Source organism: Myodes glareolus, chromosome 19 (assembly GCF_982192425.1).
Source record: "Myodes glareolus chromosome 19, mMyoGla1.1, whole genome shotgun sequence".
Taxonomy (NCBI): domain Eukaryota; kingdom Metazoa; phylum Chordata; class Mammalia; order Rodentia; family Cricetidae; genus Myodes; species Myodes glareolus.
The window spans coordinates 62,133,109-62,267,418 of NC_142044.1; the positions used below are offsets into that span (position 1 = coordinate 62,133,109).

At 45.0% G+C, this 134,310-nt stretch overlaps 3 protein-coding genes and 1 long non-coding RNA gene across 11 annotated transcripts; 2 read left to right on the forward strand and 2 right to left on the reverse strand.

Annotated features, from left to right (window-relative positions):
* Positions 1–18,169: 18,169 nt before the first annotated feature.
* On the forward strand, positions 18,170–92,600 carry Spats2 (spermatogenesis associated serine rich 2). 3 transcript variants are annotated; one of them, XM_048444626.3, is made up of 13 exons: positions 18,171–18,438; positions 42,394–42,678; positions 49,959–50,038; positions 52,225–52,333; positions 53,386–53,435; positions 56,802–57,060; positions 59,376–59,555; positions 63,849–63,984; positions 79,627–79,685; positions 84,472–84,581; positions 86,812–86,914; positions 89,521–89,735; positions 91,438–92,600. In XM_048444626.3, exons 2-13 carry the CDS (start codon positions 42,654–42,656, stop codon positions 91,744–91,746), a joined length of 1,635 nt encoding a protein of 544 aa, XP_048300583.3. In that variant the 5' UTR covers positions 18,171–18,438; positions 42,394–42,653; the 3' UTR covers positions 91,747–92,600. The 3 variants fall into 3 exon arrangements, with proteins under 3 accessions (XP_085534695.2, XP_048300583.3, XP_085534694.2); XM_085678569.2 differs by lacking the exon at positions 53,386–53,435 and having other exon boundaries at positions 18,170–18,438; XM_085678568.2 differs by lacking the exons at positions 18,171–18,438; positions 42,394–42,678 and adding an exon at positions 45,850–45,947.
* Positions 73,678–86,884, reverse strand: LOC125407235 (uncharacterized). Its single transcript, XR_007234146.3, has 3 exons — positions 86,787–86,884; positions 81,471–81,573; positions 73,678–75,198 (listed from the first exon to the last, which is right to left on the reverse strand). It is a non-coding gene; the product is annotated as an uncharacterized LOC125407235 (long non-coding RNA).
* A 9,795-nt stretch (positions 92,601–102,395) lies between the features above and the next one.
* On the forward strand, positions 102,396–119,967 carry Kcnh3 (potassium voltage-gated channel subfamily H member 3). 4 transcript variants are annotated; one of them, XM_048444620.3, is made up of 15 exons: positions 102,396–102,512; positions 104,087–104,320; positions 104,747–104,881; positions 105,658–105,791; positions 106,198–106,441; positions 106,812–106,969; positions 107,057–107,264; positions 110,684–110,974; positions 111,109–111,308; positions 111,723–111,972; positions 115,406–115,623; positions 116,814–117,145; positions 118,039–118,145; positions 118,867–118,943; positions 119,032–119,967. In XM_048444620.3, exons 2-15 carry the CDS (start codon positions 104,191–104,193, stop codon positions 119,629–119,631), a joined length of 3,084 nt encoding a protein of 1,027 aa, XP_048300577.2. In that variant the 5' UTR covers positions 102,396–102,512; positions 104,087–104,190; the 3' UTR covers positions 119,632–119,967. The 4 variants fall into 4 exon arrangements, with proteins under 4 accessions (XP_048300577.2, XP_048300575.2, XP_048300578.2 ...); XM_048444618.3 differs by lacking the exon at positions 102,396–102,512 and adding an exon at positions 102,534–102,860; XM_048444621.3 differs by lacking the exon at positions 102,396–102,512 and adding an exon at positions 102,535–102,860 and having other exon boundaries at positions 104,091–104,320.
* On the reverse strand, positions 119,958–129,664 carry Mcrs1 (microspherule protein 1). 3 transcript variants are annotated; one of them, XM_048444622.3, is made up of 16 exons: positions 129,510–129,664; positions 128,084–128,203; positions 127,752–127,935; positions 127,443–127,581; positions 126,933–127,071; positions 126,221–126,379; positions 126,005–126,114; positions 124,543–124,651; positions 124,161–124,299; positions 121,820–121,895; positions 121,515–121,543; positions 121,306–121,398; positions 121,064–121,146; positions 120,822–120,909; positions 120,469–120,596; positions 119,958–120,364 (listed from the first exon to the last, which is right to left on the reverse strand). In XM_048444622.3, the coding sequence occupies exons 3-16, from the start codon at positions 127,798–127,800 to the stop codon at positions 120,278–120,280; spliced, it is 1,428 nt and encodes a 475-aa protein (XP_048300579.1). In that variant the 5' UTR covers positions 127,801–127,935; positions 128,084–128,203; positions 129,510–129,664; the 3' UTR covers positions 119,958–120,277. The 3 variants fall into 3 exon arrangements, with proteins under 3 accessions (XP_048300579.1, XP_048300580.1, XP_048300582.1); XM_048444623.3 differs by lacking the exon at positions 127,752–127,935; XM_048444625.3 differs by lacking the exons at positions 127,752–127,935; positions 128,084–128,203 and having other exon boundaries at positions 129,510–129,655.
* Between the last annotated feature and the right edge of the window lie 4,646 nt (positions 129,665–134,310).

Genomic DNA, 134,310 nt, shown 5'->3' on the forward strand with positions numbered 1-134,310 from the left:
TTTCTTACAAAGACTGACCTCAGCCGTAAATAGAATTACACCAAATTCAGAAGCTAGACAAATAATAATTGAATTTTTGGCTTTGAAAATGCTAATTCTCAATGCAAAGGATAATCGGACTGTTAAAGGCAAGGTATTCTTCATCTTTGGAAGAATGGATCTGAGATACAATTAATATTGAGTCTCATGACCTTGATGATACTCGGATATGAGAAGTGATTTCCAGAGGTTTGAGAAAAATTTGAAATGTCAATTGTTTCAATTGTAGCAAGCAAGGTCACCTTTGCTGTGGGACAATGCTCTTGTACATTGTAAAGATCTGTCACTTGTATTAGTTTAATAAAATACTGATTGGCCAGTAGGCAGGCAGGAAGTAAAGGAAGGGTAACCAGACTAAAAGAATTCTGGGAAGAGGAAAGGCAGAGAGAGAGAGAGTCACAAGCCAGAAGCAGAGGAAGCGAGATGAGAATGCCTTACTGAGAAAAGATACCAAAGCATGTGGCTAAACATAGACAAGAATTATGGGTTAATTTAAGTTGTAAGAATTAGTTAATAATAAACCTGAACAATAGGTCAAATAGTTTATAATTAATATAAGCCTCTGTGTGTTTATTGGGGGCTGAATGACTGTGGGACTGAGTGGTGCAGAAACTTCTGTCTACAACCTTAAAAGGACTGTAAACAGGGTGTTCCTAGGAACAATGTTTTTTCTAAGCACAGTCCATTCAGAATAATGCTTCTCCATTCTAGATTATGCAGAGGGTATGGCAAAGGCAGGCATTGGACTAATAAATGTAGGTCAACAAGGAATATTCAAGGTAATTCTTTGCCATCAGGAAACTCCATGTGGGGCCTCTCACAGCCCCCTGTGCCAAATCCGGTTCAGTTGTTTCTTGCCATGGTAGAGAAAACTCCTTCACAGAGCAATTAAAGAAACTAATGCCTATTCTAAGAAACCATACTGCTCTGGATAATAGAACAGCTGTAGAAGAGAGAACAAAAAATTCAGGAGAAATTAATAAAGTGAGTATTTTGGCAAGCTTCTATAAATGAACAAAGACCAAAATTGAAAATACAAATAAATGACATTGTCACTGAAGGTCTGGTACACACAGAGGTGAATGTAACAATAATTTCATCAGAATCTTGGCATCCAAATTGGCCTCTTCAGGATGTAAATGTTCAGTTTTTAGGAATTAGAACTTTATCTCAGGTAAAGCAGAGCCAAGATGGATTGAATGTATAGGGACAGAAGGACAGAGAAGAATATTAAAACCATATGTGGCTAACATAGCAATGAGTTTGTGGGGATATGATTTGTTACAGCAACGGAATACTCAGATTAACATTCCCCACAATCTTAGATACAAGCCATAGATTAACAATGTTTCTGGGGAAAATATTACAAGATACCATAAAGAATAGTCACCGACCATTCAAGTTGTACAAGAACAGGGCACAACAGCTGCTGATCTTCCAAAGGCACCAACAGCCCTATCTTTAAAATGGTTGATGGACAAATCTGTATGGGTTGTACAATGGCCTTTAACAACAGAGAAACTGCAGGCTTAAAATATCTGGTAGAGGAGCAACTAGATGCTCAGCATGTTGAAGAATCAAAAAGCACTTGGATCCTCCTCTATTTGTTGTTAAAAAAATCTAAGAGCTGTTAACAAGGTGATTTAGGCTCTCTATAGTCTTGCATTCCTTTGCCTTCTCTATTGCCTAAAGGGTGACCTCTTGTAGTTATTGATTTAAAAGATTGTTTTTTCACTAAACTTTACAAGAAAAAGACAGAAAAAATTGCCTTCATAGTGCCCACTTCTCAGCCTGCTAAGAGGGATCGATGGAAGATTCTCCCACAGAGAATGTTAAATAATCCCACCCTGTGCCAATATTTTATAAGTCAGCTATTGGAAGTGATGCATAAGCAATTTTCTCAATCTATAGTTTGTCTTTACATGGATGACATTTTACTATCTGATTCAAATGTAGATAATTTTAAAAAAATGTTTGAAGAAGTAAAGGAAATTTTGCCTTGTTGGTTGGGGATTACAAATTGCTTCTAAAAAATACAGAGAAGATTCTATTAATTATTTAGGTTATAAAATAGGTTTACAAAAAATTAGATTCCTAAAAGTGTAAATTAAGAGAGATCAATTGCAGACTCTGAGTGACTTTCAAAGATTGCTAGGAGACATTTTCCACCTATGGTGCACTATTGGTATAAAAACTGATAACCTGATTAATTTAAACAAAACCTTAGACGGTGACAAGGACTTAAAGAGTCTCAGAGAATTATCAGCTGAAGCTGATCTAGAAATGGCTTTGATTGAAGAGAAATTGCAGAAGGCACATGTGAATCCAAATCTTACCTGCATTCTGGTCATATCACCTTACAAACCTTCCACTACAGGTATTTTAATACAGAGGGAAGATATTATTTTATAATGAATCATTTTACCACATAAACCAAGTAAAAAACAAAACACTTAGGTGGAAAATATCTCTGAGTTAATTCTAAAAGGAAAATTGAGACTTCATCAATTAGTAGGAATAGATCCAGAAAAAATTATAGTGCCTTTTAATAATGAATAAATTGACAAATTATGGGAAGAAAGTGAACCCTGGCAAAGAGCTTGTAGTAATTTTTTGGGGAGAGATAAATGACAACTATCCCCAAAACAAGAGAATTCAACTTATAAAGAGAGCTAACTGGATCTTTTCTCACATTGAATGGGACACACCAATAACTGGAGCCCCTACATTCTATACTGAAGCAAATAAATCAAGGAAGGCAGGTTACAAATCATAAATTTAAGTAAAGTAGATTAAAGTCTTTATGATTCTGTCCAAAGTCAGAATTATATGTTATTCTCATGGTACTAAGGTATTTTAAAGAACCTCTCAGCACAGTTACCAATTCACAATATGCTGAAAGAGTTGTTTTGCACATTGAAACCACTGAATTTATATCAGATGATGCAGGATTGACTTTATTATTTATTCAGCTACAAGATATAATCAACAATAGTCATATCCCATATGCTTAACACACATCTGATTCCATACAGGTCTGCCAGGTCCTCTAGCACTAGGAAAAGCAGAAATCACTTAATTATTGATTGAAAATGTGCTGAAGGCATCAGAATTTCATAAAAAACATGTCAAAAGCAAAGGTTTACAAAAAAACTTTTCTATCATGTGGCAACAAGTCATGGAAATTCTAAGGAAATATCCTACTTGTTCTTTATACAACCAAACACTACTACCTCCAGAAAGTAACCAAAGGATAATCAAAGGAATGAAATATGGCAGATGGATGTGTTATATTTTGTAGAATTTGGAAAACAGAAATATGTAGACCACACCATTGACACTTACTTATTCAGGTTTTCAATGGGCAACTGCTTTGAGTTCAGAAAATGCTGACACAGTAATCACACATTTGCTAAAAGTTATGACCATCATGGGTATACCTGTACAAATAAAGACAGACAATAGTCCAGCATATGTCTCTAAAAAAATGAAGCAGTTTTTGTTTATTATAATATAAAGCATATTACATGTGTACCACATAATGTATACTACAGACAAGGCAGTTATAGAAAGATCAAATAAAACTCTAAAAGATATATTAAATAAGCAGAAGGGGATGATAAAGACCCCCAGAAATAGATTGCATAATGTTTTATTAACTTTGAATTTTCTAAATGCTAATGGGAAAGGAACAACAGCTGTGGAGAGACATTAGATTGTAGGAAAAATTATGGAATTAAATCAGCTGATATACTCTAAAGGTGTGCTGACCTCAGAATGGAGACCAGGACATGTGTTACATTCAGGAAGGGGTTTTGCTTTTGTTTCCACAGGAGAAGAAAAGCTATGGATACCAACAAAGTTGATACTCTGTTTAAACAGAGACACCTCTTAATTAGAAGAGATGATAGTTCATCAAGCAGCATGGACATTTAATCTAAACTAAACCTAAAATGATCAGATAGAACTTGCCAAAAGAGAATCTCCCCAAATTTAGGGTTAGGGAAGGGTTTTGTTTGTGTCTTTTCAAGAGAATAAAGGCATCCAGCTAAGGAATCTAAAGAACACTGGACAAATGAGATATGTGAAGAAAAAGAATATATCATTCAGAAAAAAATGTCTCAAGAGAAAGAGTAAATTGGTCTATTGGTGTGTTACTTTTCCAACAGGATAAAATTTCACAAATCTTACCAAATGTTTTTTTTTTTCTGCTATTCTCTATAGACATATAATGCAAATGGCCTTTTTGTAGTCCCAATCCAATTAAAGATTAAAGCTGGCTCTGGAGCTGGAGTGGGGCTCTCTTCTTCTCTAAACCCAAGCATGCTTATTAAAAGTGAAACCCAAAATCTCTGTGTCTGGTCAGAAGAGCCACCTGCTATGGGACAAAAGTAAAACAAACATTTAAGGGCTATTTTATTGCTCCTAATCTCATAATCCATTGGTTTTGTCTTAAGGTATTAGAGTTATAAGATTAATATATGTGTGTGTGTGTGTGTGTGTGTGTATGTATGTATGTATTAAACTTTTTGTCATGATATTAACGGTCATAGAGAGCATGAACTAATTCTAGAAATAGGTTTCATCTACCTTCCTGCACATGATTTCGTGTAGGAGCACGGGCTGTGTCCCGCAGCCTGGCTAGCTTATGCCCAAAATAATCACATGGAAATCTGCATTAATTAAGGCCAAGGCAGTTTCTTTATTTGACCAATGAAAGCAACACATAGAAAGAAGATCCTCCTACACCATTTCCCCTTTTTCTGTTTAATCAAAAAGGAAGACTTTAACTTTAACATAGCAAAATTACATATAACAAAACAGTTATCAAGCAAGAATTACAGTTACAATATTTATATCTATTTTATCTTTTATCATAACAATGGAAAACTATAACTATAACTATCCATCTTTTCTTCAACTCTATCAAAGACTCCAGAAAGATATATTACCTAAGTAAAGAAGAAGTAAACAACTTCCAAAACTCTAGAAATGACAGAGACATTTCACTGCCTGGACAGTTAACCAAAGTTTTTTTTATACCATTGGGCATCCTTCTTCGGCCTACAGGCCCATAGTATCAAGCAGACATTTCCATGAAGCAGAAAATTTCAAAGACAGTTCAGTCACTTTCTTCTGTACCCTGCAGAATGTCTCGCAGACTCTTTAATGAATCAGGAACCCTGAAAGACCATCTCACCTTTAGGCAAGTTTAGCAGTCCTCTCTCTGCAGGTTCTTTGTGTCCAGTTTATGCATAAGTCCAGGCAAGAGCAGTTTCTTGCCCAAATGGCTAACCAACTCCATAAGGAGCCTCTTCGATGCCCATCTTCCACTTGAAGTAGATTGGTGCTGCCAGGAGCAGACATGTCTCATTGTTATGAAAAGCCCTAAGTTATTAAAGCATTTTAAATGACATATTCCACAGTCTTTGAAAGATATGAAGAATGCCTATCTAACTGAAATATATCTCTATATATCTAGGAAATCTAACTAACATAATTACAAGGTTGACTATTATCGATGATTATACATTAACAACCTATACTTCCTAATTATACATTACATTTTTAAATGAACTACACAATCACAAAACCTTAATCAAGATTAGAAATATGCATATACATGTAACAAAATTGACCTTAAACTTGTATCAATAAGTCAAGATTTATACCAATGCAAATTATTCATACCTATATCATATCCCCCTTTAAATGTAAAAGACCATTTATAAACAATATTTAGGAATATGGATGTAGTTATTTCTCTCCAAACTTCTTCCTGCTGTATAAGAGCACTGTTAATCAGGTCTTTTATGGTATAACCTGTGTGCTAGGTTCATCTCAGTCGGCAGTGAAGTAATTTTTTGAAGTGAAGTAATTTTTTGAAGGTGTTCACAGTAACCTTTCAGAGTGGCATGGTCTATCATACCATATTGGGATAGAAGCAATCCACATGGTCTCATCCTCTGTGAAAACAAAAGAAGACCCTCTTTTCCAAAGCATCATATCCTTAGACCCAAATTTGGAAGTCATGATACCTTTAGAACATACATGTTGAATCAGCTTAGCAGCCCATACAATGAAATGTCTCTCTGTATTTAGCTCCTTCACAGTCAAAAAATTCAAAGAAAATACAATATACAGAATCCAAACTCTCTGTGAATTTTCCATTTTTATGTGGCTTATTTTTCTTTATTTCTTTTAATCTATAACTATCTGTACTCTGTCTCTTTAAAGACTTTACCCCCTTTATTTTAAAGCATTAACTTTATTCTCTATATTCTTTTTCTTCTCTCTCCCAAGCCTACGTATGTTTATCTAACACTATGACCCATTTAGAGGTCTTTTATGTCTGAATCTGTCCTATTGCATTGTCCTTGATTCTCTACTGTCTTGAAGAGCTTTTAAAATGCTAAGCTCTTAAGAATCTAAGCTGCGACAATCCCAGGTCAAATACAGGTACTGCCTGCTAGCCCCGCCCAGTCCAACATGGCAGAGCCGCTTGTGCCTCTAAACTGCATGCAGTGTACTGCTAGCATGGCGGAGCTGCTCTGGATCTTGGCTCCACTTCTCTCCAATTTCAAAATGGTGAACGTACCATTTCTGCTAGCTCTGGGGCCGCCAGATAGGAGCCACACTCAGCAATTTAACTCTGGGAATGAGCATGCAGGACATAAACTCTTTCTTTCTGAGTTACAGTCAAATCTTCCATGCAGGGCATTGCACAGCCTGGAAACATCTCTGTGTATGGTGGTGGGAATCCGCCATGCTGTCCTGCCTGCCTAAGCCTGTTTCTGTCGTCTGCCCAGGCAGGAAGAGCTGAGCCACGGGCATGGTCTCAGCTACTTTCCTCCCGATCCCGAGCGGACACACAAACACCCAGGCCCACAAATGCACCATAGCTGGAGTTTGCACTGATGGCAGGGCCCAGAAAGCCATGTTTTAAAACCCTGTAGCTTTCTTTGGGGTGGGGGTATGGCCGCTGAGTCAGGAAATTTTCTCTTAAAGGAGGTATGGCACACCACCAGCTGTACTAAACTTTATTTTTGTCTAGAATTCCTTTTAAAGCCCTCTCAGGTTTTACAAGGCATTAAGTTGACCATGTGGAGGCGCCAGTCTGTAGGAGTGTGGGCTGTGTTCCGCAGCCCGGTTAGCTTATGCCCAAAATAATCACACAAAAATCTGCATTAATTAAATTACTGCCTGGCCCATTATATCTAGCCTCTTCTTGGCTAACTCTCACATCTTGCTTTAACCCATATCTAGTAATCTGTGTATCACCACGGGGTCATGGCTTACCAGAAAGATTCCTGTAAAGGAAAAAAAAAATATATACCACCCTTGATGCTGGAATGCAGGGCCTTAGAAATAGACAATTCAGGCCCCTTGCTGTAAGGGAGGGGAAGGGAACCTTTTGTCCTGTGACAGGATGTGAGTCAGGATAATTACAGTCGGCCATCAGGTCTCCAGCTAGGAAGGCAGGGAGAGATAAGAAAAACAGGTAGCACAACCCCCTCCTTGGTATCCAGGTGGGTCTGGACAACCCCCTCCTTGGTATTTAGATGAAAGGTCAAGAATGTGCCACTCAGCTTAGCCTTATTTAAATTGACCAATGAAATGAGTCCCCATAACCACGTTTTTTTTTTGCTTCTGTACCCGCGCTTTTGCTCTCCTATAAGAACCCCTCACCCCCAACCTGCGGGCGCGCAAGTCCTTCGAGAGACTTGGTCGCCCCAGGTACCTGCGTATCCAATAAACCTCTTGCTGTTTGCATCCGGCTGCGTGTTTTCGACTGATCTTTGGGCACGGGGTCTCTCCCGAAGGAAGACGCCCACGGGAGTCTTTCATTCCAACCTACCTCCATCTCAGGCTGGAGAATCGTGTCATCTGCCACATTGCCTTCTTCCCAGCATTCTGTTCTGTCTACTCCACCTATCTAGATTCTGCTCTATCAAAAAGCCAAGGCAGTTTCTTTATTTGACCAATGAAAGCAACACACAGAAAGAAGACCCTCCTACACCAATTTCGGGTTTGCTACAGTGAACTATGAGCATGCCTAACATCAACCTTTGAAGTCTCCAAAAGGAGGATGGGGCACCAACACGACGAGTCCTCTAGGACTATGATAACACCACTAAGCTGGAAAACACCACCTAAAGATCAGCTTTGGACTACAAATTGCTCGGAATAATTTTGAGGTGGCTCGCTGAGATGATCCAGCCTAACAGACTACTCTAGCCAGAACTTGAGACAAGCCCTGCACCTTCCCATTACACAGAGACTGAACAACAAATGATACAGCTACCTTTCCCAGTACTTGACAATTAACCCAAAATTTTCTTTTCAGGATCCCCTAAAGATACCATCACCCTCAGACAGCAGGAAATAAATTTAAGAATATGATGCCCACATTCCTAAGAGGTGGGGTGAGAGATTTTTGGTCTTTCAATGGGTTATGGATATTTGTTATTGTTTAGGGGGGTTGGTTACAAGTTGTTATTGGTTATGGTCAGGAGGAATTTGATCATGTTGTACCCTAGAGTCCAGTCACTGAGGAGGAGTCGCCCCAAGAGACCATCTCTCACACTACAGCTGATGTAAAAGCATGAAGATTTTATTAATTCTGTCATGATATGGTCCATCAGCATTTGGGAAGCTGAAAGACCCCAAATAGCTGGTACAGGCTACTTTTAAAGAAAAAAGCCACAGAAGCAAGGTGGGTATCTGGGGGTTGTTCTTTGACTATTATTACTGGCTTATTCAAAAGGGCTATTACCAATAATTGGCTGGAGAGCGGTTGCCATATCAGATGAGGTAAGAGGTCACTTTGATCCCGTTTTCCAGGGACTGAGTCAAAACATATGTGTGTGGGTAATTGTTCAGGAACTGAGTCAACATCTTAAAGGTTATCTTGCCCCAACTTCTGGAGAACATACGTGCATGTGTAGCTGTTAGGTCCTTGGTTCCCAGAGGGGAAGGGGGGGGAGCATTACTGCTGAGACTGAGAGGGCTCAGAATTGTCAGAAATGGCTTTAAAGTTATTTTAGAGTTCTACAATCAAAGGAGATTAGATTCAGAGTTCTCGTTTTGAAAAGAAAAAATGGGGATACAGATATGATAGGATAAAAGGTTATATTTTTACTCTGGAAAGAAATAAGGAAGGTTATAGATATGATAATATAAAAAGGTAGATTATTGAATCTACTTTTTTTGGGGGGGGTTTTGAGACAGGGTTTCTCTGTAGTTTTAGTGCCTGTCCTGGAACTAGCTCTTGTAGACCAGGCTGGCCTTGAACTCACAGAGATCTGCCTACCTCTGCCTCCCAAGTGCTGGAATTAAAGGTATATGCCACCTTTAATTTTACCTACTTTTTATTGAACCTACTTTTAAAAAGCAACTACTAGTTTTAAATGTTTCACATTGGGTTGGATTTTTGTATATTGTATACAATTTTTATATATCGATACAAATTTGAGATCAATTTTGTTGGAACATACTGTATATACATTTGCACTCTTGCTCAAGGTATCATACCTGTACAACTCCTTTAACAGTGTAATACAAATTTCTGGTCCTTAGAAATTTTTTTGTTTGTTTTTTTGAGACAGGGTTCCTCCGTAGCTTTGGAGCCTGTCCTGGAACTAGCTTTTGTAGACCAGGCTGGCCTTGAACTCACAGAGATCCGTCTGCCTCTGCCTCCCGAGTGCTGGGATTAAAGGTGTGCACCACCACTGCCCGGCAGAAATTATCACTACCAACTGTTTAGGATAATAAGGTATTACAGGCTAGTAGTTCATCACTTATTACAATCAAACTTGTAGTCACATTAGGTATGTTTTTAAGGCCAAACATAGACAGGTCATATTCAAACATTTTAGATCCACTGAACAGAGCATTTAAGATGTTTAACATAGGCTTTTTTTTTTTTTTTTTAATGACAACGAGGCACATCTGCTCCTGGAAGCACCAATCTACTTCAGAGAAGACAATGGGAATCGAAGAAACTCCACATGTCACTTTTTTGTGGCAAAGGAAGTCACTTGGCAAGAAAATGTCATTGCTTTGACTGCTGACAGTATGCTGTCCTATTTGGAGAAGCAGGACACTAAAGAATGTGACTGCCAAATATTGTCAAGACAAGGAGGTACAGCCCTGCAGAATATCCTGCTCCACAGAAAAGTCTGTTGGATATGCTAGGCCTGTGGGCCAAAGATGGATGCCCCAACGTTGCAGAGGAACTTCGGAGACTGTCCAGGCAAACAGCTGTTTCTGTCATTTCTCACATACTTTGGAAGTCATTTGCTCTCCTTTCTGACTACTCAGTTAATTATTATTTCCTTCTTGTGTCTCTGAGGGAGTTGAAAATCAGATAGTTAGAGTTTTCCTTGTTTACCAGACACAGAGAGCAAGGGGATAGAAAGTAAATTAGGCCCAAGACTTTGGACTCACCAAGATAGGACAGATATGGAATATTTTCTCTGAATTTGTCAAATGCAAATGGACTAGACATTGTTGATGTAATTATTGCCTGTGTTTATTATATGTAGTTATTGTACTTATTGTATATATTTTTCTTATGTTGGTTATAGCCTTCTCATTTTAGACAAAAGGGGGAAATATAGTGGTATATTAAGTGTGTTTTAATAAATAAAGCTTGCCTCAAGATCAGAGAGCAAAGCAACCATACTAGTCAGTCATACAGCCAGTGAGAGGTGGTACACACGTTTAATACCAGGATTTGGGAGATAGAGGCAGGCAGGTCTCTTGTTAGTTCAAAGCCACCCTGGGCTACGCAAGATTGAATCTGTCTAAAAGAGAAACAGAGCTCCTACAAAGGTGATCTCGGTACTTGGGATCACAGACCTTTAATCCCAATACTACGGAGGTGGAGACAGGAGTGATATGTCTGGGCAGAGAAAGGAATATAAAGGGGAGACAGAAACTCAGTGGAGTGTGTGGAGTCTGAGGATTCATGGAGGCAGTCTCTCGCTTGGGAATAGGATCTTGTCCCTTTGGTTTGAAGATTTGGTAGAAGTAAAAGGTCTTTCCAGTGACCGGATGCTTTGCTTTTCTGATCTTCAGGAACCCAAATATCTGTCTCTGAGTTTTTATTATTCGTACTACAGGTGTCAGATCTTCTGGATCTGGAGTCACAGACAGTTGAGAGTTGCTATGCGGGTGCTGGGAATCGAACCCCGGTCCTCTGGAAGAGCAGCCGGTGCTCTCTTAAGTGCTGAGTTCTCTCCCTACTGGGCATTTCTTATCCTCAACATTTTCCTTAAGGCACCATGAGGAACTGAAACTTCCTCAGATGTTTTGCTGGTTGGATTTAGTTTTGCTTTGTTTTGGTTACAGTGAGTTTTAAACAATAAAGTAAAAAATTTATGTGACCTTCTGGTTGAAAGAGACGTCATTTTAACAGTTTTTCCTTCTCGTCTTTCTCCTTCCCTCCCAGTTCTTTTCCTTCGTCCTGCTGCTCACCCAGCTTTTACCTGTCCATTTGTTTATTTGCAAAAGATTATAATGCTAAGCAAATCTTTCTAACAAGTTTCAACAAAAGAAAACACTGTCCTGTGTAAGAAAGTTGAACAAATTTAATTCACACTGTTCCTCTTTTGCTGAGAAAACTGAGCAGTAAATCAGTTAGCTTGAAAACTTGGATTTGTTTATTTATTTATTTTTGTTTTTTGTTTTTTTCAAGACAAGGTTTCTCTGTAGCTTTGGAGCCTGTCCTGAAACAAGCTCTTGTAAACCAGACTGGCCTCAAACTCACAGAGATCCGCCTGCCTCTGCCTCTCAAGTGCTGGGACTAAAGGTGTGCGCCACCACCGCCCAGCTATTTGTTTATTTTTAAATTGTGTGTGTGTGTGTGTGTGTGTCTTTTGCACGTGTGTGTGTGTTTGGTGTGTGTGTGTGTGTGATGGTGGGGACACGTGTATGACGTGAGTACAAGTGCTCAGGGGGCCCTGAGAGGTGTTAGATCCTCTGGGGCTGCAGCTATACATGGTTTGTGAGTCACCTGACACAAACACTGGGGACCAAATTCGGGTTTTCTGCAAAAGCAGCATTGACTCCAGGCCTAAACTCGACCTTGACTCTTTTATATATATATATATATATATATATATATATATATATATATATATATATATATATATATACACACACACACACACACACACACACACACGCGCGCGCGCACGCACGCACGCATGCACGCACACAGGCACAATTGCTTGTGTGTGGGGGGGACAGGGACTGAAGAAAACTGACCTCTGGCGTCTGCAGGCACCCGATGCAGACATACACTCAGGGAAACACCTACACACATTTAAAACAAAAAATAAATGAGTCGGGCTTAGAGGTGCAGGAGTTTAGACCCAGAACTCAGGAAGCAGATACAGACAGATCTCTGAGTGTGAGGCTAACCTGATCTACTACAGAGCAAGTTCCAGGTCAGTCTGAGTCACACAGGGGGACCCTGTCTTGAAAAACAAAAACCAAACAAAAGAAAGGGAAAGGGTTTGGGGGACTGTCCACATGTTCTGCTTAGAGCCCTCAAGGCTCCCGTTACTTCTCCACTTTGGGCTTGATTTTTTTTTTTTTTCTCTTTCTTTCCTGGAACCCAGCAGTAGTTTAAAATTACTGCATTTCTGTATAATTGGAATTTGAAAGCCTGTGACTGCTGAAGCCCTGCCCACCGGCTAGAGAGTAGGAACTCAGTCCTGTGTTGGCTGTTTCTGCTGGTCCTGTCTTTTTCACCCCCATTTCCTAGAATCCTTTCCATGTTGCTAGTCTGAAACTTTACATTCCTTTTGTGACCTAGCTTAAGGTTTGTCCCTGAGTAATACCTTCACTGATTAATTCTGCCTTCAGTAATCATTCCCTTTGAATTCCTTTAGTATTCTTGTCTAAATTGTACCTGTCTCTCAAGATTTTCTTACGTGTTGCTGTGCAATTGTCTTTCTCATGTTTACAAGTATTTCTTTAACTTCACAAACTCCTTAAGGGCAGGATTTATCTTCTCCAAAGCAAATAACAGAGCATTTAATAAATCTGTAATCTTGGATAAATTATTTAACAAGCTTGGGGGTTAGTTTTTTCATTTCTTACATGGGGATAATGTTGCCTGTATCATAGGAATGATGAGACAATCAAATGAGACAATGAATTGAGAGTTTTATAAATTATAGCAGGTAGGCAAGCCTTAGATTTATAATCCTCCACCTCAACCTCTCAGGTGCTGAGATTATACAAATACTCTACTCTAATTGGCTTTTTTTGTTGTTTGTTTGTTTGTTTGTTTGTTTTGTTTTGTGTTTCAAGACAGGGCTTCTCTGCGTAGCTTTGGAGCCTGTCTTGGAACTTGCTCTGTAGACCAGGCTGGCCTTGAATTTACAGAGATCTGCCTGCCTCTGCCTACCGAGTGCTGGGATTAAAGGCTTGCACCACCACTGCCCGGCAAGATTGGCTATTTTTATTTTGAATTTTATTTATTATTCCTATTGTGTGTGTATAATGATAATGGTGGTGTGTGGTATGTATGGATGCATGCATGCCGCAGCACACATAGGGAGGTCATCGGACAACATTCGGGAACTGGCTCTCTCTTTTCACTGCGCCTCCAGGGCTCCAGCTCCTCAGGCTTTGAGACAGTCACTTTTATCTACTCAGCCGTGTTGCTGGCCTTGCCTGGCTAATTTTTGAAAATATGACAGAATGTAGAAAGGAAAGAGCATGCTAAATTTCAGGTTGGCGTCTACTATTGAAGTGTAATATTGTAATTATTGATAATGTCAGAATCAAAACTCAGGGCAGAGTAGAGCAGTACTGACTTCACCTCTTTCACATAGGGACAAAGTCACTAAAGGTTAAATTGAAGGCGTTTGTTTGTTGGCAGGGGATTAACCAGAGCCTCTAGCATGGTAGGCAAGTAAGATATATACCCAGACCCGCTGTTTTATTTTTTAAGAAATAATTTTATTTTTATTGTATGTACATTATCCCACAGTATTGGTGTTTTGCCTGAATGTTTGTCGGTATGAGGTGTGGGACTCCCTCGAACAGAAGGTTGTGGGTGGTGTGAATTGAACCCAGGTACTTTTGGAAGAGTAGCCAGTGCTCTCAACTTGCTGAGCCATTTCTCCAGCCTCCCTGCTTTTTTATTTTTGATATAGTGTCCTGCTACACAGGCCAAGTTACCCTTGAACTTAAAACAGGTTCCCAGGGGCTGGAGAGATGGCTCAGAGGGTAAGAGCACTGACTGCTCTTCCAAAGGTCCTGAGTTCAATTCCCAGCAACCACATGGTGGCTCACAGCCATCTGTAATGGGGTCTGGTGCCCTCTTCTGGCCTGCAGACACACAGACAGAATATTCTATACATAATAAATAAAAAATCTTTAAAAGAAAACACAAAACAAAACAGGTTCCCAAATACCAGAATTACAGGTGTGTACCACTATGCCGGGTTTGGATCTCAATTTTCTTGTCTGTAATATGTTAAGTGCTAAGTTAATTAAGTCCCTTAACAGAATATCATCAATTAATTCAGAGGACCTGGTGTTGTAATTAAAAAGAAAAGGCAGTGCGTGAGAGGAAGACACTGTGCGAGAGTTCACATACATGGAAGGGGCTTTCATTAGGGGAAAGAGAATGTAAAAAGGGGAGAGTGGGGGAGGCGGCCTCTGGAGACAGGAGCAGCAGGAGGGAAAAGAGGGGGGGAGGGGGGGAACAGCGAAACAGTGGGGGGAAGGAGGGAGGGAAGGAAGTAAGGAGAGAGGGGAACGGGAGGTGGGCCAGGCCTACTTCTATAAGGAAATGTAGAGAACTTCACAGGAGGGCCTCTCAGGGGCTGCAGCTGGGGGCATATCCTGTCAGGACCCCGAGGGCAGGCCAGTACAGATGCCTGAATACTAATAGTACCTGGGTTCAATTCCTAGCATTCACATGGTAGCTTACAAACTCTAATTCCAGTTCCAGGGGATCCACCAGCCTTTTTTGGTCTTTTTGATCTCTGTAGGCACTGCATACATGTGATGTACAGACATATATACATGCAAAATACACCTATTTTTTTTTAAAGAAATATTTATTTTATTTGTTTGAGTGTTTTGCCTGTATGTCTGTGTACCATGTGTGGACCTGGTACCCACAGAGGGCAAGACAACAACAAAAATTTTTAAATTTATATTTGTATTAATATATACTTATATTAATATTGAAACAGGGTCTCACCGTGTAACCCTGGTTTGAGACAGGATCTTGTTAGTAGCTCAGGCTTGCCTCAAACTCACGGTTTCTTGCCCCGTCCTCCCAAAGTGCTGAGTACCTGCATGAGCCACTACGCATCACATACGTGCGCTTGAACTTCTTTTCTTTTTTTTTTTTTTTTTGTTTTGTTTTGTTTTGTTTTGTTCTGAGATAGGTTAGGTTTCTCTCTGTGTAGCCCTAGCTGTCCTGGAACTCACTCTGGACCAGGCAGGTTTGACTTTTGCAATTTGGAAATTCACCTGCCTCTCTCTGGGATTAAAGGCACTCTACCACCTGGCGCTCCTCTTTTCCACAAAACTCTCCCTTTTCTCGAATGAGTTGCATACATATAATAGGTTTTTTCCATTAGAACTGATGAGATGGCACACGGGGTACAGGCACTCATGGATAAGTCTGGTGACCTGAGTTCAATCCCTAGGACCCATGGCAGAAGGAGGAACTGATTCCCATAAATTGTCCTCTGACTCCCACAATACTAGGGGAGGGGGGACACAGGCAAGTGCCCGTGTGCTCACACAGAGTAAGAGAAATAAGTCTTTAAATTTTCCCAGTTTCCCCATTACACAATATTTTTAAGAGAGGCACCATGACCTAACAGGCCAGGCTTTTTGTGTGTGCATGTATGAGTTGCATGTGTGTGAGCATGCATGTATTTGTGTTCTTGCACACACATGCAGGACATGCAGTGTCTTCCTCTGGGACACATGTATTAACATGAGAAAAAGGTCTTACTGAAGGGTAAGCTTACTGTTTTAACCAGCGAGCTCTCAAGATCTACCTTTCTCTGCCTCTCAGTGTGGGAGCTATAGGCTTGTACACCTAACCTGGCTATTTATATGGGTGCTGGGGTTTGAACTCAGGTCAAATTTATTTATTTATTTGATACAGGGTCTCACTGAGTAGCCTTGGCAGCCTGGCACTCACTATGTAGCTCAGGAAGTGGTCTCCTAATCACAGAGATTAAAGGTCTGTGCTGCTACACCTAACTTAGCTCATCTTCTGTTTTTTGAGACTGGCCTGGGATGTGCCGAGTAGGTTGGGCTGGCTTGCAGGTAGGCCTCAGGAATTCTCCCATCTCCACCCTGAAATTCACCTGATGCTGAGATAACAAGCCCAAGACACCACTCTTGTTTTGTTGTTTTTGCCAGAAGGGTTCTAGGAATTGAACAGTTCTGATCTTCATACTTGTATGGCAAACACTTTAACAACTGAGCTCTGCCATTTGCCTATTAAATCTGTAAAATTATGCTTGGAATAGATTGAGCATGTTTTAACTAGGGCTCATTGTACTTCCGAGTTTTGTTTTGTTTTTGTTTTTGGAGACAGGGTTTCTCTGTAGCTTTGGAGCCTATCCTGAAACTTGCTCTATAGAACAGGCGGCTGTCCTTGAACCGAGAGATTGACCTGCCTCTGCCTCCCGAGTGCTGGGATTAAAGGCCTAAACCACCACAGACCCGGGCTACTAAATTTATTTTTATTTTAATTATGTGTATGTGTCTGTGTGTATCACAGGAGTTCAGGTGCTCCATTGAGGCCAGGGTGTAGGAAACACTAGAGACGGAGTTACAGGTGGTTATGAGCAACCTGGTGCTGGAAACTGAACTCAGGCCCTCTGGAAGAACAGTGTAAGTGAATGTAATTACTGAGCCATCTCTCCAGCCTGTGTTTCATCTCAGGCTGGTTTAGAACCTACTATGTAGTACAAGGCTGGTCTGAAACCTGGACTTTCTTCACTCTCAGCCCTTGATAACTGGAATTACAGATGTGCATCACCACAACTGATTTGGCTCCCAATCTAATTAGCTCCTACCCATTCAAAGTTAAGGAACATAAAACCGGGTACCTGGAACTCACTATGGAGACCCGGCTGGACTTGAACTCAAGAGATTCGCCTGCCTCATAATCCAGACTTTAAAAATAATCGCCACAACAGATCTCATGTTTAAAGAAAGTTCCTCGGTTTGCATGTGGGCTGGACATGCCTCCGAATGAGCTCCTTCTATGGCCCCTCTCTTGACCAGCCCGATTGTAAGACGCTAACTCAAAAGATACACCGTCAATACTAGAGATGATTCTGGCCCTAGGGAAGTTGGAGATTTCGAGTACTGATTACGAAGATAGGTATTTAACAGAAAGATTCCACAGAGGGCGTTACTAAATACTGCCACGTTGAGGGATGTGAGGTTGTCGCCTGTACATCCTCTCTCCTGCTCTGACCCTCTTCCACCAGGTTAAGTGGCCCGTGGCTCCGGAATGACCTTTAGGAGCAGAAGGTGAGTCCGGAAGGGGTCAAAGTTAAAGGGCGCAGACGTGAACAGTTGAATAGTACACGGCCAGAGAGGACTGACCTCCCTGCGGACCTGGAGCAAAAAGCGCTAGGTGTCCCTTTGGGAACCTTCGGCCACCTCCGGAGAGTTTCGGCTCTTTCCGCCAGTTCCCTCTCGACTCTTCACTGATGGGCGCGCTATCGCCCACTCTTAGCCCGGCCGCTTCACCTAGCCTTTTGGCTGTCCGGCACACGGACGCGCCCCCACTCATTCGCCGTTCCTTCTCGTTTGGCCCTTGACCCGCTCCCCGGCTTCCCGCAACTCGGGCACGCGAACCCGGCGCGAAGGACGAGCGCCTCAGACGAGCGGTAACCCGACCGCCCAGCGTCCCCCGCCGGCCGCGCGCCCTCGTGCCAGGTCCCCCGGCTCAGGTCTCCCTCGCGCGCCTCTCGGCCGCAACCTCCTCGCGCACGGCGCAGCGGCGTCGCGCCGGCGCGAGTACGCGCCCTGCGCTCTGGCTGGCTGGGGCGCACGCGCGCGCGCGGGTTCCGAGGCGGGGCGAGGGGCGAGCAGCGCGAGTGCGGGCGAGGGTCGCTGGATCCGCGGGCACTCCGGCCGCAGCCGCGCCTGCGAGTCTCTGCCCGCCGCCCGGCGACGAGGGAAGCGGGGAAGGCGGCCGTGGGGGCGGGGCGGCGGCGGGCCTTGGGCGAGCTCGGGGAGGAGCGCGGCAGCGACGGCGGCAGCTCCCGGGGACGAGAACGAGGAGGAGGCGGAGGCTCTTTCCTCATCCCAGACCCAGGAGCGTCCGGGACGCAGAGCCCGGAACTGGGGGACGCGGCGGCTGCAGGGAGCCCGGGCTAGGTGAGACTGAGGGTGTTGGGTGAAGTGGGTGGCGGGGTGAGAGGGGCCAGAGGTGGAGCGGGGGCTCGAGGTAGGGAAAAGAGGAAAGGGGCAGTTGTTGGGGGGTGGGGTACCGAGAGGAGGGGTACCGTGAGCCCTTCGGGACCTGCGGCGTGCAGAGGGCCGAGGGTTTGTGGGGTTAATGGGGCGAGCGAAGCACACGGGTCCGAGTTGCGGAGTTTCCAAAGGATAGGCCGGAGAAACAATGGAGTGAGGGGGGCTCTGGCTTGAGCGTGTGCGGTACTGGGTTTAGGAAACTACGAGTGTGATCGAAAAGAATGAAATAATGGGTAATTCGAAATGTGAAGTACAGCGAAATGGGCATGGATGAAAAACCTTCTGCTTGGGTGTCAGCGGTCCTTAGGACGCAAGTGCCGTCATGGGACTTAAAAGATAGAACAATTTCGGAATTTGAGAATTGGGAAGGCAAAGGGAGGCAAAGAGATAGGAGTTTGGTCTTGAATTAAAGCACAGTATCGGATAAGTGCACTATTGGATCTTTTTAGAAAGTGGGTTAGTCTTAGACTTGGCCCCCTGCTAAGTCATGCAAGCCAATCTTTCAATAATTTTATAATTATTTGTAGTCAATTTTATTATAAGGCAAAGCTGTAATATTTATTCCCCATCAGCTCACCTGACTACATAATTTTTCTGTATTTATTGAAGCGGGAGAGGACACATTACCAGAAATATCTTGCTAGGAGTGAGGTCACTAATGCTGCAGAGTTCAAGGTGTTTGGACTGGAAAGTAATAAAAGCTGTGATAAAAATCTAATTGTTTGTTCTTTGTTAGAATTTCAGTTTCCCACTGAGAAATGTTCATATGCCATCTAATTCTGGTTTTGTGCTTGGGGAAGAGAGTTGGGTTTTTTGAGAAATTGTTCAGTGGGTGCTAATTCCTAATGATCCAGCTGCCTGAGTACCTTCCAGTTTGAGGTAAGGTGACCTGGGAATACTGTGAGAAAGTATTTCTGGGTTGTGGAATTTGTATCCACTTCTCCCCCACCCACCCTTTGGAGGCTCCTACTTGGTAGCCCAGGCTGGCTTGGAACCAACTGTGTGACCCAGTTCCTCTTGAAGTGCTAGTCTTTTGCCTCAGACTCCCCAAATTCTGGGATTACAGGTGTGGGATTATGCTGGACTTGTATTTTCTAGATAGTTGCATTTCAAGACAGAATCTGATATAGCACTAACTAGAAGATTGCGGAGTTTGAAGTTGTCATTATCATTACATATTCATAGATGTCTCTGTTAAGCTTTTCATTTGTGAGCTGTTACCTTTTGCTGACTCATCTAAATTAAAAATTTCTGGGCATTTTATATTTCTCAGCTATGTTTCTTTTTTCTTTCTTTCTTTCTTTTTGTTGTTGTTTTTTTTTTTTTTTTTTTTTTTTTTTGAGACAGGGTTTCTCTGTAGCTTTGGAGCCTGTCCTAGAACTAGCTCTTGTAGACCAGGTTGGCCTCGAACTCACAGAGATCCACCTGCCTCTGCCTCCCGACTGCTGGGATTAAAGGCGTGTCAGCTATGTTTCTAATAGCAGGCAACATTAGGCTACCTTATAAATATCCAAAAATCATGATCTAAATTGCACTTTTAAAAATTCTTGCTGGAGTGGTGGTGGTGCATGCCTTTAATCCTAGTACTTGGGAAACAGAGACAGACAGGCATTCTGTGAGCTCAGGCCAGCCTGGTCTACAGAGCGAGTTCCAGGGCAGCTAGGGCTGTTACACAGAGAAACCCTGTCTCGGGGGAAAAAAAATCTTAGTTATTATTTTAAATTATACGTGTCAGTGTGTTTGTACATGTGAGCGCAGTGCCCCAGAGACCAGAAGAGGAGGTTGAATTCTCTGGAATTGGAGGGACAGTTTTGAGCCTCCTGAAGTGGCTACTGGGAATCGAACTCTGATCTTCTGCACAGAAGTGGCTTTTAGCCACTAGAGCCATTTGTCATGTCTCTAAATTGTACTTCAATTAAAATTTTTTTGAGATAACACCCATATCTGGTCTGTAATTCAACATAATTGTTTCTGTCTCAGGCTCAGTTTGGGCCAGTGAAGCAGTCATGCCTGGCTGAACTTTACAGGATTTTACTAAAGCCCAGACTCACTTGGAACTCTGTGTGATCCTCCTACTCCAGTCTTACAATAGTTGGAATTGCAGGAATGAACTGGTGTATCCATCCTTATACTTTAAAAAAAAAAAAAAGACGTGTGTCTGTGTCTCCAACAGAGAGACGTGTGTCTGTGTCTGTGTGCACGCATGTCTGCTGTGTGTCTGCTGTAGACCAGAAAAGGGTGTCAGATCTTCTGTAGCAGGAGTTCCAGGTCGTTGTGAGCTTCCTGATGTGGGAGCCAAGCTCCCCTGGAAGAGCTTAACTGCTAAGCCATCTCTCAAGCTCCTCTACTCCCTACCTTGATTGTTATAAAGCAGTATGATCTGGTTTTAACTTGAGTCCAATATGATAATAGTAATTTGTTTCCTTTTTGCCTCCCGTCCTCTGCCGTCCTCTGTTTTGTTTTTGGTTCTTTTTTTTTTTTTGGTTTTTTTTTTTTTTTTTGGTCTTGTAATATTGCCCAAGTTCTCCTTAATCTTTTCGTCTTAACCGCCCAGATATTGTGATTACAGGTATGAACCACCACGTTTGACTGATGCAAACGACGCTTTTGCTTGATTGGTTTGTAGGCAAACAATTCCATATGTAGAATCTTTGGAAAATTTATTGCTCCTTTGGTTTTAAAGTTTCTAGGTTCTAGTTTTAATGCTAAAAGTATTTCACTAAGATTTGCCTTGTGATCACACTTCCTTTTTCTGTTTAGTCTAGTTGATGTAGTGTACATGGTCCTCACACTTACAGAAGTGAAGACAGCAGGGGCAGAGCCAGAACTGATCATCTCGGGAATACAATTGAGAGCTGCTCCGTGCTCCAGTGCTCTCCAAGCACCTGTTGATACTGGCATTACTTCTAAATATAGACAAGATACTGTTAGAAACCCAGAATGAGTAGAACAGAGAAACAGCTGGGGCCTGAGGAAGGAGCTATAGGTTACCAGCCAAAACATCGGCACGCACGATCCAGGGAGCCTGACCAGGCTTCAGAGGCTAGTTATTAAAGGAGGGGATTGGGAGAGAGGGGACGTGAAAGTCTTCTTTGTTGAGGTTTTGTGTGTTTTGTCTGCTAAACTATATAGTCACTCAATATTGGCATCAAAAGAAATTTATATTAACTATTTTTTAAATTGCTACTTGTAGTTTCCCGTTGCAGAACCACCACATTAAAGCTGGGAATGGAAAAGACACCGTTCGTTTGGACCGCTTTACGTCTCTCTTAGAAGTGCAGCTGCTTATATCAGTCTTGCTGTTTTCCCTGGAGACTGGAAGGAAAGCTTGTGTTTGTTCTGTTCAGGGAAGGAGGAGTCCACTCCTTCTGTGACCGTGTGACCGAAGGACCTTGTAGAATAGGACTCAGCCTGCTCAGTGTGTGTGCTCAGCTCACGTGAGAGCTCCATTCCCTTTGTAGTGAGGCCCTGACTTTCTGGGGAAATCATTTGGGCTCTGGACAGCGGAGCGTGCCTGGCTACCCTTCTGCTTTCCTTGATATTTTGCCACAAGGGTTTTTTCTTTCTTGGTTGTTTTATTTTTTTTATTACTGTGGTAAACTATACATCCAGGTCAGTCAGGTCTACACAGTGATACCTCATCTCAAACAAACATACTGCAAAATTTTACTATTTAATTTATTTATTGAACCAGAATCATATTAGAGGACTTTTTGTTGTTGTTGTTGTTGTTTTTAAAGATTTTATTTATTTATGCAATATCCTGCCTGTAGGCCAGAAGAGGGCACCAGATCTCGTTTTAGGTGGTTGTGAGTCACGTGGTTGCTGGGAATTGAACTCAGGACCTCTGAAAGAGCAGTCAGTGCTCTTAACTGCTGAGCCATCTCTCCAGCCCTAGAGGATGTTTTAACCGTTTTAAATGTACAGACCACAACAGTAGGTGCTTTCACGTGGCTGGACACCATCAGCTATCTCGTGAACTTTTTTCTTCTGAAAGGGAAACTCCCTGTGTATCAAACAGCAGCTCCTTATTCCTCTAAGCCTGTCAATCACCGTTCTACTGCCTACCTCCATGAGTTTGACTACTCTGTGTATTTCATAGATAATGGAATCCTGTATTACCCCCCCACACACCAATGTGAGTATGTGTGTGTGTACATGCCCATGTGCATTGGGGATTGAATTTAGGACCATATGCTATATACCATTGAATTCCCGGGTTCAAATAAGCCTCTTGCCTCATTCTCTCTCTCTTTCTTTTTCAAGGCCGGGTTTCTTTGTGTAACAGTTAACAGTCCTGGCTGTGCTGGAATTTGCATTGTAGACCAGGCTGGCCTCGAACTCACTGAGCTCCACCTGCCTCTGCTTTCCAAGTGCTGGGACTAAAGGCATGTGCTGCTACCACCCAGCTTTTGCCTCATTTCCTAAATAGCTGAGACCAGATTTTGCTACTGCATCCTGCCACACTGCATTTTGTTTATTTATCCTCAGTGGACATTTATGTTGCTTTACCTCTTTGCACTATCTTTCAGTTTTTAGTGATAGTGCTGGGATCAAGCCAGGTATGATACTTGTACTTTAAATCCAAAATTTTGGAGTCTAAGTCCCAAGACTGACTTTCTAGTTCAAAGTCAGCCTACGCTATAGAACTAGAGTATCTCACAAAACACACCACCACAACAAAGAATTACCATATGATCCAGAAAGTTTCTTTCCTTTGACACCAGGTCTCATGTAGCCCAGACAGGCCTCAGAGTTAATATGCAGCTTAGGATGATTTTGAGTTCCTGATCCTCCTGTCTGCTACCCAAGTGCTGGGATGATAAACCTGTGCCACTCTGTAGCCCAAACTGGCATGGAGTTCAGTATGGAGTCTAGGTTGGCCTGTGGAGCCTGGGTGTCCTGGAGCTCAATATGTACATTTGTTGGCCTCGGGCTCAGAGATCTGCCTGCCTCTAACTTCATTACCACTGGGATTAAAGGTGTGTGCGACCAAGACTGTCTTGACAGACTTTCGGGTTGGCCTTGAGCTCAGTATTGCCGTCTTCCGTTTCCCTTTCAGACGTGTGCCACGTGCCTGGCTCTGCATTTTGTTTCAAGGAAGCTTAGTTATTTCAGGCTGGTAATTTCTTTCTTTTTAAATTTATTTATTTATTTAGTATGTATACAATGTTCTGCCTGCATGTATGCCTGCCCATCAGAAGAGGGCACCAGATCTCAACCATGTGGTTGGCTGGGAATTGAACTCAGGACCTCTGAAAGAGCAGCCAGTGCTCTTAACCTCTGAGCCATCTCTCCAGCCCCCAGGCTGGTAATTTCATTGCTTGCCCCCCTGAAGATAGCACTCCACCTTATGTATAAATAAGGTGGTGCTTGCTCACTAACTTTGTTTATACTGACAGAACACTTGTAGATATGATTTCAAAGAAAATGTTTTTCTCAGTTTTCTTCATTCTGATGTAGAAGGGACCATTTATGCTATATAGATCTTTTTATCCACATATGCAAATGTGATGCTGTCTTCAGAGTGTTGTCACCTATGTAAAAAAAGTTTCAATAGTGTAGAAAATTTCTGGTACACTTGCTTGGGTAAATATTTTTTTCTTCATTTAAAGAGGTTTTACATGTATCAGTTGCTGGTTACTATTGATCTTTTTTGTTTGTATATTTATTTTTGTTTGCTTTGAGATTGGGTTTCTCTTTATAGCTCTGGCTATCATGGAACTCTTTAGATCGTGCTGGCCTCAAAGTCGCCTGCCTCAGCCTCCCAAGTGCTGGGATCAAAGTGTGAGCCAGCAATGCTCAGCCTACTGTTGATCTTTTATATCTAGTTTATTTGCTGAAAATGATCTGACTGCTTACATATGCTTGAAATTTTTGTTCAGTTTTGCTTTTGTTTTTAGACAGGGTCTTACTGTGTGGTCTAGGCTGGTCTATCAAAGCTGACCTGGAAATTTGAGACAATCCTGCCTCAGTATCCTGAGATTACAGATGTATGATGCCACACCCAGCTACTTCAAATATTTGTAATAGTTATCTGGAATGCTTGAGCAGAACAGAAAGTTAAATTGAAGCAATTTGATTCCATTTTCTTTCTTATGGATATGAATTGTCACATTATACCAAATATAAAGCAAAATGTCCCTTAGGATGGTCTCACCTCCCATTTTATTATTATTATTTTTTAAAGTTTTTATTTATTTATTATGTGTACAGCATTCCTTCCATGTGTGCCCCCATGCCAGAAGTGGGCACCAGGTCTTATTATAGGTGGCTGTGAGCCACCATGTGGTTGCTGGGAATTGAACTCAGGACCTCTGGAAGAGCAGTCAGTGCTCTTAACCACTGAGCCATCTCTCCAGCCCCCATTTTATTATTTTCTAAATGTTCTTTGGAAGTTAATTATTCCTACCTCTTACCTATGATCATTGGGCCTCAAAGGTTTATATGCTGTTTGCCTGGAGCTTTGTGGAAACTTAGTTAGGCCACAGTCACTGTGGAGGCGTCTATCTGAAGCTCAGGCGAACTCTTGATACTTGAATTGGTCCTGAACTATTTTACATATTTGAGGTTTAAAAATCTCTTAGGTTTCTGACTAGTGAGGATTCACCAGAGGCCAGTATTTACCGTCAGTGTTCGTGTATAGCATGGCAGCTCGTAGGAGTGGGTTTTGAGAGTGCTTCATTATGTATTTGAGCGAGAATATATATATAAATGAAATAACATTTTAAACTTGAAAATACTGCTGCTATTAGTTCTTGTTGGTCTGGTTAGCAGTGAAAACATCAGTTTGTAAAATTTGCAGTGTCTCCTGTGTTGAATACATGGGTCTGTACAGTGATAATTGGCTCGCTACTGTTGTAAGCCTACTCTTCTCTCTCTCTCTCTCTCTCTCTCTCTCAAGATTTTTATTTATCATGTATACAGTGTTTTTCCTGCATGTATCTTGCAGGCCAGAAGAGGACACCTAATCTTATTATAGATAGTTGTGAGCCACCATGTGATTGCTGGGAATTGAACTCAGGACCTCTGGAAGAGCAGCCAGTGTTCTTTACCTCTGAGCCATCTCTCTGTAAGCCTACTCTTAACTGTAGAGCACTACTCTCCTTTGATTTACCTACTTGGTCTGTGGTCAGCATACAGCTGGGTTTAGCTGGCCTACTGTTACCTCAATTCTAAGTATGCATTAGTGTGTGGCAGAATAATAAATTGCCTTTGTAAGCCTACCTGCATATTCTGAACAAACCCTTTATGTAAGGATCTCAGCATGAGGGGCTCTGTTACATTTATATTTTAATTAATGAATTAAAAATTTAATTTTGTTACAGATTCTCACTGTTCAGTTTTAGTTGGCCTAGAACTTGCCACATAGACCAAGTTGGCCTTGAACTCACAGACTTCCCCAGTGATGGGATTAAAGGTGTGCACCAACACACCCACTGGGTCTGTTGTACTTAATGAAAATAATAAAATTTGTTTACAACTAATGTATTTATGTTGATGATGTAGAGCCACCATAGGACTAAGTCAACATTAGCATAGACCCAGACTTGATGTTAGGTTAGATTCAAACATTGTTTTGAGATGGTTTGCCTAATTTCTTAATAGGTTGACAGTGTTTATAATAAGTTCAGTTATATAATATTTTGTGTACTTTCTTTTAAAAAAGTTTTTAAAGTTTTTTTTGTTTTTTCTTTTTTTTAACCTATGTTTTTTTAGATTTATTTATTTATTTTGTATACAACATCCTGCCTCCATTTATGCCCGCATGCCAGAGGAGGGCGCCAGATCTCATTACAGAAGGTTGTAAGCCACCACGTGGTTGCTGGGAATTGAACTCAGGACCTCTGGAAGAACAGCCAGTGCTCTTAACCTCTGAGCCATCTCTCCAGGCTTTTTTTTTTTTTTTTTTTTTTTTGGTTTTTTGAGACAGGGTTTCTCTGTAGATTTTGGAGCCTGTCCTGGAACTAGCTCTTGTAGACCAGGCTGGGCTTGAACTCACAGAGATCCGCCTGCCTCTGCCTCCTGAGTGCTGGGATTAAAGGCGTGCGTCACCACCGCCCGGCTAGAAAAGTTTTATTTATTTGATATGTGCATCTTGTGCATGTAGTGCCGGTGGGGGTCGGTCAGACTTAGATTCCCTGGAACTGGAGTTAGAGATGGTTTGTGAGCCTCCACATGTATGCTGGGAACTGAACCCAGGGCCTTTACAAGAGCAACCAGAACTCTTAACTACCGAGCCAGCTCTCCGGCCCCTTAAAAGTTTTATTTTTATTTGATGCATATAGGGACTTTGCCTGCATGTGTGTCTGTGTGCCATGAGAATGCCTGGTGCTCTTGAAGGTCAGAAGAGACTATCAGACCTTTGGAACTGGAGTTACAGATGGTTGGTTGTGAACTTCCTGTGGGTGCTGGGAACTTAATTTGACTGCTCTGTAAGAACACCAAGTGCTGCTCTTAACTGCAGAGCCATCTGCTCTTAACTGCAGAGCCATCTCTCCACCCTACATCTTTAGACAATGAAACTGAGAATATAGAAGAATTCTTACATATTCTACTGCCCACTGTGAAAGAGTGAAAGTATATTATTAATTTTTTATTATTAATTTTCTAGATAACTGAAGGTTTTTTTTTTCATTTTGGCTTTTAGTCTTTTGAGACAGGTTCTCCCCGTAGACCAGGCTGGCCTTGAACTAACAGTTTTTTCCTGTTCTAGCCAGTTCTGGCGTTAGAGGTGTGAGAGCACTATACAATGGCCTTAATTTTTTTTATTGATATTGATTGAGCTCTACATTTTTCTCTGCTCCCCTCCCTGCCTCTCCCCTCCCCCTTCAACCCTCCCCCCCAAGGTCCTCAAGCTCCCAATTTACTCAGGAGATCTTGTCTTTTTCTACTTTCTACTTCCCATGTAGATTAGATCTATGTAAGTCTCTCTTAGTGCCCTCATTGTTGTCTAAGTTCTCTGGGATTGTAGTTTGTAGGCTGGCTTTCTTTGCTTTATGTTTAAAAACTACCTATGAGTGAGTACATGTGATAATTGTCTTTCTGTGTCTGGGTTACCTCACTTAAAATAATGTTTTCTAGCTCCATCCATTTTCCTGCAAAATTCAAGCTGTCGTTATTTTTTTCTGCTGTGTAGTACTCCATTGTGTAAATGTACCACATTTTTCTTATCCATTCTTCAATCGAGGGACATTTAGGTTGTTTCCAGGTTCTGGCTATGACAAACAAAGCTGCTCTGAACATAGTTGAGCACATGTTCTTGTGGTATGACTGAGCATCCTTTGTATATATACCCAAAAGTGGTATTTCTGGGTCTTGAGGAAGGTTGTTTCCTAATTTTCTGAAAAATCGCCACACTGACATTCAAAGGGGTTGTACTAGCTTGCCTTCCCACCAACAATGCAGAAGTGTTCCCTTTTCCCCACAACCTCTCCAGCATAAGTTGTCATCAGTTTTTTGATCTTGGCCATTCCTGCAGGTCTAACATGGAGTCTCAGAGTTGTTTTGATTTGCATTTCTCTGATGACTAAGGATGTTGAACATTTCCTTAAGTGTCTTTCAGCCATTTTAGATTTCTCTGTTGAGAATTCTCTGTTTAGGTCTGTACTCCATTTTTTTTTTATTGGATTATGTGATCTTTTGGTGTCCAGTTTCTTGAGTTCTTTGTATATTTTGGAGATCAGACCTCTGTCTGATGTGGGGTTAGTGAAGATCTTTTCCCATTCTGTAGGTTGTCGCTTTGTCTTGTTGACCGTGTCCTTTGCTTAACAGAAGCTTTTCAGTTTCAGGAGGTCCCATTTATTAATTGTTCCTCTCAGTGTCTGTGCTGCTGGGGTTCTATTTAGGAAGTGCTTTCCTGTGCCAATGCGTTCAAGTGTACTTCCCACTTTCTCTTCTATAATGTTCAATGTGGCTGGCTTTATGTTGAGGTCTTTGATCTATTTGGACTTGAGTTTTGTGCATGGTGATAGATATGGGTCTATTTTCATTCTTCTACATGCTGATATCCAGTTATACCAGCACCACTTGTTAAATATGCTTTCCTTTTTCCATTTGATATTTTTTGCTTCCTTGTCAAAAATCAGGTGTTCGAAGATGTATTGATTGATATCCGGGTCTTCTATTTGGTTCTATTGGTCCTCCTGTCTGTTCTTATACCAGTACCAGGCTGTTTTCAGTACTGTAGCTCTGTAGTAGAGTTTGAAGTCAGGAATTATGATGCCTTCAGAAATTCTTTTATTGCACAGGATTGTTTTGATTATCCTGGGTTCTTTGCTTTTCCATATGAAGTTGAGTACCATTCTTTCGAGGTCTTTGAAGAATTTTGCTGAAATTTTGATGGGCATTGCGTTGAATCTGTAGATTGCTTTTGGTAAGAATTTTTTTTTTATTTAATGTGTATGGATATTTTGTCTACATGCAATCTGTGCACAATGTACTTGTCTGGCGTCCTTGGAGGCCAAAAGAGGGTATTGGAGCTCAAGGGATTAGAGTTAAAGAAGGCTGAGAAGGCTGTGAGCTACCATGTAGGTGATGGGACCAAACCTGGGTCCCCTGGAAGAGCAACAAGTGATCTGAACTGCTGAACCCTCTCTCCAGTCCCAGAATTATTATCATACCTAACTTTAAAAGATTATTAGTTGTATTAATTTTTAGAGTAAATATACAGTGTAATGGGTTTTCTTGTAGCACTTGAATATATAAGTGTCATTATAAATAGTTTCCTCTCTCCTGAGACAGAATCTCCCTATGTAATCAGAGCTGCAGTCACTTCTGATCCTCCTGCCTCAGCTGAAGGGGACTGCTGTTTGATACCCAAAATGAAGACCTATTGAATAGTATTATAGTTCACAGTATTTCTGTCAGGTTCTTACTCATTTTTATGGCTAAATGCTATTTATTTTATATGGATGGCATATTTTATTTCTCTTTTGACTATTGGTCATTTTTACCTTTTGACTATTATGAAAAGTCCTTGGAGGTTCATTCCTTTAATCCCAACACTCAGAGACAGAAGCAGACAGATCTCTGTGTTTTTTTTTTTTTAAACTAGCTCTTGTAGAACTCACAGAGATCTGCCTGCCTCTGCGTCCCAAGTGCTGGGATTAAAAGCGTGCACCATCACCACCTGACTCTGGTTCTTGAGACCAGTCTGCTTTACCTAACAAGTTCTAGGCCTGCCAGGGATATATAGTGAGATAGTATGCTGGTGGCACACGCCTTTAATCCCAGCATTCAGGAGGCAGAGGCAGGCAGATCTCTGAGCATAGAACAAGCCAGCATAGTCTACAGAGAGAGTTCAGGATGGCCAGGGCTACACAGAGAAACCCTACCTTGAAAAACAAAAAGAAATAGAAAAAAATGCTGAGTGAGCCTTCCTGAGTTGTCTGTCGGCTGAGCGAGCCTCCCTGAGCTGTTGTCTGAGTGAGCCTCCCTGACTATGGGACAAGGCCAGTTCAGGCACCCTCTTCTCTACTGCCCAAGGACCTAGCTGGGGACATCCCCCTGGACACCTGGGAACCCCTCTAGAGTCAAGTCTCTTGCCAACCCTAAAATGGCTCCTTTAATTAAGATATTTTCTTCCCTACTCCCATATCTGCCCTTCCTCCATCTCAACCACCCCACTTCCCCAAGCTCTCCCCAATCCTCCCCTTCTCCCTTCCCCTCTCTCTCCCTTCCCCTTTCTTCCATCCCCACCCTCATGCTCCCAACTTTTGCCTGGCAATCTTGTCTGCTTCCAATTTCCAGGAGGATCTATATATGTTTTTCTTTGGCTTCACCTTCTCTAGGATTTATTTATTTAGCTTCTCTAGGATCGCGAACTATAGATCAATGTCCTTTGTTTATTGCTAGAATCCACTAATGGATGAATACATACCATATTCATATTTTTGGGTCTGGGTTATCACACTCAGGATAGTGTTTTCTATTTCCATCCATTTGCATGCGAAATTCAAGATGTCATTGTTTTTTACCGCCTGATTTGCATTTCTTTACTGACTAGTGATGCTGAACATCTTTTTAAAAATCTATTTATTTATTTATTTGTTTGTTTATTTTCTTTGGTTTTTCGAGACAGGGTTTCTCTGTAGCTTTGGGGCCTGTCCCGGAACTAGTTCTTGAAGACCAGGCTGGCCTCAAACTCACAGAGATCCACCTGCCTCTGCCTCCTGAGTGCTGTGATTAAAGGCGTGCGCCACCACCGCCCAGTTAATGTTGAGCATCTTTAAAAAAAAATTTGTGTATGTGTAAGTGCCTGAGTGAGTTTATGTGCATCCTGTGCATACAGCAATCCATGGAGGACAGAAGAGGGCACCAGATCCCTGGAACTGGAGTGGCCCACAGTTGTGAGTTACCACATGTGCTGGGAACTGAACCTGGTCCTCTGTAGTAAGAACTCTTTACCATTGTGACATCTAATTTTCCAGCCCATAGTTCAGAGTCTTATCATGTGGTTTTTTTCTTTCTGTATTTTCTTTAGAGGAATGTATATTGAAATCTTTTTTCCATTTCTAGAATGAATTAAATTGATTAATTTTGAGACAGGTCTCTGTTGCCAAGACTGGCCTGGTACTAGTTTTAGACTCTTACCCTGCTGCTTCAGATTCCGTATGACTATTGAACTCAGTGGCTCTGTTACTGTACTGGTTTGTACTCGGTAAATATTAGCTCATACTACAGTTATGATTACATTTGCTATCTGTTACCTGCATTGGCAGGAAACATTGCTTACTTTTTCCAAAGTAGGAGGTGAGGCCACAAAATCTGTATTTATTGTCAATTAAAGTTTTAACTGTCAGTGTTGATATTTTGCTTTTAATGTCCTAAATCTTCAGTGTCTAAGTCATCCCCAATGCTTCTGTTATCAGTCAGCTGGCTGGGGTCCTAATGTTTTACCCGGGGAGGAATTGTGGGTAGGAATTTCTTTCTGTGCTACAGTCCTCGAGTCACGGAGTGCCAGGTTCTAGGTTGGGCTGGTGGACTCATATACTTTTTTAAAATTTATTTTTAATAAATTAAATTTATTTTAATTAATTTATTATTTATTTAATTAATTTATTTATTAAATTTAATTTTATTTAATTTATTTTTATTTTATATACCTTAGTGTTTTGCCATGGGTGTCAGGTTCCCTGCAACTGAAGTTACAGACAGGTGTGAGCTGCCATGTGGGTGCTGGGAGTTGAACCTGGGTCCTCTGGAAGAGCAGTCAGTGCTCTTAAACACTGAGCCATCTCTACAGCCCCACTCATATACTTTTATAAGCTCTGAATGCTTAGGGCCTGCTGCTCTAAGTGTTAGACGTTATCAGCACACAGTTTTAGGCAGTCTACTTGAAGCTTATTGCTCTGGGCTTTAACAGCCATTAGTGTGATCACTTGTCAGCCAATCATCAGCTCAGCTTGCAGCAGCAGTGTGGCGGGCAGCAGATGCTGAACCCGTGGCCCTGCAGTGATGGTGCTGTGACTCAGGTCCAGGGTATCAGAATCCTCAGTCTTAGGTGTCTGAGCTCCTTGGCTCTGTAGAGTTGGCCCTTTGGAAGTCTTCCAGTGACCAGGCCCTGTCGTTTCTTATCTTCTTTTGTCCCTTGGTGTCCTGAGGCCTCCACTCCCTGCTGTTTTGCTTCAGCTACCCTTTTGCGGCTACTGCTGCCCCTCCAATGTCACTGTTGCTGTCTTCAGCCTGCTAACACTTGCTGCTGCTTCTGCTGTCCTTTCTAGTTCCAGCCCAGTCCGGTCAACTGACAGTAAAGGACAAAAGTAGGCTAGAAAGGGCCAGGCACACTGTGACGAACTTTGACCTCAGAACTTAGTGGGGGGTAGAGGACATTCAAGGTCAGCCTTGGCTACAGAGTGAATTTAAGGCCAGTCTGAACTATAGGAGACTCTATCTCAGTTTTTAAAAACAACAACCAAAACCAGGAAGTCTTTGTAATAATACTCAATGGTAAAGCTCTTACCTGCTGTATGCGAGGGTCTAGATTCTATCCCCAGCAATGTTATTGTTACCAAAAAAGGGGCCAGTAAAAGATCACTTGAGGTTTTTTTTCTTCTTTCCTTCATGTCTATATTTATTAAAAACTGACAAACAGGCCGGGCAGTGGGGGCACACTTGGGAGGCAGAGGCAGGCAGATCTCTATGAGTTTGAGGCCAGTCTGGTCTATAAGAGCTAGTTCCAGGACAGGCTCCAAAGCTACAGAGAAACCCTGTCTCAAAACTGACAGAACCTGTATAAGAAATATACCAGATTAGGGGCTGGAGAGATGGCTCAGCAGTTAAGACCACTTATTTGCTCTTCTAAAGGATCCAGTTTGGTTCCCAGCGACTGCAGCTCCAGAGGATCTTATGCCTTCTTCTGACCTTTGTGGGCATCCATACACACATGGCAGATACACAGACATATATACACAAACAGAAAGAGAGAAAAAGGTTTCCAAACTGGAACTGAATGGATAGCTCAGGGGTTAAGAGCGTTGACTGCTCTAGAGGACCTGGGTTCAAATTCCAGTACCTACATGGTGACTCTGTCTATAACTCCAGTTCCAGGAGATCCAGTGTCCTCTTCTGTTCCACAGGATCCTGCATGCATGTCGGGCACGTAAGCTTACACAGTTACATACACATACATATAAAATAGAAGATAAGTAAATAATTAATAAAAAAAACCCAGTTTTAAAAAGGGCCTTTGAAATAGTAATTGTGAGAGACATTATTGATTAGGAGTCCCTCTTTCTCTGCCAGGCCACATCCTTTTCCTCTACCTCTGCCTCCTGCAGCAGCCTCCTTTCTTAGAGCCAGCATCCACAAGTAGGGTATCCATTGGCACACTGTTGGTTGAATAGATGAATTAAGTGCTATTTCCTCAAATACTTGGTGTTTCTTACTGTGCAGGTTATTTTCCAGCATGTGTCCGTGCTGATTGATATCTATTCTGGTGATTGTTCCATGGCCCTGTGTTCCATTCTTCAATCCAGTGATTATAGGTTCATGTCTCAGCTTCATCGAGAATCTCACAGGCTTCATCTTGTTGATGACCTCTCCATTTTCTAGTTCTTTTGGGTTCATCTTCCTGCCTCAGCCTCTGGAGTACTGTGATTACAGATGTGAACCAGCCCATCTTTTATTGGGCCAAATGTTCCAGCTGGAAAGGTTACAGAGCCAGAAAGGGTGTGTGTGGCAAGGGTGTTTGCACCAATCATGGGAGACCCTCATTAAGACTCTGTGCCAATCACACTACAGTCCCCATGTTGAAGGGACTTGCTTCAGAGGACCTGCTTCTCTTCTAGCCTGGATGGAAGTAGCTGCAGAGTCATTTAGAGTCCACTGAGGCCCATGGTGGCAAGCACATGTCTAGCACTAGCTTTTCAGACACTTGTGACTGGGGCGGTGCCTGTTTAAGCAGCAACCAGCTGTGATTGCTATGCAGATTCCTCAAGGTAGACGCAGAAACTTCAAAGCAGCTAGTGCTGGCGTGAATGTTGTCCTCCATTGAAGTTTGGTGGGGGAAAAGGGAAGGGTCTAACAGCAGATAGAGAACCACATGGCTCTGGCTCCCAATACCTTAGCTTATTTAAAGGAAGAGTGAACACTAACGGGGTACTTTCAATAAAGACAGAACATTACAGTGAACTTGTAGTGTTTAACAATGCTGTAACAGTGTCTAACTCCTGCCCAGCCAAGTATCTCAGGGAGACCATCTAGTCACCATCTACTCACACTGATGCTTGGACAAGTTTTCCTTCATTCTGCCCTTTTAGGAGACAGTTACTTGTAAATGCCACAATTAGAATACTTTTGGGAAGTCTTTGGGGAAGCCCACTTTTTATATTTAATGATACTGGTCATTGATGCATTTATTCTCCCCACCCATACTTGGTGCTGGGGAACATGGTAGGCAAGGACTCCACCAACTGCCAGCCCTGTATCACTGTCATCTTTCTGCTGCTACAACATGGCTTTGCTCACTGGTCAGAAGGTAGAAGAAAGGGAGATTTTACCAGACAGGGAGGATCTTTTGTTTGTTTTTTGCACAGGTTCTTACTATGTATGTGTAGCCAGTCCATCATAGCCTTACCGGCTGAGTGCTGGCATTGTGAGAGTGCCTCACCGTGCTGGCACAGAACTCTGCCACCTGGGACTGATGGATGTTTTCTGACAGGGTGGTAGGTAGACTGCTCCTTTCATTATGCCATGATCTGGAGTGGAGTAGTTGTTTTAAGCAGAATGTATAGAAAGCTGACCACAAATCTTAATCTGGTTATTTTCTTTGACTAAATGGTATGAATCGTATATATTCAGCAACTAGTGATTATTGATGGTCTTTCTCCGTGTGTTTCCTAACTTTGTCCTGAACTCTCCTGTCTTTCACCAGGCCTCCGTACCTATTTCTATGAACTGTGCCAGCAATGCCACTGGATTGAACGAGTTTTGTCTTATGTATGTAGGTATTTTTATCTATTTATTTGACTACAGGTTCTGTATTCCCTTTTGAAAATTATTTACGGGACTGGAGAGATATCTCAGCAGTTAAGAGCATTGGCTGCTCTTCCAGAGGTTCTGAGTTCAATTCCCAGCATCCACATGGTGGCTCACAACCATCTATAATGAGATCTGGTGCCCTCTTCTGCCCTGCAGGCAAACATGCAAACAGAACACTGTATACATAATAAATACATAAAAATACATAAATTTAAAAAATCATTTACCTGTTAATAATTAATTGATTTTGTGTGTGTGTGTGTGTGTGTGTGTGTGTGTGTGTGTGTGTGTGTGTGTTGTACATGTGGATGTCAGGTCAACTTGCGAGAGTTCTCTCATTTCACTGTGTAGAGTCTAGGGATTAAATTTACATTTTCAGGGCTTGGTAGCAGGCACCGTACCCCTCGAGCTATCTCACACCCTACCTCTGTTTTTTTGAGGGAGTGTCTCTCTGTACAGCCCTGGACGGCCTGGTACTTGCCCTGTGTCAGGCTGGACTCTAAGCTGAGGCAGTGCTACTCCCTGTGTTTCTTAGTGCTGGGGTTACAGGTGACATCACATTCTTTGTATCTCCATTTCCCTGATGAAATCTTTGACTTGTTTCTGTTGTCTGTATTAAGATGCACTACTGTTATGAACTACTGGAAAATGGAAACAGACTTAAATGAGTAGCCTGTTGAAAGGCCTTTACTACAGCTGAGAAGGTAGTAAATCAGACAAGGCATACTGGTACAAGTCTGTAGTCCTAGCATTCAGCAGGTGGAGAAAACTGCAGACTGCCAAATCTCAAATGGAGATTTTATTTTTATTTATTTATTCTTTTTTTTTAATTGTTTTTAATGAGCTATACCTTTTTCTCTGCTACCCCCTTTTTCCCCCTCCTTCTGCCCTCTCCTGTGACCCCCATGCTCCTAGTTTACTCAGGAGGTCTTGTCTTTTTCTCCTTCCTATGTAGATCCATGTGTGTCTCTCTTAGGGTCCTCTTTGTTGTCTAGGTTTTCTGGGGTTGTGGACTATACTGTAGGTTGGTTTTTTTCCTGTCTAGAAGCCATTTATGAGTGAATACATATTTGTCTTTCTGGGTCTAGGTTACCTCACTCAATGTGTGTTTTTTAGATGCAGCTATCAGATAGAGATTTTAAACTAGAAGTTGTTTCAATGGGGCTAAAGAGGTGGTTCAGCTGATTGTTAAGAGCACTTGCTGCTCTTACGGAGAACACTGGTTCAGATCTTAGCAACCATTTGGCCATTCATAACCATCCATAACTCCCATTTCAGGGGATCCTGTCTTAGTTACTTTTCTTTTTTTCTTTTTAAAAGATTTTACTTATTGTGTATACACTGTTTGGTCTGCATGTCTGCCTGCAGGCCAGAAGAAGGCACCAGATCTCATTACAGGTGGTTGTGAGCCACTATGTGGTTGCTGGGAATTGAACTCAGGACCTCTGGAAGAGCAGCCAGTGCTCTTACCCACTGAGCCATCTCTGCAGCCCACATGCAATAAATTTTATGTATTTTTTCAGTTTAATTTTCCTTTTTCCAGATTAGTAGTGCTCCAGGAACTTGGCACACATACGTAACAATAATACATTGTCAGCGGTTTCTGATTTTCAGAGATGGTAAGCTATTAAAAGGGGGTCTAGAAAGTTGGCTTAGAGGTTAAGAGCACTTATGTTCTCCTCCAGAGAACATGAGTTTGGTTCCCAGCACTCAGTGCACAACCACCTGGCACTCTACCTCCAGGGAATTCCAGGAGTGCCCTCTTCTGGCCTCCGTGGGCGTGTACACCACACACAAATACATATAAGTAGGGCTGGAGAATTGGCTCAGTGCTTAAGAACACTTGCTGCTCTTGCAGAAGACCTGTGTTCAATTCTCAGCACCCTTATGGCGGTTCACAACTGTCTATAATTCCAGTTCCAGGGGATGAAATGCCTTCCTTTGACCGCTTTCTGTGTTGCACTATGGCTGCGTCCACAGTGCAACAGCATTTGATTATGACTGAGACTGTATGACTTAGAAAGCTAAAACAATTACCATCTTGTTACAGAAAAGTTAGCTGGCATCTAGTCTAGTTCATCATAATGGTTTCATAGATTATATTGTATTAAGAAGAGGATTATAGCTAGCTGCCAGCAATCCATCATGCTTGATGCTTTACACATTTACACATGTACACTTATCTATATCATAATCTGTGTATGTGTGCACATGTGTGCATCTATGTGTGGAGGTAAGTCTCAGTTGTCTTGCATTCTGAAATTAGGTCTCTAAATGGCAGTCAATGATTAGGTTAGGTTGGTTGGCCCGGGATCTGCTTGTTTCTGCTTCCCTAGTGTTGGGAATATAAGCATATACCACTTTTCCTGACTTTTCCGCATGGATTCTAGGTATCCAGTTCAGGTCCCATGATTGCATAGCAAATACTTGACCTCCTGAACTGTCTCCCAGCCTCTACATAGTTGTTAATAACAAATCTAATGTTAAACATTTAAGTATTAGTATTAAAATTCAAATCTAGAGGTCTGAATTCAAAGTTTGTTCATCCTGTTGACCACATTGTATTGTAAATGTTTGTATTTTCGTCTTTCAGAAAGAGACTTGGGGACTGGAGAGATGGCCCAGCAGTTAAGAACACTGCTGCTTTTGCAAAGGACCTGAGTTTAGTTCCTAGGACCCACAGCAGACTGCTTACACACTGTGTGTAACTCTAGTTCCGAGGGATCTGACACCCTCACACAGCTACACATGCAGGCAAAACACAAATAAATATAAAATAATAAATAAGCAAAAACAGAAATAACAACCAAGTGTGTATCTGTCTAACAAAGTATATACCTCTCCCAGCTGGAGAGGGAGAATACTCTCTGGGAATGCAAAAGTCTATTAACTCCATGTATCCCACCTGGATATACCATTCAGGGCAAATGGAGTAGGAAAAACTTGATTTTTTCCCCCCAAGACCTTTCTGCAACTATTGCTGATCCAGTAAATGTAGACTGTTAGTTTTGTGGACTACAAACCTTGGAGTCTCATTCTGTGCCCTAAGCTGGTTTTAAGCTGTAGATCTTTCTCCCCGAGTCCACTGAGTGATAGCATTACAGGCACGTCCTGTCATCTTAATGCGTCTCTTTGTAACATCTTATGTCTGATGTTATTAGCAGTTTTAAATTTTTAAAAAAATTTCTTTAATATGTATGAGTATTTCTCCTACATGTAAGTCTGTACATCACGAGTGTATCTGATACCTGAAGAAGGTGTCAGATTGTTTGGAACTGGACTTGTGATTATGAACCTCCATGTGGGTGCTAGGAATTGAACCTGGATTTTCTGGAAGAGCAACCAGTGCTCTTAGCTGCTGAGCCAACTTTCAGCCCCAGGAGTAGGTATTTTGGTTTTTTTGTTTGTTTGTTTTTTCATTTTTAAATTTTATTAAAAATTTTTTCTAACATATATCCCGGCCAGTTTCCTCTCCCTCCCCTCCCCTGAGTTTTCCCACCTCACTCCCTCCTCCAGATCGACCTCCCCCAGGATTTTTTTTTTTTTTGGAGACAAGGTCTTGGTATGTAACACAGGCAGGCTCAGTTGAACTCATAACCCTTCCATCATCCGAGTGCTGGTATTGTAGGCATGCATCACCATCCTGACTTTTTTTTGGTTTTGTTTTGTTTTTGAGAAAGGGTTCAGACTGGCCTCCAGTTTAGAGAGATCTGCCTGCCTCTGCCTCTCAAGCGCTAGGATTAAAGGCGTTTACCACCACCGCCTGGCAGTTTTTAAATATTTTGAAAAGAGTCTAATGTAACTGAGGCTAATCTTGATCTTCAGGTTTCTGTCTTTGCCTCCTGAGTGCTAGGATTATAGGTTTGCACCACCTTGGGCCCCTGGTTGTTTCTAGGATTTTTTTCCTTCAGTGCTGGGGATCAAACTCAGGCTCATTAGCATTCTGGCTAAGCACTCTCTCATTGAGCTACAGCCTAGCCTTTTACATTATTTAAAATTGTATATGTATGAGTATTTAGCCTACATGTCTGTATATGTACCTTCTGCAAACCTGGTGCCCAGGGAGATCGAAATGGGTGTGGCCTCCCTGGAAAGGGAGATAAAGACTGTTGGGAGCAACCACGTGGGAGAGTGCTGAGATCCAAACCTGGGTGGTCTCAAGCAGCAGATGCTCCCAACTGCTCAGCCATCTGTCTCTCCAGCCCTAGAACCTGTTTGTTTGTTTGTTTGTTTTAAGGCAACTCTATATAGCTCAGGTTGACCTCTAGTTACTCAGGTTAAAGATGTGTATTGCCATGCTCCACAGTTTCTGACAGGTCTGAAGTTAATTTTATTGAAACATTAGAACTTTTGAACAAAGCAAAGATCACTAGGTAGTTGTGGGGGCTCATTGTGAAAGCAGTGCTTACTAAGCTGGAAATGTGCATAGACAGCTGGCATGACTGTACGATCCTGTAATGCCAACATTCATACAAGTAGGCCGGAAGATTGGGAGTTCAAGGCCATCATGGAGTAAAAAAACAAAACAAAACTTTTTAAAGTAGGAACCTAAATATTTGCCCTGTGAGCAAGAGAGATCCCACCTCTTTTTGAATGAGAAGACTCTTCTGTTAGTCCCAAAGCCCAGACTGATACTTCAGCCACGTTGGTAGGATGTAGTGGTGCATGCTTTTAATCTCAACACTGAGGAGACAAAAACAGGACAGTCCCTGAGTTCCAGGTCATCCAGAGCTACACAGTGATAAGCTGTCTCAAACAGCAACAACAATAGAAAAACAAACAAAACCACAGCCGCATTATGGGTTAAATAGATGTTTTTGGTTTCTTTTGAAACAGATTTTGCTGTGTATCCCAGGCAGGCCTTGGACGCCCAGCAGTCTTCTTGATTCAGCCTCTAAGTGCTGGGATTCTAGTATGCCCGCTTACCTTTCCTTACTTTTTATAAACTATTCAATATAGTGACATAAAATCTCTTTAAACAGTTGGGTGGATGGAATAGTCTTGGGTTGGGACTGAAGAGATGGCTTAGAGACCAAGCATTTGCTGCTCTTAAAGAGGGCCTGGCCTCTTACAACCCTCTAGAACTCCAGTGCCAGGGGATCTAGTGCTCCATGAGTGTGGTACGCTTACATGCCTGCAAAACACTCACAGCAAGCACACGCCCGCAAAACACTCATACACATAGCATAAAAGTAAATCCTAAAAAATAGCCTTAAATATCTGTATTATTCACTATTTAAAGAGTCATCATAAAGCAGGATATGTATTTTTATTCCTACTAAATTAATTATGATTATATTTTTCTTGGTATTTGCTAAAACAAACATTTGACTGTCTAGGAAAAAGTGAAGAAAGCTTAATTAAATTGCTGCTAAATAATTCAGAGTGTTTTAGTGACTTAACAGATGAAAGCCACCCTCTTTCAAAATGTCTGATTGGAAATACACAATGGAAAAGCAATTCCTTTTCTTTAGGTATGAGTTACCTTAACTGCTGCCGTTGTTGCTGGTCTCTTCCAGTGTATCTTTCCATTCTGTTGGGGCCAGCTAGTTTCTGTCTAAAGCTGTTCTAGTTTTCCTACAGAAGCCGGACTTAATCGTAATCGTAATTACAGTCTGTGCTTTTAAGAATTTAAAATTTTTATTTTTATTTATTTATTTATCTATCTATTTATTTATTTGGTTTTTTGAGACCGGGTTTCTCTGTAGCTCTGACTGTCTTGGAACTGGCTCTATATCCTGTGAGACCAGGAACTCACAGAGATCCACATGTCTCTGCCTACCAAGTGCTGGGATTAAAGGTGTATGCCACCTAAAATTTTTTTCTTTTTTTTAAATTTATTTATTTGTTTATAAAAATTTCCACTTCCTCCCCTCCTCCCATTCCCCCCACTCCCTCTCCTCCTCCCCCCACTCCCTCCGGAGAGGGGAGGAACTTGAACTTCCCACAGGGCAGGAAACCCTGAGTGCTCTAAAATTTTATATGTATCGATGTTTTACCTGCCCTGTGCTCACAGGCAAGGTGTGGGGCCAGCTCTCCTGAAACCACAGATATTAGCATGGCTTTAGGCAGCAGTCCAGACCACAGATGTCCCAGTGAGCTTTGGTTGTAACATGGGCAGCAGTGTATTTTGAGCATTCTTAGCAGACTCTGTACTATCTACTTATCAGTGGCAACTATTTCCTGATTGAAAATGGGGAACAAAATATTCATGTGTGCAGTTTTTCTTTGCAGGTCATTTCCATGGTAACAGTAATGATGGGATTCAATTGTATTTTTTAATAGAGTAGCACCTGATCAATAAAAAATTTGAAGAAATAAAATACCTTAAAATAAAAAAGAAAGTATACTTTAAAATGTATTTAATTAAAATATAATTAAATCAGCTGGGCAGTGGTGACACATGCCTTTAATCATAGCACTCGGGAGGCAGAGGCAGGCAGAGCTCCAGGTCAGCCTGGTCTATAGAACCATTTCCAGAACAGCCAAGGCTACACAGAGAGGCCTTGTCTTGAAACTCTTGCCCCCAAAAGATTATTTTTCCCCTCTTCTCTCCAACCTCTCCCATGTTCTGCCTCCCTCCTATCAGATTCATGGTTTCTTTACTTATTATTCTTACACGTATGTATGAGAAACACATACTGCAGTCTGCCGAGCACATTTAGTGTCGCTTTTGTGTAATCTGTTTTAGGGGTGACCACTTGGGACTGGATAGCCATTTAGGGGGCTCATCCTAGGGAAGACGGATTCTCCCTCTCTCAGCAGTTATTAATTGCCTGTATTTTCTCATCTAAGGATGGGATCTGGAGAGATTACCCTCATCCATGGCCTGCCAGCTGGTGTCATTGTTAGGTTTCGTTTGGGCAACTATTTATAGTTGAGTATCATGGATGTAGCTTCCCTGTCATTTCTAGACACAGCCTTGCAGCAGATTTCCTGTCTCTTCTCTTTTCATCCCATCTTCCACAATGATCTCCACGCTTAAAGTGTAGGGGCTGTGTTGTAGACGTATTGGTGTGGGCTGGGCATCCCTGGTCAGTAGTTCTCTGCATTTGGATCAGTTGTGGCTTTCTGTAATAATCTCCATGCAAAAAGATGCATTCATGAGGGGTTAGTGCTATGCTTATGTCTCTGTGCCATGTGGGCAGGCTAAAGTGTCAGAGATCTGGTGAGTCCCAGAGAGAGGAGAGGGGGCCAAGAGAGAAAGCATACTTACCAGTTAAGATGATCAGATTGTAGGGTTAAGTTTCAGAAAATGGTGCTTTTCATTAACTAAAACTAGTTTTGCAGAAATTGAAAACTCACATATGTCACTTACATAGTTTTTACTGATATTCATTACTATAATAGTAAATGTGTTTGTATTTTTCCTTCTAGACTCTGGAAGAAGACATGACTGTCTGCAATGATACATCCTGACAAGAAGTTAATACCAGAGAAGGAAAAGAAACTGACAGCTGGTGAACAGAATTCTAAACAACCAGGATTTTGCATTTGTTACTTCTAACTACAGACTTCTGTTGCCTACTTTTAAATTATCAGGATTCCCAGAATTTGGACAAAGATATTTTCTTCTCTCTCTTTTTTTTTTTTTTTTTTTTTTTTTTTTTTTTTTTTTTTACATCGAGAAAACTGCAATGTCTAGGAAACAAAGCCAGAAGGGTAAGATCACGTATGTGCATAAATTGTCAGAATAGTTTTTGCCGTTTGGGGAATGTGTGTAGCTGAGTGGTAGAGAGCTTGCCCGGCATGTGCAGGGCCCTGGGTTTCATTCCTTAGCACTGAAAATGAAATCAAAGCACAGGGGTGGGGAATAAAGCTCAAGTGCTCACTGGCATGCCTGAAGTCAGCCTGGATTTGACCCCCAAGAACTGCAAAAAGTTAAAACCAAAGCATAGTTGTAGACCAGCAATACTTACTTTTGTTTGTATGTTTTAAAACTATTTCTTTAGTAACATATTCTGAATGATTTTGCAAGGATTGTGTTAGGTTTTAGTTTTGTGTATAAGTCTGGGAATTGATCTCACTAAAAATTTTCTACTCAGACAGATTTATCCAATTGTAATAGATTTGTTAGTGAATGGGACGTATCCTGATGGCGCACTTTTGTAGAGTGGCATGTGTTAGGGAGATGCAGTAGAAACTAGCTTCCTGCAGGATGCTTCATATTCCAAGGGACAGGAAGTGGAGCAAGAGTGAACGCTTCCAGGCTTTGTTTCCTTCTTTAGCTTTCTTTCCGCATTTGCTACCCTGGCAAAATGGAAGATACAGACATGAAGTATCAAGAGAGGTTATAATGAGGGGAAGCAAAATGGCTGTGTGAAACCCCTTTTCAGGTGTGCTGGAATAGCAGCAGTGTAACAGCAGCTGAACCACTGCGCAGGATTCATTCAGAAAGTGGCCTTCTTCTCTTGTTCATTTTAATTTTTGTTTAAAGATTTATTTATTTATTATGTATACAGTGCAGGCCAGAAGAGGGCACCAAATCTCATTACAGATGGCTGCGAGCCACCATGTGGTTGCTCAGGACCTTTGGAAGAGCAGGCAAAGCTCTTAACCACTGAGCCATCTCTCCAGCCCCTTGTTCATTTTAACTTTTAATATGTTCTTTAATTCAAAACAGAATTCCATAGATTGAGGTTTTCACAGATTCAATATGGTGGAAATGCTTTTAATTTAGATTAGAAAGTTCAAAAACCTCAAAAGAAGATAATATGCCACAGTTACTTATAGTTTTGAAAACTGTAATTTCATTGTAGTATTAGCAGAGAGAAGATTACCTCTCGCATACTAAAGTTGGTGCTGTCTTCAGTTTTGAAGTTTGGGAGTATTCTAGGCATCGGCTAGCAGTTCTGTGACAGTGGCCTGCTTGCCTGCCTACCTTTCTTTTCAGACAGGGTCTATGTAGCCTAGGCTATCCTAGAACTCTCTTTCTGTAGATCAGGCTGGCCTCTAACTCGGAGATCTGCCTGCCTCTGTCTCACTAGTGGGATTAAAGGTGTGTGCCACCACCTGGCAACAGCAGTCTGTCTTCCTTGCACTTCCGTTTGTACAGCAGGACCAGCTCCTGCACTTCCCGGTGTCCGCGGGAAGAAAGAAGCAGCACCACTCTTCTGTGTATCCCTGACTGTCCTGGAACTTCTGGAACTTGCTTTGTAGACCAGGCTGGGCATGAGCTCACAGAGATCCACCCTCCTCTGTTACCCAAGTGCTGGAATTAAAGGTGTGCACCACCATCACCCAGCCTTCCATGTTAAAACTTTAAATTATTCTCAAACTGTCAGAGAAAAAGGAAAGTCTAAGGCTCATTCATAAGGAAAGAGCTAAGTTATAACCTCATTTGCCACTGTATTTGTTTTTGGCAACCTCCTGACCCACCTTTTAGGAACTATCATGTAGGTTTTTTCTGCTTTGTCCCTTTATTCATACATATATCCTCTGTCCCTTGCTCCTTTCCTTTCTACCCCTCCCTTCCACCTCTTTCCTTCCCTCCTTTACTTCTGTCCCTTCCCCCTTTTCTTTCTTCCTCTTATCCTGCCTCTTTCCCTCCCCTTCCCTTCTTTCCTATTCTCCCTCTTTCCTCACTTCTTCTCTTCCCCCTCTTCCCCTCACCTCCCCTCCTTCTTCTCTTCTACCAGTCTTGTAATCCAGTGCTAGGGAGACAGAGACAGATGGCTTTCTGGTCCTCATTGTCCAACCAACCTAGTCTAGTTGTAAGCCTAGACCAGTGAGAGGTAATGACTGAGAAATGGTCACTTTGATTGCCACATGCCAGCTTTGTTCAGTTCATGCGATAGCCACCTTTCCAAGAACTTATATTTGCTCAGACATTTATTTTCAGTTTTAAAAATATTTGTATTTGTTTGTTTGCACATTTATTTATTTTGTGTGTGAGGACATGTGCATACACAGCTTCCTGTGGAGCTCAGAGGATAACTTGATAGGAGTCGACTTTCTTCTTCTGTTTGAGTCCCAGGGATCCAACTCAGGTCATCAGATTTGGCAGCAAGGCCTTTACCTGTGTGATCATCTTGTGGGCTCTTGCGTTAACCTTTTAATTTCCAAAAGGACGTTCAATAAAAGAATAAAGATGACTAATAGTAGTTGAGCTTCTAGACTTTCTTATCTCTAACTCTACCCTTTTAATTGGATCTTACCTTTTCTTGCCTTTCTTTGGCCCTGGTAAAATGTTAGCCTTGTTGTCCCTCATCTTACTGTGCATCTGTGTATAACAGTGAGCAGCACACAGCTGTGATCTGTATATAACAGTGAGCAGCACACAGCTGTGCATCTGTGTATAACAGTGAGCAGCACACAGCTGTGATCTGTATATAACAGTGAGCAGCACACAGCTGTGCATCTGTGTATAACAGTGAGCAGCACACAGCTGTGATCTGTGTATAACAGTGAGCAGCACACAGCTGTGATTTGTATATAACAGTGAGCAGCACACAGCTGTGCATCTGTGTATAACAGTGAGCAGCACACAGCTGTGGTCTGCCAAGGAGCTGTCAGAGTAATGGACCCTTGACAAGTAGAGCATCCAGTGAGTAGCAGCAGCAGTGTTGTCTGACAACTCTGACTCCCTTGATTCTCCAGTAGGACTCAGGGTGTTACTCTGGACAAGGGATAATACTGCAACTGACTTTCTTGTTTTTCCATCAGTGAAAAATTAAGCAAGCCTCAGACTGGGGGGTATAGCTCAGTGGTAGAGCTTTTGCCTGGCATGCAGGAAGCCTTGAGTTTAGTGCCCAGAATTGCAGAATATGGGCAAGGATTCTCAGAGATTATAATCCCAATTTCACCTCCCTTTGTCCAGGAAGTAATTTGTCATCGTCTGTATTCATCAGAAATGGTGTAAGCAGTCTAAATAAAAGATGCAAATTTAGTAGCTTTGTGAGAACCTCTCAACTTACTTCATACCTGAGCAGGTCTGTACACTTGAGTTTGCTGTAAGCCGTCTAGAGTTGGGGGTGGCAGGGCTTCGATGAAGAGGAATCTGTTAATCAAATTCCCTCAGTACTTCAGAGAGCCTCTGTATATTTATAATGTCACCTTTGGGTCTAGGGTGGTGGGGCTTTTAGTAATCTCTACTCCATAAGTGCTGTTGTGGGAGTCCATTGCATGGTTTATTATTATTATTATTATTATTGTTGTTGTTATTATTATTAATTTTGAGACAGGTTCTCACTGTGTAGCCCTTGTTGGCCCGGAACTCACTGTGTGAATCAAAATAGCTTCAAACTTAGAGCGATCCATTTACCTCTACCTATCGAGTCCTGGACTAAATATGTCCACTGCCAAGCCTGGCTGTTGTATGTTTTTAGTTCTGTGCAGTTTGATAAGCTAATTCTTAGTTGCAGTCATATTAATACACTTTTTGTCTTTTTTTTTTTTAAGACAGGTTCTCACTGTGTAGCCCTGTCTGGCCCAGAATTTGCTCTGTAGACCAGTCTGGTCTGGATCTCACAAAAATCTGCCTGCCTCTGCCTATGAAGCACTGGAATCAAAGATGTGCATTATCATGTTCAGATCAGAGTCAGGGTCTTCTGTTGGTCTGTAGCTCACTGGAGGATAAGCTGGCTGGCCAACAAGCTCCAGGGATCTGCCTGTCTCTGCCTCTCCTGAGCTGAATTACAAACACAAACATGCTTGGCTTTTTTTTTTTTTTAAATTGGTTGGTAATTAGAGAGTTGACTTAGTGGTTAAGAGCACTGACTGTTTTTCCAGAGGACCCAGGTTCAAGTTCAGCATCCACATGACAGCTCACAACTGTGTGACTCTAGTTGCAGGGAATCCAGCAGTCTTCTGACTTCTAGCATTGAGCCTCCTCCCTCGTCCCCTAACTCCTTAGGACTTGGGGGCAGGGCTGAGTACTGCATTTATTAGCCAAGGGGTAGTGTACTAGGATCTTCTTAAATATACATATACATATATATGTTTTTGTTGTTGTTGTTTTCTTTTTAGGTTTTTTGAGACAGGGTTTCTGTGTAACAGCTGGCTGTCCTGGAACTAACTCTGTAGACCAGGCTGGCCTCGAACTCACAGAAATCTTTTTGCCTCTGCCTCCCGAATGCTGGGATTAAAGCATGTGCTGCTATGCCCAGCTATACCCTATTTTTTAACTATTTTAATTTTATTAATTTGAGTTTGTTCCCTTTCATTCCTCCTCCTTTCTTCCTTTCCTTCATTCACCCATCTAGTCATGAGATTACAGACATGCTTTACTCCACCCAATTTGCTTTGTATGTTCGTTTTATGTTCATTGGCATGCTGGATAAATTCAAATATGGAGATTAATTTTGGGAGATGAGTGGAGAACTGCCATTTGTTGTCTCTGTAGTTTGTGTTGTGAGGGGAATAATTAAAAGGCTAGTAGTAATCCTTCTCTAATAGAAACTGTAAATTGCTGTTTTGATCCGTGTTCCCTGTCCTAAAAGAGATTGGTGGTTTGAGTCTCTAACCGTAAGTAGATGATTGATGTCTCTGTACCATCCCCCTGCTCATTGGTAGTTCTTCAGTGCAGCGGGGGAGCTCACTGCAGCATTCAAATGATATCATTTGCCTGACCTGTGCTCTCAGGAGGTCTTGGACGAGAGTGCTTTGCTATCTAGGGTCTTCCTCTTTCTCAGCAGCATCTCTTTCAATTGATAAAGATAATTGAGAACTACCCATGTTCTGTAGTCCTCTGGAAGACGTACACATGGTGAGTTTGTCTAAGTGCCTCCTGGTGCTTTTGTGTTAACAGAGGTTAGAGCTCAATGAATTCACAATTCATTGTAACTGACAAACATAATTTCTCTTAAATGACATGGCCTGTATTCATGTTATCTTTCACACTTACATGCAAATCTTACCATAACATAAAACTTGGATCTTTCATAGCAAACAGGAGTTATTTGGAAAGAAAGTAAAAGTTAAACTGTTGCACGAGGAGGGTGGCTCTTTGTTCGTCCCAGCTACCCGGCTAGCTTACACCCAAAATAACCACACAGAAATTGTATTAATTAAATCACTGCCTGGCCCATTATCTCTAGCCTCTTATTGGCTAACTCTCACATCTGATTTAACCCATTTCTATTAATCTGTATATCACCACGAGGTCGTGGCTTACTGGGAAAGATTCAGGATGTCTGACCTGGCGGCTCCATGGCGGTTCTCTCACTCTGCTTTCTTCCTCCTAGAATTCAATTCTGTCTTCTCTGTCTACCTAAGTTCTGCCCTATCAACTAGGCCAAGGCAGTTAGTTTCTTTATTCATTATCCAATGAAAGCAACACACAAACAGAAGGAACTCTTACACCACTGAACTCTAAACCAAACTTTAATTAAAACATATTTGTAGTAATAGCAAAGGAATTTGGAATATACTGTCATATTTCAATTTTCCATATTCCTTTTGTCAGACTTTCCTGTATTACTTAATTTGTTGAGATTTCAATTCCCAATTCCTAAGTGGGTTTCAGGAATTGGTAATACTGAAACCAACTGGGAGTAAAAATCTTAAACCTCAGCTGGGTGGTGGCGCACACCTTTAGTCCCAGCACTCGGGAGCCAGAGGCAGATAGATAGGTCTCTGTGGGTTAGAGGCCAGCCTGGTCTATAGAGTTCCAGGACAGTCAGAGCTGTTACACAAGAGAAACCCTGTCTCAAAAAACCAAGCCAAACCAAAAAAATCTTAAGCCTTAGACTGTTGAGGCACAGCCTACTTTTTGGCATAAGATTCCTCAGAAGATAGACATACACATCAGAATTTGAGAAGTACTTTAAACTTTTCCTAGGATTGCCTCTCATGGAATTGAAACATTCACTGTACAGCTAGGGTGTGACTCAGCGGCAGAGCTCTTGCCTGGCAGGTGTAAGGGTCCGTAGCTGGTGTCTCACACACAGATACACGCATGAATGCACACACAGTGCTGTGGTTATTTACAGTGTTTCAGTAATTTACTGATTGTGTAGTCACAGTTTAGTTAAAACTGCAACAACAATTTATTAAATTTGTGCCAAGAACCTAGACTTTATTTTTAACCATTCACATTGAACAACTCATTCCGGGTTATATTTGTTTACCCTGCTTATTGTGCAGTTTGATTTGCTGAATACAGACTTGGATATAGTGTTGGTAAGACTTGAATACACTGCTTTATCACACATCTGGAACATCAGTCAGTGAATGTATTCATGGAGCTCTTAGTCTAAGAAGGAGACTGACTTTGATTTGTTACTGACTACAGATGCTTCCTTCTCCACTCAGTCATAGGCAGCTGTTTGCTTATGCCACTTAGGGGACTTATAAAGGAAGGATAATTAAGAAAGAGACTAAGGACTATAGGATATAGTTGGCTTGTTGCTAGTTTCCTCAAAACCTACTTTAAAAAGTAGACAGTTAAGGACACTTGCTGCTCTTGCAAAGGACCTAGGTTTGGTTCTAGTACCTACATGCTGACCCCTAATTGTCCAAGACTCCATTTCTAGGGGATCCAGTGCTCCCTCTGGCTTCTGCAGGTACCAGGCACATGTGGTGCACATATATACATGCAGACAAACACTCGTACACATAAAAATAATTTGTTCTTTTTTCTTTGAGACAAAGTTTCACTATGTACCTCTAGTTACGCTGGAACTTATTATATGGCCCAGGCTGGCCTTGAACTCACCAAAATCCACCTGCCTCTGCCTCCCAAGTGCTGGGATTAAAAGTGTGTGCCTCCATGCCTGGCAAAAATAAATAAATCTTTTAAAAAATAAGATTTTATTTTATGACTAACTCAATATATATATATATGTATATATATATATGAGCTATGTATATAATGCAATTTTCTAAGTAGTAACTAAATTAGTAATTATGTGGGGGGAAAGTAGCTATTGATCTTTTTGTCTTGGATGAATAAAGCACATAGATTATATCACGTTGAGGGTTTTTTTTGTATATTCTTTCAGATTCTTCAGGATTCATTTTTGATTTGCAGTCCAATACTGTATTGGCCCAGGGAGGAACTTTTGAGAACATGAAAGAGAAGGTAAGATTAATTACTATGGATATTAAATTTGAATACCATAGGAAAATTTGTTAATATAAGCAGTGACTATCATAAATGCATTATGGATATGAAATCTGCCCTGGTGTAGTGGCACATGCCTGTAATTCCAGGAGGCAGAGGCAGATGGATTTCTGTGAAGCCAGAAATCTGGTCTACATAGCAAGTTCCAGGCCAGTCAGGGTTACATAGTGATATTGGTTTCAAAAACAAAAGGAAAAAAGAAAATGAGCTAGGTGGTGGTGGCGCCATCAGAATTCTAACAGTTACACAGAAGACATGGCTTTTCATTGTTCTAAATATTGTTCTAGGGGCCTGGAGAGATGGCTCAGAGGTTAAGAGCACTGACTGCTCTTCTGGAGGTCCTGAGTTCAATTCCCAGCAACCACATGGTGGTTCACAACCATCTGTAATGAGATCTGGTGCCCTCTTGTGGCCTGCAGGCATACATGGAAGCTGAACACTGTGTACATAATAAATAAATCTTTAAAAAAAATTGTTCTAGGTACTAAGGACTCAATGGCAGACAAACATAAAACTGTGATCTGAGATTGGCACTCCAGTGTGTGCCTAGCATGTGAAACCTCTAGCATTGCAAAAACAAAATGTTAGCCAACAAAAAAGCTCTAATTATCCATTAACAGGAGAATGAATAAATTAGGTATATTATACAATAGGAATGCCATGTACAATGTGTGTTAAAATATATGAATAACAAACATGCTTATCAATATGAAGAAAATAATGTGTGGCAAAAAACTAAAAAAGGCATGCATGATGAAATAGTACTTACATAAAATAGTATATATTGCTTATGGAGGTATACATATACTGCATGAAAATACAAATATATTAAAATTAAATCAAATTTTGGAGTACGAATTCCTGGAGAAACAGGATTTAGTAGATGTCCAGTGGACTTTATTTGCATTTGTTTTGTTTTGTTAAGCTGGGTTATTACTAGCTCATTGTGTTTTATGCCCCTAAAATAGCCTGTAATAATTCAGACAGTCTCTGTCAGTTATCTCTGTAGAGTCTTTATACAGCTAATTGACACAAAGTAACAAGTATTTTGAATATTGCTGTATACAAATCTAAGTTGTTGGGCTGGAAAAATTTTCACTCAGTGGTGAGAGCACTTGCGGTGCAAGCATGCAGACTTGATTTCAGATCCACACATAGACCTGCATATGGCTGTGACCCCAGCACGTGGGAGGAGTAGACAGGAGCATCACTGGAGCCTGCTGGCTGCCAGCCACACTCCAGGTGGGACACTCTTGCCTCAAGGGAATGAAGTGGAGAGTTATAGAATGGAAGAGCCAGTGTCCTCTGGCTTTTACAGTGTCCATGGGAACTTGTACTCACACTTATATGTTCCTGTATACCAGACTCACACATGCATGACACATAGACATTTAAAAAACAAAAACCTAAGCTGTTAGAGTTAATGGTCCATTAAATTTCCTACTTAACCTATAGTATGCTTACAGTGAAGAACCACTGATGGTAAATTAATAGCTGGTACCTAGATGAAACTACGTTTGTGTGACACCATATCTTAATTGCCTACTCTTTCTTGGCATATAATCTTGTGCATACCATCTAACTTTTTGTTGTTTATGTTTTTGTTTTTTAAGACATGGAACTCACTAAGTAGACCAGACTGGCCTTGAACTTACAGAAATCTGCCAGCCTCAGCCTCCTGAGTGCAGGGATTTAAGCCCATACTCAGAACCTTCTAACTTTAAAAATAAAAATTATTATTGTTATTTGTGTGTGTGAGAGAGAGAGGGGGAGAGAGAACATGCAGATGTCTAATGACCTGGTAGTTTGTGGGTGGTGTCAGTTTTCTGCCTTCACAGTGGGCTCTAGAGATTGAGCTCAGATCCTTGGGTCCCTGTAAATGCTTTTATTCACTGGCCATCTCAGTGATGCCCTTTTATTTCTATAAATATTCTGTCTTTTTAAAATTTGAAATTTAAGTTTTCATGTGGCTTTATCATTTTTCTATTTATTATTCCCAGTGTGATGGTTGTGTGTGCTCTTACTGACATTAAAGAGTGATAAAACTGTTGGAAGTAAAATGACAGTGTTATTCTCCCTAATACACTTCAGCTGCCCAGTGACCTATTCATGTTAGAATTACACAACTCTGTCATCTTTTGCAGATAAACGCAGTGCGTGCAATAGTTCCTAATAGGAGCAACAATGAAATCATCCTGGTTTTGCAGCACTTCGATAATTGTGTGGACAAAACAGTACAAGCATTCATGGAAGGTAATCCTATCTCACGTTTAGACTTTTGGAACCTGAACCATAGCTCACAGTCTAATGACAGTACAGTGTCCTGTGACATTTTGTTAATGTGAGATACTCTTTTCATTCCCAAGCTATAGAAAAACTATAGGAAGAGAAAACATGAAAACTCCTTTATTATTAAAAGTGTTGTCTACTCGTGTTTAAGAAATCAGACCAAGTGTGGTGGCACATTGCTGCAATCCCAGTATTTGAGACGTAAAGGCAAGGGAACTATGACAAGAGGCCAGTCTTGTTTATATAGTGAGTTCTAGGCCAGTCTCCCACTGTACAGTGAGACCCCATTTAAAAAAATTATGTCCCTCCTCCCCAAACAAACTGTGCAGCTGATGGTATAAGGGGCTTGAATGGAACTGGATAAAGTAATTTAAGTGACTATTATAAAGGAGTAACTCAGTGGCCCAGGAACAGATGACCAATTCAAGGACTCAACATTTATTCCAAACTCCATTATAATTTAGTTTGGTTCTGGCAGGTGACTCAAATATATGAGTTCAGTTTCCTTATGTTCTCTATATGTTAGATAGAAAACAATAATCTTGTTCAGCTTCTTGAATTTGTAGAGTTAAGTGTTTTTAAACTTCTTTCTGTATAACGTTAATTGAAGCTGTTTTGCCTTCGAGATGAGTGGTGTCAGGTCAGGACTCCCCACTGCCCTTTCCTGGATTTGTGAATACAGGAGAAACAAGTCAAAGTCTACAGGTTTTTTCTCTCATCATGTTTTCTTTATATCAGGGTTTGAGTCTGATATAGGGTGCAGCTCTTTCCAAACACCACAGTCAAGATGGTTTGTAACATGGAGGGGAGAAGACAGCATACTTAGGTGAAAACTAGTCATCTTTGTGCTCAGACAAAGATATATAGAGAATCTTAAATGACCAGGAGACCGCAGTAGGTAGCAGAAGCATGACCTGATATCTTCACTACACTATCCAGCAATTATGAAACGCATTGACTCCTCCTTTAGTGTATGTGGCACAAGAGGAAATATATCTCTCTGATTTCTTTTTCAGGCAGTGCCAGTGAAGTACTCAAGGAATGGATAGTGACAGGCAAGAAAAAGGTACAGATGAGTTATATGTAAGAGCATGATATTTATATTGTTTGGTTTCCTTATAAATTAGTCTTTAGGGGCTGGCAAGATGGCTTAGCAGGTAAGAGTAGCCTACTACTCCTGCAGAGGAGCTGGGTGCAGTTCTTGGCTCCACATAGCAGCTTACCATCTGTGACTCAAGGGGCAGGTGGTCTGGACCTCTTTAGATCTCCACAGGCATTAGGTGCACATATGTATAGGAGGGCAAAGCGGTCCACATAATTTTTAAAAAGAAAAAGGCTTTAAAGAGTATTAGAGAATATTTACGAGCTTCTTTGGAGGCTCCAGCAGAGGAGCATTGTGGGTGCAGGCGGGACACCTGCCTATCTTCCCTGGTGATCACTGACGTCAGATTCCACAGCCAACTCCATACATCTCATAATATTTGAAAGAAAACGTTTCCATATGTTTGCCATCTGTTTGCCATCTCAGCAATGCCGTTTTGACATTGGGACACTGCTGTATTCCACAGAGTTTGCCCCCTGTGGTTGGAGGGAGAAAGTGTGAAATTTGCAGGTACAGTTGCTGGGGTTGCTCTAGACAAGAGGAGAAGCAAGCAAACATGTCAGAAATACAGTGCCTCCAGGGAAGAAGGCGACTGGTTTCCAGTCGGATTCATTTCATAGATTAAACAGTTCGTTTTCAGGTCAGACAGCTGTGTTATATTCCTAGTAGTAGGGGTTTTGACTTAAAGCCAAATGGGAGCTTTTGCTTCTTTAAAAAACTTTATCCTTCTATCTATGTTTATTTATTGTTTGTATATTTGCATATATATGAGCTCACGGAGGTCAGAGGTTCTCTCACCTTCATGTGCTCTCTGTGGGTGGAATTCAAGTTACCAGGTTTGATTGTCATGTCCACCTGCTGCCCATCTTACTAGCCTGTATTTTGCTCCTTCAGGCTGCTTGCCTTTCTGAGACAAAATCATTTGGGCTTCAGAGTCAGTCAGAACTGGATTTCTGTCCTGTTCTGCCTCATCTGGTCTTGTGAGCTGCGGGTATTGTCTGACTTTAGTTTGCTCATCTATAAAGTAGAAATATATAGATGTGGTGGCGCTTCCCTGTGATCCTCGCACTTAGGAGGGTCAGGAGTTCAAGGCCATTATGGTCTACATAGCACAACTCTGCCTGGGGGGAAAAGCCACAGCAAAATTATTTAAATACTATAATACTAATACATACATATTCTCATTATAATACCTAATATTTTAGTTCTTAATCTCTTTATTTATATCCTTTTAAGACCCAGATTGCTTCCCTCCTGTGGTACTAGCTGGGTTCTGAATTCTTCCCATGGCTCTCTAACCCAGGTGTACTGCCTTTAAGGAATGCTTAAGTGCCAATTTGAATTAAATACCAACTCTGTTAGTAGTATTTTTCCTTTAAGTTAGTGTTGTGTTCTGAAAAGCTTTCTTTTAAATTTCATTATTGTGTTGTGTATGTGTGTAGGTGTATACATGCCATGGTGCAGAGTACAGCTTTGAGGAGCTGGGTCTCTCTTTCCAACGTGGATTCCAGGGATTGAATTCAGGTGGTCAGGCTGTGTGGAAGATATTTTACTCACTGAGAAGTCTTGCCAGCCCTGAAATGATTTCTTGACCAAGCCAAGTTTGACTTTATTAACCTTTGAGAATTTTTTCCCAGAGTCACTTAACGCTGTTCAGGTCCTCGTGAAGCTTTCTGGGCCTTTGCTTTCCATACTGTCTCACTGGTCACCCAGCATACAGAACTCTGGGTGCTCAAAACATCATGGTCATGATTTATTGACCTCAGAACATAAATTATTAACAACACAAGCCATGTGCATAGTGTGTGTGTTTGTGTGTGTGTGTGTGTGTGTGTGTGCGCGCACGCACGCACACGCGTGTGTGTGACATGAACTCGTGGAAGAAAATAGATGTATAGTCTGATACTCTCCAGTGCTTGAATCTGTAACACAACCCTTAACTTAGCCTAATAAGACATGAGTGTGTGCTGCTAATTACACATGTGTAATAACACGGGAGAAAGTAAGATAGAGGAGAGGAGGAAACTGAACGCCAAGTTCAGGAGTTATTCTTTTGGACAGGGTCATCAGAAGGCCTGGCACGAGAACTGACTGGTTCACTCATCTAGTCTTAGAAGAGCTGAATGTTGCCAGCATAGCTGTCTGTTGTTAAAACAGAGACAAAGATCTCTTTATTCACATGGTTCCTATTTCCAAGGTATAAATGTACCCTGTAATAGTTTTAATTCACCTCTTTTCCCCAGCCATTTGGTGCCCACTTTTCCATCAGGCATACAGAATTATTAGTTTATTTATTTATTCATTCATTTTTTGTTGTTTTTGACATTGGGGATCAAACCTAGGCTGGGCAAGTGCTTTACCACTGAGCTACAATCCCAAGCTCTTATTAATTTCTTATGTAGCCTCCAAGATACTTTATTCACATAAACAGTTACAAATATGTATTTTCTTCTTCGCACATTCCACGTAATGGAGCCTGGAATATCTCTGTCCCCTACTGACCTGCATTTGCATGGCTTCTCAGTCCTTATTAATATAACAGTGCTGCGCTGAATGATCCTGTATACATTGTCATCCTGGCCAGGATAGCTTGCTGTTATTAGAACTGCTGGTTGAAAGGTGTGTGCGTTTGTAACTTTCAAAAGCACTACTAGGTTTCCACTCACCCTGATGTTTATGAAAATGCCTGGCTATTTCCAGAGTGGTCATAGCTGTCTGTTGAGTGGAACCAGTGACCTTATATCTTTAAACTCTTTGACCTTTGCTAATATAGTAGTTGAAAGCCATGCTGCAGCACAGGTCTTATTATTTGTCAGTCATTGTACTGAGGTTACGCTTCATTAAATTACTTATACATTATATTTTCTCTATTTGGTTATTGTGGTTATTTAGAGCTCTGTTTATATTTCACTTTAAAAATATGTTACACTTTTTGTTGTTGCCTTTTACTTTTTAAAACTTTTCATTTTGCTTAAAGATAGGTTTTGCAGAGGATGGAGAGACGGATCAGTGGTTAAGAGCACTTATAATGCTCTTCCAGAGGTTCTGGGTTCAATTCCCAGCACCCACATGGGAGCTAACAGCTGTCATACCAGTGCACATAAAATAAAAAATAAATAAAAATATGTTTTGCTATGAAAAGTATTTTATTTCGAGAGTTCATTCAAAATGCAGTTTTACATAGTAAAGTATTTTTGTCATTAGTTCAATATAAACACAATTGCTTGGTAACACTGACTTCTTTTTTAGCTGGAATTAGTTACCTCTGAGTTGTGTTGGAGGATCTGCTTTTTCCTTTCTTTTTTTTTTTCAAATCTTTGACAACCTTAGAACAAAAAGAAGAAAAGCAAACCAAAGCCTGTATCAGAAGCAAATAACAGTGCCCCAGACTCAAGTAAGTCAGTACCCGTTAAAGAGGAACAACTTGCATCTTCAGAGAAAGGCGGCATTAATGGTTACCACGTCAATGGTGCCATCAATGATGCTGAGTCTGTGGACTCACTCAGTGAAGGTTTGGAGACACTTTCAATAGATGCCAGAGAATTGGAAGATCCTGAGTTTGCCACACCAGATACACTGGATAGAAGCGGTGAGTTTTTGTTTTTATACAGATTTTGGGAAGTAATTTACGCAAAAAAAAAAAAAAATAGGACGGTGGGGGGGGGTCTATTGATTAAGACACTTGTTATTACTTTAAGTATAATTGGTCACTGGGCCATGATGGCACACACCTTTAATCCCAGCATCATTTGGGAGGCAGAGACAGGCAGATCTCTGTAAGTTTGAGACCAGCCTGGTTTACAGAGTGATTTTCAGTACAAGCTCCAAAGCTATACAGAGAAACCCTGTCTTGGAAAAAAAAAAAAAAAAAGTAGAATTCTTGTTCCTTTGTCTCAGAATTTTTTCCAAAATATATAGTACAATACTTCTGGGATTGAATAACAGTGCCTTAGTATTATTTAGAAATAAGAGAGTGACTATCAAAAATATGATAGAATTACTGGAGAACATGGTGATAAGATGATGGTGTCCTCAGCTTCATCTCAGGAATGTTAGTCAGAGACACTATTCCCCAGCACAGATCCTGTCCAACAAAGGCAGTGGTTTAGAGCACAGAGTGGGATAAATTGGCTGAGCAGTCATCAGTATAGAAAGAAAATAGTGAAAATGTTTTAGGAATATGTAATATTAATAGTAATCATAGTTTTGTAACTAGACTTTTGTGGGTCTTTTAAAACATTTATAGTTCTTTATTTCTTTTTAAAAATTGTTTTTTAGATTGGTTTATTTTATATGTGTGACTGATTTTTGCCTGCATATATGTCTGTGCACCACATGTGTGCCTGGTATATCATCGAGGCTGGAAGGGTGTTGAATCCCCTGGATTGGAATTACAGATGGCTGTGCGCTGCCTTATAGATATAGGTGCTGGGAACCGAATCTCAGTTTTCTTCTAGAGCAGCCCGTGTTCTTCACATTTGTTTCCTAATAAAGAATTCAGATTAGTAAATTCTTAGAAATTCAGGTATAGTGGTATATTGTTTGTGTTTTAATAAGTAAAGCCTGCATGAAGATCAGAGAATAAAACAGCCGTACTAGTCAGCCTCACAGGTGTTAAAGGTGTGGTGACACACACCTTTAACCCCCAGGACTCTGAAGGCAGAGGCAGACAGATCTCTGTGAGTTCAAAGCCACCCTGGGCTACACAGGTTCAGGTGATGGTGGCTCACACCTTTAATCCCAGTACTAGGGAGGTGGAGACAAGAGTGATATAGCTGGGTGGAGAGAGGAATATAAGGGGAAGAGACAGGAACTCAGTGGAGTGTGGAGTCTGAGCATTCATGGAGACAGGCTCTCACCCTTTCAGTCTGCAGAGTTGATGGAGGTCGCTCTAGTGATTGGCTGCTTTGCTTTTCTGATCTTCAGATTGAGTTCCAATATCTGTCTCTGACTTTTTATTGTTTGTGTTGCATTCATTTATTTTGTATTAATGATTTTGTAAATGTTTCTCTTTGAAAAATAACTTGTTTGGAAACCAGGCATAGTGGCTCACGCCTTTAATCCGAGCCCTTGAGAGGCAGAGGCAGGCAGTTTTCTGGGAGTTTGAGACCAGCCTGGTCTCATATAGAGAGTTCCAGGACAGCCAGTGGTACATAGAGAAACCCTGCTCCCTCCCAACAACAACAAAAAGCAAAAAGAACAGAAAAAGTAATATTTTTGTTTTGAAGGGAGTTTGGAGTGCTGGGTCAGTGGTTACGAGCACTGGTTGCTCTTGCATAGTACCCAGTTTGATCCCCAGCTCCCACACTTTGTCTCACAGCCGTCTGTAACTCCAGTATCAGCGGATCTGACACCCTCTTCCGGCCTCTGGGACACTGCTTGCATGTGTTACACAGATACACATGCAGGCAAAAAAACCCATATACACAAAATAATGAAACGATTAAACGTAACTTAAATTACATTTAAAAAGGTATTTGTGTATTAATCTTGTTCCCTCTGCTTTAGTATACCTGGGTTCTTAAAGGTGATGTTAGTGTAAGAATTTTGTTCTGTTTTTTTGCTGTTTTTTTATTGGCTAATTCACAAACATACATAGTTTTTTAAAGATGCAGAGAAAAAAATATTGTACCTGACTGCAAACAAACCAAACCAACGATAACCAGTGGAGTCTAGTTCATTGTGTATAAGCTCCCTTTCCATTTTCCAGTTCTGCCCTGTCTTTACTCTAAAGCTTTTAAATTATTTTTTTTTCCTCTGAGACATTATGAAACTTTTTTTCTTCATTGCAGCTTATGGAAGCCAATAGCCTTCTTAATAGGAATGGCTTTGTCTAACACTTTTTAACCTTCTTTCTTTCTATACTGAATACAACTTAGATAAATCACCCTCTTTCTTGCACAGGATCTGTGCTGGAGAATGGTGTCTCTGACTTTGAGCCCAAATCTTTGACTACGCACTCTGTTCCGAATGCCCAGCAATCCCGGAATGCTGCCAAATCTCTCTCAAGAGCCACCACGGGAGCCCAGGTTTCAAATCTGGGAATGGAGAATGTTCCATCGTCTTCTACCAATAAAAAGCTAGGTAAATCCAAGGCCCACCTGGGAGAGAAAAGTTCCAGAGGTCCTCAGGCGATCATTTCTGCCTGTGCTGTAATCTCTGCATGTTACTGTGTCTTGATACAGCAGCACAGACCTTTTTGTGAGTTGTGGCCAAATTGTCCTGCCAGGATGACTGCCCTGTTCCCTCTGTGCATCACTGCAGCTGCTTATGCTGTTTCCTTCGTGTTTATTCTCCTGGTTGAATCAACATGTGAAAGCCTGTGTCTGACAGGACATTCTCACTGCTCTCTCCAGCTCTGTGCTCTTCCTGAAGTCCAGCAGATGGAGGCTCAAACAGGAGCATGTCCTCTGAAATACTTGGAATTGATTGGTGGTGGTAGTTCTTTACTTTTAAGATACGACTCTTATAATCATTTTGACAGAAAGTTGTAATGCTTAGAACATACCTGTATTCCTGGCACTCGGAAGCCTGAGGAAGGAAGACCACAGCTTCTAGGCTAGCCTGGGCTAAAGCAGTTGACCTTATCTCAACAACAGATAATACTTAGCACTAAGTAGTAATAACTCTCACAGTGTGTGCATACATGTGTGTATTTTGAGGCAAGATCTCACTGTGTAGCTTGTCTTGCCTGGAATTCTCTTTGTAGACCAGGCTTACTTCAGATTTACAGAAATCTGCTTGCCTCTGCCTCCTGAGAACTGGGATCAAAGATATTCATCACCCCATCCAACAACTCTGTTTTTTTAGACGTTATAATAATCATTTAAATGAGCAGTCAGTTATTAAACAGACATACTAGTCCATCTGTATCTAAGCATAATGATCCTCTCAAGTGAACAATGAGGTAGGAATATAGAGGGTTGTCATAAATTGTAGCTATTTTTAAAATAATTTTCCATAAGAGCTACATTTAAGAATTTTTACATTTATTTATTTATTACATTATTTATTTGTTTGTTTTCAAGACAGGGTTTCACTGTGTAACGGTCCTGGCTGTTCTAGAACTTTGTTTTGTAGGCCAGGCTGGCCTTGAACTCACAGAGATCTGCCTGTCTTTGTCTCCTAAGTGCTGGGATTAAAAGTGTGCCACCACCACCCCGCCAACACTCACTTATTTATTAATTTATTTATTTATTTGTGTGTGTGTGTGTCTGTGCTTTCCTGCCTGCCTACCATATACACCAAGAAAAACTTTTGAGAGTCAATTTGTTTCTCCTTCATGGCATCTGGGGATCAAATTCAGATTGTCAGGCTTGACAGTATGAGTCTTTACCCTCTGAGCCATTTTGCTAGCTCATGCCCTACATTTGGTTAGCACTTCCTTTTCATTCTGGTAGCCCTCAGCTTGCTGCCAAATGGCCAGTCTGAGAATATCCAGCCAAGCAAAAATAAAAGTATGCACAGGGATTAAAAACTTAGATAAATTCTAAAGGAAATCAAATTGGAAGGAGGAAGAATTTGTATTGAAAAGTGGACTGGATTCTGATGTGGGACTCTCCTCTGTATGCTGTGATTATCATTAATGAATAAAGAAACTGCTTTGGACCTATAGCAAGGCAGAACTTAGCTAGGCGAGGAAAACTAAATACTGGAAGAAAGAAGGAAGAGTCAGAGAGAAGCCATGGAGCCGCTGCCAGACAGACATGCTAAAACTTTGCTCGTAGGCCATGACCTCATGGTGATGCAAGATTAATGGAGATGGGTTAAATTAAGATGTAAGAGTTAGCAAATAAGAAGCTAGGGCTAATGGGACAAGCAGTGATTTAAATAATGTAGTTCCTGGTGATTATTTCGGGTCTGAGCTGCTGAGCAGCCAGGAACCAACACGTGACTCCTTGCAACAGGATTCATTGGCAAAGGCTTTAGTTCTAGCTGCTCTATAGACTGAGGAGTTTATGGTTGGCCTGGCTAGTATACTGAGAGGCCATCAAAAAATTGATGCAATTGGAAACGTAGCTACTGGGGAGATGGCTCAGTCAGCAAAGTGTTGGCTGTGCAGGAAGAGGACCTGAGTGTGGAGCCCAGCATAGGTGAGCCAGATGTGGCCAGATGTGCTGTGGAGGCAGAAGAGTCTCTGGGGCCGGCCAGCCTTCCCTGTTGATGAGCCCTAGGTCCCAGTGAGAGATTCTCTCTCAAAAAGCAAGGTAGGGGGCTAGAGAGATGGCTCATCAGTTGAGTTAAGTTACTTTAGCAGAGGACCAGGGTTTAGTTTCCAGAACCCACAGGACCCACATGATAGCTCACACATGGTAAACACATTTTTTTTTCATAGTTTCCATCCCACTGTTTATTATAAGTTGGGTAAGCACAGACCTATGCAGGCTGAAAACTCATACATAAAATAAAAAAGTAAATCTTAAAAACATAAAAATAAAAATTGGTGGGTGATTCCTGAGGAATGAAAATCATGGTTGATCTCTGGCACACACTCCTGTATGCACATACATGTAAAATTTAAATCATGGTTGATCTCTGGCACATACCCCTGTATGCACATACATATAAAATTAAAATCATGGTTGATCTCTGGCACATACCCCTGTATGCACATACATGTAAAATTAAAAGTGTGTGTGCCCATGTTGTACACAACTACTGATAGTTGGTGTCTAATTCCAGCTCTCAGGAGGAAGCAGGAGGATCATGTCAAGTTCAAGGCTGACCTGGTATACACATATGAGTTTCAGTGCCAACCATGATTACAGAGTGAGACTTGATCTTAGAAAACAGAAATGAGAGACAGAGAAAACAAAAATGTGTATCTTTGATGGGTGGTGGTGGCGTACGCCTTTAGTCCCAGCACTCAGGAAGCAGAAGCAGGCAGAGCTCTGTGAGTTCGGGGCCAGCCTGGTCTATAGAGTGAGTTCCAGGACAGGCTCCAAAGCTACAGAGAAACTCTGTCTCGAAAAAACAAAACAAAAAAACCCATAGTTTTTGATGTATTAAATTAAGCCCAGGGATGTCAGTCAAGCACTACCACTGACCTGAAGTCCCTAGCTTAAAATATTTTTAATTTGCATGTATGGATAATTCGCCTGCACATGTGTCTGTGCACCATTTGTATGCCCAGTACCCATAGAGGCCAGAAGAGAGCATTGGATCCTCTTGAGCTGGAGTTACAGACAGTTAAAAGCTGCCCTGTGGGTGCTGGGAATCAAGCCCAGGTCCTCTGGAAGAGCAGGTGGTGCTCTTAACTGCTGAGCTTTTGATGTCCTTTCATACTTGATTCTAGCATGTGTCATTTCTGCATCTGTTTCTGGTGATTTTTTTTCTCTTCATAATTGATCATGTTTTATTTTTAATATTTTTTGTGTTTTTATATGCCTTATTTTTAATGGAATCTAAATATTGTAAATCTTTCTTTGTTGGTTACTAGACATTTGAATTTCTTTCAGTACTCTGTGGCTTGGTTATGTGAGAACACTGAAGCTTCTGAACCTTGTTAGATTAGATGAGAACAGTCTTGATACTAGAGCTAACTTTGCTTCGCTGCTGGGGGACTATCCACCCAAGCAGCCTGTTGTATGTATTGTGAGGTTTTTCTGTTTTCCCCAGTATAGACAAACTGTCCCTGGCCTGGGTGAAGTCTGACTGTCATCCACTGCTTTGCTGACTTGGTGATGTCTTCATGTCCATGTTAATGCCATGGCTCCTACTGCTCTGTCTACCTGTTATTGCTTCATCTTTGTGTGGATTCTGCTCCGTCTGAAGAGTTCTAGCCTTAGCTTCCCCATTTATTTAACTCAGGAGACTGCCAGGCTTGGGATTTCTTCTCTTTATTGCAGTTTAGAAACTGTCCTGACAGTAAGTTGGGGCAATCATCAGCCTCGCTTCACTTCACTCTGTTTTTTCAGGGAAGAACTGCCTACTGTCTATTGTTATTTTTTGAAATAATGGTTATATAACCATTATTTCATATATTTTGTCTGTTGTGTGTTGTTTAATCTGGAAAGATAAATCCACTTCTTGTTTTTTCATTTTCATTAGAATACTTATTTTAAAAAATAAACATGAAAATTTGAAAAATAAGAGTTTCTTTTGTAGCCAGGTGGTGGTGGTGTACACCTTTAATCCCAGCATTCAGGAGGCAGAGGCAAACAGATCTCTGTGAGTTCGAGGCCAGCTTGGTCTACAAGAGCTAGTTCTAGGACAGGCTCCCAAAGCTACAGAGAAACCTTGTCTTAAAAAAACCAAGAAAAAAAAAGGGTGGTCATTTGGATCTTAGTCCATATGATGTCTGACTTAACACATTCAGGTCCAACTTTTAATTTACATGTTTCTTTTTAAAGTAATGGCTTGTTTTTTCCCTCCAAGGTTCTAACATTGAGAAATCTGTGAAAGACCTCCAGCGCTGCACTGTGTCCCTTGCGCGGTACCGAGTCGTAGTTAAAGAAGAGATGGATGCATCCATCAAGAAAATGAAGCAAGCTTTTGCTGAGTTGCAAAGCTGGTAAGAGAAGTTGCATTTATACATCATTAGTGTGGTGTTCATTTATAAATATGGCCAGCCATTCACTAGCTTCTTTAATCCCCTTCTAGCTACATATGGGGAGAAACCTAAAAGTTATATAGTATATTTAACTTTCTGCTTTGTTCAGTTTCTTTTGGCCATAGTATGGGATTGAGTGGTAGAACTCACAGTGCTCTAGAAATGGGCTTAATGGGAATATATTTTTTTTTAAAAAAAAGTATTTTGAGCCAACAATATAATAAATGACATACTGTTAGATACTGCCAGGTAGGTTTAGCCACCCTGTAATCGTAGCACTTGGGAGGCTGAGGCAGGAGGATCACCAGTTTCCAGGCCAGCCTGGCTACAAGCAAGCAAGGTCTTATTTTGAAACAAAAAACAAACCAGAATGCGTAAAGTAGAGAATGTCTGCTTTTTGAATTTTTCATCTTTCTTATCTCTCTTACCCTAATAATCTCTTCAGTGCCCTATTAATCATTTATTTACTTTTGGCCTTGTGTTTTTCCAGTTGTGTTCTATACTCATTTCTTAAAATGCACTAGTTTGTATTCTGTTGAGGGGAATAAAAGCAGGTTTGAAAATACTTTGTATGCGTGCATGTATAGAGGTCAGAGAGTTGGTGGTCTCTTCCACCTTGGCGAAACTGGTCTTCTGTTTGCCCCTACAATATGCCTGCAGCTGGCCCAAGAGCCTCCAGGAATTAATTGTCTTGTCTCTGCCTCCCATGTTACCATAACAACATTGGGATTGTAGACAGCTGCCACCATGTGCCTGACTTTGTCTGGATTCTGGAGATTCAAACATAGGTACTTTACTCCCTGAGCCATCTCTCGAGTCTTGAAAATAGTTGATGTGTATGTGGAGGGAGAGTGTGGTGTACACGTGACTGTGTGGACCCACGAGTATGCGTGTGGTCCAGAGTCCAGAACAGGGCGCTGTGTCATCCTCTGTGACTGAAACATTGCCTTAGGACTAGATCTCTCACTGGACTGCAGGTTTTTGTTTTCTACTCGGTGTCTGGCCAGTCAGCTCTCAGAATCCACCTTCTTCAGTCCTACACCTGATTGCTGGGGTTACACACATGTTCAGCCATGCTGAGTCTCCTGTGTGGGTGCTGGAATTCAAACTTAGGTCCAGTGTTGCAGAGAAAGCACTCTTGCCCATTGGTCCATCTTGCCAGACTCCAGAAAACACTTTTTAAAAAATGTTTAACCCTGAACCACAGTGTTTGCTGATTTTCATTTTATTTATTTATTTATTTTGATTTTCAGGACAGGGTTTCTCTGTGTGGCTTTGGAGCCTCTCCTGGAACTTACTCTGTAGACCAGGCTGGCCAGAACTCACAGAGATCCACCTGCCTCTGCCTCCCGAGTGCTGGGATTAGAGGTGTGTACCACCACCCCCTGGTGCTTTCTGAATTCTAATCTACATTGTGAACTAAAAGGGGAACGTGTTTGATCATTGAATCTTCCTTGGGGAGAAATTTGTGCTGTTGTAGTAAAGCTATTTTAATTAGATATTAAGGTATTTTGTGTTTAAACTTAGCTATTTTCTGGGTAATTTTTTTTAATTTATATATATTTTTTTGGTTTTTCGAGACAGGGTTTGTCTGTGTAGCTCTGGCTGCCCTGGAATTTGCTTTGTAGTCCAGGCTGGCCTTGAACTCAGAGATTCTCTTGCCTCTGCCTCCCACGTGCTGGGATTAAATGTGTGCACCACCACTGCTCAGCTAGGAATTGTATTTTTAAAGGATGCTTTTTAAAAAATGTTTTGAACAAACTTTCCATAAATGTCAAGAAAAGGCAGGCAGGGGACTGGAGAGATGGCTCCGCGGTTAAGAGTACTGACTGCTCTTGCAGTGGACCCAGGTTCAATTCCCACATGGCAGCTCACAACTGTCTGAAAATCCAGTTCCGGGGGATCTGACACCTTCACACCAATGCACATAAAATAAAGTTAAAAAAAAAAAAGAAAAGAAAAAAAGAAAAGGCAGGCAGGATGGCTCAACAGGTACTTGCCTCCAAGTTTGACTACTTGAGTGTGATCCCCAGGGCTCATGTGGCAGCAGAGAATTATCTCTCTAAAGCTGTTCTCTGACTCTGCAGGCATGCCATGGCATGCACCTCCCCTGCCCCTCAGACATACAAATAAATTAGTAAATATCATTTTAAAAAAGAAAATGTCAGGAAGACAGCCATTAGGGTCACTTAGATGTAGGACTGTGCATTCTGCTTGTGTAAGAACCACTTACGTTTACAGTGAGTGGTGTAGAGAGCCCTGTGCATCCCCACAGTTGTCCCCTTCCTTCTTACTGATGAGCCGTGCTGTCCCTGAGCTTACGCCTGACCATATCTCTTTGGTCCCTGTGTGCCACAGCAGATGGAAGGGGCTGGGCAGAGAGGATTGTGATTGTGGGTCCCCTCAGTCCTCCTTGTCTCTGGGATTGAAAAAAAAGAGTGGGGTGATAAAAATGAGATGACACTTCCAAAGACTTGCCCTTACAACCAAGGCACACTTGCGTGTTTGTGTGAGGGGTGTTTTTAAGAGAGGGTTTTTCTATGTAGTCTAGGCTGGCTTTGAACCTGTGCCACTTGCCCAGCTCCAAAAACGTACTGTTTAAGACAGCTTGTTCACCTCCTAGTCTGACCTTGCCTTGGAGCCCCAGTTTCTACCTTTGAGTTTTGTAGCTAGAACATGTCGTCTCTTTCTTGTTGTACATCTTTGCTACTGCCAAATTGCTCATGGCAAACTTAGATTTCCTCTTTCATCTGTGAGTTAGTGCCACCTTCCCCACTCAATGCATTCTTCTGTGGCTGTCTGTAGCGAAGTGCCCTTGTTCTGAACATGTACGAGGGTGACATGCCGTGTCTTCTGTATAGAGTCTTACCATTTTATTGGCATATTTGGAAAAACAGCTTTGCTTTGGTAGGTCTCTAGTCTCTTAAGATCATTCAACTTACTGCTTACTCGGCTACAGGACCTGATTCCATTCAGGAAACACACTTCTGAGAGAGATTTGTGAGGTCCTGCTGTCTTGGAACCCAGCCAGAAGGGACCTCTTTCAGTAACGACAGGTGAAATGGTTTCTTCCCTTGGAACTGTGTGATCAATAGATCAGCAGGCTAACAACCAGGTCAGTTGAGCTTGAGGTCAAAAATTTCCTGCCCTTTTCTGCTGGTGCCTTCTCAGGCTGTTGGGGCTTTAAAAGCTCCTTCTTCCGTGCAGCTGGTAGTTGTTACTGTAAGACGTGTGGACAAGCACGCTAACTTCATTTGGAATTAATGCCGAAAGTCATGTTTGTGTTTGTTATAATAGCAAAGAAAAACAAAGATTTGGTTTTTCGAAACAAGGTTTCTATAGCTTTGGAACTTATCCTGGAACTAGCTCTTCGGGACCAGGCTGGCCCCGAACTCACAGAGATCCACCTGCCTCTGCCTCCCAGGTGCTGGGATTAAAGGTGTACGCCGCCACCACTTGGCTTTTCATTATTATTATTATTTTATTTTATTTTTTGAAAAACAAAGAATTTTTAACAGATTTGCAACAATAAGATTGATTATAAAAGGTGATGGTGGCACACGCCTTTAATGCCAGCACTCAGGAGGCAGAGACAAGTGGATCTCTGTGAGTTCCAGGCCAGTGTGGCCTCTTTTTTTAAAAAAAAAAGATTATAAAAGCTGACCTATACCTGAAGGAAAGTAAAATCAGAATTCTTGTATTTAAACTTAAAGTCTATCTTTTTTTAAGATGACTTAGTAATCTTAGTAATAACAGTTTCTAGACTCAGGTTTACTTTTCTTGTTAATCTATAAAACTTACATTGTGAGAGTAGTTACTTGGCTTAAGCTGAACACTAGTAACGAAGCAGGATTTGAAATAAATGCATCCTGGAAGGTGTGTGTGTAGTGGAAGATTTTCATTTAAGGTGTGGTTGCAAAAAGCCCACAGAAGATATGCTAGGGTTTCCTTTTGAATAAGAATAGCGTTTTAGTTTTATGAAACACCCACATTAAAAAGCTCTCTTAACTGTCTGTGAAAATTACTGCTAGGGTGCTGGCCTCGTCTCCTGTCACTGTGACAAACACTGACCAAAACCAACACGGGAGAAAGTCTGTGTGCTTTATTTGCCCCGATTCATAGTTCTTCTCCTAGAGAAGTCAGCACATGAACTGAAGTAGCCACCCTTCTTATCCTGGATCACCTGCCCTGGGCAATACAACCCACAGTGGGCTCAACCTCCCATAATTAGCAATCAAGAAATGCCTTCAGACGTATCTACAGGCCAGTCGGATAGGGGCAATCCCTCAGCTGAGATTCCTTCCTTCCAGCTGGCACATTGACAAAAACTAACTAGCACAAATATCTTACTAAACGTGCTTGGATTGATTGCCTGATTTATTTATCCCGAGTTCTTTCCTACTAAGTAGTTTTCTTTTTTATAGTAAAAAAGAACTTGAGTATTAGTTTTATAGTTTGCTTAATCTGCTACCACGAGATGTAGGTTCGGTATTTGAATCTCTCTGTATTCTGACTCAGTAACCTTCATCTCATTCTTATTGATGACTTATTTTCTGTATTTAAACTTTGAAAGGCTAGACATAGCATGAACTCTAATTGGTCCTCACAAATCAAAACCCAGAGTCAGATATTAGCAGGTGAAAACTGAGAGATCAGAGTAGAGCCAGCCACTAGAGAGACCTTTTACCTCTACCGAATCCTCAGACCAAAAGGTGATCCTGTCCTCAGACTGCATATCCAGACTGTACTGAGCTCTTGTCTACTCCCGCCTTATATTCCTCTCTCCGCCCATCCATATTTCTCTCTGTCTCTATTTCCCTAGTGCTGGGATTAAAGGTGTAGGAATCTTAAATACTGGGATTAAAGGTGTGAGCCGCCACCGCTTGGCCTCCAGTGACTTAGCTCTGCTCTCTGATCTTCAGACAAACTTTATCTGTTAAAACACAAAGCATCTCTACAGCTAGACACATCTGATATATATCACATGTGTCATCTCTACAGCTGGACACATCTGATCTATGTCACATATGTCATTCCTTCCTCAGGGGAATGGCTGTTACATGTAAACCAGTGTGGAATAGGATTTAGAACTTTGTCATTGTACAACAGGGTTTTAAGTTTAGTAAATTAAATCATAAGGCCAGTAAGATGGCTCACTGAGTAAAGACACTTGCCACCAAGCCTGAACATTTGAATTCAGTCCTGGGTCCACATGGTGGAAGAAGTGAACGAACTTGAAAGTTGTTTTATGACCTCCACATGCATGCTGTGGTGCTTGTGCCTCATGCACACTCAAGCATTCATGTGCACACTTGCATAATGCATAAAAAATAGATGTACAAGGGAAAATGCCTCATCAAAATATTCAGTGTTCTTTTAGTTTTTCTAAGTCAGAAGGTCTTAAATAAATCACTCTTGGGTTGTTTTGTTTTGTTTTTGTTCCAGCGGGGGAGTGTTTAAGATAGGTTCTCACTATAGAGTGTTGCCTGGCCTGGAATGTAGAACAGGTTGGACTCAAACTCATAGAGATCCTTATGCCTCTGCCTCCCAAGTACTGGGATTAAAAATGTATGCCACAATGTCCAGCTGGGTCACTGTCATTAAGTCATAATTTCGGGTCTTGTGATTAAAGTATTCTTTAGGTCCTGTCTCCGGTATGGGAACAGTAGTAAGATTAAGATAGGAGGATCAGCAACATAGCAAGACCCCATTTCAAACTATACTTAAAGGAAAGTTTAAACTTTTAAAAAGCTATTTCTTGGAATCGAAATACGAGTCAGCTGGCCATGGTGGTACATGGCTTGTAAACCCAGAAGTCAGGAAGCTGAAACAGAAGGGTTGCTCTGAATTCAAGGCCAACCTGAGATGAATAGCAAAACTCTTATCTGAGAAACTAAACTAGGAGTGAAGAGATGGCCCAGTGGTTAAAAATGTTCCCTGGTCTTGTAGAAGACCCGAGTCAGTGCCAACACCTACAGTGAGGTGCTCAATTAATATAAAGAAATTTTAGTTAATGAATGAAAGCAGGGAAAACATGGAAGTCCTGTCCATGTGCTCTGTCAAAGTTTCCATACAAAAAGAACCCTCAGAATTTCACAATAGTAAGGTTGAATGTGTGTTAGTTCTTGAGTTTGGTTTTGCTGCAGTTACTCTCTCTGCTCAGCTGACCTGGCTCCCTAAATGCTCCATTCTGTTCTGAGCACAGGAGAATGAATATACTCCAGGAAGGGCAGTGCTGGGGCTGTGAAGGCTTAAAGAATGCAGGAAATGTTATTTATTCTCTGCTAATTAAAACTGTTGGGGGCTAGGAAGACAACTCAGCAGCTAAGAGCACTTGTTGCTTTCCCAGAGGAGCCGGGGTAAGTTCAGAGCACCCATCAGATGATGCCATACTGGATTAATCCGTGAATCATCTGTGATTCCGTCCCTGGGGATCATAAGCCCTCTTGTGAACCACAGACTTGGACGCAGGCAAAACAGCCATGCACTTAACTGTTGCCAAGCATGGTGGCACACACCCTTGATCTAGCTCTTGGGCATCAGAGGCAGGTGGATCTTGTCAGTCTGAGGTCAGCCTGCTCTACACAGGGAGTTCTAGGACAGCCAGGGATATGTCGAGAAACCCTGTTTCAAAAACAAACTATTGATAATTCTTTTAATTCTCATTTGCTTTAAATGGGAATAATAGAGTCTTAAAAGGACAAAAAGATCTGTTGGCTCTGCTTTGATTTGCAAATATATTGGGATAAATATGTTTTAAGTTTTGAGCAAAAAAATCAAGTAAAATTATTACCTGAGACTCTTACTAAGTGGTTTATTATTATTTTATAATAGATAGAGTGTTAGCCTGTTACACAATTTGCTGTAGAATTACAGTTGTATTTAAAAATACTGTGTTTTTCTAATGCAATAACCATAAACAAGTGATAATTATTTTGGGTACCAAGGAACTACTGAAGGCAAGACTAGACTCAAAATGAATAGTTTCATGTTAGGACTATCAATCAAAGGTTTCGCTTGAAATGACAGGCACAGAAAATACCTCAGAGATGTCTGTGGTGCTGCTGTAGTAGCAGCTACTGAGCAGTAAATTGTGCAGAGGCTTTAAAATAAGGTAAGCAATTGCAATTCTGTAACAAGTCCTGAGAGGGAAGGGAGGAGATAGAGACCATTCAGCAGCCAGTGTTCTCTAGTAATGGTGACCATTTCATGATTAAAGGTACAGAAATTATCTACACCAAGCCAGGTGGTGATGCATGCCTTTAATCCTAGCACTTGGGAGGCCAAGGCAGAGACAGGCAGATCTCCAAATTTGAGGTCTATAGAATGAGTTCCAGGACAGCCAGAGCTACAGAGAAAAATCCTGGTTTGTTTGTTTTTGTTTGTTTGGTTGGTCGTTCTGTTTTGCTTTTTTTTTTTAAAATTATTTATTTGTTATGTATGCAGCTTGTTTGCCTGTACACCAGGAAAGGGCATCAGATCTCATTACAGATAGTTGTGAGCCAACATGTGGTTGCTGGGAATTGAACTCAGGACCTCTGGAAAAGCAGTCAGTGCTCTTAACCTCTGAGCCATCTCTCCAGCCCTCTGTTTTGCTTTTTGAGACACATTTTCTCTGTAGCTTTGAAGCCTGTCCTGGAACTAGCTCTTGTCGACCTGGCTGGCCTCAAACTCACGGAGATCTGCCTTTCTCTGCCTCCCAAGTGCTAGGATTGAAGTCAGGCGGGGAGAAATCCTGTTTTTAAATACACTACGTAAGGACTCAGGCTTCATAAAACCTAGTATCTTTCCAAGCAGGGTCCCACAATGTTGAGCAAACTACATTATCTGTTTCACGGCCTACCCAATGCTTACTGCCATTGAGGAGAACTTTGAGGAAAGCTTAAGCCCAAGGTGTTGGAGTCAGCAAGGTCACGGAAAGTCTGACATCCTGAGCTAGCCTTTCGTCATTCTGTGAGAGCTCATTCTGATACCAAATACATTTATGATATCTAAGTACTATTACTTCACACCATGGGCAATGGATCTCTCAGCCACCATGACATACCGGAACCACTGTTTATCTCAGCAACAAATAGGAAACTCTAGTTAAGTTTCTGTTTTAGAAAGTTGAATTACAATAAATTATTGTTTTTAATTGTAAAGAAAAGAGCCTCTTCTACTATCCGATACCTAACCTTTCTGACATTCTGATTTAACTTCCTACCCTTCTCTATTTATGTCATAGTAAACACAGTCTCCAACTTTCTGCCGATGAAAACTTTCAAAAGTACAGAAAATTTAAAAAGATAAAACAGTGGTCTGTATTGGCTATATGTATGTGTTGGGAGGACTGTTTAATGGTCACTCTGTATTGGCTGCGTGTATGTGTTGGGAGGACTATTGGAAATCACAGATGTCCTAACACTCTGCCCTGAGTTCTTTCCTTAAAATGAATGATCTGAGAAGAGCGCAGTCTTTACAACCATAAAGCCATCATGTCGGGAACTTTTAATAAGAGGTGTTACTAACTTTGGTGTTTATTTTCATATCTTTAAGCGCTATAAAATCTTGAATGGGAAGTTATAAATATTGATTGCACTCCATCAAGCCTTATTTTCCGTTCCCCTGTACTGTGAACTGTTGCCAAGATATTTCAGTAGATGTTGCCATGGCAGCATGACAAATGGAAGTAATTGCTACTTTTCATTAGCCTTTAAAATGCATTTATATGTTTGTGGGGGGGAGATATACATATGCACATACTTGTGGAAGCCAGGGAGCAAACTCAAGATTCATCCTCAGGAATCCCGTCTACTTTAAAATTATTTTAGATTTATTTTATGTGTATGGATGTTGTGCCCGCATGTGTATCTGTTGCATGTGAAGATCAGAAGAGGGCATTGGATCCCCTGGAACAGTTATGAGCCATCATGTGGGTACTGGGAATTGAATCTGGATCCTCAGGAAAGGAACCAGTGCTCTTATCCTCTGAGTCATCTCTCCAGCTGCCACGTACTTCCTTTTGTATGTATGTGTGTTTTGATTTGGGGGGTCATTTTGTTTTGTTTTTGGGATAGAGTCTCGATATGTAATCTTAGCTAGCCTGGTGCTTGCTCTGTAGATCATGCTGGCCTTGAACTTACAGAAGTCTGCTTGCTCTGCCTCCATAGTACTAGAATTAAAGGTGTATGCCACCCCATCCAGCTTTATCCCCCTCTTTTTAAGGCAGGATTTCTCACTGGCATAGAGCTCACTAATTAAGCTAGATTGGCCAACAAGCAAGCCCCAAGCATCGACTAGTGCTTCCCTCCCCAGCCTGGAGTTACAAGTGTATGTCACCATGCCCAGAATTTTTACCTGGGCTCTATGGATTTAATGCAGGTCTTCAGACTTGCAAGACAAGTCTTTACTAAGTTTTTATTGGTCTTTGGTATGAAAATGTAAAAGGACTTTTGTTGTTGGAGGCAGCTTGTTCATTTCCTGGCCGCCCAGACTCCTGAAATAATTACATAAAAACTATATTATTTGAATCACTACTTGTCCAGTAACTTAAGTGTATTGCTAGCTAGCTCTTACATCTAGAATTAACCCATTTCTATTTTATATTTACCATGAGGCTCATGGCCTACCGGCAAGGTTCCAGCTGGCCGCTCGCACCTTTCCCCTCTGGCGGCTACATGGCATCTCCTGACTCTGCCTTCTTTCTCCCAGCATTCAGTTTAGTTTTCCCCACCTACCTCTGTTCTGCCCTGGGCAGGCCCAAGACAGCTCCTTTATTAACCAATGGTATTCACAGCACACAGAGGGAAATCCCATATCACCTCCCCTTTTCTGTCTAAATAAAAGAAAGGTTTTAACTTTAATATAGTAAAATTACATATAACTAAACAGGTATCAAGCAAGAATTACAGTTACAATATTTATATCTACTTTATCTTTTATCATAACTAAGGAAAACTATAATTATAGCTATATGTTCTTAAATTCCATCAAAGATTACAGAAAAATATAATCTTACCTAAGAAAACAGGAAGTGCATTGTAAACTACTTCCAACTCTAGAATTAACAGAGACATCTCTCTGCCTGGACAGTCAACCAAAGTTCTTCTGTACCATTGGGGCATTCATCTTCAGCCTACAAACCCATAATATCCAGCAGACTTTTCTATGAAGCAGGCAAGTTCCACCTATATTTGCCATTTGTCAGTCACTTTCTTCTGTGTCCTGCAGAATGTCTAGCAGACTCCTTTTGTTTTGTGTTTTCATGAAGCAGGAACCCCGAAGGACCATCTCACCTTCTTTAGGCAACTTCAGCAGTCATTTTTCTGTGGGTCCTGCATGTCCAGTTCATATAGCATAAAAGCAAGCAGTCCAGGCAAGAGTGGTTTCTTGCCCAAATGGCTAAACAACTCCATAAGGAGCCTTTTCGGTGCCCATCTTCCTTTTGAAGTTATTAGTGCTGCCAGGAGCAAATGTGTCTCACAGTCATGAAAAGTCCTAAGTTCTTCAAATATTTTAAATGCCATATTCTGAAGGTCTCTGGAAGATTTGAAGAATACCTATCTAACTGAACTATATCTTTATGTATCTAGAAAATCTAACATGACTACACACTTGACTATTATAGATGATTATCTATTAACCTATGTTTCTTAATTGTACATTTATTTATTTATTTATTTATTTATTTATTTATTTATTTATTCTGTATACAACATTCTGCCTCCATGTATGCCCACATGCCAGAGGAAGGTGCCAGGTCTCATTACAGATGGTTATGAGCCACCATGTGGTTGCTGGGAATTGAACTCAGGACCTCTGGAAGAGCAGCCAGTGCTCTTAACCACTGAGCCATCTCTCCAGTCCCATACATTATATTTTAAATGAGCTGCACAAACACAATACCTTAATCAAGAGCAGAAATATAACAAAATTGACCTTAAATGTATATCAAGAAACCAAGATCCATACCAATGTATAATATCCATCTCTGTATCATATCTCCCTTTAAATGTAAACATGCATATATATAAACAGTCATTTAGGGAATTTGGGTGTAGTTCTCTCCAAACTGCTTCCTGCTTTTTGTTGGGCAAAGTAATTTGGGAGGGGTTCACAGCAACCTTTCGGGAGGGGGTGGTCTTAGTCCATCAAATCACGTTAGTCTGGAAGGATTCCATAGGTTCTCATCCTCTGTGGAAACGAAAGAAGAACTTCTTTGCCAAAGCAACAAATCCTTAGACCCAAATTCTGAAGTCATGATACCTTTAAAATATATATGTTGGCTTAGCTTAGCAGCCCATACAATGAAATGTTGTCTCTCTGTACTTAGGTCCTTCGCAGTCAAAAAAATTTAAGAAAAAAAAACACAATAATACATACATAATCCAGATTGTGTATTTTCCATCTCTATTTGTCTTATTTTTCTTTATTCCTATTACTTTTTCTTCAAGTTTAATCTGTCTCTAAAGACTTTCTTTTATTTTTTAAAACCATTTACTTTCTTTTATAACTGCCTATTTTTTTTTTCTGTGCCAAGCCTATGTACAGTTATCCAACACTGTGACCCATTTAGAGGTCTTTTCCATCTGGATTGGTCTTTATTGCATTAGTATCTGTAATTATTTTCTGACCAGAAGCACCCTTTTTTATGTTAATTGGGCATGGCTAGGGCCAACAGGGCCCTGCCTGTTTTCTCCGCCCAGTCATAGGCGTGTTTTCTGCCTCTGAGAGCCAGATCCAGGGTCGGGTCCCAGCAGGTCTGTGTTACCATTAAGCAAGTTGTAGCTCTCTGCTTACAAACCCCATTTATGGTTTGTAATGCTTCATAGCCGGACATCCTGAAAGGGCCAAGAGTTTGTGCTAGCAGCACAGCCCAGGAAGCTGCCATTTTGAAACTTTGTTTTTTAGTGTCTTCAGTTCCTTTCAAAGCCCTCTCAGGTTTTATGTGGATTTAGCTAGCACACATTGGACCACCAATCTGTTGTGGGAAGCCACTTGTTCGTTTCCTGGCTGCCCAAATTCCTGAAGTTCTGGCTAAATTCTGCCCAGCTATAGGTTCAAAGTGGTTTCTTTACTCATTAATGGTAATCACAGCATACAGAGGGGAATCCCACATCACACATTCTTTTTTTTTTATACTTTTATTATTTGAATGCTTTTCCTTATATGTGTGTCTGTTTGCCACATGTGTGCCTGATGCTTGTGGAGTTCTGAAGAGGTCGTCATCAGATCCTCTGAACAGGAATTAGAGGCAGATGTGAGCCAGATGTGAGGGCACTGGAAATCAAACCTGGGTCTTCTACAAGAATCAAGGATCCATCTCTCACTCTATTTTTTTTCTTTTTTCTCTTTTTCTCATTTTATCCTCACTCTTTATTAAGTGACACCAAGGGCAAGTGTTTTGATCTTTTTCTTTAATGTGACACCAATGCACTAGTGTGTTTAATTCATGCAACTCACAACACGAGCCCTCTCTTAAAAAGCCTGATGTGTGATTCCCCTCTGTATGCTGTGAATACCATTGGTTAATAAAGAAGCTGTGTTGGGCCTGCACAGGGTAGAGGTAGGTGGGAAAAACTAAACTGAATGCTGGGAGAAAGAAGGCAGAGTCGGGAGATGCCATGTAGCTGCCAGAGGGGAAAGGCGTGAGCTACCAGGTAGAACATTGCCAGTAGGCCATGAGCCTCGTAGTAAAATATAAAATATTGGAAATGGGTTAATTCTAGATGTAAGAGCTAGCTACCAATATGTTTAAGCTATTGGCCAAGCAGTGATTCAAATAATAGAGTTTCTGTGTGATTATTTCGGGTCTGAACTGCTGAGTGGCCGGAACGACCAAACAGCCTGCTTACAACAAATGTGTTTATGTATGTCTGTTCCTAAATGTGGCTTTGCTCTCTTCCATTAAACAGCACAGAAAGTATCACATAAGAAGAAATAAGGGGTACTTTATAGAGATATTTTTTGCTCACCCAAATGACAGGTAGTATTGCAAATATCATTGTTTATAATCAAGTAGTTAGGTTCAACATTATCCGTGAATGTATTCAACGGTGGATATTCATTTTATAAGATTGCTTCAACTGCTACACTTGCTGCTCTCAGCAGTGGTGCACATGCATTACTCTAGGGCAGATGCATGAAAGAATGAATAGTTCAGGGTTACAGTGACATATTAGCTTCACTTGTAAAAGCTGACTACTGGGAAATTCAAGGCAAGTAAGATTGGGTGTCAGGTTGTTCTCCTAAAGGCAGCTTAAACAAACAGTCTGGATACATAACAGGCTCTCAGTCTAAAGTCTAAGTAACCCAGAGGTGTATTATTAATCTGTCTGTGAAATCTAGCAAAAGTTATAGTCTCTTAGAATGTAACAGATATTTCCATAACATTGCATTGCTAGTCAGTGTGCTATGAATTTTTTTGTGCAGAAACCAATGAATACCATTGGTTGTTCCAGTGGAAGGAATGTCATCACTTTTCCCCTTATATTTCCACAAGAACGGTCTGGTGGTGTGCCATTGTAGAACTGGTTTTGATGGGAACATCCCACACAGCTCTTCTTTTTTCAGCGAAGACCATGAGATGTGAAACACTTGTTTTTTGAAGTCTTTAATAAATATTTTATAAGTTTTGTCAAACACAAAGAATTGGTCATCTGGTGGGCACAGTGTGTGCATTGTAAGATGAACTGGCAGCAGCACCAAACTGTACGCCTGGCGGTTCCTGGCCCAGTTGTGCCTTTTGGGTATTCCAAAGGCAGCTGGGGTTCTTAAGCACACTACCCAAGTGGGAAGTGTACCCAGCAGAGAATGGCCACCTCAGGATTGTCATGTTTTTCTCTTCAGTCTGGGGCCGTTGGATTAATTTGCCACCCATTTTTTTTTTTTAGTTACAAGTCTGTTTATTAACATGGATAATCATCAGATTGACGTTCTCACAGTTTTCTGTGAAGGATTTGTTCCTTGAGGAAGCAGCCCTGCTCTCTCCATTAGTGTATTTCTCACAAGTATAGTCTCTGTATTAACTGTGCTAACGTAATTACATAGTGAGGTAAATTGAATGGTCATGTATGTGTCTGTGATTGCCTTTACAGTCAGAAAGAGTAACATTTCTACTAATGTTAGAGCAGTATACTGCTGTGGGGAGGGGCTGTTTAAAACAGGGTTTCTTTGTATAGCCCTGGCTGTCTTGGAACTCACTCTGTAGACCTGGCTGGCCTTGAACTAAGGGATCTGCCTCCGGGATTAACGCCTTTTGTCACCACTGCCTGACTGTCATACTTTATTAAGGAGAAATCTCAAGTTGATGGAATGGTTCATAGTGAAGGTGTCTGCCGCCATGCCCGACAAACTGAATTCTAGCTCAGACCCACATGGTGACAAGAGAGTGGACTTTTATGTTGAGTCCGACAGTCTGTATATATAAATAAATATGTAATAAAGAATAAATAACTAAATTGAGGGTTAGTAATTTCAGGACTAGTAATGCACACCTATAATCCCAGCATTTGGGATGCTTGAGCAGAAGAATAACGAGTTCAGGGTCAGCCCAAACTACAGCGAGAGTGTTTTACAAAAACAAGAGCTGGGAGAATAGCTCCATGGCAGAACGCTAGCCTAGCACACAAGGCCGTGTTCCATTTCCAGTCTGCAGAGAACAGGAAACCAGAAGTAGAGTGCTTGCACCACTTATACAAGGCCCTTGGTCTGGTCCCCAACATGGAGGAAGGAAAAAATCTGTAAGAAACTTTTAATTTCGTCTTTTCTAATTACTGGTAAGTTTTGTATCAGAAATAAGCTTGGACTAATCTGTATCCTAAGGATTGTAGTACCGTTGATCTTGCTGCAATAATACGGTGTTCACATGTTGGATATGTAGATCCTAATCTTGGACAACTTTCTGTGACTCTCGCAGAAAGTGATACTACCTGGTAAAATTAAAAACAACTTTCAAATTGTTTAAACCAAGCTCAGTGCACACCTTAATCCCAGCATTTGAAAGGCTGAGGCAAGTGGATCTCTGTAAGCTCAAGGCTAGCCTGATCGACATACAGTTCCAGGTCAGCTAGGGATACATAGTGAGACCATATTTTTTTATGAAGAGATAAAACAAAATATAGAAATTGTGGAAATAAATAATTTCCATAAATTCTTATATTAGCATAACTAAAAAATTTTTGTGGCTTGCTACTGCCATCTGCTGGTTCTATCCTGGATTTCTAGTAGCTTGAATTGCTACTAGAACATGGAACAAAAGGGAGTGGGTTCATTTTATTATTATTATTATTATTATTACTATTTTGTTATTATGTGCATTGGTGTTTTGCCTGCATGCATGTCTGTGTGAGGGTGTCGGATCTTGGAGTTGCATATAGTTGTTAGCTGCCATGTGGGTAACTGCTGAACATCTCTCTAGCCCCATGGGTCTATTTATTTTCTTGAGGATCTTTAAATACTCTTTGTTGTGAATACAATACTAGACTTCCATGTGTCCATTCATTGTTTCTTAACCATATGTTTTTAGTGAACAAATGTAGTTTTTCTCCATTATTAATTATATACTATTTTGGTATTTGAGTTTCTTATCTAACCCTTTTTTCTTTGTCATTTTCCCCCTAGTTTAATGGATCGAGAAGTGGCATTGCTTGCAGAAATGGACAAAGTGAAAGCTGAAGCAAGTAAGATGACTGATAGTCAACCAAAGCTATTCCTGAGCTGGGGCATGGTGCCGATAGTCAACCAAAGCTATTCCTGAGCCAGGGGCGTGATGCACACACCTTTAATCCTAGCGCTTGGAAGGCAGAGACAGTTCAATTTTTGTGAGTTTGAGGCCAGCCTGGTCTACATAGTAACTTTGAAAAAACTATTACCAATGCAAAGAGTAGACAGCTGCCTCTCAGTCATAGTTTAATGTTCATGTATTAAATACTATCAGTAAAACAAACAAGTTTATGAATTTGGCTAGTCAGTCTTGAGCAATTATACTCTGGTTTTAATTCTTCATAAGAGTCTTTTACAATTTTTTCTCAAATTTTTATCATTCTCAATGTAGAATTTAGTCTACACCTTATTGTATCTGGTGTTGCTCCCATAGCATCACCCTTAGGAACATAAAGCACCCTGCAGGCGCCTGGGCTTTCCTCTGTTTTGCTTTTCTTTCTAGTGATTAAGCGGTTCCACTGGGTTTTGTTTAATTTGATAAGGCTAAAACGTTAGGCTGATCAGAGGATACTTCATTGTGCCTCCCACAGTTGAGTGTGTGTTCTTGTCATTTGCTGTCACAGAATTTCTTTTATTTTTCCATTTTAGGATGATCCTTATTCAGTGTCTGTAATCAGGCAGTGAGCCGAGAATTCAACATGCCACAAATGCTTATTAAAATAGACTCTGGAGGAATGAAGTCTAACTTGGATAATTTGTGTGGCTTTTGATGGAGGAACCAGAAACCTGGTTGTGGTTCTGAGTGCAGGTGTGCAGCACAGGTGTGGAGGCCAGGAGAAGACTTTAGGGAATTGGTCTTTTTCTTCCACCCTGGGATCTATGGGTGGACTCAGGCTGCCAGGCTTGCATGGCAGGTGCTTCCCCTTGAGCATCTCGCTGGTCTGGTGGTGGTGATCTTCATGCACTGAATGCCATCTTATTGAGTAAGGTTGTTTCTCTTAACCTACCCTCAAACTAGTAAGAATAGAATTACTTTATTAGGTGATCATTGTGCCTGTGACCACAGCCATAGAAGAGACACCTCGAAAATACTGAGCAGAATGTAGTTTGGTTCATTTTAAGGAAAGTGTTAAGAATGAAGCAGGGATTCTATCTCCTATTTCTCAGAAATAAGATTACATATGTATTAAATAGTATATCTTGAAATCTTTAAATTTCACATCTGTAGCCTATTCTTGTTCTTTGAATTCTTTCACAAGATAAAGGGTCAGGTAAACTAAAACTAGTGAAAAGATACAGTCCTTGCTTTAGAAGAGAAGGTACTTTTTAAAAATAAATCCTTTAGGGGTGGGAGCATGGATTAGCAGCACCCACATAGTAGCTCAGAACCGTCTGTAAGCTCCTGTTCCAAGTGATCTGATGCCCTTTTCTGACCTCCATGGGCACCAGCATGCACAGGGTGAGCAGACAGACCCTTCTTAAGATTTATTTATTTATTTATTTTATGTATGAGTGCTCTATCTGCATGTGCACCTTTATTCAGAGGACATCAGACCCTGGTGGTCTTGAGCCTCTGTGTGGCTGCTGGGAACTCAGGATCTCTGGAAGAGCAGTAGTGAGCCATCTCTCCAGCTTGAAGCAAAAAGTTCATACGCGTGCGTGCATGTGTGTATGTTTTAGGGAGCTAGGAAGATGGCTTAGTCAATAAAGTTCTTGCGTTAGCAGTCCCAGTATCCACCTTAAAAGATGGGTGTGGTGGCACACACCTGTAACCCCAGCTCTGGAGAAGACGAAATAGATACCTGGAACTTACTGGTCAGCCAGTCTCGCCAGTTGGTAAGGCTTAGATCCCAGCGAGAGACCCCGTCTCAGACAACAGAGTGGAGCGCGACTGGAAAGATGAACCTGGGGGGTAAAGGAAGTGCTTGTTACTCAAGCAGGAGGCCTTGAGTTCAAATTTTGGCACCCACAGGACAGCTGAGTGTGGCAGCCTGAGTCTGTGACCTCAGAGCTGGGTACAGAGACAAGGAGATCGCAAGGATTCACTGTCCTGGCCAGTCGAGCCAAAACATGGGCTTCAAGCCAGCAAGAGACCCTTAAATTATCTATACCCTTAAATTGAGGAAGATACCCAAGTTCTCCACGTGTGCTCACACATGTGAGTATGGATACACAAATCATCTATTCACAGTTTCAAATAGAGAGGCAAAGGGAGTCCCATCACCTAGTTTAAACCAGTTATCAATTAAAAGCTACAAAAATTTACCTAACTTCATCCGTTTTATGTCTTTATATTTGTTCTCTCTGAAATTGCTGGCTCTCAGGGATATGATGTAGTAATTGTGTTACCAGTACTGTCAAGAAAGCATGTTTTAGTTTATTAAATACTTTATTTATACTATTTCACAGTTCAGAATTTCTTTATACATACTCATATATATTCTTTGGTCCAATACTTTGAAATAGGTAGGTTTTCTTATTTTGTTTATCTTCTTATTTAAGAAGAAGAAATTTGTATGGGAAAAATATGACTTGTCCAGTATTATATTTGATTTTCTTCTTTTTTTCTCAAAATAATTTTTTATGATTTATTTCCTGTGCACTGGTGTTTTGCCTGCATGTATGTCTGTGTGAGAGTGTCAGATCTTGGAGTTACAGGCAGTTGTGAGCTGCTGTGTGGAAGTTGGAACCTGAGTCATCTGGAAGAGCAGTCAGTGCTCTTAACTGATGAGCCAGCCCTCCAACCCCTCAAAATAAAATTATTTTCTTGTTCTTTGTTTGCTTGAGACAGATTCTCACTGTGTAGTCCTAGCTGGCCCACATCTCTATATGTAAAGTAGACTGACCTCAAACTCAGATATCCACCTGTCTGTGCCTCCCAGCACCTGGGAGGCATCGTGCTCAGCTAAAATTTATTATTTTATTTTACGTATGTGGGTAGTGTGTGTGTGTGTGTGTGTGTGTATGTGTGTGTGTGTACCGTGACATGTGTGCAGGGAGGCCAGAGGAGGGCATCAGATCCTGGAACTAGAGTTACAGAGTTGTGAGCCATCATGTGGGTGACGAGACTCAAACCTGGGTCTTCTGCATCCAGCCAGTGCTCTTAACCACTGAGCCATTTTTTCCAGCCCTAATTTTGTTTTCCAAGTCTTGTGATATGTTGTAGAAGTCTTTATTGAGGGTTTGGAGAGATGGCTCAGTGGTTAAGAGCACTGGTTGCTCTACCAGAGGACCTGGGTTCAGTTCCCAGCACTGACATGTATGGTGTCTGTCAGTCACCTGTAACTTCAGTTCCAAAGGATCCCATGCCCCTTTTTGACTTCTTCAGGCATTGCATGTATGTGGTGCACAGGCATACATGCAGGCAACACACTCCCACACATAAAACTAAATAAAAAATTGAAATCTTTACTAAATATTTTTTGTCTACCTTGAAATCTATAATTTTGCATTAAAATCCCAGAGTGTTGGAGGATGAGAACTGAGGTTGATATGAACAGCAGGTGGGTTTTATATTGAGAGCTAAGCCAATAGATCTTTTGTAGCTCTTAAGAAAGTCAAGTGTTGGACTGGAGAGCTGGCTCAGCACTTAGGAGCACTTGATCTTGACAGAAACCAAGGTTCAATTTTCAGCATCCACATAATGCTCACAGCTGACTGTAACTCTAGGTTCAGGGGAAATATGATCTCCATGTGCACTAGGCACACATGTGGTCTACATACACACATGTGCGCAAACACTCATGCATACAAACAAATCCAGACTGAAGGAATGAATGAAAGTAAGTGTTGGACTTAGAAAAACAATGATCAGGGGCTGGAGAGATGGCTCAGTGGTGGAGAGCACTGGCTGCTCTTCCAGAGGACCCGGGTTCAATTCCCAACTCCCATATGGCAGCTCACAATTGTCTGTAATTCCAGTTCTAGAGAACCCAACATGTTCACATATACATGCAGGCAAAACACCAGTGCACATAAAATAAAAGTAAGTACATTTTATTTATTTATTTATTTATTTATTTTTTGAGACAAGGTTTCTCTGTAGCTTTGGAGCCTGTCCTGACACTCGCTCTGTAGACCAGGCTGACCTCAAACTCACAGAGATCCGCCTGCCTCTACCTCCTGAGTGCTGGGATTCAAGGCGTGCGCCACCACCACCCGGCAAAATGAGTAAATTTGAAAAAGAAAAAGAAAAAGAAAAAAACAATGGTATAACCTTGCAGGAGAGAGCAGGGTGTGATGGTTATGTGTAGAGTCTCAGTGCTTACCAACTGTGGGAGAGGACTACCTTGCCATCTTGTTCTACATAGTGGGTTCCAGACAAGCCTGGGGCTCCAGAATGAGATGCTGTCACAAAACAACTGCTGGCGAGGAATAGCAATTCCCTGCCTGGTAGTGATGTTTCTTGGGTCACTCATCTGACAGCCCCTAACTCTGCTGCCTAGGGGTTCTTTTGCCCACTGTCCATGGGAGGAATCTTTCTGTTTTGGTCTGTTATTTACCATAGCCATAGGAATAGGTGCTTTTATAAAAAGAGCGTAAGGACTTGAATATCCATCATTAGATGTGCTAAGTACTTGGAGTTTATCTGTAGAGTAGATGACCGGCTATGATAAAGAGAAGACTGTATTCTAACTGCCTTCAGAGACTCCTAAGCCAGAAACTAGGCCTTTGGTACTTTCACTTTCTGCATGAGTGGGCAGCTAGGCCCTCGGCCTTCTTGATGCACTCTCAAGGCGTGTGCTCCTCTTCTGTGTCTCATTTAACCTCAGCGTAAACTTCATGCTTCCTTTTCTTCCACAGTGGAAATTTTGCTCAGTCGGCAGAAGAAAGCAGAAGTTCTGAAGAAGATGACGGATGTGGCTGTACGGATGTCAGAGGAGCAGCTGGTTGAACTCAGGGCTGATATCAAGGTGAACTTCCTTCTCCTTTCTGCCTTGCACTGACTCACAGGACCAGCACAGCAAATCTCCAGAAGACATGGCCGTACAGAGGACACTCAGCCATGAACTTCCCTTCCAAGCATGGCCTCTTTCCAGACTTCCTTTTTCTTTAAATTGTTCTGTCATCTCTCCAGTTGTCTAGGCAGGAAATCTTGGGAAACTTCTCCACCCTCGAATTAAATCTGTCAGGGAGCCCGCAGGTCCTTGGACTTAGTGCTGAATCTCAGAGTGACAGTGTCTTTCATCTCCATTCCCACCACAGCCGTCAAGCTGCCGTCGGTTGCTTGGCCTTCTGCAGTGGGCTCACTCGAGTCTTTCTGTTCTCTCCACCTTTTTGCCTGATTCTCATACTTGAGTAGCCTGCTTCAAATCTTCTGTAATCCTTAAACACGGATGGACCCGGGTTCAGTTCCCCACACTCCCACGGCTGCTCACAGCTCTCTGTGACTCCAGTTCCAGGAGCTCCAGTGCTCTTTCTGCCCTCCTTGGGCACCAGGCACACATGCAGTGCACACGCATGTATGCAAGCAAGTATTCATTGCACATAAAGTAAAAATAAATTTTTTAAAATTGTATTTCTGAAACTAAATGTGTGACCCCAAGAGAAGTTGGGTTATTTGTAGGTACCCATGGACACCGTGCTCTAAATCATTGTTTATAAACGGAAAGCTTTTCAAGCAAGGCGCAGGGGGGTGACCTTTTCCATTCCTAAGCGTTCACCTCTGCTCTTATGAACACGTGAACTTTGTTGACTTATTTGAGAAGATTGCTTCTTATGGAGGCCAACAGCGGCCTGAAGAAAGCACAGACACAGGTGTAAGGTGATCTAGGGCCTTCCGGGCATCATTTGATCCAGTGCTCATACAAACCTGTTGAGTAACTCTTATCCCTCACTCCTTCCCCTGAGAATTGATTGGAGTAAAAAAGCCAAAAAATGTAAGTTTAAAATTCCTATTTCCTGTTAACTAATAGCACATTACGGAATTGTACAGAACATTTCCCTCACACTGATGCCAGTCAGTCTCATTTAGCTGTCTAGGAGAAACCAGAAATCCCTTCGTAATTAGATGAGAATTCTGGCTCCCATAGGCTTCATCTGTTCCTCTTCCTACGAGGCTGAAAGGTTTCTAGAAATATTTCTGCAGGCTGACTAAGGATCTGTTTCTTTCCACGTTTTTGATGTACTGGAGTGGGTGCTGTGCAATTTAAATGTCTTATTTCCAGATCATTGTACTTCTGTCATCTCTATTATGTCTTTGGCTCAACAAACCCTAAAATTTGTTTCAGAATTAATATCAGACAGATCCTCTGTATCTGGAAACGCCATTACAGGAGGTCTGTACACCTCCCTAAGCTGCAGTGTACTCAGAATTTTTAGGATGTCAAGTCGCAAGGGTAATTTTTCTCTCTCTTTTCCTGTTCGTGTTTCTGGATGCATTCCAAGAATTCTGATGCATTTGAAGTGGGAGTAGACTACCCCCAGTGAGGAGTTCAGTTACAAATTCTCTCTGCGCTCTTGACTTTTCTTTTTCCTCTACTCATCTGGTGTGTGTGGTGGGGGTAATCCTGGCCACCTAGACATTGTTTATTTAACAGACCCCAGAAGTGCTTCTTTCCTGACTGACTGCTCGCCCCACAGTTCCCATGTGTAGTCAGCCTTTGACCCAGGGGCTGGTTACTTCTCAGCTCAGTCTGCTTTTAAAAGGATTAAATCACTTGCAGCATAAATGTCTCATTTGCAGAGCTGCCTTTCCACATGAATGATTTTCTATCTCAAGAAATTGCTTCTCTTACAAAGACTCTGAAACCCTGTTTTATAAGGAGACGCAGTGCCTTTCCTGAAGGTGGATCCTACCAAAGGACAACAATGTCTGCTTCAGCAGGACCGTAGTTGGAGCTTACGATTACATTGGCTGCCTCTGCTTCTGTGCAAAGTGGACTGTGTGAAGAATAGCTCAGGGGGAGGAGACCTTTGCCATCGATTCGGGGTCGGCCTTTGCTAATATGTCATGGAGCTGTCAGACTTAGCTGGGCCCTTGACAATGAGTGACCGCCTGAGCAGTTACTGTTGCTAACGTCGTGGGCATAGCAAACTTTAAAGCAATAAAACTGAGAAAATTGAAGATAATTCTGTTCACTTGGTGTGCTTTAAGTTCTTTGTGCACTGTTTCTTACCTGGAAGCTTTTCTCTCTTCTCCAGCACTTTGTCAGTGAGCGGAAGTACGACGAAGACCTGGGAAGGGTGGCCCGCTTCACCTGTGATGTGGAGACTCTGAAACAGAGTATCGATTCGTTTGGACAAGGTGAGAGGGTGAGAGATTCTGGGTTCTAGAATGCTAAGGAGACTGTCCTCTGATGGTGGGCAGGTGTGCTGGCTGGCCTTCCACTGCGTACTCCTCAAATCACTGGGATACATAGGAGTCCGGGGCTACAGGTGCTTTGAACTCTAAAGACTAGTATTTGACAGTCCTGAAGTATGGAATACGTTTTGTTCTTTTGGAGCCAAGACTGGCTCCAAACTTTCTGAGTCTCCAAGGGCTGTAGACCTCTTCCCCGGCACTCAGCAGTCTCCCTTCTCTGAGTCGAGAGCTGATTGAGAGTGTGAAGAGCAGGGTCTCCGGACTCAGACCAGGTTGACTCCCTGACATCCTGAACATCATTTTACTCTTCCTGCCTTGCTAGGCACATACTAGGCCTTTAAGTAATAGCGTTAAAAATGGGAACGAGCTGGGGCTGGAAAGATAGCTCGGGGTTGAAAGGACTGCTGCCCTTCCTGAGGGCCAGAGTTTAATTCCTAGAATGTACATAGGATGCCTTGTAGCCACCCATATCTCTAGCCCCAGTAACCCCTCTTCTGGCTCTGTAGGCATTTGCACACAAACAGACACATATACACAAACATAAGTAAAATAGATCTCTTTGGGGCTGGGGAGACAACTCTAGTTAAGATTACTTGTTGCTCTTATAAAGGACCTGGGTACCCACAGAGTAATACACAACCATCCTTAACTCCTGTTCCAAGGGATTCAGTGTCTTCTTTTGACCTTTATGGGCACCAGGCATGCGTATGGTGCACATGCATACATTCAAACTAAACACTGACACACACAAAAACAGGGCCCCAAATGAGAGTTTGTAGGCATACACTAGTAATAGATCAGGTGCCAGGCGGTGGTGGCACATGCCTTTAATCCCAACACTCGGGAGGCAGAGGTGTTGGCTGAGGTTTCTGTCCTGCCCGGTTCTCACAGCCGTTTAGTCCCAGAGAAAAAGACATAGAGAGTCTACTTTAGTTATAAACTGATTGACCCATTAGTTCAGGCTTCTTATTAAAACTATTTTTTATATTTATTATGTATATAATATTCTATCTACATGTATGCCTGCAGACCAGAAGAGGGCACCAGACCTCATTACAGAAGGTTGTGCTTGGAATTGAATTCAGAACCTTTGGAAGAGCACTCTTAACCACTGAACCATCTCTCCAGCCCTCAACTCTTATAACTTATATTAACCCATTATTCTAGTATATGTTAGCCACATGGCTCAGTACCTTTTTCAGCGGGGCAGGTCACATCTTCCTCCTTCTGTGTCTGGGCAAGACTGCCAAGAGAGAGCTTCCCTCTTCCCAGAATTCTGTCCTCATTGACCCGCCTCTACTTCCTGTCTGGTTGTCCCGCCTATACTTCCTGCCTGCCTGGCCGATCAGCATTTATTTAAAATATAATTGACAGAATATAGACAATTGTCCTGCACCACAGAGGCAGGTGGATCTCTGTGAATTTGAGGCCAGCCTGGTCTACAGAATGAGTTCCAGGACTGGCTTCAGATTTTTACGGAGAAACTCTGTCTCAAAAATATCAGGCTTGGACTGGAAAGATGGCTCAGTGATTAAGAGCATTGTCTGCCCTTCTAAAGGTCCTGAGTTCAATCCCCAGCAACCACATGTGTTCACAACCATCTGTAACGATATTTGGTGCCACCTTCTGGCCTGCAGGGATACATGCAGGCAGAACACTGAATACATAATAAATAAATAAATCTTTTTTTTTTTTTTTTAAAGATCAGACTTCTGAGCTTACTCCCCTCTTTTTCTTCTTCTCAGTATGAGATCGGGGGCTGGGAGCACTTGCCTAATCTGTGTCAAGGACCTTGGGTTTGCTCTCCAGCTGTATAGAACAAAAAAATGAAATGCTGGCCCCAGAGCAGTGACTGTTAACCCATCATAGCTCAGGCTTAGAACCAAGAAGACATCCGGGATTGCTTCAAACTATGATATCTGAGAACATTTGAATTGAAAATAATACTTTTCAGTTATATGGGTTATTGAATTTTGGGTCATTTTGTAATAAGAAATGTAGTGAGATGTGTGTTTATTGTAAAGACAAGATCTATTTATTTAACTGATCTTGATTATCTTTACCTTACGTCACTCAATTTAAAAAAGACTTTAGCAGAGATTTTGATTGTTTACATCTTTCTTTCTTTCTTTATAAGATCTGTTCTGCAGAGCCAACTTGCATAGGAAACAAAACATAGGCCTGTCCTGTTGTTCCCAGGGTTTAGTCTGCTGGAAGTCCAGCCAGGAGTTTAGGTTAGAGGAGATGCCGAGAGGCATCAATGGAGGCCGGTATGGTTTGGTCTTGGAACTCATCACAGGGCAGCAGGTTTGGGAGAAGACTTCTTTTCCTTCTCGTTTACCATGTTGTAGGTTTTCCTGTGACTGCCCCATGGACAGTCCGAAAATGTGTTTACTGTAAGGGAAGACCTGAGAGTCAGCTGTGAAGGAGTTTCTCTGCCCTCTCCATGGGCGGCAGACCGCTGCCCAGGCTTGTGCAGCACATGCTTTGGTGCACTGCGCCAGCACGCCAGCCCTGACCACAGCCTACTCCTCATGTTCCTGTTTCAGTGTCCCATCCAAAGAACAGCTATTCGACCAGATCTCGATGCAGCTCGGTGGTATCTGTGTCCTTGAACGGCCCAAGTGATGGGACTGCTGCTTCCTCTTCCCCCTGTGCCTCTGCTCCCAGCCTTCTAGGTGCTAACAAGAGACACTGTGCCCCAGGAGAGACTTCAGCAGCCATGACAGACTCCAGTGACGGACCCAGCCAGGCTCATCGGGAGGTAATGCAGCTTTCACACTGAGTGTGTTGGGAAATGACCCCCGGTTGTTGTGTTTCCGTGCTGGTAGCTCATTGTGTTGCCTTCCTCTCTGTTCTCATTCCATCTAGTCTCTATTAGTTCTGGAGAAATCACTTGAGACGGTATTCCACACCACCAGTCAGTTGAGACGTCCTGTTGCCCCAGCAGCTGACTTACATTTGTTGGCAGTCTGTTGTAGGTTGTATTGTCTGGTAATTAGTCACACTGGGAGTTGTGCACCCATCTCAAGGTAGACAAGTAGTTCAAGTGTCAAGTTCACCACCATGCATCTGAAAGCCTCCAGACTCAGGAGCCCAGTAAGAGTAGATCAGGGTAGAACAAGTGAACCTCGTAGGCTGGGAGCAAACTCTAGAAAGCGGCAGAGTAACCCATGGTCTCGCTTCCTTGGTTTGAAGATAAAAAAGCCAGTCCTAGAAGCTCCCTGGGCTGTGAGGTGAAAGGCATGCTGTCTTTCACAGCTCCTGGTGCGGTCCACAGCCTGTAGTACACAGCAAAGCAGACTGCCCTCTGCTTGCTTTTCTTATGCTGTGTGTCTTAGTTAGGGTTTCCTCTGGCAACAGAGTTAATCCAAAACTCTTCACTTTAGCTTCAGGCAGACTCTTTGGACAAGGACAAAAAACATCCACCTTCTTCACCAAAATACATCAGACTGTCTCTAGGTAACGTACTAAATTCTTGCCTCTGAAGCCTCTGGAGCCAGGCCCCACAGTCCAACCCCTCCGTGCTCCTACTGGAATAGCGCATTGAGCAGCACTTAAAGCATTTAGCGTTTTTTAAGGCAGGGTTTCTCTGTGTAGCCCTGATTGTCCTGGAACTCGCTCTGTAGACCAGGCTGGCTCAAGCTCACAGAGATCCGCCTGCCTTTGCCTCCCAGGTGCTGGGATTAAAGGTGTGCGCCACCACTGCCTGGCTTGACTGCTTTTCTAATCCAGTCTCATGGTCCATATTCCTTCAGACAAAAGCATGGTCAGGCCTGTCACACAAATATCCTGGTCCCTGGTACCAACTTCTGTCTTAAGAGTTTCTATTGCTGTAAAGAGACCATGGAAAGTCTTATAAAGGAAAAACATTTTATTGGGGTGGCTTGCTTACAGTTTCAGGGGTTCAGTTCATCATGGACGTGTAGACAGACGTGGTGTTGGAGAAGGAGCTGCGAGTTCTACACCTCTCCACCCACAAGGCAACAAGAAGTGGTCTGAGGCACTGGGCGTTGCTTGAGCATATGAGACCTCAAAGCCCGCCTCCACAGTGACACACTTCCTCCAACAAGGCCATACCTACTCCGCTGAAGTCGCACCTCCTAATAGTGTTACTCACTGTAAGCTTAATGGGGACAGTTGCTTTCAAAATACTACACATGTGCTCGTGTCTTTACAGATGGCATGGGATCTATGTGTTCAGACACTTGTGTGATTCAGAGCTTATGACTCTTCTGTGTTTATTTCCTTCCTGTGCATGTCTTAACGAGATGGGACTCCTCAGTAGGGAAGACCTAAGTACAAGAGGCAGGGAGATTCGTGGAAGGTGTATTCTGAAGGAGTGAATAGGTTGGATTGGCTGGTAGGATTGAATCCCAAACATGATTGATTACGCTTTCAAAACAGTGGGACAAATGAGGCATCATAATGACAGCACTATGAGCGTTGCACTTTTTTATCTGTAGGTTTTTCCAGGAAACCGGCGAGGAGGACAAGGCTACAGACCACAAAGCCAGAAGACCAGTGACCCCACAAGCCAAGGGCGGCATGACAGTGCGAGTCGTTACAGAAACAACTGGTATTCTTCTGGGTCCCGCTACCAGAGTGCTCCACCTCAGGCCTCAGGAAATGCTAGTGAATGGAGTCAGGCTTATTCTTCAGGGACCAATGGAGTTGGAGCCAGCATGACGCCTAGCCCACCCAAGCCTTCATTCAAAAAGGGGCTTCCACAGCGCAAACCGAGGACCTCTCAGGCTGAAGCTGTGAACTCTTGAGGGAAATTCCAGTTGGCTTCTCTCTTCTATTCCATTCAGTTCAATCTAGTAACTGGGCTTTAGGAAATGTATACTTAGATATAATAACAAAAAGAAATTTATGCATATCACATTGGGCCATCCTGAATATTTTTGCTTTCTCCTCTTGTTATTTTTTGAGAGAAAGCCGTTTTTCCTTGGCCTTTCCTAGTGATATGGACTGACCCAGTTGGTCATTTTCACCAGGAATGAGGACAACTATGGTTGGTTTTCCCAAGGGTGAGCAGCCTTTGGCCCAGTGTGCCTGTCTTCCAGCTGTCGCAGCGGCTGTCTTAGAGGAAGGTGGCGGTGCTAGTCTGTCATCTTTCCATTCGGAGCAGACGCCACAGGTCTGCCAGGTCCCCACTCGGTGTCGGTTAAACAGGGGCAGCAGTGAGGGGAATCAACCAGAAAAAAAGAGAACTCAGCGTTAATGTGTGAAGAGGCACAAACACTAGGAATCACTTGAGAACCTGCCTCTCTTCAGAATGTGCCTGAGATCAGACGCTCAAATCAGGGTTTCAGTCCCATGCTTGGCACTGACCTGAACCTGCAGTTTCTTCAAAATGCCCAAAGCCTTGTTTCCTCTTACCTCAGGCTGCAACCCAGTCTAAAGAAGTCTGTGGGGAAGTAGCATCTTAAGTTTTTAAAAGAAAAAAAAATGTTTTTTTTGTTTTGTTTTGTTTCAGTGTTTGAAGATTTTTGTTGTTCTCACCCTTCCCTGAATCTGTTTAGGACCCAATCTCTAGTAATATAATTAGTGTTAATCTGAGGGTCACTCAGCACAATCGTTGCGGTCATCTTTATAGGTGAATAAATAAAAGCAACTGCATCAATGTTCCGTGTTTCACAGCCGCAAGTGACTTCATTATCCCTTTCTCTTTGGGCCTCGCGGGTAGAAGTCACTCGGACAGCTTGTTCTGTGCTTCAGTGACGGTGTCTGATTCCCAAGTCATCTGTTTGTTGTCGCCTAGTTAGGAACCAGATTAAAATGTGCAAGCCAGGATGAGCAAATACAGCTGTGGCCTGCAGGAAAGGCCCCTTGGCTAGGGGACGGCGGCTGTGAGAGGCAGACAGGCGGAGTGACTGGAACTGTATAACTGAGCTTCTGCGTGTAGCAGGGGCCCTCCCGCCCCACTGTCCTTCCTCCAGCAAGTTTTCTCCCTAGCCGGGAATTCTCCTGCCTCAGGCCTCCCCTGGCTCTCAATGGAACTGAGCTGCCAAGAGTTCAGGATGGCTAGAAAGGGAGAGGAGAGGGAGATACAAGAATGAGATTGACTTGTAGTCGGGAAAATAGCAGCCACAAGTACCATGGAAGTCATTTTCCCAGGGACTGACCACCGTGTCCGCTGGGGCTCCGGAGAGAGCCTCCTTTCCTGATTAACTGCTTTATACTTTCCGGCAACCCAGAGACTAACATGACCCCAGAGGGCCAAGAGAGCATCCCTCCCTAATTCTGTTTTATTTTTCATGAAAAGAGATCATATTATCTGTTTGGGCTTCTACCTTTTAGCCTCATTGAAATTTTACCTTTTTGTTGTTGTTGTTGTTTTAAGATTTATTTATTTATTTATTATGTTTTTTTGCTATTTATTTATTTATTATGTGCACAGTGTTCTGCCTGCACTCCTGAGGAGGACACCAGATCTCATTACAGATGGCTGTGAGCCACATGTGGGTGCTGGGAGTTGAACCCAAGTTCTCTGGAAGAGCAGTCAGTGCTCTAAACTGCTGAGCCATCTCTCCAGCCCTTGTTTTTAAATTTAGGGGTTAAATCCAGGCCTCACATGTAGACAAGTGTCTGCCACTGAAATAGGTACCTTCAGCTCCCTTTGAAATCTTTATTTTGAGACGTTAAGTTGCCCTGGCAGGCCTTGTGCTTGTGATATCCTTGCCTGGGACCCTGGAGCAGCTGAGGTTATAGATGTGTGCCACTATGCCTAGTAATAATTTTAGCTTTCAATGTATATATATGGCTCTGGAGAAATGGCTCAGTGCGTGAAGTGGTTGCTCTGCAAGCGTGCAGACCTGAGTTCAGATTCCCAGCTAGACACTGCAGCGCCTGCCTGGGATCCCAGAACTGGGAAGGCAGCCAGTCAGCAGGACCAGTTCAGTGATGGACCCTGTCAAAAAATAAATAAAAAATGGAGGGCTGGAGAGATGGTGGCTCAGTGGTTAAGACCACTTGCTGTTCTTCAGAGGACCTGTGTTTGACTCCCAGCACCCATGTCAGGTGGTTCACAACCATTGTAACCCCAGTTCCAGAGAAACCAACATCTCCATCATCTTCTGGCTCAGACAGGCACTCGCACCCACAAATAAAAGTAATAACAATAAAATCCTTTTTAAAAAAAAATATTTATTATGTATACAGTGTTCTATCTGTCTGTCTGTATGCTTGCTGGCCAGAAGAGGGCACCAGATCTCATTACAGATGGCTGTGAGCCACCGTGTGGTTTGCTGGGAATTGAACTCAGGACCTCTGACCTCTGGAAGAGCAGTCAGTGCTCTTAACTTCTGAGCCATCTCTCCAGCCCTAAAAATAAAATCTTAAAAAGGAAAAATGAAGCCAAGTGGTGGCGCACACCTTTAATCCTAGCACTCAGGAGGCAGAGGCAGGCGGATCTCTTGAGTTCAAGGCCAGCCTGGTCTACAAGAGCTAGTTCCAGGACAGCCAGAAACCCTGCCTCAGAAAAAAAGAGAGACAGGGAAAGTAAAAACGAGGGGTTGGAGAGTTGGCTCAGAGGACTCGGGTTCAGCTCCCGGAACTGGTGTTTCCCAGCCATCTGCAAGTCCAGTTCCACCTGTGTACGCATAAGTTCATGCAGGCAAAACACATGAAATGAATAAATCTCATTTGAAAAAAACCATGATGTGAACTGATAGAAGGTAACTGACATCAGCCTTTGACCTCTGCACAGCCACCTGCATATTCCACACACATGGAGTCTGTATGTATATATATGCTGGCTGGATATATAATCCTTGCACTTGGGAGGCTGGTCACCATAGAGTCAAGGCCAGCTAGGACTGTGTCGCAAAACCCTTCAAAAAACTTAAAGAGAGAGGCAGTGTTTTAGAGATAGAAGTGTAGCTCAGTGGTAGCATGCTGGCCTGCTGGCCTGCCGTAAACAAGGCCCTAGCACCAAACCAAAAGGATATATGGTAAAGCCGGGCGGTGGTGGTGCAGGCCTTTAATCCCAGCACTTGGGGTGAATCTCGTGAGTTCAAGGCCAGCCTGGTCTACAGAGCGAGTTCAGCACTATAACAGAGAAACTCTTGTTTTGGAAAACTGAGAGGAAAGAAAAAGATCAGCAAGTACTCTTAACCTCTGAGTCATCTTTGCAATTGGCCCCACCCTATTGTTTTGAAAGAGGGTCTCTCACTGGCCTGGAGCTGTTAGGCTAGGATCACCACCCAGTGAGACCCAGGGATTGCTCTGGTCTTCCTTCCTTCCTTCCTTCCTTCCTTCCTTCCTTCCTTCCTTCCTTCTTTCTTTCTTTCTTTCTTTCTTTTTTTTTTTTTTTTGAGACAGGGTTTCTCTGTAGCTTTGGAGCCTGTCCTGAAGCTTGTAGACCAGGCTGGCCTCGAACTCAGAGACCTGCCTTTTTTTTTTTTTTTTTTTTTTGCTCTGGTATTTCAAGTGTGAGCAACCACATCTGGATTTTTTTTCACTTGAGTTCTGGGGATCAAACTCAAGTCCTTGTGGTTAATGACCAAGCTGTCTCCTAAACCATTCTAGAACTTGGAAATAACTATTTTTCTTCCTTTTGTATAACTGGTAATATTATGCATACTTTTATACAACTTATTTTTTATTGTTTTTGCTTTTTAATTATTAACTTTGTGTTTTTAAGAAAAAGCATAAAAGCTTGGCACGTTGATGTATTCCTTTAATCCCACAACTGGGAGTTGAGGCAGGTGGATCTCTTGTGAGTTCAAGGCCATAGTGAGTTCCAGGATAGCTGGATCTACTTAGTGAGAACCAGTCTCGGAAAACCAAAGCCAGAGAGAGAGGGGGGGTGGGAAGAAAAAAAGGAAAAAAGGCAATTAATCAAGCCTGATAGCATATTGCTGTAATGCCAGCACTTAGGCGGTAAAGGAAGGTCAAAAGTTCAAGGTTCTCAGCTACCTAGTAGTTTCTGGGTCTAAGGCTACAGAAGACCCTATAGTTTCCACCCACCCCCCAAAAAAGACCATCGGAAGATTAGCCTGGGTGTTATAATGAGACCTGTCTCAGAAACAACAAAATTTAAAATAAAAAATTAAAGTATGCAGGTGTTTAGGTTTTTGGTTTTTGTTTTCTTTTTTTTTTTTTTTTGAGGGGATAGATTTGTGTGTGTGCTCATGTGTATACAATACATGTAGAGGCCAGAGGTCAGCCTTGGGTTTTTCTCAGTTTTTGAGACATGGTCTCTCTCTAACTGAACTCCGAGCTCACTATGTAAACCCAGTTACTTTGAATTCGTAGAACTCTGACTGTCTCTGCCTCCTGAGCGTTGGGAGTAAAGTGTGAGCCTCCACACAGCCTGTTCCAGTTTTTTCTCCTTAGCTTACTTAGTTCAACACTGAGCAAGTACTCACACATTAGTGGTGAGAGCATACACCTGGACCGCTGTCACTAGTAGAGAGATCAGCTGGGTACAGGAGCAGGAGGATTGCGAATTTGATGTCATGGGCTATGGAACAGTAATGTCGTCTCGAGAAGTCTGTCAGAGCTGTGAGCTCTAGCAGTTGTTTCTGGTCACGTGCCCTTCAGGTGTCTCCCCACAAGTGATAACTGACTCGTATGGTAGTGCCTGTTCATTGTAGCAATGCTTATAAATAGAAAACAAGCAACCTACACCAACCTGAAAACTCCCGGAAGTGGCCAGCCTCATACCATGGGGTTCATACGGTGTGGAGTGAAGTCTCCAGACTTGCACTCGTAGTATACCCTTGTTCTAGCAGAGTTTACTAGAGGAGTTTACAGAAACCTCAGAATGCCTCCTTGGATGGGACCAGCAATGCAGAATTTCTGAACTGTTTACACTTTTCTTTAAACAATACAAATACGTGCAGGGCTGGCGCTGTAGCTCCGTCAGTGAAGTGCTTGCTTGAGTTTAACTCCCATGCCAGGTGTGATAGAGTTGAAGCAGACACATAGGCAGACTCCTGGGGCTCACTGGCCAACCAGCCAAACCTTGGCAAGTTCCAGACCAGTGAGAGACCTGTCTCCACGTGTATGTCCACATTGTTTCCAAAACAACAACACGCAAAACCATAGTCCCAGTCTCCCTAATAGCTGAGAAACTGATTGGTCCAGGGACTGGAGTTGAGGTTCAGTGTGAGAGAGGAGGATGGGAGGCAGCTAAGATACAGACGCAAGGCAGAGTAAGTGACAGATGGATGAATGCCTTGACATCACTGTGCATAAGTGGGTGAGAGCAAATATTGTCAGAAGCACTGGGTCCCACCTGGGCTGGAACTAGACATGCGGGTGATCTCAGGTGAGGACACGGTCTTATAAATACAGAAGGGAATAGGGCGAACCATTTAGGGCTTAGATGCGGCCTAGAGTATCCGAGATGCGTGACTGTTGACCTGCCGGCTGACCTGTGTATCCCTGGAAGAAGCAGAGTAGTGACCATGAAAACCCACCTGGCCTACCCAACGTGAAGGCTTGATTTGTCAGGGGTGCAGAGGCCTGGTCCATCCACACAGCCCTGAAGCTGGACCAGGGGATGCTGTCCTGGCAAGCAGGGTGGAGCCCACACAATGGACAGTGGCAGAGGTGTGATTTGTCAGGGAGCAGTGTGACTGTGGCAGCAAGCCTGAATGGAATGGGTATCTAAAACAGGGCCTGTTGGGAGGCCACTGTTCCGCAGCCGTTTAGCCAGTAAGTGCAAGGAGCTAATGATGCTGGTAGCTAGAAGAGAGTGCTATACAATGCCAAGGTTCTGGCTGAAGCCACTTGGTGCGTTCTGACGGCAAGCAAAATGGCTTCACCTTTTTCCCAACCAGAAAAACCCTGCCTGGCATCTAGTAGGGTCAAGTAGAGAGACCCTGGACTTGGTTCACTGTTTCATAGCTTGGTAGATACCCTCGGGACACCATAGCAAAGCATCTCCAAATCTGTCCTGGAGTTGCGGTATGGACACAGTTGTGAGTACTTTAGGCATATTGAGCCAGGAGCTGCAGAACAGCGCCTGATCTCAGCTGGCCTGTGGTGAGCAGAACGCCCACTTACCCACCCTCAGCGTCTGTCTCCGCTGCCCTACTACTAACAGGCCTGTGAAAGGGGCTTCCCATCTCTTCAGGCGCCCTTAGTCAGAAGGAGGAAATCAGAAGCGCCTCTGTCCATTGTGACCTGGCCCAGCTTCAGGACTGTGTGGATGGGCCAGGCCAGACGCAGAGCTGAGCTCAGGGGGCAGTCACCACAGCCTGCCGGAGTGACTCTCGAGTCAGAACTTGCCAAGGAATGTTGTTTCCATACTTCTATAAGGGTGATGAGGGAATTGTATGATAATGAGGAAAGTCTATCTGAAGATGTTTCTGGATGGGAAAACTCACCCACCATCGTCAGCCCACCAACTCTGCCCACCCGCCCCTTTGCTGCTGTCAAAACAGTAGAAACAAATGCCACCCACTCCCGACTCCTCAAGCAAACTTCAGGTCTCTTCTATGTCTCTACAGCTTAGCCCGACTTAGACTTTCTCTCTAACCAGATTTTAAACCGATGCTTTCAGAACATAGAGTTTAGGGAAATGAGGTTCCTCAGAGGTGGGGTTCTTCCTGGGGAGCTGCAGTCAAGGCTGTCTTCCTGGGGCACTCTAGGTTACCAGCACACTACCCATCAAAATGGTCACGTCCCCTCCCTTCCCATAGGCTATTTACTGAAAGATGCTGGGAGCATGGCACAGGAGCCCACTGCTGCCAGACTGCCGGACCTCGATTCCGATCTGGCTCCTTTACATAGTAGCTTGTGGTCTGTATTAGGTTTCTCTAATCATGGGTGGACCTTTTAGGATCCCTTGTTGACAATGCTGTACTCTAGCTAGATCCTCCGTTTAAGAGAAGGAATGTTCACTCTAAAAGCAACTGAAGGGCGGCCAAGAACTGGTGGTCTCAGGGACTTCCAATATCCGCTTGAATAAGGATCCTTCCACCCATCCTTAGCCTGAGTTCATGTTCACGTGTAAAGGATCTATACAACTAGACTTCCTTTTTTTTTAAGTTAGAGTCTAATATAGCCCAGATTGGCCTCAATTCTCTAGGTGACCTTGAACTTTTGGTCCTCCTGCTTCCACAAGTGCTGGGATTATAGGCATGAGCCACCATTTCCAGTATATGTGGTACTGGGGATGAAATTCAGGGCTTCATGTGTGCAAGGCAAGTACAACTTAGTTACCTCCCCTGCCCTTACAACATTCTTTATAAGTACTGTATTACAAGGACACCCCCACTGTGGGCGGCTCATACACACACCCTCGCTTGCACATCCCACCCCAGGTCCTCCTGGTTCATGGCAAACTAGAGTTTGAACCCAGACCTTCCCACTGTGCTACGTCAGGATCAAGAGTAATGCATGGACGCAATAGCTGGGAACCAGGAGCCCTCAGGTCTGGGATATCCTAAAATGAGCTGGAAGATAGGAGGGAGCCCTGGGCCGCCCGTTCCTCGACAGCCACCTGTTCCCACCCCTGCACACAGCGTCTGACTCCGCCTTCGCCCTGGGATTGGGAGGAGGGCTTTCTCCATCTTTTGTGTCTTGAGCAGCTTTTTCCTTGCTCTGTTCTTCTTTGCTCTCTCTCCTTGTTCCTTTTTGTAGATAATACTCCCACAGGCCTCCCACGGCTGCTCCAAAATGCAGCCTCCTGAGTTTCTTCTTGTTGACAAAGGTTTTGAGCTGTCTCTGAGTAGGGCTCCCCCTCAGCCTAGCCCCTCCCCAAACCTTCGGAGCAGGGAGCAGGGCCCCGGAATGAGTCTGGGATTGGGGAGCGGAGGGAGAAAGCTCAGGGAGGAAAACAGTGCTACCCCTGATGCTCTTCCATCTTCAACACTGCAACCTCCTCCTGACCACAGGTGCCTGTGCCTTCATGTGTAAGCGTGTCTCTGCCGTGGTGGAAGGAGAGGGTAGGGATTAATCACCAGAGCCAAGGAAACTTAAACAAACAAATACATGCCAGACCTGAGCAGATCTGAGAGCTGGGATAGGTGGAAGGAAGAGCCTATGCCCTGTCCAAGTGCATACTTCAAGCAGAAAGCCCAGGCTACAGGGAAAGACCTGCCCGCTCCTTAAGTGTACATAGACTTGTTGAGGGTGGCAGGTTGATGGAATGAAAGGCAGGCACATCAGACTGCAGTTTCGTTCTGGGACAAGAGTGGTCATCAGGGCGGCAATGGTGCACACCCTTGATCCCAGCACTCCCTCAGGAGACAGAGGCAGGTGGATCTCTGTGAGTTCGAGGACAGCCAGGACTATTACACAGAGAAACCCTGTCTCAAAAAACCTTTTTTAAAAAAAGTGATCATAATAATAGCATCCAGTACATATCTCCTGGAAATGGGACCAGGCTTAACCTAGACAGCATGTTAATGTAGGTAATGCGTCTTAGACAAGGGCTGCAGCCTCGTTGTTTCAATGTTCTCATCTATACACTGGCAGCTGCAAATAGGAACCACTTCTATGTATTAGAATTAACAGGGGAATCCAAATAACGAATTTAGCACAGTGCTTGCCTCAGCAAACGCGACCCTCAGTAATCCCCCCCCCCCCATCTACCTGCTTATTCTAATCCAATGCCTCTGGCTTCACTGATGGCCCCAAGCCAAACCACATCAATCCAGATTGGTGAGCCTGAGAATCTGAACACCTTTTGGCCGCACTAGAATGACTTGGACCAGAAGGACCTGAGGACCCCAGATGATCAGTGCTATATGTATAGACGGCTTCAGCTAGCTATTCTGAGGACAGAATCTGCACTTGGGGTGGGGGACAGATTGTCAGGGGTGGGACCCTGCTCTTGTCCCTCTTTTTCCTTCTTTCCTTCCCTTCCTTCCTATCTCTTCTCCCTTTGTGAAGTGACTACCCTGGCTGTGCTCGGGGCTCCTCAAACAATAAACATTTGCATGAAGCAGCTTCACACGGTGTCCTGGATCTTTTATCCATGCCCCCTTATTTCTTCCTTAGAACCCCCAAGAGGTAGTTACTGTCCTTCCCATTTCACAGGGAAGAGAACTGAGCCACAGAAATGTTAGCAAAGGCTGCCTTTAAAAGTTCTCGTGGATAGCAAGAGACAGAGCCGTTCTTAAAGCTGGCTAGCCTGTTTCCCCAGATGGGGTGCTTCTAACCACAGCTAAAAAAATGTCCCTCTAAAAATGGTTAGCGGAATGCTGGTAGCCCTTGGTAATACTTCAGCCCTGGACCCATCAGGAGTGGGGGGACATGATCTGCGGGCTTTTCTAAGCACACCCCACACCCCCCCCGCTACTGTGAGCTGGATTCCAGGGTGTAGCGGACTGGGGGAGGGGACTGTTTCCTCCCTTTCTTCCCAAAGCGCCCGCTCATTTAAATACAGGTGTCTTGTGCTTAGCCTTTGCTAGCTGCTGACGGGTAGTTGGAGCAGGGTATACTCCTCTTTCCAACGCTGGTGACAGTGGGTGTGTCTTCTTCATAGGAGCAATGCTGAGCTCCGGCTTCACCCATTGGAGAGCAAATTGCAGTTTTGGCCTCGGTGGCTCCTCTGGGCGCGGGCGGCAGCCGCACTCACTGGCAAATCGTAGGAGGGAGGAGGAGCGGCGCTGGCAGGAGAGGCCGCGGGGACGGTCGCGGCGCGCGGGGACAGGAGACGGCCGTCCGCCCATGCTCTCCGCCCCCTCGCTGGATGTGCGGACTCCCGGGAGAACCGAGTTCTGGGATTGAAGGAGGGGGCGAGCAAGGCGAGCACACACAGGAGTGGGAAGTTTTCCCTAGTGTCCGACCTCGAGCAGTCTCTGACTCTCTAGTAGCCTGGGAACGGGAGGCACAAACTTGAGAGAGTGTGAGGAGACAAGACGGAGGATTGGGGGCCGCCTGCCCATTGCGCCCTCTGCGCTCCGGGGTCTCGCCCAAGCCGTCTAGACTTCACTCCTGGAGCGCTCCACCCTCGGATTTCCTCAGCACCTGCCTGCACTTTTCAGGGGTCAAGAAGAGTCGGCGGGGAGTGGGGAGCTTGGCTGCTCGAAGCAGGGTTCAGAAGCACCTCCTTTCGGAGTACTCTGGACAGTTAGTACTCTGCCTCAAGGGGTCCAAATATCCGACTACTGGACCTTCCCCACCACCTGGTCGCCAGTCCCTTTCTCAAGACAATTTTCTCGTTCCGAAGCACATCTACAACGCACGCATACACGCACAATTCCCCAAGTCCTCTGGTCCCTCTGGTGGAGGAGAGAAGCCCCGGGATGCGCCCGAGGCTCTCAGTTTGAGCCCACCCGGCAGTGGTTCTCGCCTCCGGGAGCGTGGCAGCGCTAGGGGGCGGCAGCCTTCCCTGCCCCCACCAAGGTCCCTAGGGGAGGGGGATCCCTCCGCGGGAGGCATGTCTCTTTAAGGAGGCGGCCCTGACTGGGTGTGCCCCGTCTCCATGGTTACCCCGGTGCAGGCGGCGGTGCGGGAGGTAGGCTGCAGCTTCTCCCCGACAGACGGAGGGAGCTGCGGGGACCCGGCGCCGAGCCCAGCCCGAGCGGGAGCCACCCCACCAGCCGAAACGGGAGCCGCGGACAGACGAAAGGTGCAGAGTGCGCGGTGGCCGCGGGGCCTGCAGCCCGGAATCCGTGGGCGGCGAGGGGTCGGTCGCGCGCCATGCGCCCAGCCCCGACGGCGCGGACGCCCCCTCGCGCGCCGGCCGCTGGTGGGGCCTGCGAGCCTGGGCCGGGCATAGCCCCCCGACGGCTACTCTAGGGGGCGCGGGGCCCGGCGGAGGGCGGCCCAGCCAGGCGCCCTCCCCCGGCGCTGAGTCCCCGCGCCCCGGAGGGATGGGGCGAGCGGCCACCGCCGCCTAAGATGCCGGCCATGCGGGGGCTCCTGGCGCCACAGAACACCTTCCTGGACACCATCGCCACGCGCTTCGACGGAACGCGTGAGTCAGGCCCTAGCCCCCTAGCTTGGGGAGTAGTCCACTGCCTCCTGCAGCTTGGCGCCCACGGGTTTCCCTTCTTCCTCACCCTCTTGAAGCTGGAGCCATCCTCTCATTCCAGTCACTGAAGGTTTCCCTCCCGGAGGTTTTCAGGGTCAACACTGCTAGCAGATGTCCCTAGGTGCGGGGCCGGGATGAGTCAATAACCCATCCCCACCTTGGACCTGGCGCTGTTGCAAGGGCCGAGTAGGGTGAAGCCTGTGGACAGCACACAGGGCTCAGAATCCAGATTTAGAAATAAGATTTGCAAAGGAAGATAGAGTAGGCGGGATTCAGCAGATACTGTGTGTGCAAACCATCGCACAGCCTAAACACTTTGCTTGGAATGCCCACCCAGCCCAAAGCTGAGCTTGGGGACTCCTATCGGGACTGGGGAAGTTTGGAAAAGGCAACTTGAGCTCCCAGATTCTGGGTTCCTGGGCTCTGAACACAGAGAAGCATAAAAACAGGGTTCCTCCCCCTCTCACTCCCAGCGGGGCTTCCCGGTTCTAAGTAGCAGCCCTTCCTCCTGTTGTAGACAGCCTAGGAACTCATCACTGACTCTCCCTCCCCGCACCCAGACTTCTCCATCTGCTTCGGGCTTGAAGCCTGCTGATTCAGCACCCCTCACTCCCCAATACATGCTTGGCTCCAGGCTCTGCTCAGTCACTATCCATACACCCCCATTCTTGATCGCATTCACTAGTTCCTGAGCGAGGGCATGACCATGCGTGAGGGTGCAAACAGGAGAGGATGGACAGTGGCCTGGGTTGCTTCTCAGAACAAGTGAGTCTCACGGGAGGAGCCACACAGCCAACCTTTTTATCCAGTCGGTGGGTGAGCCTGGCAGAGTCAGAGGTGGGCTTAGAGCAGGTGTAGTCTTTGGGAAATCCCTAACCCTGCTCCTTATTCAAACTGCTCAGGACACACTCTGCCAGCGCACAGTGCCCACACTGGACTGCACTTAGCAATCTTCATCGGCATGGGCTGATCCTCAAACACGCACACAACGACACATGCAGCTGGCAGTTGACCCTTGGGGATATTGACGCACAAATGACATGCTTAAGTCTCATTCATAAACAGGTCTTCGCCAGTACACAGAGCCCTGGAGTATTTTTGCAAAGCAGGGCTGGTAGCTGAAGGTGCCCTTCAGTCCGTGCTCTCTTCTGAGGGGTGCTCTCTTGCAGACAGTAACTTCGTGCTGGGCAACGCCCAGGTGGCAGGGCTCTTCCCTGTGGTCTACTGCTCAGATGGCTTCTGTGATCTCACGGGCTTCTCCAGGGCTGAGGTCATGCAACGGGGCTGTGCCTGCTCCTTTCTCTATGGGCCAGACACCAGTGAGCTGGTCCGTCAACAGATCCGCAAGGCCCTGGATGAACACAAGGAATTCAAGGCTGAGCTGATCCTGTACCGGAAGAGCGGTGAGGCACCATGGTACCAATTCGCCTCACCTTTAGTGCTGCCCTGGTGGGCTGGGCACCCATCCCATTCGTGGGCTGGGCACCCACCCCATTCGTGGCCACTCTTCCTTGCCCATCTTCCCATGTACCCATCCACTCTTTAATCCCGTTCTCTGCCCCTACCTCTGTCCTGCCTCCCCAGCCCTCACCCCGCTCTAGTCTGTCTCCACTCCCTCCTAGTCTTGAGTTTCTCGTATTCAGAAGTGGGACAAAGCACCCCATTTCAGTGTCTGGCAGTCATGTCTGCTCTCCTTTGCCCCCTCTCCCAAGCCCTGTCCTAAATGAACGCACACTGCTGCTCCCCCCCAGGAAGCTGTATCAGCTTGCTTCTGTTATGACCTTAGGCTGGGCTCAGAATGGAAGGGCTAAGTCTGTCTCTTTGCCTAGGGCTTCCATTCTGGTGTCTCCTGGATGTGATTCCTATAAAAAATGAAAAGGGGGAAGTGGCCCTCTTCCTGGTCTCTCACAAGGACATCAGTGATACCAAGACCCGCGGGGGCCCTGACAACTGGAAGGAAAGAGGTGGGTGCTTGCGATGTTGATTTAGACACCACTGAGGCTCGGGACACTCGTCCCTTCAGCCCAGGCGCGGCTGGGACACCTGTCCCCCCAGCCCCTCCTGTGCTTGATGAGCCCCACTCTATCTGACAGAGTGGCTGGTGCTGCTCTGTGTATGATGTCCTGGGATGGGATCTTGTCAAAGTTGAAGTTGTCAAACCAGTGTCACTGAGCAAACAAACTTCACCTATGTCTAGGAAGCTCCCCTTTCCCACCAATGAGAGGGCACCCTTGCTCACCTGACTCCTTTCTGCACAGCATCCCTGATGGGGAGTCCAGGACAAAACCCCCTCCAAGGACTGGGCAAGGCTGCCCAGGTCACAGAGCCGCTTGCCGCCTGGGAAGCTGGGAGTTCAGTCCATTCCCACTGCTCTATCCCCACTGAGCCCTGGCTTTGCCTCTGTTCCGCGTCAATCTTCAGCATGGGCTCCACGGAGCTCCTGCACCTTTGGTGATGGCAACCCGCTGCCTCTGTATCTAAGAGACCCTCTTAGAAACTTGCTCTCTCGGGCCTTTCCCCTTTTCTTGTCTTGCTGGATCCAGACTGGCAGCCGATCCTGGAACTGGTGTCCTGAGTACCCCAGCTCTGATTGACAAGTCACCTAGTGCAGTGAGGAATGCCTGACCCCTCACCCTGAAGAGACCAAAGGGTCAACAAGCCAACTCCGTCCACAGACTAGCAGTTAGTGTCCTCTACCCCTACCCTATTGCCTAACATCACAGGACCTTCTGTTTTGCAGGTGGTGGCCGGCGCCGATATGGTCGGTCAGGAAGCAAAGGTTTTAATGCCAATCGGCGGCGAAGCCGAGCCGTTCTGTATCACCTCTCCGGCCATCTGCAGAAGCAGCCTAAGGGCAAGCACAAGCTCAATAAGGTGGACTGAGCACCTGGGTGTGTGTTTGGGTTGGGGGCAGGGTAGGGCAGGCTGAGGAGAGCTAAACCACCTCAGAGAGAATGCCCAGAAGTTACTCGGGTCCCACCGGCCTTTTGTGGGTGGAACTGAAAGAGAGAATATGTCCTATCTGATCCATCAGAGGCCTAAAAGAGCCCTTCAGCTTTGGAGTCCTCTGGGCCTAGGTTCAACCCTGGCTCCACTCCTAAGCAGTTGTTTGGCCTCGGCTAAGTCATTGGCTCTTTCCCGTCCTCAGTTTTCTGGTCTGTAAATAAGGCCCCTGTCAGGGCCACTTTGAGAGTGCAGGGAGAGAAAGGAGATGAATGCCCACCTAGCCACACTCCTGAATTAGCCTTTCTCCTCTCTGGACCTGCCCCTCCTCACTCAGGGAGTATTTGGAGAGAAGCCAAATTTGCCTGAATATAAAGTCGCTGCCATCCGGAAGTCACCCTTCATCCTGCTGCACTGTGGGGCTCTGAGAGCCACCTGGGATGGCTTCATCCTGCTTGCCACACTCTACGTGGCTGTCACTGTGCCGTACAGCGTGTGTGTGAGCACAGCACGGGAGCCCAGTGCTGCCCGTGGCCCACCTAGTGTCTGTGACCTGGCCGTGGAGGTCCTCTTCATCCTTGGTACGTGAAATGTATTCACTCGGGGCCAGCCCCCTTGGACTTTTGTAGGGATCATTCCTTGCATGGTCTCCAGTGCCCCAGAGCATCTCCCTTGCCCTTCCCTCGTTTCTCACCCAGGAGTTTTTAATTCAAGCCTATGTTCACACAAAGGTGTTTCTGCCAATACGGTGGTCTAGAACCCTGAGCCAAGACTAGCCTTGGAAAGCCTTGGTTTCTCCCTCTGTAAAATGGGTCTATCAATGTGTGCATGCTAGAGCTACACAGCTTAGGCCACCAGTGTGAAGGGCTTGGGGCAGGACCACGCACTGGACAGGGCTGTGCCCAGTGGTAAAGAGCTGTAGCCTACTGATGCCTGCCTATCTTCCAACAGATATTGTGCTGAATTTTCGTACCACATTTGTGTCCAAGTCAGGCCAGGTGGTATTTGCCCCAAAGTCTATTTGCCTCCATTACGTCACCACCTGGTTCCTGTTGGACGTCATAGCGGCGCTGCCCTTTGACCTACTGCACGCCTTCAAGGTCAACGTGGTCAGTGTGGCCGGGTTGGGTGGTGAGCTTTGGGTGATACCAGCGGGCTAGAGTTGGCCCGGCATGACCTCCCTCCCCCAATCTTAGTACGTTGGAGCTCACCTGCTGAAGACCGTGAGGCTGCTGCGCCTGCTGCGCCTGCTGCCGAGACTGGACCGGTACTCGCAGTACAGCGCGGTTGTGCTCACCTTGCTCATGGCTGTCTTCGCGCTGCTTGCCCATTGGGTGGCCTGCGTCTGGTTCTACATCGGCCAACAGGAGATTGAGAGCAGCGAATCCGAGCTGCCCGAGATCGGTACGGCGGACTGAGAGGAGGGTGTGCCAGGATGTGACCGTCTGCGTGCAGGGATGTCAGAGAAAGGGTGTGCATGTATGTGATGGCCACCGCCATGTGGGAACAGCCCAGTGACTAGGTGGGGAGTCTTAGTCACCCATAGCATCCTCCCAATGCCCAGACCTAGATTACATTTCTCAAGCTCTTGCCCAGCCGTGGGAGGCCAGGTAAGGACCTGCTGGCCTCATGGCTTCCTTTTGTGTCACCTTCTTTGAAGCTTGTCCTCACAGGTTCTTCAAGCCTTTGCCCCGCTTTTATCATCTCCAGTTCATATGTTTTTCATATGTTTCTGAATGCACGTTTTCCCTGGGCCTAAACAGCAGCCTTTTTATCCCAGTATCCCCTCCTTCCCTTCACCTCCACTGCTGGGCTCCTCCCTCCACTCACCACCCACTCAGTCATTTCCTCTCTCACCTCTCCATGTCACCCACAAGGCTGTGAGGCTTTCTAGGGCTGAACCCCAGTAACACTATAGCCCTTCACCGCCTGAACCCCAGTAAGGCTATAGCCTTCACTACCTGAACCCCAATAAGGCTATAACCGTCTGAACCCCAGTAAGGCTCTAGCCCCTCACCGCCTGAACCCCAGTAAGACTCTAGCCCCTCACTGCCTGAACCCCAGTAAGGCTCTAGCCTTCACTGCCTGAACCCCAGTAAGGCTCTAGCCTCTCACCGCCTGAACCCCAGTAAGGCTATAACCGTCTGAACCCCAGTAAGGCTATAACCGTCTGAACCCCAGTAAGGCTATAGCCTTCACCGCCTGAACCCCAGTAAGGCTATAGCCTTCACCGCCTGAAACCCAGTAAGGCTATAGCCTTCACCGCCTGAACCCCAGTAAGGCTATAGCCTTCACCGCCTGAACCCCAGTAAGGCTATAGCCTTCACCGCCTGAACCCCAGTAAGGCTATAGTCCCTCACCGCCTGAACCCCAGTAAGGCTATAGTCCCTCACCGCCTGAACCCCAGTAAGGCTATAGTCCCTCACCGCCTGAACCCCAGTAAGGCTATAGCCTTCACCGCCTGAACCCCAGTAAGGCTATAGTCCCTCACCGCCTGAACCCCAGTAAGGCTATAGCCTTCACTGCCTGAACCCCAGTAAGGCTATAGTCCCTCACCGCCTGAACCCCAGTAAGGCTATAGTCCCTCACCGCCTGAACCCCAGTAAGGCTATAGCCTTCACTGCCTGAACCCCAGTAAGGCTATAGCCTTCACTGCCAGCCACATACTTCCTGTGTGCAGTGTGGTCCGGTCCTTCCAAGTCCCCAGACTCCAGACAGGTTTTATTAGCACCTCTCCTCCTTCTTTGCCAGCCCATGGTGTGGCTGCAAGAACACACTCTTCACCTTCCTGGTTAGCAATCCCATTCCAGCCAGTACATCCCCAACCAAGCACACCTTTCTTCCACACCTCCAACCCTCTGTCAGCGTCTCGGTAACTGACATTTGTCAAGTTTCCAGCTGCTTGGGTGACCTCTCATGTCCAGTGACCTCAGTGGGTCACTTAGATCTTGCTCTGATTGCTTCCCCCAGAGATGCTGAGGCTCCTGTGAACCTTCTCCTTGCCAGGCACATGGAGACGGTGTGTGCCCCGAGGGCCCACTTGGCGGCTCCCCTGAGCCCTCTAGTTGCTGAGCATGTGGAAACAGGAACACTCCAGCTCACTGGCACCTGCCTTTCCCAGGGGGAGTCCATAGTCCAGGCAGCTCTGGGGTCAGCATCCACCCTAACCCTGTCTCCAGCTCACCTCCCAGGGACCCTGAATCACTAAGTTCCCAAGTGAACCCCATTCTTTGTAACTGACCCAGATACCCTTGGTCTTGAGTCCATACAAGATGGTTCAGTGAGTAAGCGCACTTGCTGCCAAGCCTGGCAAACCTGCGTTTGCTCCTCCGGGCCAACATGGTAGGAGAAAACTGACTTCCGCAAGTTGTCCCTGACTTCCACATGCTTAATGTGGCATGTGTACACATGGAAGGAAGGAAAGAAAAAAGGGAGGGAAGGAGGGAGAGAAGGAGGGAGGGAGGATAAAAGGAAGGAAGGTAGGGAAGGAGGGAGAAAGGAGGCAGGCAGGCAGGCTTTAAATAAAAAAATGACCTCCCTGTCTTTTAAGGTTAAGCACACACATCTCCTCTTCTAGGGAGCCGTTAGCCCTTGCCCGGTAACCCTAAGGTTTAGTCCCCCTGCTGTGACTCTTCTCTGCTAGTTCGCATCCTACAATACAGCTCTGTCCTTTTGCTGGAGCCCTGCCACTGTGTGTATTCAGCTACTGAGGGGATGGGTGTGGATGGGCAGAGAGCTATGAGGACCTCCAAGGCCATGTACAAAAATAATGTGGGGGTGTGTGGCACAGGGTCTGTTTGTTGACCTTGTGAACTTGTCCTTGCTGTCTTCTCCCGTGTCCAGAGAAGACTGGGTAAGTTCAGCCTCCACCCAGTAGTAACCATGTACACGCGGGGAAGTCTGTTTGCTTGGGAGGGCGTATGGGTGTGAGCGCACACGCCTGTGTGACTATGCAAGTATATATAGATTCATCTGTGTGCAAGTGTGTCCCCACCCCTGCCTATGTGTCAGTGTGCAATCACCTGTGGTCATTAGGTGTTCAAGAATGCACAGGCTTTTTCCGTGCAAGTGGGCATAGTGGTGGCGGAACATCTGTAGAGCGTTTGCATATTTGCCCTTGCCTTCCCCACTGTGTGGTGTATATGGGCACCTCAGTGGCATATGTGCACACATCCATGTGAGCATATATGAGACTGACTCGTCTGTGAGGTTGAGGGACAGGGAATGGCTGGATGGGCAGGGACAGGGTTTTCAGTAGCAGATGGCTTGGACAAAAGAAAATTGTTTGCTTGCCGGTGGTGGCAGACGCCTTTAATTCCAGCACTCCGGAGGCAGAGACAGGAGGATCTCTGTGAGTTCTAGGTCAGCCTGATCTACAAAGTTGAGTTCCAGGACAGGCTCCAAAGCTACAGAGAAATCCTGTCTCAGGAAAAAAAAAAAATGTGTGAGTGGACAAGGTAGAGCGGGTGGCCTCAGCCATCCAAACTAGGGGACCAGGCTGAGGCTAAATGCAGTGAGATGCCACCCCTAACCCCAGTGCCTATGCCTGGCTACCTTCTGTGAGATTGGCAGCAGCCTTGGAGAAATGGGTGTGCTTCTCCTTACTCTACCAGAGGCGCCAACAGAATCCGGCTGTGGAGCCAGGCAGCTTTTCTACTGTGCTGTCTTGCTGAGAGCTGAAGGGATAGCTAAGGATGTGCTGTGTTAGCAGAGAAGAGAAAAGGTGATCGAGCCACAGGGTCCAGCCTACCTTTGCTCATTCCTAACTTTCAGGGAGCAGCAGAACTGTCCTGCTCTCTGAGTCCCCCCCTCCCCCTCCCCAGGCTGGCTGCAGGAGCTGGCACGCAGGCTGGAGACCCCCTACTATCTGGTGAGCCGGACTGCAGATGAAGGGAACAGCTCAGGCCAGAATGCAAACTGCAGCAGCGGGAGCAGCGGTGGCGGTGAAGCCAACGGAACTGGGCTGGAGCTTCTGGGCGGCCCATCCCTGCGCAGCGCCTACATCACCTCCTTGTACTTCGCACTCAGCAGCCTCACCAGCGTGGGCTTCGGCAATGTGTCCGCTAACACGGACACCGAGAAGATATTCTCTATCTGCACCATGCTCATTGGAGGTGAGGCTGGCCTACGGTTTTCTGGGCCCCTCCCTGCCCACCTCTCTCAGGGTCCCCAGGGGGATAGGCAGGGAGCAGAGGACATGTTTGCTAGCCAGGCCTGGAGGTGACCCTTCCACTCCACTCTTCCCCAGCTCTAATGCATGCAGTGGTGTTTGGGAATGTGACGGCCATCATCCAGCGCATGTATGCTCGCCGCTTTCTGTACCACAGCCGCACCCGTGACCTGCGAGACTACATCCGCATCCACCGCATCCCCAAGCCCCTCAAGCAGCGTATGCTTGAGTACTTCCAAGCCACCTGGGCTGTGAACAATGGCATCGACACCACTGAGGTGTGGTGGCCTCCTAGGCTGCTCCTTCTAGACTTTTGCTTCCTCAAGGGGTTTGTGCTTGGTCTCAAAGATCAGGAGTGGAGGTGTGGGTAGGTGGGAAATGCAGAAGTTTGGTTTTCCTGGTTCTCTTGCAGGGACAGCACCCACCCATGAGGCAGAGCAGAGCCCTAGCTGGGTCTGTGGGTCCTGTGTTCACTGATGTCAGTCTGATGCCAGGAGGAAGAAAGGGGCAGGGCGGGGGCTGCAAAGAGCTTTCTTCCATTGACTGCACCCTGCGTGCTTATTGCTGTTCAGGAGGCTCAGGCATCCTTCCATTCCCCCCTTTGCTCCTGAGGTTGGAAATGGTGGAGAGGAGCTGGTTGGAAGGGGCCTCCTTCCCTGCTACCCTAACTCTGCCCTACTGCCTGCCTCCAGCTGCTGCAGAGCCTCCCGGACGAGCTTCGAGCAGACATCGCCATGCATCTCCACAAGGAGGTCCTGCAGCTGCCGCTGTTCGAGGCAGCGAGCCGCGGCTGCCTGCGGGCGCTGTCCCTGGCACTGAGACCCGCTTTCTGCACACCCGGCGAGTACCTCATTCACCAAGGTGATGCTCTCCAGGCCCTCTACTTTGTCTGCTCGGGTTCCATGGAGGTCCTCAAAGGTGGCACCGTGCTCGCCATTCTAGGTTTGTGTGAGGGGAGAGAGGGTGCTTGGGGGCTCATGTGTCTATGGGATGCATGGCCATCCTGCAGAAGGGGGGCGGGTGCACACAAAGCCACCAAGGGAGAAACAGACAGGATGGAGTCAGAAACAACCAGAGCCATTCAGAGAGACAAAGCACAAAGCTGAGTCAGCGACCACACAGGAGGAGATGGCAACCTGAAGCCCTCCCAGGATGAGGCCAGGGAGGAGGCTGGCTTTTAAGGAGACCCAGTGCATGATGGGATGGAGAAGCTGTGGAGGAAAGTACAGAAGACAGTACTCTAGTAAGGTGGAGAGAGGGAGGACGCAGCAGGCCCGAAGCCCAGATGTCTCTGCATGACAGGGTAGACTCACTGAGAGAAGGACAAACCCTTCCTTTGGCAGAAGAAAGAGGGGAAGTGAGACATCAGTTTCCTGAATGAGGACCAGGGGTCACCTCTGCAGAGCGGACAGTGTTAACTAAGCAGAAGAGACTCCCAGAGGATTGTCTGTCTGCCCAGGCCTTCTATGCTGAGACTCCGGAAACTCACAGAAACCATTGTTCCCATTTCGCACAGAAGGGAACTAAGCACAGAAAAGCGAAACAGCCAGGCGTTGGCCAGTGGGGCAGGAACACAACTGTCTGACTAAATCTCGTGAGTCTCACATGGTCTACCAGGTGCCTTGAGAAAGCCATGGCCACAAAAGGGAAGCATTTCAAGAGGGCCAGGTGTGCACACAGGCGTCAGGAAAGCACGCCCGAGCGCTCTGGGAAGCACAGGCCTCACTTAGGAGAAGCCGGTAGAGGAGCTATGCTGTGCAGTTGTTGGGGGCTCACTAGAGGGCAAGGGACTGAGACCAGTCTGGATAATCCAGGCAGGTTCATACAGCAGGTGGAAGGGAGGTAATGACCAAGTCACAGAACAGCTAGAACCCCGAGGCGTGGGCCACAAAGGAGACTAGAACACATAGGAACACGGAAGGTGGTGGCATGGTGTGGCGTGGCGTGGCGTGATGCTGGACACCCCAGCAGCTACAGGGGCTTCATTCTCACTCCCTCCAACAGCATTAGATGGAGGAAATGCCACCTGGGGGCTCAGAGCCCGAGCAAGATGACAGACTGTTAAAGCATACATTTTGTTCGTCTTTCATGAGTGCGGCTTCTGAGCCTAGATGCAGTGTATACTAGAACTGAGGAAATGGAGCTACGGCCAGGTGTTGGCATATGCATGGAGTCCAAGCCAGGTGGAATACTCATGCGAGAGATTCGCTTGAGCCAGGAGTTGTAAGTCAGCCTAGGCAACATAGCGAGATCATCTGAGAGAGGAGGAGAGGGAAGGGAAAGGAAAAGCAAAGAGAAGGGAGGAGAGAGGAAAGCAGGCAGATGGGCAAGCCCTGCTATGAAGCTTAGTGAGTGCAGGATTAGCCCTGATGTTACATAAAACCAGGTACAGAGACACATGCTTGTAATCCCAGCACTTGGGAGGTGGAGGCAGGAGGATCAGAAGTTTAGGCCACCCTAGACGACATAGGGAGCCTACCTGGGATAAATTCAACCGTTTCAAAAAGCAAAAGAGCTGGGCAGTGGTGGCGCACGCCTTTAATCCCAGCACTTGGGAGGCAGAAGCAGGTGGATCTCTGTGTGTTTGAGACCACCCTGGTCTACAAGAGTTAGTTCCAGGACAGGCTCCAAAGCCACAGAGAAACCCTGTCTGGAAAAACAACAACAACAACAACAACAACAACAAAAAGCAAAGCAAAAGAGAGAATAAATAAATAAGGAAGGTAGAGTTGTGCCACATGGGTATGACTGGTAACCCTTGAGGAACCAAGGGACACGTGTGACTGCAAACCTCTGAGGAACTGAAATTCCTAAAGAAATCAGGAGACTGGTAAGACAAAGGGTGACGGCCAGACTAGGCAGAGCAGGACTATAAGGGGTCACTTGGTAGCGAGCGCCTGGCTCCAATCCTGCCTGAGAACTGAGAGTTTTGTTCTGTGTGTGCTGTGTGGCCCAGTCTCCTATTTTAGCCTGCGGGCTGGGAGTACGTGTGCCCAGCTGTGACCTGGTTTCTGTTTTGCTTTCGTCCCAGCCTCCCACCTGCCTCTCAGCTGGGCACTCAGGTGCACCCAGCTGACTCCTGGCAGGATGAGTCTGGCCCTGTAGTCAACAGTAGTGATTCTGGACCCATCCTGTTTGTGAACTGATTCAGCCAGTGTTCCAAGACCTCTGATAGAGGTGGCAGCTGATGGGCTGGGCCTGGAGGCTGTGGCAGGTCTCTGTCAACTTTGTCCTTAGTCCTGCTTTCTCATTTTTGTGTCATTTCTTTGATGAGAACAAATGACACCTATCTTATTTCAGATGACACAAAAGACAGCTCCTTCCATAAAGTACCTCTGTAATCCAAACAGTTCTAGAAGGATCCAGGGAGCCTCAAACCAAGAACGGAAAACTTAAATGAGGTGCACGGACATTTAGAGGCCTCTGGGCTGTGTGTGTGCTGACTGGCAGCCACCTGCCTTGGTCCTAAGGCCTTGACTGCTCTTTCTAATCACCTGGCTGCTCTGACAGGGCCGAGCTGCCTATGCCCGTGCCCAGGTTGGGGACAACCAAAAGGGAACAAGAGAGAGGAAAACAATGAAATTAGTCCTCTGGTTGGCTCTGTCTGGGGCCAACACCGACTCACTCTGTGCTCTCATCAGGACCACAGACCTGGTGTGATTCTAAGACCCTCCCCATCCAACATCCGTGAGGCTGTAGGACACTACGTCATGTGATAGTTGCTGTCAGCCAGGTAGTAATCTCAGTTTAGCATTGGAAAACCCTCAGTGGTGGTATCAAGGCGCTCCCTTCCCCATCCCGAGTGTGGAGGAGGCAGCCCAGACCAGGGATGATGACAGCACAGCCACCTGACATTTCATCGTGCCACACGGAGCACTAAACAGATACAAGCCACATCCAAATCACCTGTGGGCCTGTAAGAAAATCAGATTGTAAAAGTAAAGGTCGGGCCAGGGCCCGGCAGTCTGATTGGTTTAATTTCCCCAGGGGAGTCTAATTAACTGCCTGTCTGCGAACCACAGGAACTGATGACATCCTGCTTAGATGCAGAGGTTTCAACCATTGGAAGTGCTTGAGAGCCTGGGTCCCGCTGTTCTTCACTCTGTGTGTGTGTGTGTGTGTGTGTGTGTATGCGCGTGTGACCAGCGCGACCTGGGCATCCCACCACAGCCAGGCCCTTGTGCTTGAGTCTGGGTCCCACTGTTCTTCACTGTGTGTGTGTGTGTGTGTGTGTGTGTGTGTGTGTGTGTGTGCGTGCGTGTGACCAGCGCGACCTGGGCATCCCACCACAGCCAGGCCCTTGTGCTTGGTCTACAGCTCATCCCCCCTCCCCTAGTGACTTGCTACCCTTGACTTCCTCTCCTCCTCTCCTCAGGGAAGGGTGATCTGATCGGCTGTGAACTACCCCAGCGGGAGCAGGTAGTGAAGGCCAATGCGGATGTGAAGGGGCTGACATACTGTGTCCTGCAGTGTCTGCAGCTGGCTGGGCTGCATGAAAGCCTGGCCCTGTACCCTGAGTTCGCCCCACGCTTTAGCCGTGGCCTCCGTGGAGAGCTCAGCTACAACCTGGGGGCTGGAGGTGTCTCTGCAGAGGTAAGGGTGCTGGGTATGTGTATGGAGGGGCTGGGGTGCCAGGGAGCAGATGAAGTGAACAAAGTTGGGGGAGTAAAGAGGGTACACACACACACACACACACACACACCCCTCAGGGCAGAAATCCACTCAGCCCTTTCTTTTTCTTTTTCTGTTTGTTTCCAGACAAAGGGTTTCTCTGTGTAGTCCTAGCTGCCCTGGAATTCGCTCTGTAAACCAGGCTGGTCTTGAACTCACAGAGCTCCGCCTGTCTCCGCTTCCCAGGTGCTGGGATTAAAGGCGTGCGCCACCACCACAGCTACCAACAGTTTTAGAAGTCAGTCCAAGCCAGGGCAAGGTAGCACATTTCTTTAATTCCAGCACTCAGGAGGCAGAGATGGGTGAATCTCTGTGAGATCAAAGCCAACGTGGTCAATGTAGGTCAGGACAGTCAGGGCTACCCGTCTCAGAAAAACAAGCCAGTCCAGCTTTGGTCTCCCAGAGCCACATGCAGTTCTAACCTGCAGAACCCTGTGAGCTGCAGCTGGAGGGGTGGTCAGACTGGCGTCAGCCCTGGGGGCTGCTTCTGAACAGAGCCCTGTGGAGGCCCTTGCCTCTTCATCATCAAATAACATGTTCTGAGGTGGATAGTTACTTTCCTGCTGATAAAACATGACCAGCACAACTTACAGAAGGAAGGGTTTATCTGGGCTCACGGGTCCAAAGGGATGGAGGAGTCGGCAGCTGGCACGGCGGTGGGAAGCTGAGGGCTCACATCCTTTACCACAGGCAGTGAGTGGAGAGAGTGAAGCAGAAGGGGGTAGAGACTGCTCTTCTCTCAAAGCCCACTTACCTTCATCCAGCACAGCCACACCTCTTAAACCTCGCCAAAGGTGCCCGCAACTGGCGACCAAATATTCAAACGCCTGAGACTGTGGGGGCCATCTCTCGTTTGATTCAGCACAGAGGCCTTGGGGTCTCCTGGATGCTCACTAGCACACACTGTATAGTCCCGTTAGTCAGGAGGACCAAGTAGAGGGTGTTACAGCCACACTTGGGTGGGATCTGGAGGAAGATTTCCTCCAGGGCTTGGCGATTTCGTCATGAACAGTGGTGCAGGTTACTTCTACCAGGGCCTTTTCCTCTTTGTGGGGAGGGAGAGAAGCACAGCAGTGGCCATCCATCTTGAACCCCACCCCCTCTGTCCGCAGGTGGACACCAGCTCCCTGAGTGGTGACAATACCCTCATGTCCACCCTGGAGGAGAAGGAGACGGACGGGGAACAGGGACACACAGTCTCACCGGCCCCTGCAGATGAGCCCTCCAGTCCTCTGCTGTCACCCGGCTGTACCTCCTCCTCCTCAGCTGCCAAACTCCTATCCCCACGTCGAACTGCACCCCGACCACGTCTAGGAGGCAGAGGGCGGCCAAGTAGGACAGGGGTTTTGAAGCCTGAGGCTGGCCCCTCTGCTCATCCAAGGACCCTAGACGGGCTACGGCTGCCCTCCATGCCATGGAATGTACCCCCAGACCTGAGTCCCAGGTGAGCAGGCCCTGGACTTCATGGCAAGATTGTGGTGATAGGATGGAGGTACAGTTAGGCATACCCTGCCCTGAGTGTTAGCCATTTTTATTTTTGAGACTATGTGACCCAGGTTGTTCTCCACCGAGTGACCCTCCTGCTTCTGTCTCCTGAGTGCTGGGATTACATTATGTGCACTATGCTTTGTTTCATATTTTCACATTTAAGAAAAGATTTTATTTATTATCTATTTATTTATTTTGGTTTTTTTTTTTTTTGAGACAGGGTTTCTCTGTGTTAACAGTCCTGGCTGTCCTAGAACTCGTTTTGTAGACCAGACTGGCCTTGAGCTCTCTGAGATCCACCTGCCTCTGCCTCTCAAATGCTAGGATTAAAGGTGTGCACCATTCCCACCTGGCCAAGATTTTATTTTTAAATGTGGGGGTGTGGGGCAGGCAGGGAACTATGCACATGAGTGCATGTACCCACAGAGGCCAGAAGAGGGTGCTGGGTTCCCTGGAACTGGAGTGACAGGTGATTGTGAGCTGTTCTATGTGAGTTCTCTGCGAGAATGAAACAGGCTTTTAACTTCAGAGGCCTCTCTCCAGCCCCACCCTTTCATCTTAATCCATCCAGCCGTCATGGACCAAGCCTGCCTCCTCCAAGAAGCCTTTCCTAATGCCTGCAAAGCCTCTACCTGTTAGTAGGTAGCTGACCCTTAACTCTGGCTGTTTTGTTACTCCAATCTACTCTTCAACTAAAATGCAAGCGCCTAGCAAAGGGGACCATGTTCTTAGGATGTCCAGGTCCCCAGCTAGGCCTGAGCTTCTGCAGCTGACACATGTAAACACTGGAACATCCCATCCCGACACCACAGTGGCTGCCCATTGTCTGATTTGTTGTTGGATCCACAGGGTCGTAGATGGCATTGAGGATGGCTGTGGCTCTGACCAGCACAAGTTCTCTTTCCGAGTGGGTCAGTCTGGCCCAGAATGTAGCAGCAGCCCCTCTCCAGGACCAGGTACTGGGCTGGGGGACAGAGAGTGTGGGTGGGCACCCCATTTTCCTCATAGAGATCAAGCACTGTGGTGTCAGCGCCTGGTGTTAGAGGAACTGGAGGGGCAGCCTGCCTGGACGCCCCTGCAGGCTGTTGGTGAGGACTGGGATGCAGACTTGGGTGCCTGCCCTGTCGGCTTTCTAACAGTATAAACTCAGCATCTTGATCCAGCTTCCCGTCTATAAAATGGGTTGTTGTGCATGTTAATCAGAGAATGTTCCTAATGCCCTTATGGGAGAGAGGGCTGGAAAGAGGCAGCCTGGAAGTGGACAGAGTGACAGTGCATCCTCTAGGACAGAATGAGGGGTAGATGCAAGGAACAACTTCCAGCTAGTCAGACATGGTGGCATATGTCCATAATGTCAGCATAATGCCAGGGAGGTGGCGGCAGACAGAGCTCAAGACAAGCCTTGGCTATTCAGGAGATCTAAGAGTACCATGGGCTATGAGACTATCTCATGCCCATGGAGGGACAACTTCCTGCAGGGAGGAGAACACTGGACAGCGTTACTCAGGGCTGCTGGGAGGGGTTTTCATGCTGCTGATAATTTAGGCAAAACTTAACAACTTGACTAAGCCCAGAAGGGAGCTGGGTGAGCCAGGTCAGTGGTTAAGAAGGCTGGGCCTGGATCCTAAACTGTCTGTCTTTTAGCAGCTCTGGCTGATAACCCCATCTTTTCCACAGAGAGTGGCCTGCTCACCGTCCCCTTGGGGCCCAGTGAGGCAAGGAGCACAGACACATTGGACAAGCTGCGGCAGGCGGTGGGTGGATGAGATGGGAGCAGGGAGGGACGACCAGGCTCTGCTGAGATGGCTGGCCTACTGACCTTGTGACCTCTTCCCCCTCAAGGTGATGGAGTTGTCCGAACAGGTGCTGCAGATGCGAGAGGGGCTGCAGTCACTTCGCCAGGCTGTGCACCTCATCCTGGTGCCCCAAGGGGAAGGCCAGTGTCCCCAGGTATCAGGAGAGGGGCCGTGCCCAGCCACTGCCTCTGGGCTCTTACAGCCCCTGCGTGTGGACACTGGGGCATCCTCCTATTGCCTACAACCCCCAGCAGGATCTGTCTTGAGTGGAACCTGGCCTCACCCTCGTCCAGGGCATCCCCCTCCCCTTATGGCACCCTGGCCCTGGGGCCCCCCAGCATCTCAGAGCTCCCCTTGGCCTCGAGCCACAGCTTTATGGACCTCCACCTCAGACTCGGAGCCCCTTGGTTCTGGAGACCTCTGCTCTGAGCCAAGCACCCCAGCATCACCCCCTCCTGAGGAAGAGGCTAGGACTGGGACCCCAGCACCTGTGAGCCAGGCTGAGGCTACCAGTACTGGAGAGCCCCCTCCTGGGTCAGGGAGCCGGGCCTTGCCCTGGGATCCTCACAGCCTAGAGATGGTGCTCATCGGCTGCCACGGTCCTGGCACAGTCCAGTGGACCCAGGAAGAAGGCACAGGGGTCTGACTGCTGGCTGGAGGTCAGTACTACAAACACCTGCCACCTGCTGCTCTGCCTAGGCGCATAGCTGTGCGCTGCCCGCTGGCCCAGGGCAGGGAGCCCGATAAAGGAAGAGGCTTAGCCTAGCCTCAGAGGGTGAGCTGGAGCCTCAGGCAGGCCCCAGACTAGGGGTCCACAGGTTCTGCTCCACTGACCTGCTTGTCCCCCCTCCAACAGATGGGGGCAGAGGCCTGAGTTCAAGGAGGGGTTCTGCCATTCCTTGCATGTGCCCATCTCCACCTGTCCTCATGGTTTTTATATTAAAAAAAAAAACAACAAAAAATAAAAGAAACTACTTTGGAACTTGGTGCTTTTTATTTACAAAAAGAAAAACAAAAAAGAAGAGTCTAAAGCTGACCCACTGGAGACACAGGAGTGATGTGGCAATGATGGGGGCTCTGGCTCTGGGGAGGCTCAGGGGTCCCAGCCTCTCCTTGCTTCCCCATGGTGATCCCACCTTGCCTCAAAGGCTCAAATCAATGGGCCAGCAGTTGGGCCTCCACTACCCACTCTGGGTAGAAGGGTTTTCCAGGAGCCTGAGTTCCCAGCTCAAGGGAGCTGGAATGACAGGGGAAACTGAGGCTAGAGGATGCCCTGGTTTCTGCTACCCGCCTCACTGTGGTGTGATCTTGGCAGCCTCGGCCCGGATGAGGGCAATGAGGTCCTGGTTGATGAGGAAGACAAATCTCAGGCTGGCGATCTGGGCAGGAAAGACGGCTCAGTACAGAGGTGGAACAGGACATCCACGAACTAGTTTGTCAAGCACTACGTGACATACCCTGGCATGCTCTGTCCCCAACTCACCTCCACCACAGAGTTGTTGCTAAGCCTCCACTTGGAACCACACAGCACAGGCCGGCCATCAATATAGATGGGCCGCCGGCCCTCATTGGCAATGAAGAAGTCACCATTGTTTTTCAGCTTGATGACACCTGTTGAGGCAGAAAGGAAAATAAATGACAAGGGAGACAACCCGGAAGAGAGTTGAGCGCCTTTCTGCTTCCTGGGGAAGACGGCTTGAAGGCGCTTTAGACCCCCTAGATAGAGAAGGCACCATTTCCCTTGGCCTGCCTCATTGGCCCATGAGGGCTCTTGAGGCACACGGCCCATGGCTGGAAAGTCCAGTGAGAGGCCGCTGGAGTGGCAGGAGGGTATACCTTGCTTGCGGGAGATCTTCCAGGCTGGACCTTCTAGAGACAGGTCCACATCGATCTGGTTGTCCTTGGTTGCTCTGCCCAGGGTGATCTGGGAAAATGGTGGAGGTGAGGGCTGGGACAGGGATTGAGGGAAAGGAGCCCCACACAGGCCAGGGAACAATGAGAAAACAAGGACTGGGCAGAGTAAGGGACAACAAGGACGGGTGCCCAGGCAGGGCGGGAACAGTGACAGCCTGTCCTACCTCACGAGAACGCATTAGGTATCGCACCATGCGGCCCCGCAACACGGCCAGGGTCTGGTTGTCGAAGTCTGGAGAGCTCATGCCTGAGGAAGAGCAGGGTAAGCAAGTAGGAAATTCCCAGCCCTGCACCAGGGTGGGGAAGACAGGGACTGGGCAGGTAAACAGCATACCCAGATAGGGCAAGAAAAGGGGCTCGATGGGACAGATGCCACAGAGGATGCTCTCTGGTCTCCCGGTCTCACCTGTGATGCTGTCCACAAGCACCTGCCACTTATGCAGTTCCTGTTCCAGCTGCCGGATCTCTCGTTTCTGCCGCCGGTCAGCCACTGTCAGCTCTGAGGTGAGGTGAAGCGTTAAGAAGGGACACTCTGATGCCACTAGCACCTTGAATTGGTCCCCTCCAGTTCAGCAAGAGCTCCCACCCCCACTGTCCCCAAGAGGGCAGGCTTACCATGCTCCAGGACTTCATCTCGCATGTCCCTGAGTGGTGAAAAGGGTGAATCAGGCCGACTATTAGGCCCCGGTACCTGGCCCACTAGGGCACCCCAGGCTCTTCAGCCAAGGGGCTCAGAAAGTTGTTTAAGGCCTAGCCTAGCCCTGGGACTAGGTGGGGAAAGGGAAGGCAGTGAGCTTAAGCGGCCCCCATAGGAGAGGGTGCAACAGGGAGGCTATGCCCAGCAGCTGCAACTGAAGCTACGTCTGCTGGGCAGGCCGGTGTGCCCGACAAATTGGAGTCAACCCTCTCCAGGAACTCACTTGAGCTTACTGTCGTCAATCAGGTCCTCTGCATCAGAGAAGTTTAGCACTTGGTCCCCCTTAGGCAGTGGCTGCACTGAACAAACAACAGAGGCAGTGTTAAATGTTGAGGCTTCCGCTCCAGCCCCGGCTGCCCAAGCCAGGTGAGCTGAGTAGCCAGGGTGCAAGAACAGCCTTCTGGAGCCAGAGCCGGAGGGCGCACTGTCCCAAGTCAGCGGCACTCTGACTTCACACAATGCGTTCTGCCACTGAACTTGGGACAGAGGTGGTTCAAGACGAGGGAACTACAGCTGCCCTGCATGGGCTTGTGGTGCATGACACGCTCACCTGTGACATCTCATACTAAGCATGAGAGGACTGCTCAGCTCCCTGAACATGTGCAGGGACAGAGACCAGGGGAGGACTGCTCAGCTCCCTGAACATGTGCAGGGACAGAGACCAGGGGAGGACTGCTCAGCTCCCCTGTATACGAGGGACAGCAGAGGGCAGACGCTGGGCACAGTCAGGCCCTAATGCACTCCCCAGCCTTCCGGCCGCCCTAAGAGGCGTGCACCACTGGAAAGCACAGGCCTGCAGAACTGCTTCCACTTCAGCCTGTGGGGGTGACCTCCTTATGGGCCATGAAATTAGCTTTATTGCTGTTAGAAGATGAAACGGAGCAGGAGAATTAATATTAGAACCGAAGGGTTATGTTCTGGAAAAATACTGTTTCATGAAAGTTTTCAAGTTTCTGGTGAGAAGAGAAGAAACCAAGGAGCCCAGAACATAAGAACTTGCGATTTCTGACCAGCTGTGCCAAGACCGCAGTGGCGTTCCGCAGCAGGGCAGCCAGCAGCTATCAGTTTGGGGGTTGGAGGGCTACTCCGGAGGACTGTGGTGACAGAGGAGTAGGCTCTCTGGTCACTGCCACCAAATGCCTTCCATCAGGTCCACCTGAAATCCATGACTAATGTGTGACTAACCTGCTGGCTAAGCTAAGGAAACCGTCTGATCCTTGGGACCCTGGAATCTAAGCAATGAGAAACTAATTCCCACATAAAGACTCTTGGAGGAAAAAAATTCTATAACCTTTAGATAAGGCTTTCAGTCAACAGAGTGACTTCCAAAAGAATGGCAAAAGAAGCAGAATCTGGTGACACAAACTTAGAATTCCAGTTCTTGGGAGATGGAGGCAGGAGGTCAGCCTGGGCTGTAGAAAACCAAGACCCATAAATTAAGGATGGACAGACAGACAGAAAGCTGAACAGTGGTGGCACAGTTGTTAATCCCAGCACTTGGTAGGCAGAGGCAGGTGGATCTCTGTGAGTTCTAGACTAACTTGGTCTACAGACCGAGTTCCAGGACAGCCAAGGCTACAAGGAAAAATCCTGTCTCGAAAAACCAAAAAATAACAAAAACAAAGACAAGCTGGCTTTAAAGCCATAAAAATAAATGTCACCTAGCAAATGTTCTCTGTGAAGATTCAGTGACAGGTGAGACAGACTGGACCACTAACACCTATGGCTGTACTTTCTACAGGCCTCGCGCAGGAGACCATCTTTTGGAAGCAGAGCTGCAGGAGAATCCACAGTGAAGGGCTTCACTTTCCTAGTATGGAGAACTATGATGGTGTGGCGCACTACACAGCAAGCGGTGGATTCGGGCAAGAAGAGTGTGCCTAAGCCAGAGACACCAGAGACTGGGTCACCAGTCCTCCTACAGGCTTTCTGCAGCCTAACCAGATGGCTTTCCTAGCACTTCTTCGCTGGAGAAGGGAGTTCAGTGATAAGAGGGTGGCAGAAAGCACTCCAGTCATTCGGGAAGAGAACAGATGCGGGCCTAGCTATCAAGTCCCACTGGGGAGTTCTAGGCCTAAACTACCTGACAACACACACTCCCTGGTTCACACAAGCAATGGGGGAGGATGCAGAACGCTGACAGGGCAACTTTAAGTCAGTCATTATCTCTGAGGACACGAGGAAGAGGGAATAAAGACGGACACTCCCAGGCTGCTCCAGTTTTAATGCTACCTATAAATAATATACTAATGTATCGTTCGTGATGGCAAGATAGGTCAAGAAAAAAACAAGACCCTAAAACAAGAAGCAGTAATTGCTATTTGGACTTTTGGCACAAGACACTAGGTGAGCTGGTCTCCCTTTCCATGACGCCAAAGGCCTTACCAGCTCTACAAGGAAGCAAGTTTTGTTGCTGCTGTTTTTTGTTTTTGTTTTGCAAACTGAGGTGAAGAGGATATTAGTGGCTTTTACAGGGCACTGGCAGGCAGCTGTGCCCAGAGCACTTCACACAAACTCTCCTACCTGAGTACCTGGCTGCTCACACTGCAGTTCCTGGGTGTTACCTGTCTGATCCTCAAGGAGGTAATACTGTTTCATGAGCTGCCAGTGGGCCTGCAGAGCCTTGGCAGTACGAGCCAGGTAGAAGGCATCAGGGTGTCTGTGTAGCAAGTCCTGGAAGGTTTCCAAGGTGGGCTGGCTGGTCTGGAGACAACAACAGGGTTTCCTCATTCCCAACCCAATCTTGTCCCCAAGCCCTCCCAAGGAACTGGAAGAAGCAACAGCCAACCAGGGAGGGGTCAGGAATGGTTTCTCCCAAGACCCATCCATCACAAAGGTCCCCGCAGATGTGCTCATCTGCACGTGTGCAGACCACAGATAGGGCAGATAGGGCTCCCCACACTGGTGGTGGTCCAGCTTGTACTCTGTCCCAGTCCTCAACCTTACCGATCCTACTTTGCTCAGCAACTGTTCTTCAGCCTTGCTGAACAGTGCCTTGCTCTGAATGGCTGCAATGGCTTCTGGGTGCAATTGCCTCATGGCCTGGCAAGCCAGCCTGAGCATGGAAAGAGATGAAGGACAGAGCTGAAAGAAGGGAGCCAAGTAATCTGGGGTTCCTACTCCCCCCAAACCTATAAACCTTTGGGACTTAGAGAACCCAAGCCTAGAAGTCCTTGGTAGAAATAACCTGAGGCTTAGCACAGCACCGGGGCATGGTCCAGTGAATGAAGAGGCAACTCATTAAATGGAAGTCATATTCTCTAAAAACCCAGTGTGGTGGCACACGCCTGTAATTCCAGCCTGCAGAAGATGGAGGCAGGAGGATAGTTCAAAGTTCAAGGCCAGTCTAGGCTATAGAAAAGCTCCAAATCAGGCAGGTATACAAAGTAAGACCTGGGTTCAAAACAGCAACCAAGAAAGAACTGGGACAAGCTGTAACTCCTTTAAGCCCTTCCGCAGTACATGGCGAACACTGCACTCACTAATCACTGCCTACTGTCCCCTTCTTCCCATGCTGAGGCCAACCTGTTTTCTGGCATCTCTGGGCTATGGCTACAGCTTAAGTGGGTGGCAGGGCTGTGAAGGAGGAGAGGATGGGCGCTCAGCATCAGACCGAGCTGAGGACACTGCATTAAGTGATTGAGGAGTATGCTGCCTATGTGTGTGAGCTTATTCAGAATTCTGAACCTAACAGGGTCTTGGGACTCTTTTGTTTCAGTTTCTTTTTTGTTTGTTTGTTTATTTGTTTTCTTTTTTTTTAAAAAAATATTTATTTATTTATTATGTATACAATATTCTGTCTGTGTGTATGCCTGCAGGCCAGAAGAGGGCACCAGACCCCATTACAGATGGTTGTGAGCCACCATGTGGTTGCTGGGAATTGAACTCAGGACCTTTGGAAGAGCAGGCAATGCTCTTAACCTCTGAGCCATCTCTCCAGCCCCCTGTTTATTTGTTTTCAAGACAGGGTTTCACTGTGTAGCCCTGGCCGCCCAGGAACTCACTCTGTAGACCAGGCTGGCCTTGAACTCAGAGACCCACCTGCCTCTGCCTCCTGAGAGCAAGGGGCTCAGTTCCCTCTTCATATAAGGATCTGTGAGAGGCCAGTGTGGGAAAGTTCAGAGGTGATACTGGTGGACCTGGGGCTCCTGGCACTTGTGGCCATTTGTTTCCTATGCCACCTTCTCTACCGCCAGACTCTGTGGCTTCTCTCCACCCGGGACTAGAAAGAGCTAGAGGAAGGAGCTGCTCTGTAAACCTGGCAGGTCCCCAATTACCCCAGAGGACACAAGGCCCTACCTGCCTCCCAAGCCCTTCCTTTGGGCCCTGATAGAATCTGGCTTTCCTATACCCAGTTCCAAATTTGGGTGCCCCAGCACCTCCCCTCTACTGGAGCTAGCCCACTTACTTGGAGATGACAGGGTCGTAGAGCAGGGCGTACCAACGCTCTTGAACTTCCCGAAGGGTGAAACGACAGCTGAACTTCACACCCAGGTGGACGGATGTCAGGTCATTGGTCTGCAAGACCCAGACTGGTTTGCTCCAGTCTCAGCAATGGGAAGAATCCTTCCCTTGGAAGCCATAGGGTCCTCCTGAGCTAGTGTGGGGTTGGCGGGTGAACTACCTGCAGTACAGCATTGATGAGTAGGAGGTCGTCTGCAGGCTTCCATCGGCCCAGATCCTTCGTCACCTGAAGTGGCTGTTTGCTTTTCTTCACACGCTTAGTGAGTCCAGGGGTTGGGGCAGGGCTGGGTGGCACAGGTGTGCTGGGGGCCTTCGATACCTGGGTACAGGGCAGGACCACAATAAACTCAAAGCTGGTAGCAGAAAAGCTAGGGCTTCCGACCTACTGCTTCACAAACTGTGACAGCTGCAGGCTCAGGGAACACCAGGGAGCCAAGCTGAGAGCTCAGCTTTCCAATACCCACCCCCACCAAATTACTTCTGCATAATTCTTGACCAGATGGGGTCTTCTTTCTGCTCGTGGTACCCTTGGGTTGAGAATGGAGGGTGGGTGGGGAGGATACCAGGGAACTACTCTTGCTGGTACACTGTCTGGGGCCAGAGCAATGCCACCTGGGGGTTATTTTTACACCCTGCAATGCTGGGAACAAGCTGTCTGCTCCAAGAATAGATACATGCTCCCTGCCTCCCACACCGAATGTGATACAGGATGCACTGGCAGAGTGAGGAGTGCAGCAAGAAAGGGAGTAGGGAAAGACAGGAGGGAGGGGCCTAGAGTGGGGGCGGGGCAGCTTGGTCCCCTCACAGCTTCCTCTATCTGGGGAAACACAGACTCCAGCACTCCTGGCCCCTTGCTGGATCCAGTTCCTTACCTTCTTCTTCTCACTAGAGGAGGGCTCGCTCCCTGAACAGCGGCCTGACTCTCCTCCACTGGCCCCCTTCACCCGGGTAGAAGACTTGGCCAGGCTGCTCTCTACCAGCTCATCATCAAATTTTTTCCTTTTGATGAACCTGTAGGAAGCCCTGCACTGTTAGCCACTGGTTAGCCCATTCAGCCTCCAAAGAGCAGGCTCCCAGTGGGAGCTAACTGCCCAGCTGTCTTCATTTCCACCAGCACCTGGCTCAGTGCACAGGGACTGACTACACGCGAGTCCAGAGATGAGAGGCTACCGGCTAGAGACTGCAACCTCCACAGAGGCTGGTAACCCCTCTGTCTGTCCTGAATGCTACAGGGAGGGAACAGCGGGAAAGGAAAGGAAAAGTGCCGGCTCTGTCTGGACCCAAGCAAGGCAGGTTCAGAGGGACATTCCCAGCAAAGGTTAAAGCATGTGGTAGCTAATCTCACAAGCCCTCCCCTTCCCAGTCTCTCCGATCCCGGCTACCTGGAAGAGCTTCTCCGTTTAGGGATAGTACCCAGGGCCTGGGAGGAGGCTCGCTTCTGTCCTGCCAGTGACTCTTCATCCTCTGAACGGCTGGCAGTGCCTGATGCCATCAGGGATGAATCTAGCAGCCCCTGGGAATCTAGAAAAAAAGAAATGGTGAACTCAGGCTTCCTAAGCACCCTCTGCACATGGGACCCCCTTTTTCAGCCTCCCCCTTGCTAGTCCCTTCAGCCCTTTCCTGCCTCCTTGAGGCTCGAAGTTTCTAAGGTGGGGTTTCCTTGGCCATCCAGATCCCATCTGGGCTCAGACCTGGCCCAGACCTTCCACGCTGGGCAGTTCTCCCGGTGCCACGTGTCATGTCGTGCAGCACATGGTGCTCAGGTCAGACTGGTGATGCCGACACACAGGGCTCTGGGCATAACTGCTCCCTCTGCCATCAAAATGTAGCGTGCCAAAGAGCAGCAGCTCAGCAGCAAGTCAGTCAATTGTGGCTCTGCCAAGAGGTGCATGGGTGGTGCTGGCCCAGGGGGAGGTGGCAATGCCCAGCCAGAACCAAAAGACACTTGTGCAAGGCTCAGGGGGGAAAATCAGCAGATGCTTGGTGCCCGAGCACCTGGGGAGCTGGCCTGGCCTCATACTACCTTTGTCCATCCTCTCTCTGTCCCAAAGCCACTGACTCCAAACCACAGGGCTAGGAGGAAGGGTCCCGCACGCTCATCCAAGGATTCTGACCAAGAGAGCTTAGAAGTCGAGTAGAGAGTCTGCAAAGGAGAAATAAAGCTCCCTCAGGCTCAGGTTTCTAACGGGCCAAACCTATTTCCCACTTCCTGAACTTGCTCATGTTTCCTGTATCCTGAGGTGGGGGGGGCATATGTAGTGGGAAGAGGCGTGAAGCGTCACTCCCAATTACACTTAACGACCAGTAGGACCAGTAGCTATTACCTGGTGTGATGGCTCCTGCCTTTAATCCCAGTACCAGAAAGCAGAGGCAGGTGGATCCCTGCCGAGTTTGAGGCCAGTCCGGCCTACTCAGCAAGCTAGGGTTAGTGAGACCCTGCTTCAAATAACAGAAACAAAAAAATCTAAGTAGCTATGTGGAAGTCATTGAGACCTTGGGGAGCATGATAAAAGCTGAAGAAAAAAGACGCATTAGGTTTAGAGACCCCTGTAATTTTACCAGCAAATCCTAAATCAAACATCTTGACAGTCAAAAAGAGAGAGTCAAGGGATTCTTCGCTCGCTTTTTTCTTCAATGGCCCACTCACAGCAGCAGCACCAGCCCCTCCTCGGCCGCAGCCGGGGAGGGTAGACAGAATACCGGTGTCTCACTACACCTTTCTCCCCCTCCCATTTGAGGCTTCTACGTAAGTGGGTTCTGAAGATTAAAAGTGGTTTGGGAACTGTGTGAATACCCACCGCCTAGGCAGACCCGCCTCTAGCCCCAGGAAAACTCTGGGACAGACTTCCTGGAGGGGTGTCTGCAGGCCCCGCCCCTGGGACTCGGGTGCCTCCCGGGGCAAAGTTCCGGGCTCTGCCCGTCAAGACGCTCCTCGCCCAGCTCCGCAGGTTACCGCCGGGGAGCGCGGGCACCGCCGGAGAGGGGGAAGGTGCCCAGTTCCACACGCAACTGAGGCAGTCTTTGCCCTCCTTCCCGTCCCTCCACGCCCCTCCCGCGAGAGCCCACCCGAGGTGAGGGGTCAGTCCAGGGCTGTTTCAGGGACTCTGGGGAGAAGTGGTAATTTAGTCAGCTATGCAGCACACAGTACTGCACCGATAAACCGCGATGCGCTCGCAGTCTGGCTCTGAGCCCCACCGGCTGGTGACAGCGAACCAGGACCAACTCCCGGCCAAGTCTCACCCCACCTCAAGCATGCCACCTTTGCGCATGCGTGGAACGCCGCAGGCCCGATTCTAGCTCGGTCAGACTCACGCATGCGCAGATTTTTCGGGGAGATACCGGGGCGGGGCCCCGAATCTTGGGGGGGTTGTGCCCCGAGGCACATTGTGAAACTCCGTTTTGCCCCCAACTCTACTCAGAACACTAGGAGACGAACCGCGAGGTCTCACCATTCCTAGGCTGCCAGCTCCAACAATTTCTCCGCGGCGACTGCAGGAGCCGCAGGGCCAAAGCCGGCTTCCGTGAGAAGCATCTACTTCCGGGTTGTGAACGCGGGGTTGCGCGATCTTTTCCGGTTCGTGGTGGAAAGGAGCGTGAAAGGGGCGTGGCTAGGTAGCCTAGACTAAACCATTTTGCCGGAAGCCGGAAGTGAAACTTTCCCAATTGGGAAAGGCACCTAGGGAGGCACTGGGCATTAATTGTAAGAACTCGAGAAGTTTTCCGGTTCAAAGAGTAGCGGGGAGGGCGGGCTTATGGTGAGACAGCCTCGGCGACGCTGGGAGGGCGGGGCCGCTTCGTAATTAGCACTAAGCTTGGAGAGTCTCCCAGGACCGAATTTTGTATTGTTTTGTCGTCCAGTGTTTTTAGATAAAGTATTCTGTTAGACCCTCTGGTGAGCACAAGACTTGCTCAGGCAGGGTTGAATTGGCGTACGGTATGACCAGGAAGGTTAATGTCTAAGGAGGAGATGCAGGGTGGTAGCCGCGCCCCCGAGGAAACACCATGAGAGAAGGAGCGGTGCCAGTCGGTTACGTCAGATGGACTGACTCCGCCTTGACTGAGGGTAGTCGTGGGTGCCGGGAGACCAGCCGAGTCACTTTCAGTGTCCCCCGAGAGAACTGTTGGGAAGAACTAGTTCCCAGAGAACAGAAAACGTTGGGAGTTCGGGAGATGAGAGATGCCTGGGAACGCTAGGGAAACCGGACTTTGAAAGTTCTGTTTCATGCCCCCTTTGAGGGATACAAAAAGGAGCTGTGGCAAGTGTAGCTCCTTGGAAGAGCTTTTGTCTAACGCGTCTGACGTCCTGAATTCAAGTGTCAAATGGACGACTTGCCCGTCTTGACCTTGACAGTGTTGTGATTAACTCTTAGCTTCAAGTCTCCATTTAATTTACTGGGATTCTAAATACGAACTTATTAATGAGTATGTACCTGCTTTATTTCCCATTTTTGTCAGCCTGACATTAGCTAGAGTCATCTACGGAGAGGGAACCTCAGTTGAGAAAATGCCTCCATCAGATTGACCAGCAGGCTGGTCTGTGGGACATTTTCTTGGTTGGGATAGATGTGGGAGGGCTCAGCCTCCTGTGGAAAGTACTGCCCCTGGGCAGGGGTCCTGTTTTGTAAATGAAGGCAGGGTTAACAAGCTGTGGAGAGCTGGTCAGTAAAGAGTTTTCCTCGGGGGCTTCTGCTTCAGTTCCTGCCTTGAGGTTCCTGCCCTGCTTTCCTCCATAACAGAGTGTGACTTGAAACTTGGAAGATGGAATAAACCCTTTCTTTCCCACGTTGATTTTAGTAGTAGTGCTTTGGTCTCAGCAATAGGAAGCAAACTAGGACCCAATCTGGTGGGTGGTGCTAAATATAGTGTAGTTTAGTATCTATGCTAGATGAGAATTAATTGGGTGCTCTTCTCTAAGGGGCTCAACAACAACAACTAGGAATTGAACATTTGGTGCATGCCAGGCAAGCACTGTACCACATCACCAGGCATCGATCTGGCGAAGAGCTGGGTTGGTATGGTCCAGTGTCTGTTAGTTGTTTTCTCCAGGCTGTGACAAAATGCCTAACAAAAGAAATTTAGGGCAGGAAGGGGTTATTTTAGCTTACACTTTGGGGGCAGGGTTCAAAACATCCTGGCAGGAAAGGCACAGAGGCAGACGCGTGGGGTGACTGCTCACATTGTGTCTGCAGTTCAGAGGTGCAGAGAGATGAAGTATGGGTGCCCTAGCCCAGGGAATGGTGTCACCTGCATTTAGGGGAGGGCTTCCCATACCAGTTCAACCTCCAGAAAACAGCCTCACAGACACACCCAAAGTGTTGTTTTCTAGGGGTCTCTAAATGAGGCAAAAATGACAAGTTCAGCTGTCACAGATCCACTCCTGACACTCAGTTTATAACCTCTCTATAGGAACTGTCCACTAACTGGTTGTGCCACTGAAGTTCTGTCAAATACATCACTTTTCTTTCTTGGTTTTTTGTTTGTTTGTTTTTGAGGCAGAGTTTTCTATGTTCTATGTAGCCCTGACTGTTCTATAACTCACTATGTAGACCAGGCTGGTGGTGGCGGCACACGCCTTCAATCCCAACACTGAAGAGGCAGAGGCAGGGGGATCTCTGTTCCAGGTCAGCCTGGTCTACAGAGTGAGTTCCAGGACAGCCTGATCTGTTACACAGAAAAATCCTGTCTTGATCACCACCCCCCCACACACAAAAATAAATAAAAATAAAAAATAATACAACATTCCCTAAAGTCTCATGTTCATTTTTTTTTGACTGGATGTGAGATTTATTACTGAACGTGACTTGGTGCGGTGTAGGAGAGCACAGTGGAAGCCATCAGTACTGCAGGGCCTACCACTTGCCCAGGGGATCATAATTGGGGAGTTATTTGATCCCATAGCCATCAGGGATAGCTGGTTCTCAACTATCATGTCTTCAAATTCATCTGCATTAAACTTGGTAAAGCCACAGATTCGACACAATGCTCATCAAAATCCCAGAAAAATTCTTCAAAGACCTCGAAAAAATGGTACTCAACTTCATATGGAAAAGCAAAAAACCCAGGATAGCCAAAACAATCCTGGGCAATAAAAGAACTTCTGGAGGTATCACAATCCCTGACTTCAAACTCTACTACACAGCTACAGTACTGAAAACAGCCTGGTATTGGCATAAGAACAGGCAGGAGGAACAATGGAACTGAATAGAAGGCCCAGATATTAATCCACACATCTTCGAACACCTGAACAAGGAAGCAAAAAAATATCAAATGGAAAAAAGAAAGCATTTTTAACAAGTGGTGCTGACATAACTGGATATCAACATGAAGAAGAATGAAAACAGACCCATATCTATTACCATGCACAAAACTCAAGTCCAAATGGATCAAAGACCTCAACAGAAAGCCAGCCACACTGAACCTTATAGAAGAGAAAGTAGGAAATACACTTGAACTCATTGGCACAGGGAACCACTGTGAGAAACAGTGAGAGAAACAATTAATAAATGGGACCTCCTGAAACTGAAAATCTTCTGTAAAGCAAAGGACACAGTCAACAAGACAAAACGACAGCCTACAGAATGGGAAAAGATCTTCACTAACCCCACATCAGACAGAGGTTTGATCTCCAAAATATCCAAAGACTTTAAGAAATTGGACACCAAAAGAACACATAATCCTCTTGGTGGTGGTGGCGCATGCCTTTAATCCCAGCACTCGGGAGGCAGAGGCAGGCAGATCTCTGTGAGTTTGAGGCCAGCCTGTTCTACAAGAGCTAGCTCCAGGACAGGCTTCAAAGCTACAGAGAAACCCTGTCTCGAAAAACAAACAAACAAAAAACACATAATCCAATAAAAAAAAATGGAGTAAAGACCTAAACAGAGAACTCTCAACAGAGGAATCTAAAATGACTGAAAGACATTTAAGGAAATGTTCAACATCCTTAGTCATCAGAGAAATGCAAAACAAAACAACTTTGAGATTCCATCTTACACCTGAAATAATGGCCAAGATCAAAAACACTTATGACAACTTATACAGGAGAGGTTGTGGGGAAAGGGAACACTTCTGCATTGCTGGTGGGAATGCAAGCTGGTCCAACCCCTTTGAATGTCAGTGTGGCGATTTCTCAGAAAATTAGGAAACAACCTTCCTTAAGGCCCAGTAATACCGCTTTTGGGTATATACAAAGGATGCTCAATCATGCCACAAGGACATGTGCTCAACTATGTTCATAGCAGCTTTGTTTGTCATAGCCATGGGTAAATAGATGCATATGGGATCTAATATGTGTTATATATAATAGATGGTTTCTGTTTCTGATTATTTGATGTAGTTGGCTAAATAGCAAAATTAATTCTGAATTATCTGGAACAAATTCAGCAGTTTCAATATGTAAAACAACTCTTTCTGTATATTGAGAGTCAGTAACTATATTAAGAGATTCAGAAAAATCTAATAATACCATAAAAATGGCATACAGCTCTAATATTTGAGCAGAATCATAAGGACTTTGAGCCACTTTGCTTATTTTTCCTGGCTTATAACCCGCCTTTCCTGATTTATTTGCATCAGTATAGAAAGTAGGGGCTCCAGAAATTGGTGTCTCTTTTTACTATATGAGGGAGAATCCAATTAATTCTTTTAATAATGGAAGTCTTTTGCTTTTGCCATATTTGTTGCTAATCCCTCCCAAAAAATTAATGCAAGCTCTTTACCAATGTTCATTTTCTGCCCATAATAGGCAATTTCAGCATTAGTAGAAGGTACCACAATTTCTATTGTGTCTATTCCTGCTAATTGGAATTAGCAGGAATAATTTTTTCCTTTCAGAATCAATTCAGAAACCTATTCTATGTTTCTCTTTAATTTTTTTTACTCTGTTTGTGTGCTAAATATCCATTCTAACATATTATCTTCTCTCTTCATAAGAAGATCTATGGGAGAATGCGTAGAAGGTAAAATAAAGTACAATAAAACTTTGGATCAAGTGATCCACATGTACATCCTGTAATCTATTTTCTAACAGAGCCAATTCTATCTCTGTTGTTGTTTTGCAGTGTGGTGCAGCAGTGAGAAGGAACTTAAAACTATACAACAGAACTCATGTGGGAGGTTCATCGAGGGGAAGGGAAGGGACGGGACAGGGTGGCAGAAGAGACCTCTGGAATGGGAGCAGCAGGAAAGAGAGGGAGACACGGGAGGGTCCTGCTTTTTATAAGGGGGTATGGTACATATGCATGTGACTTGATG

Bases quoted from the DNA above. Each gene is read 5' to 3' on its own strand.
- Kcnh3 (XM_048444618.3), top strand. From the start codon at position 102,785: ATGCCGGCCATGCGGGGGCTCCTGGCGCCACAGAACACCTTCCTGGAC. The intron at 111,973-115,405 runs GTTTGTGTGAGG...TCCTCTCCTCAG, and splicing joins CACCGTGCTCGCCATTCTAG to GGAAGGGTGATCTGATCGGC. The intron at 118,146-118,866 runs GTACTGGGCTGG...TCTTTTCCACAG, and splicing joins CAGCCCCTCTCCAGGACCAG to AGAGTGGCCTGCTCACCGTC.
- Spats2 (XM_048444626.3), top strand. From the start codon at position 42,654: ATGTCTAGGAAACAAAGCCAGAAGG. The intron at 63,985-79,626 runs GTAAGAGAAGTT...TTTTCCCCCTAG, and splicing joins TTTGCTGAGTTGCAAAGCTG to TTTAATGGATCGAGAAGTGG. The intron at 79,686-84,471 runs GTAAGATGACTG...TTTCTTCCACAG, and splicing joins CAAAGTGAAAGCTGAAGCAA to TGGAAATTTTGCTCAGTCGG.
- Mcrs1 (XM_048444622.3), bottom strand. From the start codon at position 127,800: ATGACACGTGGCACCGGGAGAACTGCCCAGCGTGGAAGGTCTGGGCCA. The intron at 121,399-121,514 runs GTAAGCCTGCCC...ACCTCACCTCAG, and splicing joins AGATGAAGTCCTGGAGCATG to AGCTGACAGTGGCTGACCGG. The intron at 121,147-121,305 runs GTGAGACCGGGA...GCTCTTCCTCAG, and splicing joins GCTTGTGGACAGCATCACAG to GCATGAGCTCTCCAGACTTC.